At 40.7% G+C, this 144,179-nt stretch overlaps 2 protein-coding genes across 2 annotated transcripts in view; both read left to right on the top strand.

Annotated features, from left to right (window-relative positions):
• The first annotated feature begins 60,419 nt into the window (after window positions 1-60,419).
• On the top strand, window positions 60,420-115,102 carry CRISP2 (cysteine-rich secretory protein 2). The gene is made up of 7 exons (XM_009895910.1): window positions 60,420-60,479; window positions 61,741-61,860; window positions 62,332-62,419; window positions 63,875-64,020; window positions 64,755-64,849; window positions 66,464-66,552; window positions 114,975-115,102. Exons 1-7 carry the CDS (start codon window positions 60,420-60,422, stop codon window positions 115,100-115,102), a joined length of 726 nt encoding a protein of 241 aa, XP_009894212.1.
• Window positions 115,103-135,561: 20,459 nt separating this feature from the next.
• RHAG (Rh-associated glycoprotein) overlaps window positions 135,562-144,179 on the top strand; it is a 16,008-nt gene continuing 7,390 nt past the window's right edge. Inside the window, exons 1-2 of the mRNA XM_009895909.1 lie at window positions 135,562-135,757; window positions 142,640-142,823. Of these exons, the coding sequence (XP_009894211.1) occupies window positions 135,622-135,757; window positions 142,640-142,823 (320 nt within the window). The 5' untranslated portion in view covers window positions 135,562-135,621. The remainder of the gene's footprint in view (window positions 135,758-142,639; window positions 142,824-144,179) is intronic.

Here is a 144,179-nt window from a genome sequence, read left to right as displayed (position 1 = left end):
CTATAGTTTAAATATCCCTGATGCTAGCACATCCCAGAGAGGATCCACACACTCCAGAAATGATGTTCCTTGTGGAAGGATCCCTGCTCCCTTCACACTGTTCTGTGGCCTGTGATTGGACTATCTTAATTTTGCTTCCAATATTTCACTTGTTTTTAACTCCCCTAAAGATTATGTGCTGTCTGGAGAAATACTTTTGAGATAGCACTTTGAAACTTCTAATGTTTCTATGCCCAGAAAGAACAGATTAAGTTCAATCTCTCTCTAAAGCCATCGTGTTTTTATCTTATATCTGCATTTTCTCTAGTACATCAAATATGAACTATTGGCAAATCAACATTAACCTGTCTTGTCAGCACAGTTCAGGGTTTCAAATGCATAAGAAATCAAATTGCTCTGTATTAGAACTGGCATGTGTTTCACTAAAATGTGAAAGCAGAAGGAAAAAGCAAAGAAAAAATAAGGCAAACATCCCAACAACAGAACAACCCAAGAATAAGGTTTAATCTCATTTTGTTCAAGTAGATGATAAAATTACGCAGATGAAGTCAGCATGAGCTGATGATCTTTGTATTTTGTTCTGATTTTTCTGCCTTTCTATTCTCTTTATTCTGGGTTCATCTTTGCTTTGTAAAGCTATACCCGTATATAATGTTATAACAGTATTAATAAAAACAATAACTTGAATTCAGGAAAAAATCTAAAGCAAAATCTTAAATCTATGTATGCTTCTAAGCATGTGTGTATCTTTCCAATTAAACATGTGCTTAACTGCTATCAACTTCATCAGCTTAAAGATAAACACAGATTCAGAACAGGTTGTTTTCCCGCATAAAGTGCTTGCTTCTTGTACCCACTCTTGAATTATATTAGCAGGTTTGGCACGAAGGGTGCCGCTTTCCTGCGCTAACGGGTTAGCCTGGACAGAACCAATCTTTCCCAGATGAAAAGCCAGGAAAATATATCCTATCAAGAACATCACTGACCTTACTGCCTTTCCATTGCCCTTCCACTCCTGCCACCAAAATGCTTTCTTGTGTCCCTTCCCTTCCTCCTCTACACGCACCCCACCGTTATGCCTTCAACCTCCTCCTATTCTTTGGCTCAAGCCGATTTTGTAACTCAGCAGAAGGCAGGAGCTGCTGCTTCACACACATTTCCCCTCAGTGTGAGCCCCCAGTTCACACTTCCAGCTGAGCTTAGAGACCACGATCATTAATTATTGTTACTCACGTTGTTGTTTATGCTCCAAGAGCTGCTTTTTCACCCCGGAAGAGTTACAAGATACCTAAGAGATGCCATTTATGCAACCTTATATCATCAAAGAGAGTGTGTGTAACTCAGCACATTAAAGGCCATCTTGCCTGCTTTTTTCATGATTTTTAGACCACTGCTTAGATTTAGCTAGCTAAAACCTATTTTTAACTGAATAAAACATACCTACCAGATAAGGAATATTACCTAAGAAGAATGGAAGGTTTTTATGTAGATTAGGGCAAATGCAACCTTTCAGAAATACATACCCAGTAGTTGTTTAATTAACTTAATCTGTCAAACTGTCATGTATGTGCTGTTGTAGTTACGTGACAGTGATATGGACAGAAAGTTTTGGGGTTTTTTAAATATTTTTAGATTTAGGACAAGTTAATATTCCTCTTGCATTTAGCAGACAAGCAAGGTATCATCCTCCTGTATTTTATATGAAAAATAAGGACTGTTTATATCCTTAACATATGTCACCTATTACAATAGATTTCCTTTTCAAATCTCATCTCCATAAGGGCACTGACCTACTGCTGAGGCAGCCAACAGGCAAGAACTAAAGTCCACAGGTTATCCAGGCCTAAGGTGACATCACTATCCTTCTTAGTTCCTCTTAGTCCGCTAGCTGGACATGAATTTCAGAAAAGAAGCAATTTTCTCAGCAGAAGTTCCCTGAACTGGTGGGATCAGTGATTTCTATGAGGTTTTGCCATCATCTTGCTGAAGAAATCAAATCCATGCTGTTGAAATAAGGTTAATTCCAAACTGTTCTGTGTTTCTATGAGAAAGATGCTGGAGCCCTTACTGAGGCTGAAGATGACTAGGACACTACTGGGATTATCCTGTAGCTGATACCTTTGTTAGGAGATGGACTTCACGACTACTCTCAGTGTAGGACACCAGCACTGAACAGAAGCCCTTTTGTGTTCCTCCTGTGCAACAACCAGTACTTGAAGCTGCATCAGAGAACAGAGATTGAAAGAGCAGTTCATGAGAACTTGCAAGGTTATTAATGATCCAATTGCAAGTTCATTAATGATCCCAAAATTTGAAGCTGACCCTTGGCGTTTCCGATCAACGGGAAGCAAGGCTGATTATAGAAGGTTCTAAGGAAAACACATAATACAATACACAGGCAAGTGGATAAAGACAGGGAGGCAGATCAGCTGCGTGGATGGGGTTCACTGCTTGGTACGAAAGAGAAACTTTCATACTCATCCTTTCAAGCACGACAAAGCAGCATGCATAAACTCAGGTGTTTAAGGCTTGAGCTCTGGGGCCCAGGTCTCAGGCCCTTTGTCTCCCATCCCTTCACCAAATGCTCACAGAGTGCTCCACATGTCAATATGACTCTCTTAAAAAGGTTAATTACCTATACCAACTCCAGTCACAGATAGCATGGTGTCTTCAATCCTTACCCATAACCGAAGGGCTGTATTTTGACTTCCTCAGATTTCCTGTAATGCATCAGCTGTCTTGTGCATACTCTTATAGAATCATTATGGCTGGAAAAGACCTTTGAGATCATCAAGTCCAACCGTTATCTAAACCATTATCTAAACTTATCTTGTTTAATCCTTAGATGTTAGGCATCCAACTCATTAGTCTGTTATCCAGATATTTCACTACCGCATGCCCCCATACATCACTCCAGTTGTTAACCTCTCAGTACTTTAGGCCTGCATCAGTTTAGCATCATGGCAGCTTAGAGACATGGGACATCCTACACAGTAACACCGTAGGACTTCTTGACAGGACAGGCAGATGTTTCTGGAAAGTTAGTCTCTACTGAGACAGTTGAACACGTATGTCTGTCAGGGTAGATGTAAAGGAGGTTGATCATTCAGGCTGCCAACTGGAGGAAAGGTGTAGACTAAAGCTGACTGCTGTGCCCAAAGATATGTCTTGCCACCAATGATAACATATCCTGTTCTGAAGTCAAATGTGAATGAGTGAAGTCTTGGGAGGAAAAAAGGAATTGAGCAGAACACTTGCATTGTCTTGAAACCTCTCCTGTTGAAATCTCTGCAGTATTTAAGTCCTGCTCTGAAGGATTTGCCAGCAGTTTGTGGGAGAACAGCGTAAAACTGCCACTGTCTTGTTTGGGAGTATGCAATAGAGCGGTGTGGGGGACAGTGAGGTGCTGAACCTGTGATGAAGCAGGGTTTGCTGTGTGCAGCCTGCAAGCTTGTCTCTCATGCAGCAAGCATCTTTCCATAAGGTGTCATGGAGAGAAACACCAAAGAAAGGCCCCGACACCTCTACTGCCTGTGACTGTTTATCGTCTGCAAATGAGCCAGAATTTCTCTGTTCCCTGTAAAGTCATCCTAATGCCACTAGATGGTGCTTTTAACCTGCAGCGCTCGCAGGCACGGCTTTTTTCATCGCACAGTTAACTCTGGAGTTTGGGGGAAGGAGGATTTTTGCAGAAAAGAAAACTTAGCCCGCATGAGGCAAGACAGCCAGAGACACAGATATATCAGTAAAAATGGAAATTCTGCACTATCTTCTTTCACTAATATTGACACTCGTGTGATCCCGAAGCGAAATACTCTCCCTAGGTACCCTGACAGCTGCTGACAGTAAGGGACAATCTGGTCTGTGACAGCAGTGCCTTTTAATGGTGGCACTGGCCAGGCTCCATCAGGGCTGCACAGGCTGGAGGACTCGCAGCTCCGAATCAGCCCTGGAAAGGAAGGCTGCACGTATGCACATTGCCCTGGAAGCATTGGTCCCCATGTTTCCAGACTCCCAGACCATCTGGCTCCTGGCTCGGACACCAGCCGGTGGGATGCAGGTGTTTGGGCAGCCTGGTGAGAGAGTTGGCCCGTGAGTCAGGCAGCTCTGGGGATCCAGCACCTCACTGAAGCCACCAACCCCTCACGTCCTGAGCAGCACAGCCATCCCTTCAGCTGCACGTGCGTAAAGAAAAGATTCTGGTTCTGCTGTCATATGGTATGAGACAAGTAATATGTAAAAGCATCACTGATTTCTCCTGAACTCTCACCTTTTCTCTTAGCTTTTGTTCTGGCCAACTGATGTTTCTTCTGTCCAGTCTCTCCAGGCTGAACAGAAGATAAAATTCCAAAGTTTAAATCAGAAGGCTGATGTTTCCTATAGTGTGGGCCCATCAGTTTTTGTTTGCGTTAGCAGTTCCACACTGGAAGAAAATATGGCACCTCTTGAAACTCATGGCTCTGCAGTCTTTGATGGAGGCCTGGCCTGTGCCAACGCTTGGGAAAATTTGATGAACCTGATTATTTTGCTGCTGTTTATTGTAGAACAGCTGAAGTAGATATCAAAGTCGGGATGCCTGCAAGTGTTATCTTAATTTGATTAGTGTCTCCTGGAGAGAATAAGGAGTTTCTGGTAGGAGGCTGCATTGACTACAGTGATGTAAGAACAGCTGACAAAGGCTTCATCATCCTCAAGTGACACTGTGTAGTCTCAGATGACCTCTGTTAAATTCTGGTAGATTCCATTAGATAATATACATTGGCTAATTTAGTTGTTATCTTTTGAAGATGATTGTCATTTCCAGTCTCAAGAGTGAATACCAAAAAAAGTGTTGATGTACGGAAAAGTACCTCACTACCTCTTATATTTCACACAGGGAAACACCTCCTTTTACTGAAGAAGTTTAATGTTGCAGTGATACTTTGCTCTCTATTTCATATCACTTTTCTCCTTTCACTAAAACTTCCCAGAGAAATTATGAAGAAAAATATTATTTATACAAAAAAAAAACAACACCCAACCCCAAAACCCCCCAAAAAACCCCCAAACCCAAAATGTACTGCTATTTTAAAAATGTCCTGAACACATTCCCAGCAAACTAAGATCTTTGCTATTGATTCAGAATTTCATAGATTTATAAAGCTGAGACAGTTACAACTCCTAACATCTTTTGTACAGTACAGCAATCATATCCTGTCCAGATACAACTGCATTATACTAAGAACCCCTCAAGCTGCATGAGAACAGATCTTCCAGAAAGACATATACTCTTGATTTAAAGGCACCAAGATTAACTATCAGGGATGTTCAACCTTCTCTGTTAAATACATGTGCACTGCTCTGCTGTGATTTGCCTGGCTTCTTCTTACAACCATTACTCATTGTTATTCCTTCCTCAGCCAAAAAGGAAGTAAATTCCATAAAGGAACATGGTACATAAATTTACCAGAACTAGGTTATAGACCTCACAATATATTCAAGCCAACTTATTAGGACAGCAACAAAGGAAGCCTTAAAGAGATAGGTCTTTTCTTATGTTAGACTTTTTCATGATAAGAAGAAACATTTGCATGGTAAAGACAAAGCGACCATTGTACATTCCAAATTCAAATAAAAGTAATAATATTTTCTGGCTCCAGATTTATGTTTCCATCTGGCTGAAGTGACTTGGCAACCGAAAGCATAAGCTTTGTTTCAATTCTTGGTATCAACAAGTACCCTTAAGGCATATTAGGGAGGTATGACAAAAATCTAGTGAATGCCAAAAGCAGTGAAGCTTAGTTATTGGCTTGCCAGCATGAGAGAAATATAATCTGCATTTTGTAAGCATGAATATAGAACAAGCCCTGGCATTGCAAGCCGCTGTCAGTCAGGAGGAACTTCCTACTTCTTTCCAGAATATATTTCATTTTATGCCAATTTATTTTTACAGTGTGGTTTACTGAACAGAGGATTAAGCACAATAGTGTGGCATAAAACAATGTATGTGTACGCTTTGTACACACATTTTCTTATTCCACACTGTTGCACTTAGCCCAGTGTTCCTTGAGTAGTGTATAACTAAGCATGAGTTTATCTCAGAGCTTTCTTGGACATTATTTTTAGTGTCTTAAAAGTGACTTGAAAGAGTTTAAAAACCTCAGGCCCTCCATCCAAGGTGTCTCTGTACCAGAGGCCATAGCATCTGCACTTTTCATGAAGGCAGAAATGAGTCCTCATTGATGACATTGATGACTTCTACTGACAGACTTCCGGGATGAATAGGTTAAGGAGCATCGGGAAGAGTGAGAGAGAGATAGATGACTGGAACTGCATCCTAGCTTCCCTGGGACAGGCCTGCCAGCTGGACAAGGATGCGTAATACAGAGGATTCCCTATCTTCTCTCCTTCTGGCTGAACACAATGACTTTAGGGATAGGGGGCAGTGGCAACAAGTTCCTGCCCAGGTGTGTTTCCTCTGTGACTACCCCATCTTCCCAGATGCCCTTGCATAATAGGTACGAGGCCCTGAAAGTAGAACCAAACAATAACAAGGACGATGGTTCATCTAGCTTGTAGGTGTCACCGAGGTTAAGTTGGCCTACGCCCTGCATCAAAACCCCTTCCATAAAGAAAAAAAGATGGGACATTGCCATAGGAGACTCCTTTCCAAAGGGAATTGAAGGACCAATATACAGACCAGACCCCCTACTTAAGGAATTCGGCCCAGGTTAAACAAGTGAAGAGAAAGCTTCCTACCCTGGTATGGCCCTCAAGATTAATATCCATTATTGATTTTTCAGGTAGGCAGCAATGAAGTTGCAACAAGAAGTCTTAGGGCAGTCAAGAGAGACTTCAGGGCCTTGGGAAAACTGGTTAAGGGTTATTAGCACAGCACAAGTAGTGTTCTCCTTTTTTCTTCCAGTTACAGGGAATGATGAAGGAAAAAACAGGACACAACAGATCAATATCTGGCTCCGAGCCTTGTGTCACTGGCAGAATCATAGAATCATAGAATCACTGAGGCTGGAAGGGACCTTTAAGATCATCAAGTCCAACCATTCACCTGCCCTGACAAAACCACTTCTAAACCATGTCCCCAAGTACCACATCTACCCTTTTTTAAACACCTCCAGGGACGGCGAATCCACTACCGCCCTGGGCAGCCTGTTCCAATGCTAAATAACCCTTTCAGTGAATATTTTTTTCCCTAATATCCAATCTAACCCTCCCCTGACATAACTTGAACCCATCTCCTCTAGTTCTATCACTTGTCCCAAGAGAGAAGAGGTCATCCCCCACCTCTCTACAGACTCTTTTCAGGTAGTTGTAAAGAGCAATAAGGTCTCCCCTCAGCCTCCTCTTCTCTGGGCTAAAATACCCCAGTTCCCTCAGTCGTTCCTCATAAGACTTGTCCTCCAGACCCCTCACCAACTTTGTAGCCCTTCTCTGGATACACTCCAATGCCTCAATGTCCTTCTTGTAGTGAGGGGCCCAAACCTGAACTCAGCACTCGAGGTGGGGACTTACCAGTGCTGAGCACAGGGGGATGATCACTTCCCTAGTCCTGCTCACCACACTATTCCTGATACAGGCTAGGATGTTGTTGGCCTTTTTGGCCACCTGGGCACACTGCTGGCTCATATTCATATTCCATATTTTATTGGATGAGGGGGAAACATAGTGACAAAGGATGAGGAAAAGGCTGAGGTACTAAATGCCTTCTTTGCCTCAGTCTTTAATAGTATGACCAGTTGTTCTCCAGGTATCCAGCCCTCTGAGCAGGAAGACAGAGATGGGGAGCAGAATGAAGACGCCATAATCCATGGGGAAACAGTGAGTGATTTGCTACACCACTTAGAAGTATGCAAGTCTATGGGGTCGGATGGGACCCACCTGAGGGTACTGAGGGAGCTGGTGGAAGTGCTCACCAAGCCACTTTCCATCATTTATCAGCAGTCCTGGCTAACTGGGAAGGTCCCAGTTAACTGGAGGTTAGCAAATGTGAAGCCCGTCTACAAGAAGGGTCAGAAGGAGAATCCAGGCAATTACAGGCCTGTCAGTCTGACATTGGTGCCTGGGAATGTTACAGAGCAGATCATCCTGAGTACCATCAAACGGCACATACAGGACAACCAGGTGATCGGATCCAGTCAGCATGGGTTCATGAAAGGCAGGTCCTGCTTGGCGAACCTGAACTCCTTCTATGACAAGGTGACCCACTTAGTGGATGAGGAAAAGGCTGTGGATATTGTCTACCTGGACTTCAGTAAACACTTTGACGCCATTTCCCCCAACATTTTCCTGGAGAAACTGGCTGCTCATGGCTTTCACGAGCATACCCTTTGCTGGGTAAAAAACTGTCTGGAAGGCCGGGCCCAAAGAGGGGTGGTGAATGGAGTTAAATCCAGTTGGCAGCCGATCACAAGTGGTGTTCCCCAGGGCTGAGTATTGGGGCTAGTTCTGTTTAATGTCTTTATCAACGATCTAGATGAGGGAATCGAGCGCACCCTCAGTAAGTGTGTAGATGACACCAAGCTGGGCAGGAGCATTGACCTGTTTGAGGGTAGGAAGGCTCTACAGAGAGATCTGGACAGGCTGGATTGATGGGACAAGGGCAATGGTATGAGGTTCAACAATGCCAAGTGCCAGGTCCTGCACTTGGGTAACATCCCCACGCAGTGCTACAGGCTTGGGGAAGAGTAGCTGGAAAGCTGCCTGGCAGAAAAGGACCTGGGGGTGTGTTGGGCGACAGATGGCTGAATATGAGCCAGCAGTGTGCCCAGGTGGCCAAAAAGGCCAAGAGCATCCTGGTTTGTATCAGAAGTGGTGTGGTCAGCAAGACTAGGGAAGTGATTGTCCCCTTGTAATCAGCACTGGTTAAGGCCCCACCTCGAGTACTATGTTCAGTTTTGGGCCCATCACTACAAGAAAGACATTGAGGTGTTTGAGCGTGTCCAGAGAAGGGCAACAAAGTTGGTGAGGGGTCTGGAGCACAAGTCTTATGAGGAGCAGCTGAGCGAACTGGGGGTTTTTAGCCTGGAGAAAAAGAGGCTGAGAGGAGACTTTCTAGCTCTCTACAACTAGCTGAAAGCAGGGTGTAGTGAAGTGGGGATCAGTCTCTTCTCCCAAGTAACAAGTGACAGGACAAGAGGAAATGGACTCAAGTTGCGCCAGGAGAGGGTTAGAATGGATATTAGGAAAATGTCTCCACTGAAAGCGTTATCAAGCATTGGAACAGGCTGCCCAGGGAAGTGGTGGAGTCCCCATCCCTGGAGGTATTTAAAAGACATGTAGACATGGTGCTGAGGTACATGGTTTAGCGGTGGTTTTGGCAGTGTAAGGTTAATGGTTGGACCTGATGATCTTAAAAGCATTTTCGACCTAAAAAGTTCTATGACTCTGTGAATGACAGAATTTGAATCAAAATTTTATTCAAATAAGTGGGAACCTTTAGGACGAAGTAGACAATAATGAATAGGGCATTGCACACTAGATCTTGTGCCTCTGTTTGAGTTTGTTTGTTATTTAAGATGTTCATTTCATTCTGCTTCCACAACTTCAGTTTTCAATGTCAGATAACTGCGTTCTGGTTTTCAGGGTCCAAGGAAGCATGGTCAGGCGAGAAGGTGGACTGAGGCTTGAAGACATCAGTGGATAGTTGTAGGTTGAAACATGGGTGTTACAACAGATCTTTAAGAGAAACCTGTCAGCTGTCTGATTTCTCATCCTATGGCTCCTCAGCAGTTTGCAAGGTATCCTAGAGCAGCACTGAACGATGAATCATAGAATCATAGAATGGTTTGGATTGGAAGGGACCTTAAAGACCATCCAGTTCCCACACCCCTGCCATAGGCAGGGACACCTCCCACTAGACCAGGTTGCCTAAGGCCCCATCCAACCTGGCCTCGAACACCTCCAGGGGTGGGGCCTCCACAACTTCCCTGGGCAACCTGGGCCAGTGCTTTATCACCCTCGTGAAAATTTTTTCCTAATACCTATTCTAAATCTCCCCTCTTCCATTTTGAAGCCATTACCCCTTGTCCAATCTCTCCATGGCCTTGTAAAAAGTCCCTCTCCAGCCTTCTTGTAGGCTCCCTTCAGATACTGGAAGGCCACTGAAAGGTCTCCTTGGAGCCTTCTCTTCTCCAGGCTGAATAACCCCAACTATCTCAGCCTGTCTGCATAGCAGAAGTGCTCCAGCCCTCTGATCATCATCATGAAGACATCACATAACCAGCCATGGGTTTGTGCTTGCTTAGCAACTGCTAGGTAATCTGGCTCTTGTGAAACAAATGAAGCAGTGGCAGCTGCTGAAGCTACCACTGCCAAATATTACAGGTATCTGGCTACACATCCATATTTTCATCCCTTGATATAAAGCTGGACATGTGAAAGTTTCAGTATGTGACTTTCTGGGCCTAGGAGCTCGGCTTCTTCCATCTAAAAGAATCAGACATGAAATAGTTCCAGATGTTGACTTTTTTTATTTTTTGTTTTTAACTTTGGCTAAGCTACAGGAGTGACCTTCTTGCCTTACTTGTCTCCTGTTGCTCAAGATTCTAAGTTTTCCATGTGTTACTCTTGGGGGCGCAATGGGAAAAATCTAACACATCCATCTTTCCCCTTTGACCAGATTTTTGTTGTTGGCAAGATTCACCTCAGAGGACAGTTACAGGGCTGAACTCACCTATTTCACCAGGTCAGACCAGGAGCCTGGAGCAATGTTTGCTGGCAGTTCCAGGCTGTGACCTTGAACACAGTGAAACTTCATGGGATAATTTTTTTCTTATTATCAATTGATCAAATCCCAGTGAATAACAGCCAAACTGCAGTAGATTTTCAAGTTCATCAGGTCCAAGCAGGTTTTCAGCCTCCTGAACTGTTTGGAGGTAGAGATTATTGAGAAAAAAATAGAATTTGAACTCTGAGTCAAATGTCTCCTCCTCTTTCTGCTGCATTACTGTAGAGCAAATGACTGGAGACATGTTTCTATGGCTTGGATTTTACCCAAACAAAATTCTTGAGAAGTGGCTTTTATAGCTGCGAAGTAAGGATTTACTTTGGCAAGTGGTCTGCTGGAATAACAAAATAGTTGTACTACCTTTCCTATACTGGGGGTGACAAGGCCCAGTTATTTGAGCAAGCTGCACCATCTGAAATGCTGACCTCTGCCTCCTGCCCATGCAGCTTGACACAAACAGCCTCGCTGCTCTTGCCACTGAGATAAATCTGAGTGATGGGTGGTAATGCAGAAGGGAGAAGAGTTCTTCTCAGCACTGCCATTGCCTTTCCAGTGCCTTCTCTTACCCCGAGTCCAGCTTCCCAGGGTTGCTCCAGGCTCTGCCTACAACCCCTCTCCCACATTCCATTGCCCTAAGGAGATCCCCTCCCACTCTTCACTGGAGTTATGGGAGCCCAAGAGTCCCAGGAAGTCAATCGTGGCCAATCATCTCCTTGGCTGCATAACAAGAAGGGTGGCCAGCAGGTCGAGGGAGGTGATGCTCCCTATCTACTCTGCTCTCGTGAGACGCCACTTGGAGTGTTGCGTCCACCTCTGGGTCCCCCAGTAAGGGAAAGACATGGACCTGCTAGGGTGGGTCCAGAAGTCCATTTCTGTGGGACCCTTTATAAGAAAGGCAGAGCGAGACTTTTTACCAGGGCCTATAGTGACAGAACAATGGGCAATGGTTTTAAACTGAAAGAGGGTCGAGTTAGAATAGATATAGAAAGACATTTTGTACAATGAGGGTGGTGAGACACCGAAACAGGTTGCCCAGAGAAGTTGTGGATGCCTCATTCTTGGAAGTGTTCAGGATTAGGTTGGATGGGGCTTTGGCAACTTGATCTAGTGGAGAGTGTCCCTGCCCATGGCAGGTGGGTTGGAGCTAGATGACCTTTAAAGAAAGGGGGAAAGGTAGTATTGTCCCAGGAAAAATTTCCTGAAATCATTCACTGCTCTTCAAATCTTCATCGACCCACCTTGTTCTCATCCCTAAGCCCCCCTTCACATCCCTGGACTTCCTTCAAATCCACATTGTCATCCTCCAGAACCCCACCGATCTTTCTTGTGACTCATCAACACATTTATCTCCATAAAAACTTTCACGCTTCTTCTGTCACAGTCAAAAAATGCAATTTTACCTAAGACGTGTCAAATCAGCTCTGCTACAAGGCATAGGAAAAGATTTAAGATGCCACAACAGCCTTAGAGAAATCACTAACAGTTGCAAACACACTATTTCAAGTGAATGCAAGTGTTCATGAACATCTGTATTTGTATGTGTGCATGCACAGTGGGGTGCACAATATAGCCTACATGGTCGAGACCAATACTGCTTGAAGACTTGTCTTTCCTTTCTAATTAAGTACTGAGTAGTAAAAGAATTAATTTAAAATGGCTTCTACAGCTGTTTGACATTTCTGTTTATGACAAAACCCAGATCGGTGCGTGTGGACTTATATGTTCACTTCATTGAAAAAGGGACTGATCTCAGTTTGGAAGAAAATGTAGTTGGTCTAAAGATATGTATCAGTGAGACTTTACTGCTGTCTGGCAGGGGTTCAGGAGATCTGAATTCTTCATTTTTGACCTGGGAAAATCACAGTTTTCTCAGTCCCCTTTAGCACGTACCCTTTGTTTTCAGTCTTCTAGAGGTATTTTCTACAGCTGGACAGAGGAATACAGAGGGGAAAAAAAAAAAAAAAGAGTTGTACCCCAGAATACATTTATTTTTCAGTGATACTGCAGCCATTCTATAGTAGCTCTTTTCTAAACACTGTCTGAATTAAAACTGAATGCAAATTTAAATTGCTGTAAGTTCAATTAGTCCACAATTAGTGAGAAATACAGGAAACCTGGAATCGTATCTTCATACCTCTGCTGTATTTAAAATTTTGCTTTATTTTGAAGAGGTGCAATCAGGCACAGGAAAGGAACTTGACGTGCTTAAAATCTAAATACAAAACCCGCACGCTTACTCAACTTCTTAGTTCTTCTAATGCTATTAAGTCTTTAAGCATGTGTTGGCCATTCTCTATGGGGTTTTTTTGCAATCACTGCACTATCTGATAATTAGACTGATTAGCAGCTTAATATTAGCTGAAAAAGTTACCAGGTTCACAACAAGTTAGATTAATCCTAAAAGTCATCTTTTTGTAGTAGGAGGAATGATCAGTGGTCCACAGAGTCCACAGATTGTGTCATTATAGATCCTTTGAACAAGCCAGGGTCTTTAATTTGCCCATTGAGAGTTTAAAGGTATACAATGAAATTATAGAGAGTGTCAACATTCTGCTGTCTGTTACTGTGTCTCTTCCTTTTAGGGACCGGCAACATGGGTGCACTTACCAGATATTTTTGAAATTTCTACCTTTCTTCATGGGCTGGATTTGCAGACCTTACTGGTTCCATTTGAACAGAACTCCACCAGATCTAAAAAAATAATAAAGTCCTACAATGTCCAAATATCTTTATCCACAGTCTCACACATTGCATGCATATGCTTTTACCTATTTATTTATTTTCTGGTTTATTTTCTTTATATAGTTATTCTCAGATGTAGAAGTGACAGACATTCAAAGGCCATCCTAATGCCTTCCCGAAATCCAGCCCTTGGACAAAAGGGCTAAATCCATAAAGGATCTTGAGATTTTGCAGAACCTAATTTTAAGCTTCCTTCTCTGGAGAAGATTTTCCAATTTTAAATTAGTTACCTATGCTCAAATACAATACAGTTGTCGCTTAAGGGTGAGATTCACAGAGTCAGTTGATTCTGTGAAGAGACACTAGAGCTAATGGCAGCACTGCACCCCAAAGATATATTTACAGTGTATATTCATCACAGCTCCTCTCTTAAAGTTTGGCATGTAAGCTAGTTAAGTGTTTTCTGACAGTAAAATATGTAGTTACAGATGAGAAACAGGATTTTTAGAGACATTAAAACCTTTCCTATTTTAAGGTATTTTATTATAAGTGAATAATAAGTAGACAAAATACTCGGGATTTGGAGACATGATTTCAAATGATAACACAGACTGATTGGATACAAGAAAAACAGCTCTTTTTTCCACAGAAGAACAAAGTGTTCTGCAGCTATCATGGAATACAACAATGCTGCCTCACATGCTTTATCTTTCCAGTTAAAGTAATAGCTTATTATTTCACCAAAAAGGAGAGACTGGAAGAACTTTATTCCAGATCATCTAATCTGCTCTGTGTCTTTTCCTTGTTCCAATTTGGAAGAGTCATTCCATATTATGCATGTAAAGGGGCAGAAAATAGAAAAGTGTCTCTGCTTGCACAGTATTCTGTGGTGCTCTTTCACACCATGCCTTCTTCACTGGGGTTGCTCTTGCTCCTAGATAAACTATCTTTTAAAAAAAGTAGCCCCTCTTCTGAGGCCCATGAGTGAACAGCTTTGGAGGTATTGTGAATAGCCTCCCTGGTGGAAAAATGAAGTAAAGGAAAGCAAAAGCACAGCCATTGTCTGCATTCCTCTGGGATAAACGCTGCTGCCATAATGTTCTGAGAAAACACCCTCTGGAGATGCTGTAAATGAGGGTGGACTCCACATCCCACACAGCTTTTGTGAAAGTGACTGTCCTTCTGGTAGTGCGTCCATCAGCTCTGGAACTGACTAAGGCTGCACACAGAGGGCTGTTATATCAAAGACGGGCAAGTCCAGTCTTCAAGTTACCCTTAGGAGATGGCGTAGATGGTCAGATTGACATCCCCAAGGTTTAGATACTGACAGTCCAGTTGGCCATGTCTGAAATCACTGCATCGTCAGTTTGTAGTCCATGGAAAGAAATAGATATATATAATATGATTTATACCACCCTTATTAGACATTCAGTTAGGATAAGATTAATTGTAATCATAAGCTTTCTCTCACTGACTGTAAAAGGAGTCTAAATGAAGAAATTAATTTAAGACAGCTCTACAGTACATCTCTAAAGTTAGAGGAAATAGATCCTGCCCTAAGTGACTCTCCAGTTATTAGTTCTCAGCCCCTGTGCCAGGGAGATAGCTACGAGATGCTCAAAAAATATGAGTCAAAATTAAGCAATAAGATAGATATGTTAAAATGGAGGAAAATGGGACATGGGAGAAATATCTCTGAAGTGACAGAATATGAGGATTTTCATTGAGCATTTAATCTTAAATTTATTTATGATTGAACTATTAATGTTCAGGTTTTATTAGGATAAAAGTTATTGCTTATGTTTTGTAGAGGTTTACTTGTTCTAGATTAATTTAACTACAACCACCAAACCAGACTTCACTGTGCTACAAAATGCTGAAGAAATGTTTGATTTAATTCTATCAGTCGTCAGCAGCTAAGTCTCTATAAGTATATATATCTATAATATATAACTATATAGTATAATATGGATACATGGAGGTAAAAGTCAAAATGACATAGAAAGAACACCTCTTCTAGAAAGGAGAAGATTGTTAAAGATTAACAGAACTTTACAGTTAAATGGGAAGCCCTGGTTAATGATCTGTATTTCAGTTTCTTTCCTAACTTCCAACATGACTCCATTGAGCACTTTGTTGGTGTTAATTTATTCGTCCTCACTGCAGTGTTGAATCCCTTTCACTTCAGTCAGGCACTGAGCAAGGAACAAAGGACAGGTTTCTAAAGGGACCCAGGGATGGAAATGAAATCAGAAGTCAAAAGTGGAAAGTTATTTATGTTGGGGTCTTGTTTGAGAAGACCAAACATTTGAACTTCCATTTAGGAAGAAAAGAAAGTCAGCCCTTTCCTTCTGCATTTTTTTTTGTACATATTTTAGCCACCAAAATGTCATAGGGAAGTGGAACATTACCAGCTGCATACAGGAGCTGATGTTTCACTTTATTACATGAAAACAGCAGCCAGGCTTCACTGTGGAGTACAGTTTCCGTGATACACATAAAACATGTTCAGAGGATGCCAATGAGGTCTGCTTCCTCAAACGACACAGGCAAGACAATGTCATGTTTGTGAGTCAAAGCGTAACCTAGGCAGGAAACGAATGCTTATGTGCTCATTTGTACAAATTTATGGTGTACCAAGCTCTGAGGAATTTGTTGTGGCCAGCAGGTCGAGGGAGGTCATCCTCCCCCTCTACTCTGCCCTGGTGAGACCGCATCTGGAGTACTGTGTCCAGTTCTGGGCTCCCCAGTTCAAGAAAGACAGGGAACTGCTTGAGAGGGTCCAGCAAAGGGCAACAAAGATGATTAGGGGACTGGAGCACCTTTCTTATGAGGAAAGGCTGAGGGACTTGGGTCTCTTTAGTCTAGAGAAAAGAAGATTGAGGGGGGATCTTATTAATACATACAAATACTTAATGGGAGGATGCCAGGGGGATGGGAGTAGTCTTTTTTCAGTGGCACCCAGTGATAGGACGAGGGGTAATGGGCATAAACTTGAACATAGGAAGTTCCATCTTAACATGAGAAGGAACTTCTTTACTTTGAGGGTAGTGGAGCACTGGAACAGGCTGCCCAGAGAGGTGGTGGAGTCTCCCACTCTGGAGACATTCAAAACCCGCCTGGACGCTGTCCTGTGTAACGTGCTGTAGGTGACCCTGCTCTGGCAGGAGGGTTGGACTAGATGATCTCCAGAGGTCCCTTCCAACCCTAACAATTCTGTGAATTCTGTGAATTCTGTGAATTTTATTGTTGCAAAACAGAGACAGCTACAGCTCTGAAATGACTATACAGTTAACTAGGGGAGTTGGAGAACTGAACTTTTAAAAAATGATGCCTGATTCCATGTAAGCTCCACTTCATATTTGTAAAATATTTTCGCAATTAATCAGTGTGTGCCAACACCCATTTACTTAATTTAAAACACAGATGGCACTTTTTAATTTGTGCTCCACATTGACCAATGTGTTATAATGGACCGATCCATTGAAATACCTCCGAGCTCTAATCATACAACTGTCTGTTTACCCAAACAAGTTTCTTAGGTGATTAAGCACGGACAGACTCCATTTTCCTTGCACTGGCATTGGAGATACCACATTTGTACTTAAAAATAGACACATTTTATGTATTCCTCTCTCAAAGTCATTGGCTGATCAAACCTTGAAAGCATTCTCAGCACTGAGTTCAGCTAAAATGAAAGACCAGAATAATAAGGAGAGTTGGCTTATGAATTCCTTGAAGGTTTGAACACTCTTACACAGATAGTAGAGGCTGTTCATTTTAAACATAGAATTGTGGAGTAGTTTGGGTTGGAAAAAGACCTTTAAAAGTCATCTAGTCCAACTCCTAACATTATTGTTCTGGTTATCAAATCTTGATTTCTACCATATTTGGTTTCCTATATGAAATGATGACAATTAATATCTTTGAAGATCTTCAGATATCAAGTATGTTGATGATATTTCTATATATATAGAAATGGGAAAAGTGTAATATCATTATCTTACTGAATAAATTACTTTTTAGACAGAATTCATCCTTTATTAATGCCTTATAAAAACCTTATTAAAGGCAGGAACTCCAAGAGTTGGGTCAGCAACTGCTTTTTCTTTTTGAGATAAATCCTCAATTCCACAATTAATAGGAGGTTGGACTGTATTGCAGTATGCTGTGCCCATTAAAAAAAAAAAGAAGAAAAAACAGACAGGTTTGGGGAGGAATGATTCTCTATGTTTAGGAGGTTAAGGATGGTGGCTAACCTGGAATGGAAGAAGGTTTTTTTGTCAACTTTTGTTGTAAAATTTTGTGAGAAAAGTAACATTAGGAATACAAATGTTTAGATTAAAGAGATAAAAGTTCCTCTTTAAAATGTCAATAAAGAGAAAAAAGTAAGCTGCATGCATGTGTATATAATTATGTATATACGGGCATATTTATGAACATATTTAATTTATAGTTAGTAGACTGTTGTTCAGTGACACTTCTATCATAGATAAAAAACACCTTGTTCTTTAACCTTTTGTCCTTTTCCTAGGTGATCAAGATGCAAGCACAAGAGAATAATTGTTCTCTACTTAGACACGACTCTTCAAGTTATTTGCTTACAAAGAAGACCATTGAAGTAAGCTCTGAAGGTACAGTTCCTCTGGTTCTGGCAAACAATGAAGTGAAAATCCCTTTGAAAGCCTACTAGTCTCCCTATTGTGGTCAAGAGAGGAAATGGGTGTTTCCAAATTTCAGTTCATCTCATCCTACAGCAAATACTAAAATCTCCAGTATGAGTCAGGTCACTGAAATGGCGCCTTGTTCTCATTCACTTTGAAGAGTAATCAACTACTTCAGATGTAGACATCTATATTTACAGGAATGGTATAATAATAGTTAAGACATAAGTTCTGTTGCTGTGTCCTGCTCCACTCTAAGTAATTCTATCCCATTCCTTTTATCTGTGGAGATGTCTGTGCTTTCGATGTAGTCTACACTTTTTACACAGATAAACTGGCAGTAATAGCCAGTTACCACTGTGGTTTCGTCTTAGCCTGTGGTATCAAAACCAGAAGCATAAACATATGACACAGATATGACTCCACAAAAAATGGTGAAGCTCACATTTTATTTATTTATTTAAGTCATATTTTTGACATGAGAAACTTTAAGGTGATCTAACATTCTTTTTATGGTAATACGGTAAAGTAATGGGCCATTACTTCTGGATTCCATACCTGAGACTCCATAGGTAGCCTTGTTTATATGGTAAGTAATGGCACACGTGGCAATAGTGTCCAAAGGCATCAGAGATGAATTATGGCCCAATCATGCAGGGTGTGTAGGCAGAATGAAGCAACGTTTCCTCCAAAGAGTTCATGAATGGTGACAAGATGCTGGTGCTGCAAGCGGGAAAACCCAGACAAATGGTGAGAAGCTCTGCAAATACCTTAAGGAACGATCCTATGGTGCCACTGGCTTAGGTGGCTTGTGCCTTGCTGCATGTCTTATGAATACCTGATATGATTTATAAAGATATTTATGGACCAAAGTAAATCTTTTTAACCTTCACTTACCACTTCAGTAGCCAGCACCTTATAATTAAACTCATCACACACATTGAGATTTATATCTCATGGATTGTCTTGCTTGCGTTAAGATACACCTAAAAAGGAAAAGCAAGCCGAAAAATGGAAACACATAGTTAAAGTGTGATCTGTTTCTTGACACAAGTTAAATATTTTTTGTCTCTGTACAAGGAGGAATCAACATTAAAAAGTTAATTCAGAACTGGCACGCTGTTGATAATCTCAATAGGAAAAGAACCAATAGAGTGGGATTGGGATTGAACGAAGGCATTTACTTATCTCTGGGGAGCACAATTCTGATCTAAAGTGTGTCATACTGGCAAAATTATTTTAGGAAAATTATTGCCCTTATTCAGAGAGATTTCAAATCTAGTAAAAAAGAATAGGTTCCTATATTTAAGATCTATGAACAAGGACTACATAGTGTCCTGCAAGCAAATTAAATAAGACAAAAGTTTCATTGATTTTATCATCTTTACTTCAGCAATTTGAAAAATAAAAATTACTTAAAAATACCTCAACAGTTCATTCTGAAGGAAATGTTGCATTGAAAAACATTATTTTTATCTTATGAAAAGACATTATTTTAGTTAAATTGGTTCTTTGAAACTGTGTCTTCATTTGAAAAATAATAGTTGACAAGAATCTTCTGCTCCTTGATTTTTGCAAGAATCAGATATTTTCTACTTCAGTTACCATAACAACAAATACAATTTCACTATCATTTATATTTATTTTATCCAAGGACTTAATACACTCAATTTCTTCTTTAAGCACTGAGAGAAGATAGATTTGCTGCTGAGTGTGACTGGAGTCCACAGCAGAATAAACACATTACAATAATCTCTATTCATCTAATAGCCAGTTGCAAGTACTATTTCTCCTCCACACATACATGGACATTTTTAGAAGTTAAGAAGAATTCATTATTTTCTGACCAAAGGTCTAGTTCCCATTTATAAACTTAATCAAAGCTTTTAAAAAATATTAGAAGCTTCACATAAATCTGACCATTTTCGATCAGGTCATTTGATTTAAATTGTGATAAACTGCTTTGTAATTGAACTCATGGGTTTTGGTAGATTTTGGGGGTTTGACTACAAAACGCCTAACATCTTAAATCCTATCTTCAGTATGATTTCCTATAATGGACAGATAATGACTCTAGGGAATGTTGACTGTAGTCTTGAATGAAAATCTGCAAATTCAGGGTATACTTATATACTTTGCTTTCCTTTAACTATGGTTAAATCAAATTTAAATCATTTTTTAATTTTCACTGGCTGAAGTTAATTAGTATTCTCAAGAAAAGATTATTACAGCTCACGACTAACAGCAGATATTGCTTTTTTTGTACTGAAATTTTCTTATTATGATTTTTTAAAGTCAAAACACAAAGAAATTAAGAGAAAAAATTTTGCTTAGTCATGAAGTATTTACTACCTTTCAACAACAACAACAAAAAAAGCCTGGGCAATCTGTGTGAATTTATACAGCATGTCCTACACTGCATTATTAACTGATTGACTGATCGATGGATGAGTGATACTGATTCTTTGCCTGAATGTAAGTGTTTACATCATTTTTAATTTAGAATCATGGAATGGTTTGGGTTGAAAGGGATCTTTAAAGATCACCTAGTTCCAAGATCCCTGTCATGGGCAGGGACATCTTCAACTAGACCAGGTTGCTCAGAACCCCATCCAACCTGACCTTGAATATTTCCAGGGATGCGGCAGCTACCACCTCTCTGGACAACCTGTTCCAGTGACTCACCACCCTCGTTGTAAAAAGTAACTTTTTTATATCCAGTGTAACTCTACCCTCTTTCCATTTAAAACCATTGCCCCTTGTCCTGGCACTACAGGCTCTGATAAAAAGGGTCTACCTGTCTTTCTTCGAAACCCCCTTGAGTACTGAAAGGCCACAATAAGGTCTGCCTGGAGCTTTCTCTTCTCCAGGCTGGACAACCCCAACTCTCTCAGCCTGTCTTCATAGGATAGGTGCTCCATACCTCTGATCATTTTCCTGGCCCTCCTCTGGACCCATTCCAACAGGTCGCTGTGGGCCCCAGAGCTGGATGCAGTACTGCAGGTAGGGTCTCATGAGACCAGAGTAGAGGGGCAGAATGCCCCAGTCTGTATTGATATTGGGGACTGCCCTTACCCAGGTGCAGCATTCTGCAGCTGGCCTTGTTGAACTTCACGGGGTCTACAGAAGCCCACCTCTCAAGTGGTCAAGGTCCCTCTGGATGGCATCCCTTTCCTTTAGCAAAGCGACTGCGCCACTCATCTTGGTGTCATCTGCAAACTTGCTGAAGGTGCACTCAATCCCACTGTCGCTGATGAACATGTTAAACAGTATTGATCCCAGTATAGACCCTTGAGGGACACCACTCATTACTGGTTTCCACTTGAACATTGAGACATTGACCTTAAAAAGTTGTTGAATTTGTGTTGTTTTAGGTAAGGATTCTTTGAAAGGTACTTTACTGCTTCTAATTAAAAGGTGGATTAACAGTTAAATAATATTTTCATCTGCCTTCAGATTTGGGTTTTTTTTCTAATTGAACCAAATGTGCCACAGAGAAATGTTAGTGTATCTTAAATAGATATCCCATTAAATGTCATTAACATAACTGGTAAAATACATCCAAGTCAAAACCTGATTCTGAATGTTCCTGATGTTGGGGAAAAATCAGTTTCAGGCTATATTTTGTTTCTCAACTGCAATTCTAGAGGATTGTCAAAAAAGGGAGTGTAGATGGGCCAATATAGCCATACTGAGACATTTCAGTTCTGAACGTATCGATTTTCTTCTGATTCCTCTTTGTAAAAACTACTAACAAACATGTTTGAAAGTTGTTTTGCATGTGAATGGAAGGGGAGCAGCTCACCCAACAGGAAAGATTTTTAAGATTATAAATATTTCTTGCAAAATATTTATTTCCAGTGCCAGACTTCCCTATCACTAGGTTTAACATAGTGTCATAAATATAGCTATAAGGAAAACAAGTTTTCAGGAGATAGCTTTAAAGATATTGAATTTGTAATGATCATCTATCGAACAAATCCATGCCCATGAAGATTCATCATTGAACTATCATCATTGAATGCTTTAAGTTGGAACAAACCTTAAAGATCATCCAGTTCCAACCCCCCTGCCATGGGCAGGGACACCTCCCACCAGACCAGGTTGCCTAAGGCCACGTCCAACCTGGCCTTGAACACCTCCAGGGATGGAACATCCACAGCTTCTCTGGGCAACCTGTGCCAGTGCCTCCCCAGCCTCAAAGTGAAAAATTTCTTCCTAATATCTAATCTAAATCTCCCCTCTTCCAGTTTGAAGCCATTCCCTCTCGTCCTATTACTACATGCCCTTGTAAAAAGTCTCTCTCCAGCCTTCTCGTAGGCCCCCTTCAGATAATGGAAGGCTGCTATAAGGTGTCCCTGGAGCCTTCTCTTCTCCAGGCTGAATAACCCCACCTCTCTCAGTCTGTCTGCATAGGAGAGGTGATCCAGCCCTCTCGTCATCTTCATGGTCTCTTCTGGACCCGCTCCAACAGAGCCTTCTTATGTCCTTATATGTTGGGTACCCCAGAGCTGGACACAATATTCCACATGGGGTCTCATGACAGCAGAGTAGAGGGGCAGAATCACCTCCCTTGACCAGCTGGCCACACTTCTTTTGATGCAGCCCTGGATACAGTTGGCTTTCTGCGCTGCGAGTGCACATTGCAGGCATATATTGAGTTTCTCATCAGCCGACGCCCCCAAGTTCTTCTCCTCAGGGCTGCTCTCAATCCATTCTCTGCCCAGCCTGTATTTGTGCTTGGGATTTCGCCAGTCCACGTGCAGGACCTTGTACTTGGCCTTGTTGAACTTCATGAGGTTTGCACAGGCCCACCTCTCAAGCTATAAAGTAACATTGGCAATGTAGGCAAAGCAATACTTCTTGGCGTTACTGAAGATAGTTGAATTAAACTCTTTTTTGTGTCCATTATGATTCACAACAGGATTTTTCATGGGGGAATTTGATGTAATTTTTTTTTCTTCAATATTTAAAAAGTTATTTCAATATGCATGAAGACCCTAAGCAGAGTTTTTAGGAGCAGACAGTGAGAAAGCTCCAGAAGAACAATTCATTAGACCCAGAGACTGCTCCCATCAATTATATTATGGAGTTTCAGAATTGGGTAAGAAAACCTTTAGGGATAGGAATCATTTGTTTAATGAGCCATAAGAAGGGAACATGAGAAAGGAACAATGAGCTTTGCAACTCAGATTCAAGTCCTGTTACACAGTAACAAAGAGTTTTACTCTTCTGGTGTACTTCAAAAAGAACACCATCAATTTAAGGGGTTGCCTCTGTATCTGCTTTGCAAATCAGTCCAGAGCTATATATATATATATTTTTTTTTTTTTTTTCCCTCGATTAGTAACCAAATAAAAAAATCAAGCCAAATCTCAACTATGAGAGAGAATTCCTGGTTCATCTTCAAAACTATGTTGCTTGAAAGATCGGACTGTTGAATTCAATTAAGGAGCTGCAAAGCAAAGCAAGGAAGGTCTTCTCTACAGCAATGAGTGGCACGTGAGAAAGAAACATCAAACTGGAGCCAACTTGAGGCAGCAAGTACATGCTATTTGGTGCTTCCTGGCACAGGTATATTAATTTGAATGTTTGTGAAATTTCGCTTTAGCACTTCAGGTTCTGGGTTAGCTCACACTACTCCTGCTGGGGTGTCTATGTGGTGTGGACATAAGTTGAGAGCATTTTAATCTCTCCAAAAATAGTCAGAACTTTTTAAAGTTGCAAATTTTGTTATAGAACAGGATGATTCAATACAAGCCCTCAGACCAAAGGTCATTTTGAAAGACTATAAGAGCTTCAGCAAATTTTTTGGTTCAGAGCTCCATCTACACCGTGTGCCATCTCAGTGGGGCATTACATGTTGTATTGTACTCACTTAAACTACATCTCATGTGCAGAGGGTTAGTGAAAGACTGTGCTTGAATGAACATATTATCAAAAGCTGCACCTGTATTAGTGAACCCAACAGTGCTGAGGCACATGGCTTTGCAGCGGAATTTGATTTTTGCCTACATTGCTGAAGTGTTAGAATGGTCTCTGAATCTGTTTGGGCTTGGATCCATGAGCACTGTCCCATACATTTCCTAGGCAGACTTCAGGAGCTACAGCAGACCTCATCTGTGCACACAGCGAGATGCAGACTCCCTCTTTCAGAGCACAAATGTGGCAAATTGTGGTGGCTGGTCTCATGGAGGCAGAATAGGAGCTGACAATGTTTAGCCTACCCAAATAGTGAGATGTCTGTTGGCATGCCATTGCCGTCTGTGGATGTGACAGAATGCAAAAAAATACTCACCGTGGCAAATGCACAAGTCCCAGTGCAGGAGTGGGACTCAAATGTCTTAGTTATGACCTTCAAGCAGCAGCCATGGTAACCCACTTCTATGTATACATGCAGTGGAGTTTGTATACCGTATTTTAGTAATATGATTTCAGGCTGGTTTGGTGGAGTCACACTTGTCTCAGCTAGTGTATTGTTAGCCCGGTTTAAATGCTATCACGATGTCTAGTCACCTTTCATCTGCACATCTATCTTTGGCAGTCACGATTTACCTTAACAACATTTGAACACAGTCTTCAACATACTATGTTTGATAAAAAAGAGGGTTTTCCCTGGCTATAGCTATACTTAACACTGTGCCTATAGGCACAAGTGCATAGTCGTGCCATGCCATACTCTTAAATTTTTTTAACTCCCAAAACCAGCCACATCTAAATGGTCTCTTAGAAATGGTCTTTGGCCCATGTTAACTCCCAGATCATGTCCAGGAATTATTTGGGAGCTGGATACTGCATAACGCTCTCTACAGCTCCCTGAAAGGAGGTGGTAGTGAGGGGAGGTCAGTCTCTTCTCCCAAGTAACAAGCAACAGGACAAAAGGAAATGGCCTCAAGTTGTGCCAGGGGAGGTTTAGGATGGATATTAGGAAGAATTTCTTCAATTAAACGTTTATCAAGCATTGGAACAGGCTGCCCAGGGAAGTGGTGGAGTTGCCATCCCTGGAGGTATTTAAAAGACATGTAGACATGGTGTTGAGGGACATGGTTTAGCGGTGGTTTTGGCAGTGTTAAGTTAATGGTTGATGATCTTAAAGCTTCCTTCCGACCTAGACGATTCTATGATTCTACAGTTCTATATTGTCCCAGGCCAGTAGCAGTCCAGGACTCAGTCAAACACAGCAACCAGGTGCCAGTGCCCAAGCTTATTTCCTAGTGTTGTGTCACTTAGTGGCATCAAAATCATTGCAGGTATTACATTTCTAAAATTACATTAAAATTACTGACAAGATAGAGAACAGAAATGGAAATTTATGACCCTTACAAGAGGAAGGCAATGTTAATCTTTGAGTTATTCAAACACTTGGTCAGGTGAAAAGCTATAGATTTCCCTGTATTGACTGAGCTCTGCTGACTGCAGTGTGATCTGAACACCTCGTGCACCCTATACGTGGCCACTTAGAGATATCTTAATCCACCAGCTAAATCCCTTCTGCAGCTTCAGTAGTTCCACTGCTCACAAAACTATTGTTTAACAGTGAGAGTGCTGCGATGTAAAGTTGTTCTAAGACATCAGCCAGCACAATATCAAATCTCAGGTTTTAGAGGTATTAGAAAGGTGACAAAAACTCCCTTCAGTTGTCAATAATTTTAGTTTTTCCCTGTCCAACCACACAATATCCATGCCAAACACAAACTAGAAAAATCTAGCTCGGCTATTGCTTCATTCAGCAATAAAGCGACAATTAATAAGTTTAATTTTTATGGTTAGGATGCGTTTGCAATAATAAGCATGGTAAACTGGCTTTATAATTAAGCACATTCAGTTTTGCAGGATTCAGGAGTCGTTGGTTAATGAAGCTCAATGTGATACTGTCAGTAACAAATCTGATAATTGCTTACAGGGAAAAGGCAATTTCAACAAATGCTCCTTCATGCAGGTGGCTGGTAGAAATTGCTTTCAGTCAATTATGCCTTCAATTACTTTGGATGAATGAGGCAGGATCCTTTAGCTCATTATAAGCCCAAATCCACAATAAGAAAGTAAATATTTTGACACAGTGTTGAGACTGACTTCTGTAAAAGCATGTATAATATTTATAAGCACTGAAAAGGTCACATATTGTCTAATCATCATTCAGTGCATTCAGTGCCAGCTAAAGGAAATTCTTCATGAATCACTGGAATAACATTTTAATAATGTGAGCAGCCAGTAGTTTTCTGAAATGTCAGAGATGATATGACTGATAAATACCTGCATCTTTTATCACCCCTAAGAAAGAAGGAAGTCAAGCAACATGAAAACACGTACCTTGATTATGGGACAAAGTGTATACAAATGTACGCTGTACTAGAAAAGCCAATATCTATCCATTTTAGAGGAGAATTTTGTACCACTTTACATTAGAAAACAGGCTGAATACAAATAAGAAAAGATCAAATATTTTGGCCTTCTAGAGCAACAAAAACTTTGAGAGGAAAAAAAAGAAAAAAGAAAAGGATACTCCAGCTACCCTGAAGATTCATTTCATGTGGCTCAGGTTCAGAGTTTGTCATCCTTGCTTCACCTCCCTGTTCATCCAGAAGGAAATGCAAACGTGAGATTACTACCACCCACTTCCAGGAGAACTGTTTGTAAATCATCACCGAGATGTCATGGAGGAGATTTTTTTCAGGTGAACGAACTGACACATGGCAATTGTGCAATCAGAGTACACAGAGCAATTAATAGAAAGGTTAAGGTTATCTTGTGCGACTTCCTAGTTTCTTTGATTTCCATTAAAGATTTGTCCCTCAAAGCAGGAAATATGGTGTGAAAACCCACAGCTTATGTTGAGTAAAGAAACAGACCAGAAATCAGCTTGCCTGAATGTCCCAGGCTCTGCGAAAAGAGATTTCTGTTAAGTAAACATTGATTTTAAACTGTAGGTACAAGGACTACCACAGAATCATAGGACCATTATGGTTGCAAGAGACCTTTAAGATCATCAAGTCCAACCGTTAACCTAACACTGCCAAGTTACCACCATGTCCCTCAGACATGTCTCAAGAAAAAACAGATCACTTGAATACCAGTGGATCTGATTATTATAACAGCACTTAAGGTCTATTGCACTTTAGTCACATTCCATTTTTAAATATTAATTACCCAATGGCAAACCTTCTCAAATCTTTTCATAACTGCAAGTGAATGACTAAACTAGAAATGTTACTTATTTCTAGGGATCTAGTTGAAGCAAATGAAATTGAAGCAAACGACACAAAAGGCAGTACCTCCTCTTTTCAAATATAGACTAGCTAACCACTTGCTTTGGACTGATGCTTCTTTATGCTTTATACATTGTTCCCTTCATTAGGGCTAGGGCAGATAGGTAGACTGAGTACCACCCTTCACTATTAATGTTATGAATGCATAAGGCCATGAACTTTATGTGGGGTTTCTATCTTTATGGTCACCTTGAATATTAAATATCAGTACTTCTGCACGAATGCAAATATTTATTCCTTTCTCTTTTTAAATTGCAAGATTAAAACTGCAAAACACACCATTAAAAACGCAAAAGGTAAATGCTGAGTGCTCACAACTGAACAAATGCAACAAACTGACTTTCTGTTTAGACTACATGCACGTCACCTCAGTCTCATGATCTCATCATTTCCATACCACTTGCTATGAACTTATTACTTGCAAGGTGGTGTCTTGTGTACACTCAAGAGAAAGGCTATGTAAAGGATGCTGTTCCTTTGAACTGCACAAGCGGAGACTATGTGATCCATCCACAAGCTCCCCTGACTAAGCTTTGAAATTACTGATTTTTGGCTGAGGTGCTGCCTCACTCTAACATGGCTTTCAACCTGTGATCCATTGCACCACAAGGTCTCTGAATTACTTCTACTGGTTTAAAAAAATGTGATTAAACATGGAATGGTTAAAAAGAGAATAAAAGACTGCAGTTTTATCTATTTTTTTATATCTATAATTTTGTTGTTCTCCTCTTCGCTTTCTATTGTCTGAGAAGGACAGTTACAAGAGGTCTTCCTGGTTGTAGGCCCTCAGTGCTCGTATAATGTAAATTGCAGCGAGGAATCCTTATCTGTACTCAGAGAAAAAGATAATATGGATTGTCTATGGTGAAAGATATTTCATGTTTAGCAACAAGCCAACTCTTGTTACTGAGGAGTGATATATTCTGTACTTCTGTTAACATGCACCCTTAGCAACCCAGCAGCATCTGTAAATAGCCTAAAGTGTTTGGCCAAAGTTTGGAAACAACCTATGGTGACAAGAAATGTAAACTGGTTTTTAGAGGACATTTTATGAATTGAAAAGAAACTTATCTAATTCAGTTATCTGCAATACCAGAGGGACTAGAATTAACAGCTCAGAAAATCCTTTCTAGTCTTGCAACCTAGACTTCTTGTGATATAAGAAGTGTAGCAAACAACTGTCCTACATTATGTACTGAGGACGTGATTTGATGCTCAGGATAAAATCTTTAAATGATCTATTTGCTTATTCCCACCATTTTTCCAACCTGCTTTTCAGATAGTGTCTGACCATGAGTGCTTAAGCTTCTGTCAGCTGGCATTTGCAAAACTGTCAAATATTACTGAGGTCCAGTATAGAATAAGTTGCCTAAAACCTTTTCTGAGACCTAACCTCTGGAGAATGCAAGTGAATTCCTCAAAGCTAGCTAGGAACAACCGCACCGTGAGAGTCCTCAACTAGTGAGCAGTCAATGTGGCCAAAAACTACTTATCACATAGTATTAGAGAGAACACAAAGATAGCTGCCATGCTCCCAGCTGGCAGAGTGGTTTTCAGTGCTAAAAGCCATTTTCTAAACTTTCATGCATACCAAAGTTATGCAAATCTGCCATAACGTTGAGGCGGGCACTAGCCCAGAAGGGTCCCAGCATCAAGGACTGAATTGTTTCTGTTCCTTCTGCAACCCTCACATCAGTACTGTATGATGAAATTTGTTTGTCAAGGACAATGTAAGACTTTATTTATTTCTAATCCTATAAAAAATAAGGGTAAAGTTACTTTTAATCCATTTTTATTTGTCCAGGAAAATAGACATTAAACATTAGGATTATTTAAATACGACACTCCCTTGGGAGTTGCTGGGAGTCATTCTGTGTTAAGCCAGGCTGAACTGATTGTGAAATGATTCTAAGAGTGTATTTGATTTTAAATGATATATAGTACCTAAGTAAATGGCAAGGATTAGTTGAAACTTGCAAGAGGTGTGATACAATTAAAGAATACCTATTACAAAGAATACCTTCAGAATATATATATGAGGCTCCACAGATCCTGAAACCTGTGGTACCGTTACTGATGTATTAATTTACTGTAATAACAGCAGGTAAATTAACCCAGAGACAACTACATATTCTGTGCATATTGCTCACATTACATGCTACTGGTGTCTACAGTAACAGCCAGATAAAAACCTAAATATTTCTTATACCACTCGGAAATATGTATGACAAAGACAGAAAAGGTTTCTCTGCTTGGGTGTGATCAGGTATTGCTTAAGATATAATATCAAAACAGGTGAAAAGAAAGACAAGTATCTCAAATTACTTCCTATCTTGATACCATTAATTTCTACAGTCTTCCTAGAGAGTTTGTAGATGAATTCTCACTTCTTTCATTAAAAGTCCACTGATTTTAATCTTTGAAAATGGACATCACAGAGAAAGGTTTGTTTCCTTGTCAAAACGATAGCAAGAAATGTTTTTTCTGTATCAGTTCCAAATGAGACAATGTTATGAACTTCTCTTTTACTGCTGTAGTAACTTAGGTAATAACTTAGTTCCCTTCGATTATCTTGGATATTTTGAATAATTTGCAACTGTGAAAACACCAAAAGCCCAATCTCTGTCAAGCCATTTATCTGTTACACACACAAAATTGCAGCTGAACTCAGTAGATTCATAACCACTTTTCTGTTTAAATAAGTGCATCCTTATGTCTACATAATCCTGTGCTATCCAGTAGCGTATGAGCAAAGGTGACAATGATGTGGTTTTCCAGTGCAAAATTGAGCTAGAGTCTGTATCTTTACACAGAGGACTGAGCTTTTATGAGTTCTGGGTAGTGTGGTTCCTTCAGTTCTTTGTGATGGAAATGCAAAATACACAGCAGAAAGGCTGAACCATCCGCCAACATGTTTATTCTACCATTCCACCTCTACTTTATAGGAGTTTGTGCAATAAGACTATTTCTGCTGTAGGACTGAGGCAGTTTAAATGGTGATCTAATTATTCCATATATTGGACAGAAAGATACCTTTGTTTTTTCTCATCTGAGCAATGTGCCCTTTGTTTGAGGGCCCATAATGATTCAGACCCTCATTTAAAAAGTGATTCACATTCAAAATAGCATTTAAAAAATTGCCTGGGATAAGAAATCCATTAAAAGCTCGTTATGATCAGAGGAGTGTGAGTAAAAATGCTAAAAGTATTTTCCCACCAAATCCTGAATGAGAATGAACTGGAGTACACATTTCAGTTCTTTGCTGAACTGTAAACATGGATTTGGTATTTTTGTTACAAAAAATGAAGCAAATAAAAACATTGTGTAAGAAGTGACCCAAAATGGTTGTGACAGTTTTAAGAAGTGTCTTCCAAAATGGATCAACCCTATTGTGTCCCCTTAAGTCAGATCTGCATTCAGATCGGATTCATGGGCCAGTGGGAAGCGGATCCTCTCATCAGGGTACGTGGAAATTTTCCATGGGTGTTTGCCAAGAACAATATATCAACCTAAGGTGGTATGGATGATGACTTACTCTTATTCTAGAACAACAACCTCCCTTTAGGCTGGCAAGGAGAGAGAGCTAGTCATGGATGCCAAGCTTGGGAGTCAAAGGCCATTTGGACTCTTGTCCTGTGGCAAGTCATGATGGAAACAGCTCAAGGAACTTGTCCTGGCCTTTAGTAGTCTCATAACTGCTAACAAGCCATAAACCAATACTGAATTTTATTTTCACCTTGAGCTTTTCCACATTTTCCACCATAGTGAATTCAGGCGCAGATGTAGACTTTATGGGAAACTGTAATTATTCAATTTTTTGTGGTGGTTTGCAGTAGTATATAGAATCATAGAATCATAGAATTGCTCAGGTTAGAAATGACCTTTAGAGTCCAACCATTAACCTAAGCTGACAAAACCACTTCTAAACCATGTCCACAAGTACCACATCTACCTTTTTTTTAAACACCTCCAGGGATGGCGAATCCACCACCTCCCTGGGCAGCCTGTTCCAATGTTTAATAACCCTTTGAGTGAATTTTTTTTTCCTAATATTCAAGCTGTGGCTTATAAACCAATCAAGAACTGTTCATTTAGCCTAAAAACTGCTACTAACCTCTGTATATCCTCCTCTAGCATTTAACTCTACTGTCTACCTAATATACAGAGCCAAATTTTGCTACACTGTATGGTGAAGCAGCTTTGTTTATCCATACAGGCAAAAACCTATAGTCTTTCCATTCTACAACTGGGACTACATCTATACAAGTGATGTAAACACTGCCAGGCCTGTCTTCTGTCCTAAGGCCAACTCATTGGGCTCAGCTACAGCTGTTACACTTCAAACGGTATGGCTGGATCCTAAATTGTCAATTGAGGATGGTCCTTGGTCCACAGTAACTCCTGAACTTTACCCTGGGATTGTCTAGAGAGCGTTGATCAGCCTGAGCTCCCGCTGTGGCCTGTGCTGACAGTTTAAGCAAAAGGCTTTACATTGCACCGCAATGCATAGATAGGATCATGCCCTATGTAATTTATGAGTATAAATATACAGTCGACCCCTTAGCTGGGGAGTTGTAAAACTTGCAGTGAATGGAAATTATCATGAAACATCCCGGAACCATGAGATTCATGTGCAGATGGGCTGAAAGAGTTACCAAGAAGACTTGCTTGGTCAGTATCCCACAAGTATTTTAACTTTCCTCACGGGGGTGAAATCTGGCAAAATTCAGATTTTGTGTTCAACTCTGATAAGTCAGATGATACCTTTGATTGGAGCATTTCAGCATGTGCACCCAGTCAACACTTACTGCCAAGATTAAGACAATCCCTTCCTGCATTTACAGATGTTTTGTTATTAGTCATTCAATAAAGTCACACTCTTTGATGCATTAATTATATGTCTTCTGTAAGACAGTCTTACAGGAACTCTCCAGGTGATTAAACTTGCAGCAGTTCAGGGAATTCAAAAACGTTTTTTCCTTTTCAGAGATGAGTCCACCAGCTGTGCTCATCTAGCAAGTTGCTGAATCTCTTCTCATACCTCGGACAGGTATGAACTTGAAATTTGAAGTGTCCCCCCAGACAGCTGTGATGTTTCCTTAGAAACCTTTTGAGAAGACCTAACATGTGGTTACCAGAAACACTTCTTGCAGCCTTGGAAATCTTATAATATTGCTGGCAAGCATCTGTCCCAGGCTGGCTCCTAAATCAATATAATGTAAGATATGAAAATGCAAATAAATATCTATTTAAATAAATGCTTTTCCTTAAATCTTTAATTGTATTTAGGACTCTGCTGCAGTTTATGATGATGATGGCATTTGTGGTAAAGATATTGCTCCTGTTCCTGGAGCAGTAGTTCTCAAATATTTTAATACCAAAACCCTCACAAGCTCAATTTTCCTTGATCTTCTGGTAGAGGCAAGGAAAAGATTGCAACCACTTTTGTTGAAATGTCTCGACACCTCATCCTTGTCACCAGGTACTACAGGAACTGTGACTTGGAGAGTGTGTCGCTTCGTGGAGATATTCAAGAGCCGTCTGGACACAATGCTATGAAACTGGGTTGGGTGGCTCTGCTTGAGCAGGGGGCACTGGACAAGATGACCTCCAGAAATTCCTTCTAACCCAAACCATTCTGATTCTGTGATTCAGTGATTCTGTGTCTTCCAGACCACCAAAACACGTATAAGAAATTACATGGCTGCTCATTTTTAATTTATTTCATTGTATTACAAAGCAATAACCACGAACTCTTCCACAAAATGTTGTGGAATCTGGCCTGCCACTCTTGTTCAATGCTGAAAAGTCTGACTTTAGGAAGAGGAATTCTTTGTACCCTTTGGCACAAAGTCAGCCTGTCATGGCCTAAAGGGTTACCTGACCTGCAGTGGTGTGGAGGTTGTGACCACAGGTTCACAGGATTCTGTAATACACAAGGGCACAATGGCTTCTGTTTTCTAAATTTCTCTACTTTATTACAGATTACCACAAATAATCACCACTAGCAAGGATACCTATGAGTAATAGACCGAATATATATATATTTATCAAGTTATTACAAGATCTATCAACAATCAATAATATAGTAGCAATTAATAGTATGGCAACAATTAATAATAGCAGCTACCAATTGTATTGCAACAACCAATAACAACAATAACCAAGTGGGTGTACACTGTTACCAGTTCCTACAAACTTATCATTTGTGAAGCAACTTATCAACAATATAACAGCTGATATAAAAGATTAATTATAGGGATATATAATGCTGGTATCAAGTGTTGTCACAACAACCCCATGCAGCTCTACAGGCTTGGGGTGGAGTGGCTGGAAAGCTGCCCAGCAGAAGACAACCTGGGGGTGATGGTGGATGGCCGGCTGAATATGAGGTGGCAGAGTGCCCATGTGGCCAAGAAGGCAAACAGCATCCTGGCCTGTATCAGGAATAGTGTGGTGAGCAGGATGAGGGAAGTGATCATCCCCCTGTACTCGGCACTGGTGAGGCCCCACCTCGAGTACTGTGTTCAGTTTTGGGCCCCTCACTACAAAAAGGACATAGAGGTGCTGGAACATGTCCAGAGAAGGGCTACAAAGTTGGTGAGGGGTCTGGAAGACAAGCCCTATGAGGAACGACTGAGGGAACTGGGGTTGTTTAGCCTGGAGAGGAGGAGGCTGAGGGGAGACCTTATGACCCTCTACAACTCCTTTATCTGGTCTGATCCTATCTCTGCAGCCCAAAGCACGTCTCAGACAGGACATGGCAATGGAGCAATACATAATGTCATGGTTTAGAGGTGGTTTTGTCAGGGTAGGTGAATGGGTGGACTTGATGATCTTAAAGGTCCCTTCCAACCTCAACAATTCTATGATTCTATCATTCTATAAATTAGACAGATTTCAGTGGGGAACAGACCATCCCAAAGGGGAGGGGAAACCAATCCCAGGGGGGCACCAAACCATCCCAGAGGAGGGAGGACAAACTTCCCCATCCCCAAAAGTGGACACAAAGGGGGACCGTATGATAACAGACAGTCTCACTTCAAAGATGATCCATATCACAGAGTCTGGAGTTGACATGATGTCCCTGGTAAGAAAGCAAGATCTCATAGAATGTTCGTGGAGAGGAATCAGCCTGTTTATGAAAGAAAAAGAAAAGTACATGCAGAATGGGAAGATCTCAAAGACAGAGATTCCATTTTGGATAAAATTTAAGCCCTTTTTATGTCATAGAGACATAAGAGGGCATAGGACATCACCATTTCGAGGAGCCAATAGATGCTGTTAATTTCTATTTTTCACCTGTATCAGCCAATAGATGATAATGGTTTTGGTTCTTTCAGACCAGTTTTATTTTCCTAGACTATTTCCACTTTTTCAGATGATAAATTGCTGTTACTGTTTATTGTGCTTACCGGTGGTTTCTCAGGATGTCTCTGGCTTCTGGGTACCCCAGCTGTACTTCAGAGAGACCAGCTGCACTTTTCAAGGATGTTTCTGTTTTGAAGGCTTAGTTCCCAGGCTCACAGCTCCCAGGCTGGCAGGCAATTTCTCTGTCAGTATTTTTCAGCTGACATTTTCTCTGTTCAGTAATTTTCCCTTTCTAACCAGGCCACATTTAGGGTTGCTCATGTTGCCGCCCCTGTAGAGGAGGATCCAGTCTGCTTATCCTATGTGCTTCCCTCTCTCGGCTGGAAATTTAGTCTCTTCTGAAAGTGATGCAAATTTATGATCAAAGTGGCACATATTATAAATCGTCCTTCATCCTTTTACTCAGAAGAATAAATAGTACTGGTGATGATAAGAAATCCAGAAAATCTGAAGGATAAAAGGAGAGGAACTGCAGAGAATAATGACTGAAACTGTCATTAGCCATTGAACAAAATATCAAGAGAGGCAAAAAAATGTAATTTGGGGTTCAATAAAAGCAGGCTGCTTTCTGAGTGGTCTGAGAAATTCTAGCATTCCTTGTGTTTTCAGGATTATTTGTCTTGAAAATATTTTTCTTCGCTATGCCCAGGCATATAGGTCAAAGGCCCAATTTGTTCTTAGGTGCTTGTGTAGTGAAATCAAGATCTCTGCAAAAAATAAGGCTTGGAAAAATCCGGGCATAAAAGCGTGGCACATTTGCAAGGTAAACTTTATTGTATCCTGCTAGATGTTATGTCTCTGCCATGAGCTACATTGAAACATTGTCTTCATGGTACTGTGCAAAAGAAACCTCATCTGATATTTATGACCAACTTTGAATTGTCCACAGTGAACCTAAACCGCTCTCCCATTCCCATAAATCATGCATCTCATGCTTTGTATTACCTGAATAAGGGTTAAAATGAATTACAGTTTCCCTTATACCATATGAAAGAGCTCTTTTAATAATCAATTGTGAATTGTCTGCCTTTTTCTGAGATTATCTGTACTTATGGGTGCTAAAAAGAAAAGAAAGGATTTGCAGGAACTGCAAGAAATCAAAAATAGGGACTTGTGGGATTGCAGCAGATCGATTTACAGTGCTTACAGATTGTGTGCCCAGATAATTTCAAAGCACATGGTATGAAGGGGTCAGATCAGCCTCATGCCAACATTTTTTGCAGCATCAGGCAAGACTGTCACTTAAGACCAAGCCAAAAGATTTACAATGTAAATGGTTAGTGCATATGGGCATGAGATTGCCTAAAGTCCCCAGCTGCCAGTGTAGACAAAGCCTTAATTAGCCAATAATGCTGGAAATTTGTGCTAGTATGGAAGTTTTCTCTACTCAGTAAGCAGTTCCTCAAATAGTAATGAATTCAAATCAACAACCGGTTTGACAAGTAACTGAGGAACGTGGCTTTAGCTCAGTATTTATTAACTAAAAATCCAATCAGTGAGCTAAAGGTAGAAGTTTATCATTGTATCTCATGAGACATTTGGTGAACTAAGCAAATGAGAGCAAGTTTCTTTTAGAAGATTAGATATCTATATTTGGTGATCTAATTCCTGAGGGAGAAACCTGGTTACGTGGCCAGTTTTAATAGATTCAGAGAAATACAGTGTCCATGAGAGACGTAAGCAATTTTAGGACTTGTTCTGCAGACAGTTGAACTACCTGTGCACACTGGGCTAAGAAATCCAACAGGTCCTGGGAGTTTAGACACACAATTCTCAGCAATAGTTGTTGAAAATATCAGCTTGAATATTCAACTTTAGATAAAGCCACCAAAGTAAACAATCCCACTTAAGTAGTTTATTTTACCCTTTGAATTAATTGTGTTCCCTGGCCCATATCTTCTTAATGTGTGAAATGAAGAAGCTGCAAAGAATGCTAAACCTTAGGCAGAAAAGGATACTTTATCTTATAGTTCTAATTATGGAAGACAATGCAAAAATAAGTTTGTTTGTTTGCTTGCTTGTTTTCTTCAAGTGCTCCCTAATTGGTCTAAATTGGTCTAAGCTTCTTAGCATAGGGAAAAAAGGAGAAGTGTAACAAAATTATTTCCAAAACCATAAGATTTCTGAATTCCTTTCAATACTTTAAGGGGGCTTATAAGAAAGATGGGGACAGACTTTTTAGTAGGGCCTGTAGCATTAGAACAAATGATAATGGTTTTAAACTAAAAGACGGAAGATTTAAACTACATATAAGGAAGAAATTTTTTACAATGAGAGTGGTGAAACACTGGCCCAGGTTGCCCAGAACAGTGGTAGATGCCCCATCCCTTGAAACATACAAGGTCAGGTTGGACGGGGCTCTGAGCAACCTGATCTAGTTGCTCATCACGGGGTGGTTGGACTAGATGACCTTTAAATGTTCTTCCCAACCAAAACTATTCTATGATTCTATGCATTGTGTGATATGCTGGAGCAGAGAATGTAAAGCAGCAGACAGCTAACCAAGCTGCTAAAATCTACAGTGGGAAAATGGAAACCTGAATCCGATGGCACTGACTGGTTATGAAGGCTAATAGTCTACATTAGCGGCCAGCAAGAACTTTTACTCTCCTTAGCTAAGGTAGAAATGGGACACTAAGGCAAAGCAAGTCAGAAAAGGATGAAGAGAAAGTCTTCCTTCAAAGATTAGGTCTACGTGATTGGACTCTGGGCATTAATAAAGAGGCTCAGAAAAGAGTCAAACTTTAAACTGTTTCATACTAAAAACTTTACAGGTGAATTAGCTTAAAGTACAGAGTCAGATTCTCATGTACACAAAGTCTTTATGTACATGAGCATGATTTTGACAATGTAAAGAGGTGAGATAGGATATCAGCAATACATTTGCTCACATTTGAAGTCCTCTTTAGGCTATCACAGCAGATCAAAGGAACCTTGGCATAAATGAAAGTCAGGTCAAAATGTTTAAACTATGTACAGGCATGCAAGAATGATCTGCTTAATGTTGCTAAAGATATATGAGGGGTGTCCAAAATGCTATTTTGAAGCACTTGCTATGTCTCTTTTGCCTGCCATTCTCTTTAATTCTGGAGATCCCTGAATGGTTTAATAACTTTTCCTTGACAAAAACAAGCAAACTCTCATACTGTCTACATTTTTACAATGGCTAAAATCCCTATTATCACACACCTCATGATCATCTCCAATCCAGGAGTGGTGCGATGAAACCCAAACCTTCATGTTTAATGGACCAACATCATCTAGGACAGTGGTGGGAAATTGATCCCAGGTATTACTTGAACTATAAAAAATTATGCTGCATTAGAACCAACCCAGTTTCAGAACTCATTGAATTATCCTACTGTTAAGTTCTTCCTACAACAGATAAGGCTATGGAAATGAGTTAGACCAGCATTTCTCTGCCAGTCCTAGAATTTTATTTTAGTTGGGATTCAGCTGTCTGAAAATTAGATAGAGACTAGATATTAATTTCTCCATTTGGGTAGCAACTGCAACACCAGGGAGCAAGGTTTCTTGTCCTCTTTGGAATAGATATATTGAAAAGACTTTGTTCCATTTTATGTCATTTGAAAATTTCAGAGGAAATCTAATGAGCTCTAGTTACACACCTCACCCCAAACGATTCCCCTGCTGAAACTGTCTTCAGGTTTGCAACAACAAACAGTAAGTGAATAAAGGATAGTAGCTTTTGTGAAGATTTGATGTGGCTTTGGTAATGTTGAGTTGGCTAATCTGTTCCAAGTTCAGTGGAGGGGATTTGACTTTCCTCTTTGCTTTAAACAATACATGTTTGTATTACCGAATGTGTTCATACCCACTACATAACGGACTGCCTGCCATGTCAGCCAAGATGAGATTAACTGTTATGGCCTTTTAAATTCAGAACAAATATGAGTAAATCAGTGTGAATATTATCCCTGACTGCTTTATTGTGGATTGAAAAAGTCAACAGAGCATGATATCTGTGTTACACACATAGAAGAATAAGAATTTCCTCCCTCAGTTTTAGACTAAAGAACATTGAGTCTTGCAACCTTTGCTAGTTGTTATTTTCAGTACATATTGACATGGTCTCAGTCTCTTGAATTTAGATCTAGTCATAAGAGTGAGATTGAGGTCATCCAGCTTTCAGGGCAGTATTCATCACTGGCCATTTTAGATTTGCATATCTACAATGTTGTGTGAACATCTGAACAAGATGACCACGTTACTGTTGTTACCAGAGGAAAAATAGGATGGGATTAAATATATGCATGTAATGTCATTTTAAATCCTCGGAGGTGTCCTATCCAGCATCCAGCTGCTGCTTCAGAAGGCTGTGGATCTTCTGTATGCCTTCCTTCCCTGTCAGACTCCTGTCATGGGTGTCTTGGATGCCCTGAGGCATCTCAAATTGCTCTAGATGCCTATGTATGGGACAGTCCCTATGTCCACAGTGTTGACATCTTCACCTGAGGTAGTCTTGTCTGTGGCTAAAGCCAATAAAGAAGAATATGAACATCTCACCTATTTTAGCTGTACCTTAAAATAAGTTCACTCCCCTCTAGCTTCTTTTTTTGTCTGTTGTCTGTAAAGGAAGCATGGGGTTGACCAGATGAGGCATGGGCATCTATATTCTAGCCATCTAAATATCTGTAAATGAGTCATTCTGTCCTACTTCTGGAAGTGGCATCCATGCCAAAGAAGCAAATCCTCTTTGTATCCTCTGTTAGTATTATTGTTGTGGGGCTGTTCTCACTGATCTCAAAGAGCAGCTCCATACGAAGAGTGCAGCCATTCACTCACCCAACCACGATCTGGCGGAGTGCTGGACCAGTGCATGAGTGTCTGTGAATGTGACACCAATTACATCAAATGTTAGGAAAATCCTCTTTTTAAAAAAGCAAGGAGAATGGGCATGCTGCTTCGTCTATATCACTTTAAAGAATAAAAGTGGTAAGTGGTAAATAACATGCCTGGGAACGCAACAACTTCCCAATGCCCAAATGTGGTGGCTCCTGTGGACTCATAGTACTGCTACAAAAACAGTGTCAAATGACCATCAGGTGGAACAGCTGCAGACATTTTGCTAGTTAGCTTGGCAGAATAGAATTTTGTGGCATAAATGAGTAGTTGGTAAAGCTTGAAGAAGGGAGAGAGTTGGGAAACCAGGTTCTTGGCAAAGAGGTGATTGAGCCAGAGCTGGAGATGGCAAATCCCTTCTTTGCCTTTTGCCTTCAGTGTTCTCTGACACTGCCCTTTTTCTCTGTCCAACCCAGAAGCACCATCCTGAGCCAACCTGTTGTTAGTATGTCCGATGCCATCCATTCACAATTCCCTCACTAAATAGCTACACCATCATAATCTTACTTTTTCCCAATGTTGTTTACCTTGACACCATTTGAGAAAACTCAAGAAAGATACCGCTTTTTTTTAAAGTTGCTTCCAATTTCTCATCACGGTATAATTCTCAGAGAATCTACAATGTCTTTTTTTTCCCCATTTTTCTAAACTCCTAAAGAAAATACAGTGTATCTTGCTTAACTGCAGATTTTTAAACAATAAGGTTTTGATCCAGTCTAGTCTGTCCATTATCACTGAATAAAGTGAATCTCTTGTAGAGAATGTTTTATCCTACCTTTCAGAGACACCTCTGCAAAGATGTGACGAATAGCCCTCTTAGAGCTCTCTCCCTCTCTCTCCATCTACTACACAGGAAGCCTACACAACCTGTTAGATTAGATCCTTAAGGTGAAAAGATTAATTTAGGTCGGATGAATTCTACACTCTGTTGAACTACTTTATAATTGCCTTTCCAGTGGAGTAATTATGAATATGATGAAAACCAGAACAAAGGAATGAGATCCAATTTCTTCAACATTTTATTTTTTATATAAGATTTCCTTTTTTAATTCTGGAACAGCCAGATGAAGGAATTTTCTCATCATGTAGGCAAATGTTATGCAGGAGCACATTCTTAACTTTTGCGCAGGCAGAAATTCAAGGATTTGAAGTACGGGAGAAAAGGAAGCCTGGCATTTAAGCAAACTGACATCTGTTTCATTAACAGACAACCTGGATAACTTGGTTTTGTGTGTAAGAGGTTTTTATTTGTTATAACTCTGCAAACTGAAGGAACTGTTTAATCAGCTTCAGCAGAGCATAATCCCTTAACTTTGATATTTTTCCCTCACAGCACTTAGCAATGCAAACAATATTATGAATACCTGGAAGCATTGCAACAGATTCACAATCACAACCTGTCATACTCTGCCCATGTGAAATTGTTTTTGAGAAAAAAAAAAAAAAAAAAAGACAAATTACCAGGAGAAAATGTCTGTCATTTGGGAAATTCATATTAATTGCCTACAGTCATAGTCAATGTCAACTGGCTCAGCAAGGAATATTTAACATTAAGGTTTGAGTAGTCCCCAGAAAATCAACCTCTTTGTTTTAAGTCAGTTGCGCACTTTAACAACTGCCAGAATAGGATTTTCTGTAAGACATTCACTCCATTGATCTGGAAATGACAAGATTTAGGACATACATTTACATAGAACAGAGGTGGGGACAGCTTGGAAAAGTTAGCAGTGCATGGAAATTTTCAAGACCATAAACCCTAGATTTCCATCATGGACCATATGTGTGCCACTAACGGGCACCCCTAAATAAGTTATCCTGTATAATTAAAGCTATTTCATACTGGCAGCAAGCAAGTCAGAAAAATGGAGAGGAGAGACTGTTGAGGAGAAATACAGCAGTTATTCCAGAAGATATGGGTTTGGGGAAAAAAAAAAAGGAAAACAGAAAAATGTAGTAGTTGTCATCCTCCATGTGCATCTCTAGACTACTAGACTGCAAGGGAATCCACCCCTCCTCAAGACAGTCAGAGGAAAGAGGGGGGAATGCAAAAAGGCAGAAGGACCCAAATCGTCCATATTAATGCCTGGGTTCTCTATGATTCTCATGGTGGTCTGGTTTCCTCAGGACTCGTGACCAATGTATTTCTGTTGTTATTGAACATTTCACTTCTTATCAGTGTACAAAACTGCTTTCTTCCCCAGCATTGATGCTGATAAAACTCTGATTTTCCATTCTCATAAGCTTCTCACAATATAAGAACCATGAAATGGGACTTTCTTTTGGCCCCACCTCTTCATCTCACCTTGATTTACAATCCATACCCATTCCCTTGCGTATTTTTGCTTTGCATGCCTGAGAAGAATCTGTATCTGTCTGCTCTACAGCCTCTTGCTGAGATATAAATTAGATATTCCTTGCTTGGCCTTCTCTTCTCTAAGCTGAACAAATGCAGCTCGCCCATCCTCTCCACTTATGTCAATAACTCCAGCCCCCAGACATCCGCATAGCGTTCTGCTGGACCTGCTGCAATTTGCAAATATGCTTATAATATGTGTGCCAAGCCAACAACACCCATATTGAGAAAATCCAACAGACAGACAGAAATTATTAAGTGGACTAAATACTGTTTAAATTATAAGCCATTAAGCTTACAGTGTCCAGGTCACGTACCTGTAGTGTGGAGTCAACATATGCCCTCAACTTCATGCTGATTTATAGTAGAGGTGGCTGTTATTCTGTGTGTACTAAAATCACAGAGTCATAGAATGGTTTAGGTTGGACCTTAAAGATCATTGAGTTCCAACTCCCCTGCCATGGGCAGGGACACGTCCCACCAGACCAGGTTGCTCAAAGCCCCATCCAGCCTGGTCTTGAACACCTCCAGGGATGGGGCAGCCACAGCTTCTCTGGGCAACCTGGGCCAGCGTCTTACTACCCTCAGAGTGAAAAATTTCTTTCTAATGTCTATTCTAAATCTCCCCTCTTCCAGTTTAAAGCCATTACCCCTCATCCAATCTCTATATGCCCTTGTAAAAAGTCCCTCTCCAGCCTTCTTGTAGGCTCCCTTCAGATACTGGAAGGCCACTATAAGGTCTCCTTGGAGCCTTCTCTTCTCCAGGCTGAACAACCCCAACTCTCTCAGTCTGTCTGCATAGGAGAGGTGCTTCAGCCCTCTGATCATCTTTATGGCCCTCCTCTGCTCCAACAGGTCCATGTCCTTCTTATGTTGGGTCCCCCAGAGCTGGACACAATATTCCAGGTGGGGTCTCACGGGAGTGGAGCAGAGAGGTAGAATCCCCTCCCTCACCCTGCTGGCAACACTTTTGATGCAGCCCAGGATGGGGTTGGCTTTCTGGGTTCTGAGTGCTCATCGCCAGCTCCTATTCAGTTTCTCATCCACCAACACCGCCAAGTCTTCTCCTCAGGGCTGCTCTCAATCCATTCTCTGCCCAACCTGTATTTGTGCCTGGGATTGTTCACTTGTGCAAACTGAATACCAGTAGGAGTTAAAAAGCATTGATTTTAAATGTTCTGCATTAGTTTTGGACTTTGGGGGAATCTGCTGCTTTTGTTTTGGGAGTTTCTCTGTTGTCCCGTGATTCTGTTCTATTGTTAGAGAACACTCAAATGGCACATTACAGCTTCTATGTTTAAGAAAGTAGACATGCAAGAAAAAGAGTAATTTAGAAAACTCTTTATGTGTCTGCCTAAGTAAATCAATCTAGCTATGAGTTTTCACTTTCAAAGTTGCCTTGAGAGCAGAAATGTAGAATTTGGTCTATCTGCCCTTAAGTATGTGTACAGAGGTGTCTATGTTGAAGTCAGGTACCTAGGCTGCCCCTACAGCCAGTGGACATCGAGTCAACATAGCCAAAACTGATCTTTGCAGACTGCATTGATTCACTCAGCGCTGTAACAGGTAGACGAATACCTGTCTATCTAACTCTTTGCCCAACTAATGTCCAAACAAGGTACAAGAATCAGCACGGGTCAAAGACCATCCCCAATAGGCAATTTTGATGCAGTCATCCAGTTTGGAGGCTGGATGGGGGCTCACCAACTTGTCTCATCGCTAGAGAACAGTCTGTAGCACAGATTTATTTGCCACACATATATATGTATATGTACGTGTACACACAGATATGTATTTGTGTATGTATGTACAGAGAAGGGGACAAGGATGGAGAGTCTATGTATGTATATATATATAAATACATACACATAGCGCAGACAAAGCCTCAGAGCATAGACAGATAAGGCCTTAACACCAGCACTTCCACATAAAAAATTTCTATTTACCTTGTCTTTCTTACAAACTAAATGTGTGACAGGATAATTTATTTGGCAGCATTTAGCCTCATATTTGTCTGTTTACTTTTTTTGTGCACTGTGCCTTTCTTCTGGGCTTACCGTGCAATTTCAAAATCTGAAAATTACCGTTCATTTTATACCTTAGGAAAACTCTATGCTTCTAAACCCAAACTAGGTGTTTGAGAAGAGAAAAATACTGCAAATGGAGCTAGTAATTATCTCACATGTCTATCAACTAAATTATCGTTGCTTTCTCCTAACTCTTCTTTCCAGGTTCCATTTGGATTGCCAGCTGCGTCCTCTATAAGAAACATGTATACCTGCAAGAATCTCAGGTGCTGTAGGAATCAATACAGAATCAATGGTAATTCCTGAAATTTGGATGGATATTTAAGAAATCACTCATCTGGAAAATGTGCAACACCAAATGAGTTCCCCTTGACATATCAAATCTCATGGAGATTTATCTTACTTGAAACAATAAACTATTTCTGAGTAGAGCCATTCCTTCCTAAGATAAATCACTAACTATTGTGTTGCAGGTGAATGATGCATGGATATGCAACTATCAAAGCATAGAAGACAGTGTCAAGGACCTCAGAAGAAAATAAGACATTCATCAGCCCTGGAAGTTCATGGAGATGGGTGAAGACAATGATTAGTAAAAAGGTGAAAGTGTAAAATGCCACGTGTAAATAACTATAAAAATAGTTGGTAGGAATATTTAATATAGGTTGGGGTGGATTTTTCTTTGTTTCTTTGTTTACAGATTCTTATATAGCCTTATTTAAAATTTTATTTAATTAATCAGAATTATTTTTTTTTTTAAAAAAAGGTAAAACTATACCTGGCTTTACAACAAAAAAAAAAAGAAAAAGAAGAAAGAAAAAGAAAAAATCTAAGTAGAAAAATCAGATCTTCATTAAAAAGTCAAAAATTTTTGAGTGTTCAGAAGAAATTAAGACCATTTACTTTAGTGATCTGTAAGACAGACGTATATGTCAAAGCTCTCTGTAATCAATGGGGCAGTGCAAGCATTTCCAGAATGCAATGCATCTTGTCTTAAGTTGTTCAAGTAGGTTAAATCATGCTCCATTGATATCTCGTTCAGTCTAATCACTACAGGACATCTGTATGATTAGCTTAGACCAGACACCAGACTTCAACCTATGAAAACTTTGTTAAAAGATAATCTCACTATTCATACCTAAATATGGTTATGTTATTCTCTGATATAAAAAAGAAAAATACCATCTGTTTTGTATAACTTTAATCAATAATAGGTCCTTGTTCTTTTAGAAATTGAGTGAAAACTAATATGAAGAAACATTTGCAGTGCAACTGTAACTTATTTTGAGTAAGGTAATTTGGGGCTTCGTGTGCAGATCTAGTGAGTACAAAGAAGCTATTGAACGGTGAGACAATGGCAACTTCTTGAGATGACAAAAAATAATAGAGAGCGAGCCCACCTTTGTCTATAATTTAATTCCCAGATGTACTGTCATGTAGCAGCATTAGGGCATAATGAATCTGCTCTGTTATTTGCTTCGCTGTGGGCTTTGTGCCAGGGAGTCATTCTGCCCGAGAGACAAAAGACACTCTGTCTGCGCAGAGATCCCTGCATCTTCCCGGCACGTTTCCTCATACATTTTGTGAACTGTCTTTTCCCTCCCCTCTCCCTCTGTTATGTTAGCTGTGAACTGCAGTGAAAATCTGTCTGTGACAGACACTTTCGGTACTTGGTCAGCTGTCAGACAAGCATGAGGTGAAAGACTTCAAATATGGCATCGGGCTCACAAACACACATACACGCGCACACACAGAGGGAGAAACAGCCATCACTGGCTACTGCTCAGGTCCAAGCAGGAAAACAAAAACAGAACACACAAAAAAACCTTAAGGAAGAGAGTGTTCCTATGGAAGTCTGAGAACTTGCAAACAAAGAAGGCATATTTAATGGTTTTGTAAAAATCACAGAATCATAGAATAGCATTGTCTAGGTTGGAAGGGACCTTTAAGATCATCAAGTACAATCATTAACCTAACACTGCCAAACCATGTCCCTCAGCACCACATCTACACATCTTTTAAATACCTCCAGGGATGGTGATTCAGCCACTTCCCTGGGCAGCCTGTTCCAGTGCTTGACAACCCTTTTGGTGAAGAAATTTTTCCTAAAATCCATCCTAAATCTCCCCTGGTGCAATTTGAGGCTGTTTCCTCTTGTCTTATCGCTTGTTACTTGGGAGAAGAGACGAATTTTCCCCTTCACTACAACCTCCTTTCAGGGACCTGTAGAGCAATAAGGTCTCCCCTCAGCCTCCTTTTCTCCTGGCTGAACACCCCCAATTCCCTCAGCCGCTCCTCATCAGACATGTGCTCCAGACCCCTCACCAGCTCCGTTGCCCTTCTCTGGACACACTCCAACACCTCAATGTCTGTCTTGTAGTGAGGGGCCCAAAACTGAACACAGCACTCAAGGTGGGGCCTCACCAGTGCCAAGTACAAGGGGACAGTCACTGCCCCAGTCCTGCTGGCCACACTGTTCCTGATACAACCCAGGATGAATCAAATCGAGCATGTAAGATCTAAACTCAAAGAGATGTTTCCTAATCTCTAACTGCAGAGTTAGTAATTCTCATACTATACTATGAGAATTTTATACCCAGAACTCATCTGTGGCTGTACTTACTGGAGGAGATTTCCAATTCAGAAGTTGTTTCCATTAATGACAATGTCAGGACATCTATAAGGGAAAAAGACTTGATGAGAAACCTGTGAACAGATGAAAGACCCAGGCTGACTTATGGAGTATGAACTTAAATCATCCCATTGCAATCCACTGTCATTCTGGTACTTACTTGGCACCCGGCAATGCATTTTCCTAAGTCTAGCACAGTTGGGATGCTGTAACCATACCACGTTAGTCTAAGGTATATTGCAGTGAAGTTGCAGTGTTTATCCAATGTGCCAGGGCTCCAAGTGAAATATCCTTTTTGGATCTTAACAAAAAGCTGTTGTCTCCTCCTACAGCACCAGCTGAATCCTTTCCATAAACACAATGCAACGTGCATGGAAATCAAAGAAAACATCTCAGCTGGATCCAATCTGAGATCAAGTCTTGAAAAACCTTGTTTGTTCAAGATCTGACCAAATAAAGCATCTGGGCTCGAGTACAGAAATGACACATGAAACTCTTTGATTTTCTTATGACTCTGAGAGACATATTTCAGATCCATTAGGATGCATGACTTTTTTAGTGTAATCTGTAAATCTAAAAAACCAACATGGCCCACATGAATATCTCTAATATTCCAAAGTATTACAAGTGTGTCTGGATGCCTGGAGACATCTGCTAGTGATCACAAGAGTCAGGACATGCAGGTCAAGTGTGGACACCTACAATCAGGTGTGTGAACTTGAATCCTTCTATAGGCTTACTCCTAGTCTCTGGAGAGACATAGTCACCTGCAGGGGTAGTTCACCCTTTTCTAAGATTGAGAAAAGGCACAGCAAAGATAAATTGGATAAAAGTGTCTGACTTTTTATCTTCATTGAGTATGGATTGGGTCCTGAGGTGGACTAAATCCCTAACATTTAGACAGGTGAGTGTCCATTTCTTTCCTTGAGCTTAGCTGTTCTTGGTTGTGTAAGATGCACTGACATAGCTGAGACAGTCTGAGACAGGGCTGTCAGGTATTAAAAAACATCAATGGGAACCTCAAACTTTCTGAACCAGTAGTTAAATATAAGGCAGAATATCTTATGGTATCTCAAGACAGTGCCAGGCACTGAAGCTGAGGTAACCGAATTCAACATCTGAAGGAGAGTGACTGAAGCAGGCAGCGGGCTTTATTTAACTGCCCAAACTTTGGTGTCTACTGTCATATTAGCAGCCATGCAGATATGACTTTCCCAGACAACGTCTGGGAAATCCCCAGAGTGTTGAAGCATAGCTGAGGCCAGGCAAGATAGCTCACGGTGCCTGAAACAATAAGGATGTGATTCATTTGCCTGCACATAGATATTTAGGGTTATTTTAAGTACTTCAGGATATCCTACCTAGCCTCCATCTGACACTCCAGAAGGATAGTCTCCCATAAGTGCTGTGTAATACCTGTCACTACCATGCATATGCCTCAAACATGCCACAGCAAAATTGGCAACACACATCCATGTTTCAGCAACAAAATCCCCTCTTGTATATCTGCACTTCAAACTTCCCTGAGCATATGGAGATCCAACCTTGCAATTTGTCACCCACATAGCACAGAGCTGCAAGTATCAGCCAGCTAGGGCTCAGAGCAATATAGTGCAGTGTGGTGTGTGAGCCAAGGGAGATAACCCTCATCTTCAGGCAGTGCTCATGGCTCCATGGACGGAGATACTTGCTCCTCCTTGAAAAACACCCAAGCTTTTCTCTAGACTTACTACTGAGGACATATCCGAAGAGGACACTCAGACCCCCCTGGTGTCTGTGTTTAATCAAATTAATTCCATTACAGGTACCTAAATGACTTGGAGAATGTGGTCTTAATGGTCTTTGTAATATTATTTTCTTCAGAACTGTTCATCATCTTTCCTAGTAAACCTTGGTTTTAATTAAATTCAAAGGGGACAGGACTATATAAGCCACTAATGCAGAAGAGAGACACAGCTGCAATGTTGTGTAGACTGCACATACGTAATTCTTAAAAAGCAACAAAGTGCACAATTCAGTAAAATTGACTTTATTTCCTTCTTGTATCATAATCACACTTGACTTAGTTTTGGCACAGCAGTTCTTCAGATGTGCAGGTTGATAAGTAAATTTTCCTGTATTGCATATGTCTATTAACATAGAATACCTGAAAAAAAGGTTCAGCTTTTATTATCTTTATGTGTGTAGGATTTATTGTGATGATGGAGACAATATCACTTCAGAACCCTTTTGGAATCATGTCCAGGTACTTGATAGCAGGATATATTTTTAACCTGTAGAAGGAAAAGGAATTACTCCCAGAGATTTTGAGGTTTCTCAATAAAACTGGTGGTCTATTATTCTTAGAAATAATCACTAAGTTCTCCTATTGTGCTAAATTTGTGCCTGAACATTTCCTGTTCATGGTATTAAGACAAGGCCTTTTTGTGGGAGGCAGTTCAAAAAGATTTTGGGCTTTTCCCTCTCTGTGAAAAGCCACAAGGTGTAGTTCTGCACTGCCATTAACAAGGGCCTATGTGTGTTCATAGAGATCTTGAAAAGGTCCACAGAAACTCTTTTGGTTCTTGGAGTCCTCTTTTTCTCTTACACATTGATGGAGGACATACTAAAGGTCAAATAAGATGTTGGGATTTGGGTTTGAGTGAACACGCTGGTTTTGGCCGTAAGAGGAGATATGACGCTTTAGGGCTCGGGCTCTTTCATGTGATAGCATGTATACCACCACAGCCAGTGAAACAATGACTGAATGTCCAACCAAGTTGTCTTGAGTCAGCCCCAAAGACCTGAATATTTATTCTGATTTGCAGAGCCTGAGGAACCATAGGTGCTGGAGCAAAATGCATTTGCACTGTCAACACAGAACTTTCCAATTGATTTTATTCTTATTCTCTGCTCTGAGGCATGGAGAGATAAATAAACACATGCAGGGATATAGAAAATCAGAAATACCGTTTTGCAACGGAAGTTTCTTCCACATAGATTCCTTGACAGAATTAATTTTTAAATCCAATTCTACTTTCTTAATAAAGTACATTACTGGTCTTAAACACAAGACTTTGCTATTTCTGTGACAGATTCTTGCTTTAGACTACCTCAGGGTTTGATCAAGCTAGACTGTACCTAAAAATCTCCGTGGAAACAAGGAAGTCAGAGCTCCACTAGTCCAGTGCAGCATTCTGTGAAGATACTAAATTTTGGAACACACCTCAGGATGTGCTGTTTCCTTAAACAATCCAACAAAGGGTAAGAAATATGTATTGGACATTTATAAAAAATCTACAGAATGCTCCTTTCTTATTGTCTTTTACAGGCCCAAAATAGTTATCACAAATGTTTCCTTCCATGACATCCAACACGTACTTCTTGACATTTTTCAATCAGAATTCCTCAACATAAGAAAGACATGGACCTGCTGGAGCGTGTCCAGAGGAGAGCCACGAGTATGACCCAAGTGCTGGAGCACCTCTCCTATGAGTAGAGGCTGAGAGAGTTGGGGCTGTTCAGCCTGGAGAAGAGAAGGCTCCGGGGAGATCTTACTGCCTTCTTCCAGTACCTAAAGGGGCCTACAGGAGAGCTGGGGAAGGACTTTCTACTAGGGCATGTAGTGATAGGACGAGGAGGAATGGCTTTAAACTGGAAGAGGGCAGGGTTAGATTAAACATTAGGAAGAAGTTTTGCACTTTAAGGGTTGTAAGGCACTGGAACAGGTTGCCCAGAGAGGTTGTTGAGGCCCCATCCCTGTAGGTGTAGGATCCCTGTAGGCCAGGCTGGACGTGGCCTTGGGCAACCTGGTCTAGTGGGAGGTGTCCCTGCCCATAGCAGGGGGGTTGGAACTCAATGATCTTCAAGGTCCTTTCCAACCTAAACCATTATATGATTCTATGATTCTAATTGATAACAGCAAGTGTGCTAGGAATTACCTGTACCAAAGATCTAAACGAGGCCTTATAGAAAAGCATGCTATGGTACAAGGATACTGTTACACAGCATTGCTGTACTGCTAAAATAGTGGCAAGCAACATCTCATCCGAAATGTGGAAACATTTCTTTCAGATAAACTATGGACATTTCATTTCCTTTGTAGTTGCGTTTTGCTGTGTGATTGCCTAATAGAGTACATCCTCGAAACATAATCCCTCTCAATAAATGCACTGTTGCTAAATGCATTTGCTATGGCAGAAGTCTGAAGTAACAACATAAAGGAATTGTTTAACCTTCTTCTAACTCATGCTTGCGTAGTTATTGGCTTTAGTACTCTGGGAAGAGCTACAGAAGAGCCTGAGTTTTGTGCTCTACATGCAGAAGTTAGGGATGATGGAGAGGGAAGAAAGAGACATTGACTCTTAAAAGGACCAATATCGTCTTTAAGATGGAAGCACTGTGTCTCAGTGATTGACTTTGCAACCAGTCTGTTTCTAGAGATACTTAGTGGAGCCTTCAGGCTGCGGTTTTCCAAAGGTTGCTCTTAATGGCATAATATTTCAATCAGTTTACTGGTAAAACTGAGGCCTTGGGAAACACAGAAGTGAGGTAGAAATAGAAGCTGAGGAATCAAGTTTCTTTCAGGTTTATTAATATAGTTTGGAATCTCAATAATGGACTCAAAATATTTATCAAGCGTGTGATCTGAGGTTACGCTGCTCTCAAAAGAATTACCTCCCTGAGATAAATGCAGATGATACATAGAAAAGAACACACTTCTGTTCAGGGCAATAAAAAAATTATATGCTCGAATAATTGAGATCATTTCCATCATATGGAGCATGAGAAAATAATGTGGACGATTATGTCTAAAATACCAGCAGGAAAGCTGCCAGAAAGCCTCTTTGGCCTTTAAAAGTGGTGCATTCATTGTTCCATTTGTGTAACAGGCATGAAACTCCAGATGAGTGTTTGGGCATTCAGTTTGTGGGGGAAGAAAATGGGACAGTTCCACCCATTTATAACACAGAACTGATGAACAGTAATGTTGTGTGGTTGGGAAGGTGAAATTTCTTTCAAATGTTTTGACGTCTCTAAGTCAGGTGTCTGTTTTAATCACTGAACAGGGATGTCACCCAAGACTGGTCTTTAAGTAGGATGAACTTGGAGGTTATCTATCCCTCTAAAGACTAAAAATGAATTTTTAGATCGATAAATCATAGAATCATAGAATCACTAAGGTTGGAAGGGACCTTTAAGATCATCAAGTCCAACCATTAACCTACCCTGACAAAACCACCTCTAAACCATGTCCCCAAGCACCACATCTACCCTTTTCTTAAACCCCTCCAGGGATGGCGAATCCACCCCCTCCCTGGGCAGCCTGTTCCAATGTTTGATAACCTTTTCAGTGAAAAAATGTTTCCTAATATCCAGTCTAAACCTCCCCTGACATAACTTGAATCCATTTCCTCTTGTCCTATCATTTGTCACCAGGGAGAGGAGGTCAGCACCCACCTCTCTACAACCCCCTTTCAGGTAATTGTAGAGGGTGATAAGGTCTCCCCTCAGCCTCCTCTTCTCCAGGCTAAACAACCCCAAGCTCCCTCAGTCGTTCCTCATAGAGCTTGTCCTCCAGACCCCTCACCAGCTTTGTAGCCCTTCTCTGCACATGTTCCAGCATCTCTATGTCCTTTTTGTAGTGAGGGGCCCAAAACTGAACACAGTACTCGAGGTGGGGCCTCACCAGTGTCGAGTACAGGGGGATGATCACTGCCCCAGTCCTGCTCACCACACTATTCCTGATACAGGCCAGGATGCTGTTTGCCTTCTTGGCCACATGGGCACTCTGCCAGCTCATATTCAGCCGGCCATCCACCATCACCCCCAGGTCCTTTTCTGCCGGGCAACTTTCCAGCCACTCTTCCCCAAGCCTGTAGAGCTGCATGGGGTTGTTGTGACCCAAGTGCAGGACCCAGCACTTGGCCTTGTTGAACCTCATACTGTTGGCCTCGGCCCATTGGTCCAGCCTGTCCAGATCCCTCTGCAGAGCCATCCTACCCTCCAGCAGATCAACACGCTGGCCTAGCTTAGTGTCATCTGCAAACTTACTGAGGGGGCATTCGATCCCCTCATCCAGATCATTGAGAAAGATATTAAAGAGAACAGGCTCCAGCACCGAGCCCTGAGGAACACCACTTGTGGTGAAATGAATCCTAATCTATGATAACAATTATTTTTTCCTCCAATGGAAAAGCCTAATTCTTTCTACGTCTAATTCTCATCTTCATCTTTCTACAATCATGAAGTTAAACAAAACCAGAAACTTCCAGATGTTTGGAGACAACCTCCCACATACAAAAATATTTTGGCAGTGGGGTTTCAGAGGCTTTCATGCCATCTAGGCTAGGTCAGGCTCTCTTTGTAGCCAACAGGAACAGAACAACACTTTCAGAAGCTAATGTACTTAAGATAGGTGTCTAAGATAGGAAAAAACAAAAAGGTGTGTCTCACTTTCCATTGACTATTGAGAGACTCTAGACACCTATTTTGTGCTGGATATGCATTGTTTGGACATCTAAAGATAGGTGAGAGGAATCTGCAGTATGATTCTTTATATAGTTTATTAGTGCTTTTTGTTCTTACTGGGGTAGCTTCTGGGACCCTGTTCTGTGCTAAGAAACCATTTTAGAAGATGCTGTACAAATGAGAACAAATGGATGCTTTTCCTCCTAGAGGTTATGTAGCTAGCTACCAGACAAGATAAAAGACGTGTACAGATCAACAGGAACAATAAATGGAGGTAATAAGGACAAAATAAAATTGTTTTGACCTATTTGCAAGACAATATCCACAGACTACAGCTAGCTTACTGCACTGTAATATTTTGTAGGCATCAAAGCAAAGAAGATCCAGAGATAGCTCTGCAAATGTTTACTGACCACTTTCCCTTAACAAAACTAAAAATGCTGTAAATTTATCCACTAAGAGGTGAAAGTCATCACCGGGGGTTGAGGTCAGAATCTGAAGAGTGCGTGAAAGATGAATGTCAGGAAACTGAGAGGGGTTCTACGTCTCTGAAAAATGGAAACAAGTTGGTTATGACTGATGAGATGGAGCTGGCATGAGAATTTTAAGCAAGATAAGGAATTGCATTTATATTAGCAACGCCAGGCATACAGACACATTATAAATGCCGGAGAGTTAATGTGATTTACTACAGAAGTGAGGTTTAGATAATCATGTTTTCTGTGTGCATGACCACTTTGCTTTCTCAGTGAATGTGATTTATTTCATCAACCTTTAGATATCTTCCGTATAGAAGTCTACAGCTGAGTTAGTTGCTCTAGGCTTTATTTGGAGAAAATGAAGTAAACCAGACATTTGTAGGCTTTTGTGAATATAATCTATTTTAGATAAGTAATACAGGATTAAATGATTCACATCCTGGAAGTGTCCATTTTTCTCCATATGCTATCAAGGGACATGCGCCTGCCTAGCTTTGATGACATCAAAGAAGTTAATTTGCCAAATTTAATGAAAATGACCAGCCGGGCATAAAAAGAAGACATTTTTGGGGTGGGTGGGGGAGGCTAGTAGATCAACTTTTACTAAGCATTCAAGAATTTACGTGTCTTTCTTAGATCTTGTTTTAACAGTTAGTCTAATACAGAATTTTCTGATGAGGGTTAACAAGACATTTCAGCTCAGCGTAATACTGAAATGATTTCTGAGAACAAAACAGTATACAGTAAACTGAGGAGAGCTTACCAAAGAAATGGTTGTTTCCTCTCGAGGGTCCAATAACACAAGACGTCTTCATTAATCACCTGGGTGATGGGACAGAGTACACCCTCAGCAAGTTTGCACATGATATAAAAATAAGATGAGTGATTCATACACCATGTGGTTCTGCTGCCATTCAGAGGGACCTCAAAAGGATGGAGAAATGGACCAACAAGGGCCTTATGAAGTTAAGCAAAGGGAAACGCCAAGTTGTGCCGCTGAGGAAGAATAGCCCCATAGATATACATGCTGGAGACCAACTGGCTGAAAAGCAGCATTGCAGAGAAAGACCTGGGGGTCCTGCTAGACACCAAGTGGAATATGAGCCAACAATGTACCTTTGTGGCAAAGGTGTCCAGCTGCATCCTGGGCTGCAGAAGACAGAGCATTGCCAGCAGGTCAAGGAAGGTGATCCTTCCCCTCTACTCAGCACTAACTGAAGTACTGTTTCCAGTTCTGGTTTCCCCAGTACAAGAAAGGAATGAACATACTGGAGCAAGTCCAGAGAAGAGCCACTAAGATGACTAAGGGATTGGAGCATGTCTCATTTGAAGAAAGGCTGGATCTGTTCATCCTGGAGAAGAGAAGGCTCAGGGTGGATCTTATCAGTATGTATAGATATCTGATGGGAGTGTACAAAGACAATGGAATCAGACTCTTCTCAGTGGCATCCAGTGAAAGGATGAGAGGCTGTGGGCACAAACTGAAATGCAAGAAATTCTATTTAAACTTGAGAAAAAACTTTTTTTACAGTGAGAGTGATCAAACACTGGAATAATTTACCCAAAGAAGCTGTGGAGTCTCCGTCTCTGGAGACATTCAAAACCCAAATGGAAACAGCCCTGAGCAGCCTGCTCTAAGTGACCCTGTTCTGAGCAGGAAGACTGAACTAGATGATCTCCAGAGATTCCAATCCAACCCCAACTATTCTGTGATCCTTAGATCAACATAACTTTTTGTTGGGATACATTGCTCCTGAGCTTGGAGTAGGTGATCCTTGAATATTAACCAGCTTTCTTGGGCCTCCCTTTCCTCCAGGGCTTTATCCTATGCTACTGTGCCAAGCAGACACCAAATTTTGCTCTCCTGAAGTCCAGGGCAGTGAGCTTGCTGTGCACCCTCCTCGCTGCCCTGAGGATCTTGAAGTGCATCAACTCATGGTCACTGCAGCCAAGGCTGCCCTTAAACTTCACATTCCCCACCAGCCCCTCCTTGTTGGTGAGAACAAGGTCCAGCATATCACCTATCCTCGTTGGCTCTTCTATTACTTGGAGAAGGAAGTTATCGTTGATACATTCCAGGAACCTCCTGGATTGCTTATGCCCTGACACATTGTCCCTCCAACAGGTATGCCGCACTCCAGGTACTCTCCTGGTGACCTGCGACCTTTCTCCCAGTTCTGGACATCTGTTGATGGCATTGGCATCGTTCTGGCAGGAGTGGGATGGACTGAGGTTCCTGTCCCCCTGCAACTCTAGTTTAAAGCCCTCTTCTTTAAATCCCTTGTTACGGGACAGGATGTTGCTCTGAATCATTCACTTGGGTTTATAGACAGCTCTTACACTTGAATGAGGAGTTGATTCAAGAGGTCTCAGTGTATATTAGGCAGAGATATGAATGATATAAGCATAATAGAATCTAGTCTTTACCTTAGGATTCATGGTTCACTGACCACCTAAACGCAACCTTTTTCATTAGTAAGGGTTATAACGATTATGCTAGTACCACTTGCTTTCTCCTATAACAATTAGAGGTTCCCGCTGTGATTAATTAGTCATATCTGTCAACAAGTAAAATAAGACAAGTCTCATTTGGTGACTTTCCAGTGTAAACAACATAAAAATCACACAACCTTAGAACAGTTTTAGTTGTACAGGACCCCTGAAGCTCATCTGGTCTAACACCATGTTCAAAGTATCGCCAACTTGCAAGTTATGTTAGATTGCTCAGCACCTTGTCCAGTTTTGAATATCTCCAATTGTGCAAAATCTAGCACGTCCCTAGTCAATCTGCTTCAGTGCTTAACAAGCCTCACTGTAAAAAATATTTTTCTTTATATCTAGTTAGGGTTGCAATCCATGGCCCTTACCTCATGTCCATGTTGTAAAGGAATCCTTTCTCTGCCTTTCCTCTTGCCAGCGTAGTCGCCCTTTGCTAGGTCTACTTCAGTTTGTTAATACCTTTTTTGTACTGGGGACTCCAAAACCGGACACTGTTTAAGAAGTGCTGAAAAAATAGCTATAATCACTGTTTTCGGTACTCTCAGTAAGTAGTGGCTAATGCAGTGCAGGGCACGGTTAGCCCTCACTGTTGCAAGGGAGTACTGTTGACTCACATGTAACTTGTCGTCCAACAACAACCCTTAGGTGCTTTTTGTTAGAGCTGCTCCCTAGACAATTGGTCTCTCCCAATTGTTCACTTTCAGAGCATTTCTGTCAAATCACTTCGCCGGCTTTTTGAGATTCTTCTGAACGGCAGCCTCATTACCCAGCATATTGACTGCTCCCTGCAATTTGGTGTCAACCACAAACTTGCTGACGGTGTGTTCCTTTCCATATAATTACAAAACAACAAATCATACCACTACCATTTTGTCTGGTAGAGCCCATATACTGGTTTCCCAGATAATGAAAAGCAAAAGATTGTTCTGAAGGCACACTTCACAAGAGAGGAGGGTAGGAGTTGAGTGGCTACAAGCAAGGAAGACTTGAATTTAAATAGAAAAATAACAATGCTTTATCTAAAAGCACAAAATGACGGCTGCTCTGGTCAGTAACTACTTGAGACTAAACGTGGATGGAAACAGTCGATGTGCACACAGATGCCCTTCCGATCTGGCAGTATTCTCATCTTACTCCATGTACCCGGAACTGTCACATCAAACTACTATATGTGTTTTAATGCTAGTGCACACAATAATCTTTTAATCTTTACCCAATACTTGGTAAAAGTATCAATTACAGAAATATCCTTGTCTCCTTTGACTTTTATACTAGAGGGTTGATGTAAAGAAGCCATAGCATGAACAGGAACTTGGCCCAAGACCATTTTTACCCCCATGGAAAAATCAATAGGCAAGATTCCACCTTGTTTACCACAATGTCAGTTTGGAGACACCTCAGTAGCCAGGTGAGTTTATTTGCATTGCTGGAGATCAAGATCACGTCTCACTACAACTGGATGCGTCAATCATTAGCAGAGAGCCTTTGTACCTGGCGTTCATATTGACTGCATATTTCACATACAAGGAGCAATACATACAAAACTCATTTCAGACTATTTCATCTCTTCCGGTACAAGAAGTAAGAGGAAATAGAAATGGAACACAAGGAAACAACTTCCTTCTTGGAAGACTGTGCAATTGACAAATACGCTGTTCTATCTGGTCACTATTTGAATTTTATAATACCTGTGACGCTGAGTCACCTTGTCCTATCAGGAAACAGAAGAGCTATAAATCATCCTCCAGTGAACAACCCTGGTCACTTCCACAACCACCTGCAGAAGGACGGAAGAAACTTCCAGCCTTCCTGGAAACAAAAGGTAGGATTTAGATTGATTTCTTTGTTTAAAGTATTGCAAATTTTTTCATGTATTAAAATGCAACTTATTGTCAGAAGATTTCTTGAACCATTTAGAACCGTCAGAGAAAGAGGATTTTATGCAGTGAAAAATAAGGAATACATAGGCAGCAGTGTAACACAAGCTGAAGAAAAGGGAGAGAAATTTGATGAACAATCAAAAACAGATGAAAAGCTGCCTGTATGCAAGAAAGCAGTATCTTTCTTTTTTTAGGAGGAGGCATGAGAAAAACATATTCACACAAGTTTGCTAAACTCATACAAACCAGGGATGCTAAAGCACCATCTTTCAGCGGCAGATCCTTGTACACAGATGGAGTTACAGGAAAGTCAGTAAGACTTGGCACATGTCCTGATTTGTGTTTGATTGAGGGGGAATAGGGGAGGGGGACAGAGAGACTGATTTTAGGACCAGTGCCTAGAAATTAATGCAGAGCAATTAAATTTACATCTCATAAACTATAAGCATTTGGTTGAAATCAGTGGGATTGCCAAAAGTATGTTAATATCTTGGAGCAGGAAACCCACTGGGTCTTAAAAAGCATTCCAATGGCGTTTTGAAACTTTTATCACGTATTAGATTACCAATTATATTTAATTGTAAGTTAATTCATATAAAATGTTACAGTCAATGAATACTTTTCCCATGTATTTAAGTTAGCTTCTTCAGTTTGGTTTGCAAAATAGGAAGCTTCACAATTTTAATGAAGAGTTATTTTTCCATTGAAACAGAGAATTTGTTTTTACATGTTTTAGGTGCAAAAAGGGTTGTTTTCTATTTGCATATCATCACATTTTGCACTCAAAAGACGTATTTTTGCTTGTAAATTGAGTACAGCTAAAAATAACCCCCACCTCTATTTATTTTCTAGTTAAAAATGAAGTGAAAAGAATAATTTTTCATGTTATTGGGCTTATAAGCTTTTATTGCTAAGCACCTAGGTCATATGCACTGCAAAGTTTTGTAACGGCTCTGAGAAACAAGCGGTAGAAAAGTTAGCAAGAAAAAAATTCTCTGATCCCAAAGCACTTCAAGGAGGCAATGGTGATGTCAAAATTAAACATAAGGGACATAAATCAATACCAAGAACAGGAAATCGATGACTTATATGGTTAATTACCAGTATTTCCCCCCCCCAGATCAGCTAGATCTTTCCTCAACTATAAGTGCTTGGAATAAGCCACACTATTTTGGAGGCTGTGAGAGTTTAATTGTACAGACATGTCCAGTCTGTCCAGTTTTTTCGCCTCTGAGCTACAGCTGCCCACAGCCACAGTCCACTTCTACGGGCTTTGCTCTTTAGCAGAGCTGGAGTAGGTCCCTTTGCCCACGGGATGGGGACTGTGGGTCGCCTCCAGTGCAACGTAAGCAGGCTGGTGAGGAAAATGGTCCTTGCTGTATCATTTGGAAAAGGGGAGTTTTTCTTACTCACATGTTCTCTGTGAGCTGCAGCACCTTGTGTTTTATATAAACTGGTTGCCTCAAGGTAAAGAGGCTTTGCTGAATATGAAAAGATCAGAAAATCCTTTGGCCATTCCCCAGGAATACATTAAAACTAAAAGCAGCAGCCCCTCAAAACCGAATAAGGAGTTAAGCTAATAATACATCTCGGTGGCAACATGCCCATAAATTCCCTTGCAGTGGGAGGCTGGGAAAAATGCCAATATAAGTAAATTCTACTCTAGTCACCTGCTTGCCTGCCCAAGGTAGCTAAGCAGAAACAAGCTGAATGTAACTCCGATGACTGATTGTAATCAGACCCCTGAACTTTGAAGTGACCTGCATTACCTCCTGGATCACTGTAGTGGGATGGTATGGTGTTTTGAAGCTCCTAAGTAAGTAGGATCTTGGAATCCAGGGTCTGGTGGTTGCTTCTTCAATTAAAGGCGGCTCTCATTTGTTTTGCCATTCTACAATACCTGTAATATAACCGAGAGTTGTCTTTAAAAAAATCAAAACAAGAAAAAAAAAGCTTTCTGAAATAAGTCTTTCCCAGGAAGCCAATGCTGGTCCTTTTCTGCTCCAGCCAGTTCTGCCCCAGCTTACATACTGGTCATTAGTAAGGGACACCTAACTGTAGAGGTCTGCACATAGGCTGAGTGTTTAATTCCCCTTTCAACCAACGTAGTCCAGTCAAAGCAGGCCATTGGAAATAGAAGAAGTTTCAGACTAAGAGGGACAGAGACAAGCTAAAAGCAGAATCCCACCCAGCCATCCAACAACGTGGCAATGAGCAGAAGGCTTCCTATAGGAAGGGAAGCACTGATGTCCTCCTGTACTGCGAATACAGGTATTTGGCCAGGATGACAACAGGAAGTATGAGAGGTACAAAGCAGTTGATTCATAGAAATTTGGAAATGCCGACAGGGAATTAATTTAATTGTTTTAACATCTAAAAATGGGAGGATGAGAGGAAGGAGAGAAAGAAAACATTAGCTTGCTACTTGAGAAAAAGCCAGGAAATACACAGAAGAAGGATGTATTGTGTATTCAGAGAAATGAAAACACTGTAAAAAATAAATTAAATCCTCATTCTCCCCTTTTCAGAGATGATTCTCCCAGTGCTGTTGCTGTGTCTCACAGCTGTGCTGCCTCTGTCCACTGGACAGGTAAGACCCACACTTTGTACTCAGAAAATCTGGGCGCTCGTGGTCTGACTGAATGTGGCTTTCCCTGTGTACACCAACCAGACGTGGAAAAAGTCTGATTAGATATCTAGGATCTGGAAAGCTTTTATCCTTGAAGTCTGTTCCATTTCAGAGCAGTAGACTGGTTCCACACTTGCACACTAAACCATCTCAGTGTTACTTTTGAGTTGGGTCAGAGATAACTACATTTTCCGGAAGCTCCCGTACACAGATCCAGTAGTCTGGATCTCCCAAAGATCCAGCCCTCTTCCTGTTGATTCCCCATGGTTCTATAGACAGCCGTTACCTAACTCCTTCCCTTTCTTATCCTACAGGTCCCAAGCTATCTGCCTCTCCTTTTGCTCACAGTCCCATCCTCTCAAATGATTTCCCTCAAACAGCTGAACAAACATACTCAACGCACACTTTGAGTGGTTCCTCCCAACCCATACTTACTCTGAAGTTTGAATTTTGCTACTTCTGCTTCAGAAACACTAATGGGACTGAAGGCTTGACTACATTTCCCCCTAATTTTTCAATTTCTGCTCTCCGTGCTAGTGAGAATAGTTGTAAGGGTGAGACTGAGTTCTTCACATGGCTAATTTTTAATTAAAAAACACATGACAAGTTTGAGAAATGCTATCAGTTATGGCAGGAGTGGAAGAAAATCTATGGCATGAAAAACCTAAGCACTTTTTTGTTCAGTGGGGTGTCCTGATGAAGTACCACAAGAGGTCTGTGACCATCTTGTGACTAAACCACAGGTTCCTTCAATAAAAAAACACATTGATAGGCATGTTTAAATTGCTGAAGAAGAGGAACACATCATAAGCACATTCATGACTTCAGCTGATTTTTAAATCCTTTTTCCTCAAAACCTCATGAAGGAAATTATAGTAATAGTAAAATAAGTCTGATTCAGTTGCCTAAATATAAGACTCTACAGGCACACGAGGCGTTCCAGGATATCTTGGCCATCCACAGTGAGCTGGCAGATATGATTCAGGAACCTGTGTTATTACTGCTAAGCCCTACGTTGTGGAACCACTGAAAGTGCTGTTCCAAACAGAAGCGCCTCTAGAGATACTTAGGAGACAAAGTCTACCACAGGACCTCCTCCATCACAAGGATCATCTCTTTGGTTGATATTAGTATTTTGATATTTTCAGGTTTCCTAGACAGGATTCAGGATTTAGTTACGTTTAAACAATAAAAAAAAATATTATATGTTCTTTCTATTTAGGAATCTGGAGGTTTTGATGCTCTGTCAACTAGCAAAATAGATCAGCAAAAGCTGATTGTTGACAAACATAATACCCTTAGGAGAGGAGTAAAACCAACTGCCAGCAACATGTTGAAGATGGTAAGTTGCGTGTTGTAAATCTATTTTTAATGAGTAATGGACACTATGAGAGATACGGGACTGTATCTCTCATTGTTTTATCTAGCCACAGTTCACTCTCCAGACCTTTCCTAAGGATTGAGCATGGCCAGCACCAAGAGAAACATAAAGCTGGGCAGGTGGAAAAAAAAGTCTGGAAAATTTTGTGGGGTATGAACAATAATGTCTTTCTTTTGAAGAAAAAGGAAAAGGAGGAGCCGTGGCATTATTCATTTCGTTCTGATGCATTTTTCATCAGTCTTCCCAGTTTCTATTCTCCTGGGTGCATAGTAACTTTGTTCCTATCCACCAACGCTCAAAAAAAAGGGAAAGAAAAGGATTTTGTATATGATTTTTTTCTGATTTGAACTGCAATTTCCAAGAGTTTGTCCTTCATGAGGCTTTATTAATTGGTATGTGTCTGATTGACTAATATTTTCTTCTTTCATTAAGGAATGGGATCCTGCGGCTGCAAATAATGCCCAAAAATGGGCCAATCAATGCACTTTAAGTCACAGTCCTGCTAATATGAGGACAACAAGTAAGTGAAGCATGCATGCTAACTGAATAATGTCATACATGTTATTGAAGTGACCAGTTTGTGGTCTTTGTTTGGGTTTTTTTTGAGATGACATTTACATTTAATGTAAATTTTTTGGTGCATGAGACAAAGGCAAAATTGTAGATATAAGTCTAGCAAGTGAGAAAAGTTCAATCCCATTCTCATCTCGATTTAATCAGTTTTACACAAGTATATCCCATTTTCTTCAGTAGGTGAGAAAAATCATAGAATCATAGAATGGTTTAGGCTGGAAAGGACCTTGAAGATCATCGAGTTCCAACCCCCCTGCCATGGGCAGGGACACCTCCCACTAGACCAGGTTGCCCAAAGCCCCATCCAGCCTGGCCTTGAACCCCTCCAGGGATGGGGCCTCAACAACCTCTCTGAGCAACCTCTTCCAGTGCCTTACAACCCTTAAAGTGAAAAACTTCTTCCTAATGTTTAATCTAAACCTGCCCTCTTCCAGTTTAAAGCCATTACTCCTCATCCTGTTGCTACATGCCCTAGTAAAAAGTCCTTCCCCAGCTCTCCTGTAGGCCTCCTACAGGAGGCCTGTAGCATAGTGAGAAAACATATTCTCTGAAAATACCCATCAGAGAGAAGAGAATCTAGACCCAGTTTATTGCAGATACCAGCCTGCACGTACCAGCCTGCACATGCTGGATGAAACTATCTGGGAAGGAAGGGGCAAAGGGTGAAGGTCCAAAACCAGCTGGTAGTGCTAAGCATAATTGCTGAGACAAGACTCACAGTTTTTAAATCTGCTGGCAGCTTGCAACCTGTAGCAATATCAGAGGCTCGTATAAACACTTCAGTCATTGGATATTGAAGTTACAGCTATATTGTATTAACAATAGCCACTATCAGACCAAAGAGTGGTGCTGACTTGCTTCTGTCTCTACTCCATGTAAGGTGTGGGCTGTCCTTTAGTCCCCCATCTTTTTGCTTAAAAACTTAATCCTCTGGTTCTTGCTAAGGTGAATCCCAGACAGGAACTAATGTACATGTAGTAGGGTTGGAACTGGATAAAAACAGTAGGTGAAGACAATGTAGACACCTTCTTGTGTACCAGAAGTAAGTTTTGACTTACTGGTATTTTCCCAAGATTATTGAGCTGTGACCTGAATAATATCTAGGTTGCTAACTTTCAAATAGCAAAATTACAGTCATAAATCTGTGGTGCAGGTGTATCTGCAGACGTGTAGAAGGTTTGTCAACAACCAAATTACCAGCCAAACAGGCTGGCCATGCTGCAAACTGGTGAAGTGACAACATCAGTATTGACAAAGGGTGATGTCACTGAACCGGAAAAAAAACCCAACACTCTTCTGTTCCATCTGGGATGAGAACTTCCATGGAAATCGTACTACCTTTTGCTGTCTTTTTCTCACACATGCATTTTTTATGAATTTCTCAATACCTCTCTCCTTTCAGCTGTACCATGCGGTGAAAATCTCTTCATGTCAACTGCCCCTTTCTCATGGTCAGATGCTATTCAGGCCTGGTACAATGAGGAGAAAGATTTCGAATACGGAACTGGAGCAAAAACACAAGGTGCTGTGATTGGCCATTACACTCAGGTAGGTGCCACTTTTTTGTATTTCAAGCTGAATAAATGAACATGTGTATGTTAGCTAAGCAACATTTACCCTCTCATCATATTTGAAGGGAATAAGCACAATGGAGGCATGAGAGTTATTCTCACAAAACGAGATGAAAACTTTCAAAGTAACAGAATTAAAATGAAAATAATAGGCTAAATGTCTTTATGGAGTAAAGAGTAAGGATATTGGTATTTCAAAACTTCAGGAAGAAACAAAGGGAAGAAAATTATTTGTTTGTTTAACATGTAAGAATTGCTCAGACAGTGGAAGAATAGGGTCATTAAAGTGTCAGCAATAGGTTTGTTACAGTCTACAGAGTTCCATTGACTCAGTTTCTAATTGGACAATGGCTTATGATAAGCTCCACTGGTCACCTGCACAAAACACAGTATACAAAATTTTATATTATGATTCCTACACCTTCCTCAACAGCTTTAATTGAATGAAAACATATATAATTGAGACAGTTTAACTCAAAAGCTTTATATATATTTGCTATAAATCATTGTAATATCCTAAATGCTATTTAGTTCAGGGGTGAAAGCAGGGGAAAAAACTTTTTCCAGCAAGGTGGGACTTATACTTTACTAGAAAAGGCAAATAGAGTGAGTTAACTTGGTTGCAAATGTTTCTTTAATGCATATTGTACTTAAAAGATTTTCAAATGTATATTTTTCATTCTCCCATGATTTTTGTTCTTATACCTCCAGGTGGTCTGGCACAGTTCTTATCAAATTGGATGTGCTGTTGCTTTCTGTCCCAACAGTAAATACAAGTACTTTTATGTCTGCCAGTACTGCCCCGCGTATGTATTGATTCTAATTCTAGAACTTTGTATTACATTACCAAAATTAGTCAAGACATGGTGTAATTTGTAACAGGGCACATCACCCATAGCTGAGGAACAGGTTTCAAGAGTGTATTAGGAATAAAAAAAGACAGAAAAATACTCATTAAAAGAATTGTCAAACAAGGAATGGCATAAACAACATAAAAATGATTAAATTTAATTTTCCTAAAAATCCTAATTTTCACAAACAAGTATTTTCCACATTCTACTTGAAATCTTGGTTCAGAAACGCCAATCAATAGGTACAGTGCAGTGAAAACTATAATTAATACTAAATACTTTAATGGTAGTTTTAAGGAAGAGTGAAGATTTCATAAATTGTCTCAAATTAATTTTCACATTCACGTTGTAAAATATCGTGGTGGGTTGACCTTGGCTGGCTGCCAGTAGCCCACCAAGCTGCTCTGTCACTCCTCCTCCTCAACAGGACAGCAGGAGAGAAAATATGACAAAAAGCTTGTGGATCAATATAAGGACAGGGAGATCACTCACCAGTTAACATCACAGGCAAAACAGACTTGCCTTGGGGAAATGACCTTAATTTGTTGCCAATCAATCAGAGTAGGATAATAAGAAAATAAAAACAAATCTAAAACCACCTTCTGCCCGCCCCTCCCTTCTTCTCCAGCTCAACTTCACTCTCAATTTCTCTACCTCCTCTCCCCAAACGGTGCAGGGGGATGGGGAATGGGTTTATGATCAGTTCATCGCACCTTGTCTCTGCTGCTCCTTCCTCCTCACTCTCTTGCCCTCTTCCAGTGTGGGGTCCCACCCATGGGAGACAGTCCTGAACAAACTTCTCCAACATGGGCCCTTCCTATGGGTTGCAGTTCTTCACAAACTTCTCCAGCTTAAGTCCTTTCCATGGGGTGCAGCCCTTCAGGAACGCACTGCTCCAGCATGGGTCCCTCACGGGGTCACAGGTCCTGTCAGAAGACCTGCTCTAATGTGGGATCCTCTCCATGGGGTCAGAGCCTCCTTTGAGTGTACCCACCTGCTTCAGTGTGGGGTCCTCCATGGGCTGCAGGTGGACATCTGCTCCACAATGGACCTCCATGGGCTGCAGGAAGATAACTCTCTTCACCATGGTCTTTACCACAGGCTGCAGAGGAATATCTGCTCCAACTCCTGGAGCACCTCCTCCTCCTCCTCCTCCTTCTTCACTAAGCTTGGTGTCTGCAGGATGGTTTCTCTCACATATTCTCAGTCCTCTCTTCTAGTTGCTGCTGCACAGCAGTTTTTAGCCGTTCTTTAATACGTTATCACAGAGGTGCTTGTGCTGTCGCTGATGGGCTCAGCAGTGGGTACAAATTGGAGCTAGCTGGCACTGGCTCTGTCTGAAGGAGGGGCAGCTTCTGGTGTCTTCTCACAGAAGCCACCCCTGCAAATTCCACCCTGCCCCACTACCAAAAGCTTTCCAGATAAACCCACCATGTATACATAAATTGTTTGACATATAACCAAAGACTGAGTGCAAATTAATGTATGTATGCATCTGTATAACTAAGGGTTTTTTTTCTCGGATATGTTATAGTGACTTTACAGCTTATGGTAATGTTGATGTTTCAGGGGAAATCTACTAAGTTCAATTCCGACACCCTACAAAAAAGGACCACCTTGTGGTGATTGCCCTAATGCTTGTGAGAACGGATTATGCAGTAAGTTTTAAGCATTTTAATTGTGACTCCGGTAAAGTTGATGTTTTAAAAAAATCCCATGTAATTTATGAAAATGGAAAGTATTTGAGATTATTTGTTCAAGTACCAGGACAAAAACATTATTACAGAACAACTATGGAGTGAAACCAAAGAAGAAGGAGTCTACGATAAGAGTGGGCAAGTGTTAGACAGTACTTGGTGTAGATTGGGATAAAGATGCCCTCCACTTCATGGATCAAGATATTCATATGGCCTACATACCTTCACTAAAGATGACAGTGTCAAGGTCTCCATATGGAAACTCTCATGATTACTTCCTGGTGTAAGAAGATGCATTGACTTCAGTGAGGTCAAAGTTAAGTTTATAGCGGTGGAAGCACAGAAATCTCAGCTCCAGATTTCCAGCTGCAGTTTATATGTTTTTCCATACCCAGGAGAGGAAATTCTCATCCTTGAATCTAAGAAATGCTAGGGAAGGAAGGGACATTGTCTTTTTTTCTTTTTCTTCCTTTGAAAAGAGCAAGTAGCAAATCTGAGTTTTAAGAATTCTAACAGAAAATAAAAACATATGGGCTGAGTCTCATAATGCAAGACTTGATTTCAATCTTCTGTTAATTGAATTAACCTAATTCTCATCATGGGCTATAGTATAAAGGAAGAAAGCTGCAAACCATCTTGCAAGTTCAGTGAGAAACCTCCTTGAAAGCCCTAAGGATTTTGTATGTGTGGTCAAAGGTTTTGGATGCTGCTGTGGAGAAAATGGCAACAAAGAGAAAAAAATTACAGAGAAAAGAAATATTGATGAAAAATTATTCTAAAAGGAAATGTTGCAGGTTCTCATTTCCCATTTATGATTTATTTTGTGTTTCAATTCATTTTCAGCCAAGCTTTGAAAATGTGAAGATGTTTATTCCAACTGCCTTGGCAAAGGATCCTGGATGCAGCCACAATTTTGTCAAGTTCTCTGCCCTGCTTCCTGCCAATGAAAAACTGAAAAAAAAAATAAATAATAGGTTCAACTTTTCCCTTCCTGGACATCCATCTCCATAGTGACTTCTTTCAGAAAACCAGATTCCATCCTCCCTCTCCCACAGAAGGACTGACTTCAGCAACTCACAGTAGAAAAAGCTGTAGAAGGATGTATATATTCTATCTGTATAATGGTTTAGATGGTCCTCAAACCAAAACAAGAACATAGCGGAGATCATAATTGAAATTTAGCATTTGGGTGCCAGATTATTTAATGGTTAGCTTCTCACATTGTTTCCCAAAATGTTATCTAAAGAGCATTTTTAAAGTTCTGTGGTTCCATATGTTTCATATGTTCTTAATAGAGATAGATACTGCTTGGTCGTGCAACTAGTCTTAATTTGGCCAATGTTTTGAACCATTGTATTGTTAACAGGACCAAAAGATAAACAGGTTTACCTGAAATGTGTAGTTCTTAAAAGGAATTAGGAGAGCAGAGCAGTTTCCACTAGAACTATCCTGGTTTAGAATCTGTATCTTTTGCTGACATGTTCTTCTGTAAAATGCTTAGGCATATTTAAATGTAAAAAAAAAAAAAAAAAAGTGTATTTCATTTAAATTAACGATCCTGCTTATAGTATAAGATTGCACTTAGCATAAATACAGGTAACCAAACCTGCTTCCTGATGGAAAACAACTATCTGAGAAAAGGGCTTAATTAACAAAAACAAATAGCCAAGGGGAAAGGTCCCTGCATTTGGAAACTTTCCTGTTAACAACAAGTGAGGGTGTCTTCCAAAATTATTCTTTAACATCTGATTTTGCTGTATCAATCATTAAATTACTCATTCTTCATTGACCAATTCATTGTAATTTTCCTTCTTTCTTATTACTGTGAAATACACTTCCACCAACTTTGTGACTTTATCAGTGTCAGGTCTTGAAGGGAGCCTGATCCTTTACCAGCATAAGCAGAAACAGTTCACTTGAGAAACTGAAGATTTCCTAGGCAAAACCAGAAGCCAGGCAAACAACTTTCCTTGAGACTCCTCTCAGAGAGAATGACCATTAGCATAAATAACATGCGATACTCACTTCTGTAGACTTTGGGAAGCAAATGCCCTATTGTGCAGTCAACAGTGGGACTAAATATTATTTTAGTCTCAGTTTACAGTGGTTTCACGTTTCAGTCCTCTTTTAGTAAGGAAGCTGCTGTCATAATTGAGATTCCAAGTCCCAGAATCTTTGGCACAGAATAATTTCAGCACACGCTTCTGACTCATTCATTTCAGTGGCAATTTCAACACACATTTCTGACTCACTCATATTTCAGTGGCACTTATTCTAGTATGAAAGATGAGCATTAAGCTAAAAGCCTCGTTTCACAATTCAAAGTGCTTATTGTTTGGGTTGTTGGTTGTTGTTTTTTTTTCTCATTCACCTCCACAACCTTTTTCCTCCATGGTATACTACCCTCTCCTTTGGTTACATCTCTGCTAGTAAATTAAACAATGCCAGGGCATAGATGTGAATGCTGGAACATGACTTACTGAGCTGTTAAATAATTAGCAAAAGTCCACGTAAGAACGATGATAATGCAATAGCTAGTCCAGTGTTGTTACCATTAAGGAAATGGGTAGATCCATTACGCCCCACTCCTAAAAAGGTCCCTTTACTATGAGTAATGGGTCTAGAAATCTATTCTTTTCCATCATAACCCACAACAGAAGAACTGGTTTCTCAGTCACTCACAAGAGGACAGAAGTAGTGTAATGAGGTAAAAATCATAGAATCATAGAACGGTTTAGGTTGGAAGGGACCTTGAAGATCATCCAGTTCCAACACCCTGCCATAGGCAAGGACACCTCCCACCAGACCAGGTTGCTCAAAACTGCGTCCAACCTGGCTTGAACACCTCCACGGATAGAGCTTCCACAACTTCTCTGGGCAACCTGGGCCAGTGTCGCACCACCCTCATAGTGGAAAATTTCTTCCTAATAGCTAACCTAAATCTCCCCTCTTCCAATTTAAAGTCATTACCCCTCATTCTATCACTACATGCCCCTGTAAAAAGTCCCTCCCCATCTTTCCTCTAGGCCCCCTTTAGGTACTGGAAGGCCACTATAAGGTTTCCCCAGAGCCTTCTCTGCTCCAGGCTGAACAACTCCAACCCTATCAGCCGCTCCTCATAGGAGAGGTGCTCCAGTCCTCATACATCTCACCCATGAGGACCCAGGCAACTAAAGGTCAATAAGCCCAATTTAGATATCTAGGAAGATAATAGAGCAATTTGTTTACCAGTCATTTTGTAATCAGTAGAGTATAAAATACCAGCATGGATTTTTCAAAAGCCGATCTTGCCAAACCAAACTTTCTTCTTCAATGAGTAACTCCGACAGGTGGCTGTTGTTTCAGCTTTGGTAGCATGGTTGGTAAGGCTGCAAAAGACATTCGCAATCTGGTTCAGATGTGGTTCAGACGAAAGTAATACTACATGGCACATACACACTGTTGGACACACACATCCATGATGCTCCTGGGCAGGGGAGAGAGACAGAGGCCTCTGGCAATGCAGGTAGGTGTCTGCACAGTTGGATGGTACCCACATCCAGAGCTAATTGCACAGCTCTCACATGTGATGTCCGTGACCTTCCCCAGCCACAAGTCACAATCGCGGTTGAAGACAGCTTTTGCCAATGATGTGGAAAACCTTCACGGAATGCTTTTCTTGGCTAAAGGAGGGTCAGATCCACATTCCCATTTGCCACAAGCACATTTAGGGAATTTTCTTGTACAAAACCAAGTTCTAGGTTCCCAGATTTCTTCCAATGAACATTAAGAGCTGATTGTGTTCTAAGAAATATGCCAGAATTTTAATGCATTACAGTTTAGTATAAAATGAATAACTGGTACTTAGGAGGGACAAGATCTGGAGAGGTAATAACAACTGATAGATTGATGATGGTATAAACAGCCCCTGGAGCTGGAAAACCAAGATGTCCTGTGCTGTGCTACAGAGACATTAAGCTGCTCCTGTGTGCTTCAAGGTATTTTACATGCTTTTTTTCTCCAAAGGGACATACCTGTGATGGGCGAAGTACAGAATATTTTCCTCACCTATCCCAAATAGCATTTAACTTAGCGCTCACAGAATCTTCTTCATAAACCTTGGCTTTATTGCAGATTGGCATTGTATCAGGTCTCCTGTTGCCCTGGCACATTCTTTCACTACAAAAAAAACCCTGGTAAAAAGTAGACCTCCACCAGCACCTTTTTTTCACATGATCATATATTGGAGGGCAGATGGCTATGACCACTGCTTTAAGTGGTATTCAACCACTGTTTTTTCTTGGGCATGAGAAAGGTTTAGTAACTGACTTTGGTGACAAACAGTAGTTCTGCAACCAGGCAGTGCTGGTAAAAGACTCAAAAGCCATTATAAAATATACTTCATAATGTGCTTCAAGGCAGTGTGCCTTGTCCCCGATAGCTCCCTGTAGTCGCTAGGGTCCCCACATCAGATTGTGCATTCCTCCTAGCACACCCTGTTCCTGGATTGTTTCAGCTTTCAAGGTGAAACCCTTGAAACCTTTCCTACCTTTACCAAGGATCCAGAGCGCACAAGGACCTTCCATGGGAGAGCCTGTAGAAAGGGGTCATAGAATCATAGAATGGTTTAGGTTGGAAAGGACCTTGAAGATCATCGAGTTCCAACCCCCCTGCCATGGGCAGGGACACCTCCCACCAGACCAGGTTGCCCAAGGCCATGTCCAGCCTGACCTTGAAAATCTCCAGGGATGGGGCCTCAACAACCTCTGGGTCCTTTCCCTTTCCTTCTTCTCACCAACTCCTGATGGAGCTTCCTGCAGACAGCTGGCTGCTCCAGGACAGTGCTTGAATTACATCCCATGTCATGGGCCCCTGATTCACTGTGGAAAAGTACGCAGTTTAGAATAGAATAGAATAGAATAGAATAGAATAGAATAGAATAGAATAGATTCAGTTGGAAGGGACCTACAATGATCATCTAGTCCAAAATCATCTAGTCCAACTGCCTGACCACAAACTACTTTAGAACTAGTTACTCTCTAAACTGCAACAATACTCTCACTTGTACAGTGGTGTAACAGGAACAGCGAAACTTTATCACATGCCCAGTTCGGCTAAGGCAGTATCCTGTCTCTCGCATTACAAAACTAATGTCTTTTAATGGCAGGCAGAAAATTCCCGTGTCAGGTAGAACTGAGTTTGCTCTTTCCCCAGATTTGATATCCAACAGTCATGACATCCTTTTAGAGCTGAAACAGAAACTTTAATGTCATTTTGAAAATGTGTCATCATTAGTTATGAAACTTCTGGATATTCCTAGAATGTATGCAGCCTTCTGAAAGCTGTAAGACAGATGTATTTTACACCCTTCTCATGCTATAGGCCTTGATTCACTTATTTTTTCAGAATTTGAAGAAATATTCTTGAAACCTGCAAAGCAAAACCACTCAGCACACTTTTAAATGTGTGCCTAGAGCCTTGATTGATTTGACACTTTAAAGTGTTACAACAATGTTTCAAAGGTGAGGATGGAAAAACGGTGAAGTCTTGTTATGTGTGGTGGGTTTGAAAAATCCCTCCTGAAACTGTGGGTTGCCTCTCACTTAGACTCTCTCCTGGCTGAGCGATGCAACAGCTCTTTCCCGAAATTCAAGAGAAAGATATTGTATGTGCTTTAAAGTAACATCCGTTCTCCGTGAAAGGGAGTTGAATGAAACAAAGTGTGTGTCCATCTGAAAAAAATAATAAAGAAGGATCTTTAATTTTTAAATAACACCCTCATCATGGAGCTGACTTTCCTAAAGCCGATGAATGCTTTGCACTCACAGAACAACACTGTTTAACATGCATCTGTGCATCCAATAGCTTTATAAGAGAGGTAAATCTTAGGCAAATGGCAAAGTCGTTCCAAAGATTGGTGAGACCTATTCCAACGTCCAAATTGTATGTCTTGTAATCAACAGCAGTGGAAAAATAACCCCATGTTGTGTCTTTTCAATACTATTTTCACATGAAAAAGTTTTGGGTTTTTTTTGTGGGGGGGTCCCAGTTCATTTTGCTTGTACCTTTTAATTCATTTCTAAATAACATCCAAGAAGCACATTCAAAAACATTTTAAAAGATGGAACCAGACAACCACATGGGCTTAATATAAGGATATCTTTGAAAACAGGCCTGACAAAACAACAAATCTCATAAATTAATCGAAAATGTTGCAAACTGACTTTTGATAATGTAATGACTTCAGTGAATTTCTTTCTGTACTTTCTTGAGTTTTGAAGAGGGAGCTGTATTTTTTTAATCTGCCTGACAGCTTCCAGCAAGCGCTGCCTGGCACATATCACAAAGGCAAAAATGTACTTGTTGCAAGAGATACCATCATTAGATAATGCAGTTCACAAATATCAATGTTTTAAAATATGCTAATGAAATTTAACATCCAGCACACTTTTTAATGTATCTATCAACATTTTTTCCTACCAACATCAAAGCATACATGAATGCGTTGATCAAAACATGGAAAATTCCATAGTATTCAAATACTGTCTTGAAGAAAGTCCTAAGCTTTGAATGGAAGGAAAGCATGGCTTTTGAAATGCATGTCACAAATAGTCGAAATTGCATGGTAGATAAAATTTTCCATTCCTCAGCTAAACTTAATTGGTTGATAGCTAAAAAGACAAAGAGGCTACAGTGAGCTTACAAAGATTAGGAGTGTAGTACCATAATTAAGTCACATTTATACTTTTCGCACTTTTGATTTTGATTGCTACATTAGACAAGTGCGATTCTATTGCATTTTTTCCTAGGTTTTTGCAGGAGTGTGTACCTTTGGCTCAATCTCTCGCATAATTGTGTAAACCCAGAGAAATTGATTGGAATTGTAAGTTTACACAACACTAAGAAGTCATGGCGCTTTTTTTTTCCCATCCAGTTAATTCCTGCCAGGGCTGGTTCGTCCTTCCATACTGTTTGTCAAACTTTTAAGCTATCATATGTAAGATTGGTTTTCTCAAACAGATTTCCTCAGAGGCTGAGTCACCGTCTGATGCATACTATGCTATATCCAGTACCAGACTGTCCACAGTCTGCATTGGCCAGGTTTTTATTCTGTTCTTCAAGAGTAAACACAACATAAAAAATACAGTGGACTTTTAAAAGGCCTTAAAAAAATCGGGACTGTTGTACTTCAAATATTAATCATCTGACCAGAAAGGTGTCTTTTCTACTTGTATGGAGGTAATACTCATTAATTTTCTCTGTAACAGTGAACCACAGGTAAGCTTTTTAGAGAAGTGTTACACAACTAAGTAATGAACATTATTCTAACTTTCTATGCTACCTTCAGGTGGATTTCCTGACATTACAAATGTGTCTACCTGCTCTGCTGCATCAGCTTGCTAGATGGGTAAGAAAGATAAGACAAACTTTAAAGGAAACAGAAATAATCTACGGATAGTTTTATATATTTGTAGATTATCATTTCATCATTTTGCAGCTGCAAAAGCAAACAGGTGATGTACGTTCAGGTCTTATGAGGGCCAGAGACCATTCGTGCCCTCAGCTGGTCCAAGAAATGCTCCAGAACCTGAGGTTTTACACCCTGAAATGCAGCCGTGGCACCCACAATCCTCTGTTTGGCACCCAGACTGCCCGCACAGTGCCTTACACAAGAGGTAAGTGTCTCCAAATTGGATGCAAATTGCAACAAAAGACTAAGCAGGGAGTGGCCTATTACAGTTTAATAGGAAACAAGCTTTTAATCCTCCTACTCGCTCCGTGCTGTGGCATGCGTAAGGGTTACAGATTTCCCCTGGCATGGCAGAGAGCTATCAGAGGCGGTTAGGACCACACATTTGGATTTAAGCAGCTGTATTTCTCCCAGAGCTGTCTGTAGGGATCCTTTAATCTGTGTCTCAGCCTGTCCACAAGCCAGCAATTGCTGTAATATGTCAAGAATAAATCTCTAACTTTTCCAGCTTTAAGTGGCAGGGACTGTCCATTGCTGTAAGTGTATGTGTTACTCTGCCTATAATATGCTATGGCCATAGTTTGCAAAGTTTATCATATAGTAGCAGTGCTGTATCAAGCAATTTCTGTCAAATTTTCCATAAGTTGTGCTCTAAATGCTCTTCTGACTCTTTTGGGGGGAGCTGTTTTTCAGAGAGCTGGTCTACAAGAAAAAATAATTTATGAAAAATCAGCTATTTTTAATCTGGGTAAGCTCCTCAGAACAATTCACCATAAGGTCCAGCATCAAGTCCTTTTGTTACAACTGAGGGGCTGTAAAAAGGCAGAAATGAGCTTTGTGGAATGGGGGAAAGTTAAAGTATGCTATTATTTCATGCATAGCTCATGGGTGGGATTTAAGATGTAATCTGTTAAAGTACAGAGACTGAGTTTGTAGGGGTGGAGTTAAGAGACGAGGGAGCAGCAAAAAATTACTAGAGCAGTTTGGCTGTCTCATCTGACAGCACCATGGAAGCAAAGTGACCTGGGATGGCTTACGCAGGTTACCGCTGTCGGAAGAGGAGGATCATCACCAGTGCCAGCACTATGTTTCCTCCTTACTGTGTTGATTCCATTTCCTAACCCAGCAGAAAACTATCCACAGTCGGGCTGGTACTGAGACATGCAGACACAGAATGGAATAGAATCTCCCCCAGCAACAGTGGGAAGCTATTAGATGGCTCCAAATCAGCTGCATCCCAGGAGTGTATTTAGAAGAGATGGCCGAGTTCCCCTTTTCTTTCCTTTCATCTGTTTCCCCACTTCAGCCACCAGCACGGTCCCTCCTCAACAGTAAGCTGATGTGCTTGTAGTCGTTGTCAAGTAGATATGCTGTGAAGGGAAAGAATTAAAAGGAAAGGACAAGGATGCGGGACTGTGGGTGGGAAGTGGTCCAACATGCTCACCTCTACTCTAAGAGCTGCTTTAGGTGGATATTCCCCCAGTTTGGTGGGAGGCGACCTTTGAGCTCACCCCAGCTTTCTGAATGAGTGGCAGCAGGATCTTGACCCAGCACTTTCTTTGGAAATGGTGAGGTCTCCATGTCTGAACATCTAACTGTGAAGAAAGGGGAAAATCACCTGACTGATGTAATAGAAACACCTGAGGATAAATCCCCAGGATGAGGAAGAGAAAAGAGTGCCTCAACACCTGAGCTTTGTCCACCTGAGGCTGGGCTACGGCACAAACCACATGTCATCTTTGGGTAGGAAGATTTTTCTGTCTATACTTCTGTGAGCTTTCTGGCTTTTAGACAAGGCAGAGCTCAGCAGGGCTTTGTCACTCAAACCTGGTTTGAGGTAAAACAATCCATTTTCTGTTCAGTAACTTCACGTTTCAGATAACCCTCTTCTAACTACTGAGATTAACAGCAGATTGTGCAGACACTGTTCGTTCTCAGAGCGATCAGACCTGTGTTTATAGCTGATGCCCAGGGATGGGCCCAGGGATGGTGTGCGGAGGGGCTCTTACACTTACTGCTGTAACCCCCACGGGCAGCTCACTCTGGTATTTGCCCCATTGGAGGGTCGGAAGGGAAAAGCGCAATGGGGTCCCACCTGCGGGGAGGAGCGGACAGGACGGGTGACCCAAAACTGGCCAATGGGGTATTCCATCCCATCTGCCTCATGCTCAGTATAAAAGCTGAGGGAGCAAAGGTTCAGCTCTTTCTTCAATGGCCACATCCGAGGAGGTCTCTGTTTGTCTGCCTTTGATCCCAATCCTGAATGCAAATCCGGACTCCAGTTCCTGTCCATCACTGAGTCCAGTCTGGGACTTCCCCAGTGCCAGCCGGTGCCGTGATTGTCATCCTGGGAGCTTGATCGGGTTTTGTATATATTTCATTATTTTCTTTTTATTTTATTATTAATATTTCATTAAAGTAGTTTAGTTCCTTCTAAATTCATAAGTCTCTTTCTCTCTCTTTCCTACCTCTCCTCAGAGAGAGGTGGGGGAGAGCACCTGTCATTCCACCTAAGTGGCCAGTTTGGCCCAAAATGCGACACCTTGATCTGTAAAGATCACAACAAGCCCACAATCTTTTACTGCGCAACAAACAACTTCCTCTTTATCTTTCATACACCTCCTCCCACCTAAGCAAAGAGGAACCCATTAAGCATCTAAGTTTTCTGGAAATGTATTTTGGCTCTCCCTGAGGCCATAAAGAGAGATTAAACACTTCACACAGAAGAATGGGATCCCTGGGTCTCCAACATAGAGGATGCACAGAGCATGATGGCAACGTGAGTCCTTCAAGTTCCCCTGGGCTGGGCCATCTTTGCTGACAGTTGTGCAGGGTCTGGGTCATCTTCTGTTAATTCAGTCTGTAATGCGGCTCAGATTGAGGGAAACATCCAATGTTTCTTACTTCTTTAAGGAATACAGTTCTGCAGCTGCAAGAAATCACCACTGTGCACTGTACAAATCAGTGCATTTAATTCCACAGTCCTCAGCAATAAAGGAAAAGACGTAAGTGAAAGTTTTGGGATGGTCCATCTTTATGTAGTCACAGTGCTGTATTGAAATAATCAACTGGGTTTTCCAGGGCTGCCTGTGCTCCTCCATTTACATCTACCAACGTGCCACACTTCATTCTGGGGACTCTTCCCAACGCCCACACCCCTATGCATGGGACTCTTGCTTCCACCTGAAATCAGGCTCAGTTCAGAGAGGAATTTTTCTTCTTTGAATAACTGCTATTTATTACCTGCAGAGTGGTCAAGTGTTTCACAGAGGCTTGTGAATATTAGGTGCTTAACCCTGTTCTGCCTCAGTCAGCTGTACTACAAATTTCGAGGAATAATTTGTCTCAATATCTTTTATTCTTTGCTTGGTTGTGTTGTTTGCTCCACCAAGTTAAGGCATAATGATTGTCTGGATCATAGACAGGAGTTTGGTTAGCATCCTTTGGGTCAAGCTCTAAACTAGATTACCATCCCCTCGCTGCACTCTTTCTATGAGGTTTAGTACATCAATTGTATACAGATCAGATCTGGCCTTCATTTTCTGTATGTCTCACACTCTAAAAATCAGTTTCATAATTTGCAGCAAATCAGAACCTTTAAACAGAAGTTTAAAGCGATCTACAGCAAATCAGACCCTTTAAAGCAATCTGGGGGAGAGCAAATATCTTCTAAAGACTAAAATATAAGTCTTTAGATCTGTCAATTATGGAAGATGATTGAATAGCAATTCAATTGAGCAAATAAAGGTAGGGGAAACCTATTGTAACGGTCTTGAGACATTAAGCATTCTATAATGATTGCCCATGTACATGCTCTTATCCTGTAATAAACATGAGGAAACAAAACCCATGACAAAAAAAGAGACATTTTACCTCCTTTTTTTTATTGTGCACGTGAAGAAAGAGCAGACACTTGAGGAATCCTAGTGAGGATTCATTGCCAGCTCTAGCTTATCCTGGGATAACTGGCTTCAGATGTCTGCACACTCAGGATCTAGACTGTTTTGTGTAATATTTGGGGGACCTTGTCCTTTTGACTTTTCTATAGCTATGGCTTGTGGTGAAGACTTTTTCATGTCAACCCTGGTCCATTCTGGCTGGTGACACTTATTCCCATTGGTGAGGCTTTCTATGACCTCTCTACAAGGTCAAAACTTGTGAGCTATACTTCATAAACTTATAGGTTTACTTTAAAATCGTGATTTTGAAAAATTAATAAACTCAAGGGATTTTTTTCTTCTTTCTGTCCAATCTGGTCTTTCTCAAGGTCTTTCAGGATTTCATCAGAACTGCACAGGCAAGAAGCAAAACAAAAGTTATGGTTCCTTCTTAACCAAGGGGCTGTGTGGGATGGAGATCAGGAAAAGACACTAAGTGCCTCTTAGCCATGTATTAAAGAGCACAAAGGTGTAAGTGCAAGAGGCAAAAACAAGTAATTCCTCAGTTTCTGCTATTGAAACCAGGTAGATGTGCACTTTGAAAGATTTCATTTCCCAGCACCATTTTTAATAGAAGGCAGAAAGCTTCAGAGAGGCTTTTGTCAAAAAAAATGAATGAATACAAGCTTTTTTATTAGTCCCTTCCCAGGACACTGACTTTGGCAAAATTTTCTTGTGAGACTGACTGGCAGGGATTTGAACCCCTTGCCCAGCCTAGCCTGGTGAGGTATATGGTGTGGCCCAAGGCCCTACCTTTCTGACCTGGAAAATTATAGAAAAGGGATACGCCATTAAGAAAGCTGCATCTTACTCACTTTCAATTCATTAAATCAGTCATCTTCCCACTTGAAATCAGCTGGGATGAGAGCGTGCAGCAGAATGGACTTGCAGTGACCGGCAATCTTGAATACTAAGTATGGCTTGAAAACTGGTTCATCTATCATATTCTCTTTCACATTTTCCATTCTTTATATTTCAGTAAACCCTTGAAAATGTGCAGACAAGTATTAAAGATGTCCTGATTTAAAGAGGAGTTGAGCATATTACCGCAATTTAGTTCAGCATCATGTGCTTCCTATGCAGCTCTGAAATAAAATAAACAGAGCCAAATTCTCTCAGTGGTGTGCCAACAAAACCACTGTTTGTGTCCTAGTACTGTGATCTTTAAATGAACTAGTCACCCAGTCAGCTTTAGGAGTGGGAAACAGAGCACCAGGCAAGGTGTGGGGGATCCCATGCTCTCGCCTGCAGTGACACTGTAGCTCAGTTACTGCTCTCTCTGTTTTCCTTTTGCCTCACAGCATCCTCTTTCCATGACATGTTCTCTGGGCAGAAGCTATCTTCACAGTGTGTCCATGTTATTGTTAATTTAATGACTGAACTCCATGTGGTTCTCAGTGCTATTCTGGAACCGATTTTATGCTGGCTGTAGCTCAGGTAATACCAGCAGCTGACACCATTACCATCTGACCGGCCACTACTAACAACGAGCTGCATTTTCCTTCTCCCCCCTCACCAAATCCAATTCTGGTTGCCATAAGAAGTAGAATCATAGAATCATAGACTGGTTTAGGTTGGAAAGGTAAGTAACCAAGATAGTTTTAGCTGTCTTCAATTAAATTGTCCTGGTGCCTGATTCACCTTTGCTGAGATAAATCAGCACACTAACCCAGCAGAAAATCATTCTTCTAGTAAGTTTTCTCTCAGAGGGGATCACTCCTCTCCTCTAATCACAGCATCAAAGATAATACAAAACAGGACCTTAAGCAATTGAACGTGTTTGACTTGCCTGTATCCTGTACCTGTCCTGAGCTGCTAATGTTAAACACCCACATTCACACAAAGGCAGAAAACTTCCCGAGGCGTGGGGAACGGCTAAACAAGAATTTGTTTCTAGTTTAAATGTGCCTTAAGATCTGCAGCTGCAACACCCTAACAAAACAGAAAACAGGTCAAAAGAAGCACTCGTTAGATGAAACCCCTCTATAGTGTTACTGCTCAGATGATAGCGCTGGGGGAATACATTGCAGAGTCTGTCATGTATTTATCTCTCCGCTTATCAGAAGATTGTGTCAAAGAAAATGATAAGTAAAAGATAAGTTAGTTCGAGACTGACAATACCATGTTGTCTAGGTTGCTTGAACAGCAACGCAGCAACATGTTAACCAGCATCGTTAGCAGAATCGTGAATAGGAATCGCATGCCTGATGGCACTTGTGAGGAGCAGCCACCATCTAATGAGTGCCACGGGTCTTTTGGTTAGTGCCGTGTACTGCCAGCTACATCTGTGAAACAAGGTGAAGATAAAAGATAAGGAATAATAAAGTAGGATGTCGTTAATCAGCTTCTACAAAAGCAGCATATCAGTAGATAGCATTTAATAATACATCGCCCCAAGCAGCTCGATGTCTGAGCCTGATCTCATCTTCTGCATAAAGCATCTCCCTTGAGCCCAAGCTGTCTTTGCTCACTTTATGAACTGCATCATTGGACCCGCTTTGCCGTTAACGGGTGGTAGCAGGAGGTTAATCCCGCCAGGAGGTGGTACACGATACATAGATTACCTTTTTACTGCTTTTAAGGAACTAACAACAAATAACGAGGCCACTCATGTTAACCCATCACTTAATGAGCCATAACTGCCAACCACTCCACCCATTACCACTTAATAAGAAACAAGACTGCACTGGTTAGGCACTGAAGACACATGTTAGCCAAGAAGTACCACACAGCTCCTGGGTACAAGAAGTACCACAGGGAGAGAAATTAGTAATTTTGTGGAGCAATTCATAAGAAACTCAACATTTTTTTTCAATGAGAGGCATTATGTGATGCTCTGGTTTTGCAAAGGTCTACACATAGGGCTGGTGGGTAGTCTACAGGATCTACAGAAAAACAAGGGGATGATTTTAGACTGCTAAAAGCAATTGCTGTGGGCCTTCATCTGCAATCAGTGAAGCTGTTTGCCATTACATTGATTTTGGCTAAGATAGATTTTCTTCATGGTAGCTCATAGGGTGTTATGTTTTTGATTTGTGACACAAAGTGTTGACAACACACTGGTGTTTTATCTATTGCTGAGCAGTGCTTACACAGCATCAAGGTCTTTGCTTCTCAGATTGCCCCACCAGCAAGTAGGCTCAGGAGGTGTGCACAAGAAGCTGGGGCAGGGACACAGTTGGGACAGCTGACCCCAACTGACCAAAGGGATATTCTGTTCCATATGATGTTGTGTTCAGCAATAAAAGCTGGGGGAAGAAGAAGGAAGGGTGGGGGACATCTGGAGTTATGTCATTTGTCTTCCCAAGTAACCATTACACATGGTGGAGCCCTGCTTTCCTGGAGCTGGCTGAATACCTGCCTGCCGATGGGAAGTAGTGAATGAATTCCTTATTTTGCTTTGTTTGTGCATGCAGCTTTTGTTTTGCCTATTAAACTGCCTTTATCTCAACCCAGGTGTTTTTGCACTTTTACCCTTCTGACTCTCTCCTCCATCCCACCGAGGCGGAGTGAGCAAGCGGCTGTGTGGGGCTTAGCTGCCTGCTGGGCTTAAACCACAGCAACCATAGAATCTTTGTCATCTCTCATGTTGTTCCTGCCCATGGTAGGAGGGCTGGAACTAGCTGATCTTTAAAGGTCCCTTCCAACCCAAACCATTTGTTGAGTCTGTGAGATGTAGTGTTCTGCATGAAAAGCAAATTTTTTTCATGCCAGGGATGTCATGTAAGTGCACTGTGCAGGTGAATGATCGTGTGAGCTCAATTCTGGAGAAGAAGCAGGTGTGTTTGAAAGACAAAATAGCAGTTGTGCAGCATGCCTGGATATTCCACATATATGGAATACATAAGGTATGTGTAGTATTGCTCATCCTCATGGACAGTTGTTGTGTGATGGTGCAACTGGGAAACACGTCAACAACTGCACTGCACTCTAAAAATAGCCCTCGGATCTAGGGCAGGAATGGGTGGCGTGTACACACCAGACCTATGAAGGCAATTGTGATTAGCCAGGCAGCTGAAGAAATGGAGAGGTGCAATTTTGCATTGCTTCTCACAGAAGAAATACAGCACATTTTAATCATTCCTACAGACCATATATAGACACCATCTAGCAAACTCCAAAGTTAACACGCTGATGAGAAGATGAGTTAGTTGGGAATAGGTTTTCCTCCTGGTAACTTTGCGCTGCTCTTTCCAATAAACATGAACTAGCCTAGATAGGTCTTCCTTACTCGTGTCCATTGCAGCCCAACACATTCCCTGTGTATTTTAGAGGATACTTACACACTATTGGTGAATCACTGATGCCATTCTACAGAAGGAAGAGTAAACGCTATCTCCATGGCATGACCTGAATCTATTCTTAGCTTTAGGCATTTTTCTAGATCTTCCTTCAAACGCCTTCCATCAATTCTTTTTTCCATGTCTCTATCTATAATGAGCCAGAACACAGACTTGAGCGCTGATGTGATTTTCTGTATCTGTATAAACTTATTCATTGACACTAGATGAGCTAGCTAGAGATTCCCCATATTTGACTCCGGAATCTGTCTCCTCCTGAAGCAACATTGCAGGTTCATAGGAGCCCTCATATTCTTGATCCCCCTTTCATTTTATTATGGATTATGAGTTTGGCCCAAAACAGACAGTGACTGACTCGTTAGCTGGAGCACAAGAGGCAGCAGGGTGGAGAAGTGCCATCACGGAATGATGCAGTCGAGGAAGTAATCTTACAACAAAGTGCATTTGTAACTAAAAGCTGCCCAGCTTTTCTATGTGATTTTCTCTGTTTTTGACGAGACCAGCAGGTTGTGTCACAGCCACATGACATCCGTAGGTCCCATGAAGAATGGTGATTTTGTAAGCACCTTGTCCAGAGCTATAACCAGCTGGGAAAAACTATAATTAAAAAAAAAAAAAAAAGCCAAATGTGTTCATAGGAAAAACACAACTGAGAGGAAAGATTTTTAATAGAAAAGCATGCTTACACCTGTGTTATCCCAGCCTGGCTCTCACTTGTTGTCGCAATTGGGTTCAGGTTAACATAGATGTTTCCTCGGTGTAGGGCTGAGTGTGGCAGTTTGATTTCAGGCCATTCCTTCTCACTGCCTTTACAGGAAAGGACAAGCATTTACCTGTTCAGTTGAAGAGTTGCTGTGAGAATTTGACATGGTGCCAGAACTTGTAAGCCATTTGGTGTGTCATACTTCCAATCCCTGCTGACTCTGTTCATATATATATTGGTCAAATTACTAGAAGAATTTATTTCATCCTTAGACTGCCTTTGCCAGCTATTTCAGTAACTAAAGAATGAGACCATCTTTAATAAATCCTTAGGAGGTAATTCAGCCTTGAGAGTGCCTGTTAAGAAATGTGTTTTAGTCTTATATGCTTAGTTGAAACAAACCTCTAATCTTCTCTAGCATTCTTTAGCATTCTAGCATATAAGGTCTCTGGGGAGACCTTAGAGCCGCTTCCAGTACTTGAAAGGGGCCTACAGGAAAGATGGGGAGGGATTCTTTATCAGGGAGTGTAGCAATAGGATGAGGGGTAAGGGTTTTAAATTGAAAGAGGGGAGATATAGATTAGATCTTAGGAAGAAATTCTATACTCTCAGGGTGAGGAAGCACAGAAACAGGTTGCCCAGCGAAGCTGTGTCTGCCCCATCCCTGGAGGTGTTCAAGGCCAGGTTGGATGGGGCTTGGAGCAACCTGGTCTGGTGGGAGGTGTCCCTGCCCATGGCAGGGGGGTTGGAATGAGATGGTCTTCAAGGTCCCTTCCAACAAAAAACACTCGATGATGCTATGATTCTATGGCTTTTCTTAAAAAAGCTTTGGCTTCCTCTTGTGGATGCTCCAAAAACTACTCTTTCTCTTCTGTCATCAAAACCCAAACTACTTAGATTTTCTTCATCCAGGTATGTTACCTTAACTACAGTAATATCTTTCTAAAAAATGAGGAAAAAAAACTAAAAAGGGCTCAAAAACCCTATAATGACTGACTCCTGATAGGGACAGCATCCAGCTAAACTAACAAGCTCTTCAGTATCTACAGATTTGAGTGCAGATATTTGGGGATTATTGTACATTGATACAAATTCACGAGCATCAAAGTTACAAAATCAACCCAGGCTGCATCAACTGTTGAAATAATTTACTTTCTATAACAACGTATATTTCCACGAACTAAGATAAAATCACTGGACAGTGCAAGGGATGGAATATTCCATAGAAAATGCTGAAATCTGGTACCAACCCTTGTGACACAGGTGGTGTCCTTCCTTCTCAGGAAGAAGACACAGATCCCTTCTATCCCAGGTTAAACCCGGTCATAAATCGGCCACATCAGACACTCTGTGTATGAACTGATTGACTATTTATTTTATGTGCGTCAGCCTGACACATCTGGCACGCTGAAAGCTTGCTGTGCACGATCGGCTAGCAGTGGAAGGTACCAGATGATGCATAGTGTTGACAGATGTGTGACAAGGTGAATCCAAGCCTGCATTTTTCTGCTTGCCATGTGGCAGCTAGAACTGTAGCATACACAGCAAGCTGTGCAAACCTGCCCAATGTTGTTCAGAAACTTGCCTTCATTAAAAATATAGGAGTGCCCTCTGGTGGAAAACTGAACATCTGAAGCTGAAGTTTCAGTGTCACTAAAAATTGCTTTTTTCCTCAGATGCAAATACATGCAGTTTGTTGCTTGCAAACCAAAGGAAACTGCAGGGCCTAGATCAGTTCTTACATACATCACTGGATGTTTTCACCTAGAAATAAGATAATTTACTAAAACATTTCCCCTGGTTAGGCAACACAAAGATTTCTTTTTATTCTTAAAAAAAAAGTGGGTTTAGATTTCAGTACTCAGGATTGATATTTCATCCCCTGAAACTTAAAAAAACTATCATCTGCTTAGCAGTTACCAAGCATAACACATTTTATATTGAATATATAGTTTTGGTGGGATAGTAACATATGGAGCTCTGTTTTAGATGACTAAACTTTCTCTATAGCTATGGGAGAGCTAAGCACTGCCAAAAGAGCATTTTTTATTGTCAATATGCCACAAAAACTACTCTTGCAGGCAGTGGCATAAACTCCCCATGTTTTGGACTTTGGTGAACATCCCGTGCAAGTACATCTAGAGTCAAAAAGCAGGTCTAGACCTAAATATATGACTTCCAGACCTCTATGTCAGGGTAGGAGAAACTCCCCTGTTGGTGATTTTGGAATAGGGGACAGTCTGTGTCTGTTTAATGGCTGGAAATTCCTCACACTGAAGGGAGAGCACAGTAAGAACAGAAAAAAAATCTCTGCCCACCTCAACACTAGACTTCTGGTGGCTTTGCCTTGTGATAGAGAAATGGTTTACATCTAGCAGCATCCCTCTGTGTTAAAATTATTTATTTAAAGCTAACAGTCATCCATGAAGAGTTTTGTTCTCCAAGACGCTCAGTCTTTTGGCTTAAATATAACAACTCCTGTGCTTAAACTTACATGTATGCTTAAGTATTTGTCTGGATCAGTGCAGTCAAATATTTCTCAGAATCACAGAATCATAGAATGGTTTGGGTTGGAAGGGACCTTGGAGATCATCGAGTTCCAACCCCCCTGCCATGGGCAGGGACACCTCCCACTACGCCAGGTTGCTCAAAGCCCCATCCAGCCTGGCCTTGAACACCTCCAGGGATGGGGCAGCCACAGCTTCTCTGGGCAATCCTGTGCCAGCGTCTCACTGCCCTCATAGTGAAAAATTTATTCCTAATCTGTTCTGATTGGAGTAGAGGGGCAAACTTCTGTCAAAGTTGTACTTGGAAACTAGTTCAGGAGCGCTAAAGAGTTTTGCGCAGTTGTGGTCATTCCCACAGTCTTAGTCATCATTAACACAGCAGAGCTAAATTCTCAAATCCGTGGTATCACAGAGTACAACATAGTTAATAAATATGCTGCTAGAGTACCCAGAATGTGGTCATTCCAGAAAAGCAATAACAAACCTGTTTGAATAACTTGTAAGTATTCGCAACAGGGTTTATGTATCTTAATGTACATAAAATGTATCTTAGTATGTTTGGAAAAATGCAGCATGCAGTAGAGTGAATCGGGAACTCAGTTCTAATTTTTCAGGCTTATGAAAATGGAATTATTTTTATGCTAATTTCTACTGAAAAGTAAGGTGGGGAGGTTCCATGCAAAAGTGCAATGACTGGTTTCAAAAGCGAGAAGGTTGTTAAGTAAAGGCTTGTTACCTGCCTTTCTGCAGGTGATAATGACACCTGCAGCACTGTTATAAAATACTTCACCTTGTATAAAGTTTTCTTCTTAAAACTCATTGCATTATGTTTTTGAAAAATTTTGTGGTTTCAAAGGCCAACTTATGAAAGAAAAATCTGTCAAAGATATTAAATACAAATACATGGTCTCTAATTCAAGGAATACAGCAGAGGCTGGGAGATAGTCTAGAAAGCATCATATCTTTATCCTGCACTTCAAATCTTCCTAAGAGTTTGCTTTTGGCTCTTCCTGCAGAAAGACAGTCAGGTTAGGCTGACTTTTGGTGTGATCTACTGCTGCCATTTGAGCGTGGACTCACCAGGATCATTCTACAACACTGCAAGAGCAGCTGAAAGACCTATGTGGAAAAGTAATGTCTGATCAGCCCTGTAGAGCAAAATTATTGCTTGTCTTTATCTTTAGGGGTCTGAAGACTTCCTTGCAGACTGACAAGGCTCAAGACCAGTTTGAGATTCCAGCAGAGCTTTCCCCATGGCTGGGATGCTGAGGGAGACAGTTGACGTGGTGAAATTGCAGACCCTTCACCTTCAGAGAGCAGGACAGGAAGGCAAGTGCCATCTAATCCTAATTCCCAGAGATGTTCTATGTGTTATATGGTATAACAAATAGATCTGATATTATAAATAGCAGACAAGTAAACATAGAAAACAACTGCAGGTAGTACACGTTCAGTGCAGCTTTTATAATCTTTATAGAGAATAATATAACAAGAAATCAAAGATAAGAAAACTCAGAAGAAAGAAAAGAGTTAAGGCTTTTCATGGGAAATACAACCTGGCTACAAATCAATCACTGTTTGTATAGAATAAGATAACTGTGCATTAACTACAAACACCATGTAGTGCTAATGATATCCAATCAATTTCCACGGAGGAAGAAAATTTTTAATTAGTGATAAAATAATAAGACAAATATTTTGTGATAGGACTCTTTTTTCTGGCACTGAGCCTGTCTTCAGTAAGTGATTTCTATTCCCCCATACTCCTCAAATTTTTGAAATTTTGTCTCTGAAGGAACATGATCTTAAACATTAATTCTTTCCTCATATTTATTTAAGGTTACGTACAGAATGAGTGAGAAAGAAAATATCATACAGTTCGTCATGCTGTAATGCATGAATCACTGGAATTGCGTGCGCTTTTATTTAATATATAGTACTGTGTTTAAAGTTTGATCTTATGTCATTTTATTATTTACTCTGAGAGACCAATCTCTTAGGAGGGGTTGGGGGTGCTATGGGCTCCCAGAGCCAATTCAGCAGGGACTAAATTCAACAGAGGCGAAGACAATTTAGGCAAACAGCTGTCTGGAATGCTTTAGGTCTGTGGATTCTGCATTTGGACTTTCAAAGTTTCTTCCAACTCTTATTTTTTATTCAAGCAAAGTGAAGTGTAAGTTACTTTTCATTGCTCACCATTCATTTATAAGCCTTAAAAGAAAAATGAAAAGCATCTGCTATAAGGAAAAAATACTAAGTGGGGTACTTCAAACTAAAATGGCATATCTACAGGGGCTCCTAGAGATAGTCATCACCCCATGAAAAAATAAAGCAGCACAAGCTGAGACTGTTATTTCAGTTGCACTGACATGAAACTCTCCTATAGTGATACAGCTGTACCTACTGGGAGCAGGTCTGTATTAATATAATAAAGACAATAAATATAATAAATCAGTCTAATAAAGACTTTCTAGAAAGCCTTTCTGTCTGCATGTCAATGTGTGTAGATTTGAAACTGAAATCAGCTATCACACCCTGAGCAAATCTACCGAACTCATACAAAAACTTGCAGGGTTGGGCTTGCAGAGAGGTGGGAAATCCTCTGTCATGACACCCGTGCAGTCTTATCCCCAGATTAGCCATCCTAATGAGTCCCCAGCAAATTAATGTGCGTGTAGAGAGCATCCGTGGCCATCCCACACTGCCCAGGAAGGGGATGGACAGCTGATCTCCGTTAGAGGGCAACGGGAGACCATGCTCACGGAAAAATTACTCTCTGGAACCACTTATTAGTGGCAATACTCAACAGTGAGTTTGGTGGCCTCTGCTTTCTCCATAGTAAAAGGTCTGGCCTGGGTTTCACCCTCCCGTGTTTGGTCATTCCTGTGGGCACGAGGGAAAGCTTCTGTGTGCCAGCTGCCCAAATGTAACATCCTACCTACGCTACAATTAATGGTCAGTGCAAAATCTCCACTTAGACTGGAAGTGGTCCCCTAAGCCATTCTGGGGGATCCACCACATTGAACTGAAGCGTACACCACAGCTGGCTGCGCTTCGGACAGGGTCCTCCATGGGATGGGTTAGGGAAACACCACTCATTTGCTGCCCCGTGGTGGCCTGCAGAGAAGCATCTCTGCAGACAGAGTCTGGGGTGGCTCACTGAGTACGCTAAGTAGAGATGATGTGAATACCCCCTCTCATTTGCCCCTTTGATTTGAACAAGGGCAAAATAAAGGAAGACCTTAAAATAATATTTGGACTGTATAGATTTACCACATCAGCCACCTCCTCCACTTCACAGGAGACTTCAGCTGGCGTAACTGTCCTTGCGTATCTGACTTGATGCGCAGCTTTGACAGCCAGTTGAGCATCCTCACCCTCACCAATGAACTGTTCTTGCTGCAAAGGTGGAGGTGATGGCAAGAGCAAACCAGCGTATAAAGCTTCATTCACCTATCAAAATTGTCGTCACTGGACACCACTGAATCAAAAATTGCTCAGTGGGCTTGCAATAGAAAAGTACACATACAAATATATGTGCAAATAGTTTGAGCTTTGAATTTTACACTGAGAATGAGTGTAAACCTGCTGGTCTGTAAGCCCAGATGGGAACTCCCACCAGACCCTTGCTGCCTGTGTTCCTGATGTCCATAGCCCAAGTACATACCCTGGGCTTCTACTGCTGGGAAAGACCAGAGGGGAAGTTTGTAGAAAGATAGCAGAATAAAAAGAGAGAGAGAGGAAGGACAGTTGACATAGGGTTGTAAGTAGCTGAATGATTCAAAAAGGAAAATATCAACATGGAAATGTATAAATTCCTTAAAAAAAGAAAAAGGCTGGGTGGGGGGTAGCTAGGGATACAGGTCAGGAGCTAGTTGGGAATCACCAAGCTTTTGGGTGAGTCAGCAGAGCCATCCGTGTCCACAGAGCTGGTGGAAATTGGTATCTCAGCACTACTGGAGATGCACTCTAATGAGCTGGGGAGGCTAACCAGCCCCCTTGGTGCCTGTTCCACCAGCAAAGATTCTGCACAGTTGTGAGCCTATTATTACTAGCCTCAAAGCTTGTCAGACTGTGGCCACCTTTGCCTATGATAAAAATCATATAAAGCAATAAATATTTGTTTTATGTTTTGTATCTCTTGCTTGAACAGTTTGTTCATCTGAAGATGCCAGAGCAAACAGACCCGAGAGAGAGGTCGTAACACGAGAGGTGACTGAACACAGAACTGGGAAGCTGAAGGCGTCCACTCAACCTCCCTCCAAACTACCTGACCCTCACCCTGGTCCACACATTTGACCAATATTGTTGTCACTATGCACGGTTTTCTCTGTGTTTGCTCAGGCCTTACACAGAGGAGTAAGGGACAAAGAAATAAAAAGATTTAGGAAGGAAAATCAAGGGAAGGAGATGTAATTTGCTCTTAAACTCAAGCTTTCAGATGGTGACGTTCTTTTAAGTTAAATATACATTAACTTGTTTATGTGATAAGCTGAACAGAGCTTGTGATTTGTTGCTTGGCACTAAAAGTATTCTTGCAGCAGATGAAAAAATGCCCTGGTTGTACAACATGGAATATTAAAGAAAAATTACTTTGGCAAACAGAAAGTTTCCTGGTAAACACTCTCTGGCTCTGTGGGAGTGGTACTTCACTGACCCAAAGTGTTTGCTTTCCACAGAGCAAAGGACAAGCAAGACAAAAGTCTGTGAGACTGTAATCTGCAGATCTGTCATATGAGAATGTCACAATGTAAAAGCTTTTTTTCTATTATTTCTCTCCTAAAGCTACACAGATATGTGGATGACCCAAGTAGTGAAATTTAAACACCTACTCATACACAGGGGAAATGCAATAAATCTTCACGTAAATTGTTTTCACTACAATAGAAGACAGGACACATCCATCTGCAAGATTAAAGATAGCAGTGAGGTGGAAGAGGTGTAGACAAACCTGACGAAATTCACCACCGAGGCTGAAGGAACTAATTGAACAAATCTGCGAACCATGAACAACCAACTTCATGAAGGCAATCACCTCACAGGAAGCGATTTAGAGCTTTGGGAAGAGAAATATGGAACTTCTGCCTAAAAAGGGAACTAAAGGAGTATTTGAATCATTGGCCTGGTTTGATCCAGGGAAAAATTCTGCATCAAATTATTGAAAAATCAATGCATAATCTCATAAAGGCTTTGTTGATAGCAAAGCACATCTCATATTTCAAATCTCCATCAAGCAGGCCTGCGAGATGAAGAGGCCTCACCGTAGCTAAGCCCTTAAAAGGGAACTTCTGCAGTTCCCTTTACATACACAAAGCAGAAATGTGAAACAAGTTACTCTGCTGCTCTGGTATGCAAACTGCTGGCACATAAGATAAGAATCTACTTGTGTTCAACTGGAGCTAGACAGAAGAATCAAGGCTAAAGTAGAATTATTATGCCAAGTGCCTGGTTATGGTAAAGTAAATGCAACCAGTAGGAACTAGAAAATGACAGGGGTGTTTTGGGTTACAATGGCACTCACACCTACCGTACTGGTACCACCATAAAAGGGCCAGATTGCCCAGGGAATGCTATCAGAAATATCAGGTTTTGGATAAACTAGAAGCAAAACTAGGACCAAAGGGGAAAATGTAATTAGGAAAGGACTGCTTATTTGAGAGGAGTTTGAGAAGAGAAAATGGGGTGCAAGGGCAGTGAAAAGTTGGGCTCAAACTCAGAAAAATGGAAAATAAAGAAAAAAATCAAACAACAGTAAGTGAATCTTCCAACAGCAAGAGTGTGGACACTTACAGACATCAGTGATGCCAACCTGCAGACCTGAGTCCACCAGGACAGTTGAGGGTACCCCATTGGACAACCCACTGTACTTTGTATCAGGTCAACATATGGTGGTGGTGGGAAACAGCATTGTGTCACAGTATTTATAGAATTGTAATTTAATAGTGGATCTAGATCTTAAATTAGATTTAAGAGCTGTAATTAATAATTTCATAGTTGCACATAAATGCCTGCATAGGTGTATAACAATTAATTAATATTAGTAGCTGGTTATTTTGCTAATTGGATTATGGATTATTTTGGTTCCTTAGATTACTGACTGAGATTACTGTCTGCTTTGCTTGTTACCTCAAAGTGTGTTCGTTCATCAATAAATACCTTGATCAGTTTGCATAAGTTACATCTCCAGTGTCGATCCAAAGGGGGAGTACCAACCCTCAGCTGTAACAGATGAAAAACTGGCAAAATAAGTAAACTGAAAGCAATTGACAAAATATACTTTGACTTTAGTAAGACTTTCAATATTGATTTATACGTCATTAAGTATAAAGAAAGAAAATGTAATTTAGATTACATCTCCATGAAGGAGACACGCACTTGGTCGAAACTTGGAAATTTTTTAATTCACATCTCACTTTGGCATGAAGAATTGATATATGAACCCTTTGACCCTTTGGTCCTAGTTTTGCTTCTAGTTTATCCAAAACCTGATATTTCTGATAGCATTCCCTAGGCAATCTGACCCTTTTATGGTGGTAACCTCTGGTATGCCCTACTGAACCTGGTTGAGGTTTCACATGATGTAGAGGATGGGACTGACATTCAAAAGAGAGTCTAATCAATTGCAAATGTTATCTAGGCTAACAAAAGATGAGACAACAGAATAACAAAGTATATGAATGCAAAATGGAGGATAGCAAGCTTTAAAATGGATGAGACATCAAAAAAGGCATGTTTTCTTCTGGGATGTATTAACCACCTTCCTGTGAGTAAGACCTGTAAGTTAATTATTTCACCCTGTTCATCATCAGTAAGTCCTAAATTGGTGGACTAATATTCCAAAGTAATTTATAATATATTGTTAAATATTAGCACAGAGATGACTCAGTACATAACAACTATACTGCACTTTCTGGAAATTCCTGGCCCAGGTTTTTAGCACGGGAATATGTGAGTTCAGCTTTATGCTACGCTAAGTAATTTGCATGATAGCATAAAATATTACAAGGCTGCAGTAAGCAAGAAAGTGGCTTCTTTTTTGCAGATATTTGAAATATTTGCTACTAGAAATTTACAGCTGTACTAATCTCAGTAGCATCATTTCTTCATCTAGAGCAACAGTTTACTTCAGGCAATGGGAATTTTAGTGAGGATACATTTGGCCCACACAGTATATCAAGACCTTCCTCAGTTTCTCAAGGTGATTGTGAGACTGATAATGTTCAGAAAAAAGATAGCAGGAAGCAATCTGAGTAAGTAGAACTAAGGAGATTTAAGGTGTTGCGCAGTAAGTAACCAGAACTACAGTAGTAGATGGTCAGAATGAAATACAATATAACAATAATCAAAGGCAGAGTTCTGGGTGGCCTTTATGCTGTAGTGCAAATTTACAAAAAGAGATGATCCATAAATCAATATTTCTCCTTCATAAAGTAGCAAGCCTTAAAATAATGACAGGAAAAATAAGAAAAAGGGAAAAATAAGAAAAAGGGAAAAAAATCAACAAGCATCTGTAGCAGAAAGCTACAGCTAAAGCTTTAAGATTTCACCAAAATGCTTTAAATGACAGCGTCAGAATTTTAATTACACTTGAAACAAGAAGCCTGAAAATGTCACCATCCTGGGACTCCCACAGCTGCTCTTAAGTGCTCCCAAAAACCAGTCATAGACGTTCTCTATATTTTGCATCCAATGAATTGTTTCTCCAAGATTATGAGACAGTTCTTTGACAAAATGCTTAAAAGTTATTTTTTAGATCTGGGTAGACACTGTTCCTTTCTCCTATCAGACCTTTAAAAATGCTTACATCCATCCTATTCCCAAACCTCTCTCACCACAGATGAACTGAAAGCTGTCCATGCCGTACTGTGATAAAGTATTCTCAAAAAGAAATATGAATATGAAACATTATTGAAAAAGAGCACTGGGATCTGTAATCAGGCAATAGCATTATCTGCTAATTGCCATGTCAAACTGTGACTGTAAAAACTAAATAAAACACAGAAATGTCTATTGAAGAGTCTCTTTAAGAGACACAAATGTAAAATTAATGCTTGGACTTGGAAAGTGAAGCATTTGATCCTGTAAAGATGATTAAAATAATTGTTACTCTTCTGGTGCTCTTTTCCGGCAGCTCAACCAGGGACCTAGAGGTGATACTTCATTTGAAATAAATAAATATAACCTTTTTTTCCCATTTTCTCCAACTCATTAGGGAAAAAAAGAATAATTCAGACTGGATCGCTCCATTCAGTTGAGAACAAGACACCTAATTCAGGACATTTATGGGAAAATCAGATAAGAAGAAGTGCAAGTAGTGCTTGGGTTTTCATCTTCTTCACAGTTGGTAGCTACATGAATAAAATCCTTCACTTGGGGTGTAGGAGACTTGGATGGATCCCTCCCCTGTCTGTATTGAACCACATATCCCTCCTGGAAAAGTGCCCTAGCCCTCATGACACCAGGGATTTGGAGTGGCTTGCGCTCATTAACACACTTTCTTTATACCCTCTTCTCCCTCTTCCCAATGACTTCTGGAAGTGGTTAACTTCCCCAAACATAAGTGTCTACTGTCATATTAGATGACCTATAGTACCTCTGTGTGGGGCTCGCAGATGGTTTGTAAGAGACCCATGTCCTTCTGAAATAGAAGGAAGAGGCCAGGAAAGACCTACATGGCATCCACAGCCACTCTGGGCACCTATATCCACACAGGGTTTGCAATTTCTAGAGCAACGCTGGAATACATCTACTCTGCTTCCTAGGGAAGTGTCTTAATCACGAGGCTGCAGAGTTGATATCAAAAACGGAGAATAGTCTCCTCAATGTATAAATTCCATTTGAGGAGCTCTGTTAAGAGCTGCTATGTCTTCTCTATTAAAACAGAAGGAATTAAACTGGATCTTATGTAGTCTGCTTGGATATTTGGGACAGTGTTTATCCAGCTCCAAAAAATTACTTATTGGCAGATGTGACACAAATCCCCATTAGTTTCAGGATAACTAAAACAGTGATCTTCAACTAGCACACAATTTTCCAAACAAGAATACAGAAGAAACCCTTTCCTACTTCTACAGCTGAACACTCTATGCCAGAACCAGTAAAACTTTTGTTCATGGTTTTGGACGCACTGGAGCCTTCCCACTCTGAGAAACTGCTTTGCAGCTGCATCAGCAGCCAAACCACAGTTCTGCTCTGTCTGAGTGCAAAGTCATCTTGCGCATTTTCTGAAATTGTTTTCTTGCAATTTTTCACAGGACTAAAAACTCGTGAATTCAAAGCAACCCAGTCACATACCAGAGCAGTAATTTTATTAGGTGAGACCATCCGGATAAGTAACTCCTTTTCTTCAGAAGAGGCTAGTATGCAGTTCATGAGTCATCTAGGTTGAGGAAAAGTTTGTTATAGCTTGGAAAGGGGACACTAAAATGTGGATCATGTCAACATAGAATCATGAAATTACAGAATAGTTTGCGTTGGAAGGGACCTTTAAAGGCCATCTAATCCAACTCCCCTGCAATAAGCAGGGGCATCTTCCACTAGATCAAGTTGCTCAGAGACTCATCCAACCTGACCCTGAATGTTTCCAGAGATGGGGTATCTACCACTTCTCTGGGCAACCCGGGCCAGGGTTTCACCACCCTTATCGTAAAAAGTTTCTTCCTTATGTCTAATCTTGCTCATCAGGGGGAGTACGCTTTTTTTGACCTTCCTTTTCTGGCTGATATACCTGTAGAAATCTTTCTTATTCTCTGTGTCCCCCACCAAGTTCAGCTCCAGCTGAGCCTTGGTCTTCCTGACCCCACCCCTACACAACTGGGCAGCGTCCCTATACTCTTCCCAGGATACCTGTCCCTGCTTACACCACCTGTGCATCTCTTTCTTGCCCTTTAGTTTGCACAGCAGGTCTCGACTCAGCCATGCCAGTATCTTGCCATCCTTTCCTGATTTTTTACACCTGGGGATCAAGAACTCTTGTGGTCTAAGGAAAACATCCTTAAAGATCCGCCAGCTCTGTTCTGCTCCCTTGTCCCTGAGGGCAGTTTCCCCAGGAGGTCCTATTGACTGACTCCTTGAAAAGCTGGAAGTTTGCTTTCCTGAAATTCAGGATCCTAACTTTACTTTCCTTTACCCATATCCCTCCAGGCTGTGAACTCCCCCATTGCATGACCACTGCAGCCCAGGCTGCCTCCAATCCTCATGTCACCAATTAGCTCACTTGCATTAGTGACCATCACGTCCAGTATCACATGTCCTCTGGTGGGGCTGTCTCTTACCTGGCTTTAGAAGTTATCTTCAGTGCTCTCCAGGAGTCTCCTGGATTCCCTAGAGCTCACTGTGCTACTTTTCCAGCAGATACCGGGGCGGCTGAAGTTCTGCATGAGGACAAGAGCCTGCAGGTGCAATGCCTCCTGTAGCTGGAGTAAGAAGGCTTCATCAACAGGCTCCCCTTGATTGGGAAACCTGTAGTAGACATCATCACTATCTACCCTTTCTTTGTAGGCTCTATTCTCCTATGGATCAGTGAACGTCAGCCCAGCAGACTTCAGAACCCAGGATGCCGTTAAAAAGTGGCATATTCTTGATAGCTCTTCTTCATCTTCAGTGTCAGAGGTAGGATGTCAGATATCTGCTGCTTCCAATGCCAGGGATTATTTTTCAGCTCTAGGTTGACTCCCATCTGGTGTATTTTCCCCCTTTAGGCCACAGTTTGTCTGGCAAGCACGACTGGTTGCTTAGTTTGAGATGGATGGATAAGAAATCAAACCTGGAAAAGCTTCAACCTGCAACAAAGGGCCCCAGACTATTGCTGCACTGTTCGCATAGTGCTGATCACAGACTTCTGCCTTTATGCTTTGGGTTTTATGAGCCATTAGCCCTATGTTTCTCACTGTACCCATTTCATCTCTGCACACAGCTGCAGCTTCTGAAAATCCATATCCACAGCTGTTACCACAAAACTGGTCTCTCCTGGTGCTCTGCAGCTGTACTGATGCAGTGAGGGATGGGATTCCCATCCCCCAAATCCTAAACAGTAGCCAAAGACATTAAATTATCAAGAGCTGGGGACAGGAAAAGAGAGTTAGCAGTTATTTCTTTTTGCATCCGCAGGTTGTATAACCAGGAACTTTTTGCGGTGACTTCTTATTGCCAGCAGTGGATGTGAAGAGAAATGCGCGTCTGCTCTTCTGGGAGCTAATTGCTAAATTGCTTGTTTAGCTGTTGATTATGTGGTCAATGGATACAATAGAGCAGAACTTAGCTCTAACCACCTGAGCAGCTCACTGTCAGACTGTCTCCTCAAAGCATAACCGCAGGTGGGTGTAAATGTAACAGTCACTATGTCCTACGATGGCCCATTTTTGTAGCTGACCTTGTTTTGAGTGTATCTTTCTTTTTCATAGTTCTCTTTTTACAGCCGGTTTCTTTCCCCTGCTCCCAGAAATTCTTGCTCATTATGTTTTGTATTAAGGTTCTACCATGTCCAAACATGTACCAGGCAAACCAAATAAAGAGGTAGTCCCTGTTCCAGTTTTGATACCAATGAAATACTGCAGGATGTCAGAACGCAGGACAAAGATGGTAATTTAAACTGGACATGGTCAGTAAACACACATGAATTTGGAATAGTAGCTGAAACAAAGCCCTCAGACCCACATCTTTGAAGAAAATTGTTCTGAGGAAGATTAATTTATTAGTATCAACATGATTTATACGACATCAGTCACACAAGGAAAACAGAAGTCTGGGAGTATTTATTTACTGTGTTTCTAAAACAATTTCTGGCTACTGCAAATTTGGGGTTGGATGATTTTTTTATTTCTACAGATACATTTTGGGATGTCTGGTCCAAACTAAACTTCCTCATAGATAACAGATACTTCCAGTTTGTTACACTCCATTGCTGAATAGTAGGAGGTGAGATTCAGTTCTCCTGTACTGAAATATCTATAATGCAGACTGTTTGTTCCAAATTCCTTTTGTTGTTACTTGACAAAAAAAACATGTTTTTAATGCCAGATTTATGTGGTCTCATTTAGGATGAGACATTCAGGGCAAAGTACATCGCATCTCAAAAATGAGTTTTTCTCCAGTAACTATAAAGGGAACTAATTTTAGATGAAGGCAGCTACACTATAGGTTTGTACAATTTAGTAAGTTGAATTTTACCTTTGTTGTTAAAAGACTACAATGGGTACATGGAGTTATAACAATGCTATCAAAGCCATGAAATAAAATGTACAGGGAAATAAAAAACAGGGATGCCTTGAGTGTTACTGATCTCATCTGATTTTCACCTGGAGATTCACCTGAATCTACAAGGTTAGCTTTTCCAAAAAACTACTCCAGGTTCTTCTCCTTGGTGGAGCTAGGTCAATGAAGACAACAGAACTTAAGTTGCAATAAACCTGCCAAAATATAGACATCTTAGCATGGGATAAGTTTCTCCCAGGACAGCCCTCATTGTCTTATCTAAGTGCTTATTTCAGCTGGGTGTCCAGAACCTGCTGAGATGCCCCAGAGTATCCTACCACTCCTCCAGCTACAATTTGGAAGGGTGTAGGTCTTCCATATGTCCTTTGCAACGTTTTCAGCACTGCAAGGGTGCCTTAGACGTCTTGTTTTATATGAAATGGCGCCAAGGGCCTCCATATAGGTTACTGCATTTAGACTTAGGTCTCCACTGACTTAAGTGGGACCTTCCCACTGTTGGGATAACTAGCTCAGATGTGGAAACCATTTTAGAAACACTCTTTTAGTTAGACACAATCACATTTTATGACTTCTTTCCAAAGAGTCTGATTTATGAAGAAATATGTGTTTGCTTTTCCCTGCCTTAATCATAGGAAAGCACTAACGTAAGCACGTGTGCTTAGATATCGTCAATACTAGTGTGAATAACTGGATACTTTCCAATATCTGAAACTTGTAAAAGACATGTATCAGATTCAAGCAGGAAACATTTTTTTTTCTGCGGTTCATTACAGAACAGAGTGTTCCAGGTTCTGCTTCCTGGGCTGTGTGTACATTTTCTATCAGATCGTGTCTCTCTAAAAGGGAAAAACATTACAAGACGCAGAAACCAGAAATCTATGCATCTCTTTACAGTAATTTTTCACAGGGCCTTTTTCATGCAATTAAATACTTCCTCTTGCCTTTTTGCCTAGCTAGTCCTATGGTTCCTGCATGTTAGACTGTGGAATGGCTCAGCTTCAGCAAGGTATGTGGAAAGCCCTTTCAGTCAACATATGCTGTGAAAGGGGATGTGATATGCACTCTGGTTATGTGGGTTACATTCATCTTTTATCAAGTAGTTTCCCATTTCAGAGTGTTATAATCTCTGTGCTATTACAAAACAGGTGAGAAACAGCTCCACAAACAAGCTTGGCTGTGGCCGAATGCAGTTAATTTGGTAATTATTATGAGTCAAACTGCAATTAGGCAGCAATATCATTTCCAAATGATTTTTCATGCTGGGATTCTGTGATTTTAAATGGAGACTATCTTAACACTCCCTTTCACTGGTCCAAGTGTTCCTCGTTTGCTTACTGTGATCAGTCCAATAGAATGGTCCTTGCAGGACTCACTGATTGGCAAATCCAATTTTCTTGTTTTCTTCTACATTTTAACATGTTTTTCAGTCTCAGCAAGTTCAAGTTGTTTTTTTTTTTTACCAACTGGACACTGTTACAAGAAGACAAACCTTCTTTCTGTGCCATCTGCAATACCTTTGTTATAGTCTTATGTCAAGTGCATGAGAAGGGTAAAATGCTTATATATGGAATAAATTTAGGGCTAATAGTTTTTTAAAGAATTCACGGTGAAAGTCCCCACGTTGTCATCACTATTTTTAGATTAGAGAAACACTTTTTTCCCAGAAAATACATTTAGCAAACAAAAAGACTTTCATGAAAAGCTTATGTTGTTCATATACCTTGTTTTACACAGAGATAGTTAGCACTCAAGTCAATAGCCATGTAAACTGAAGCTGAGCCTTTAAAACCATTTTTATCCATGAGTAAGAAACAAATATCTCCAGATCATTGTTACGTTTGAGATATCTGTGATATTGCTTTGTGTCTTTCATTATTAGTGGAAAGGAAAGTGGTGTATTTTCCATTGCCTTTAAAAAAAAAAATCACTCAATAAATCACCTATATCAAAAGCCAGTTTGGATTCTGAGAAATGTTGTTGTTTGCGTGCTTTTTCTCCTGTTGGCCAGATTTATTTCCAATAAAGGATTTGTTCTAAAATACCAGCTGAGCATAGCTGTCCTGTAGTATAGATACAGAAAATATTTCTAATGAATTACTGGATCTAAACTGTAGCTGAAAGGGCAATCTATATACAATTTAAAAAAAAAAGAACAATACTACATTTTTATGTTGCCACATTTCAACAGAGAAGATTGAAAAGCTTCATGCATGCATGCACATTTTGAGCTTTGATATGAAAAGTGTGTGACTTCAGTAATGCAATCCTTTACCAATTCTAGCTTTCATTTTGGACTTCATGCAAATGACTTCCAACCCCAAAAGTAATTTCCTTCTTCAGTTTTATATGTTAGACTTTAAAAGTACTTTCTGAATGGTAAGACTAAAAAGGAATGCAAGCTATTACCCAAGGAAACTGTGAGTTCTCCTCGCTGCAAACTTTTAAGAACCATGTAGAAAAACATCTGTCAGACACAGCTTATTTATAACAGAATCTGTTCTGGGGCAGAAAGGAGGGAATAGACCTCTCAAAGTTTCTGATTGACAATTTTTTTTAATTATTCCATTATGCTGTGCTTATGCACAGTTACTGTTGGTTCATTTAGGTTTTGGGTTTATTTTTCCTTGGTTACGAATAGTCACATAGTGGTTTCAAGTTTCACAGCATCATGAGAGGAGACTTACTGCAATCATAGAATCATAGAATGTTTTGGGTTGGAAGAGACCTTGAAGATCATCTAGTTCCAACCCCCCTGCCATGGGCAGAGACACCTTCCACTAGACCAGGTTGCTCAAAGCCCCATCCAACCTGGCCTTGAATGCAACCTCTGTATCATCTGCGCACTGCAGAAAGTTGAATTCCTTTAATGGAGGAAATCCCCTGTGGAGGATCTAGACCCATATTTTTTGTTTCAGGATGAGTACTTTCATAACTTCGCTGCAGTCCAAAGCACAGGTACTAGCTGTAGGCTATCAGCAAGTATTAGCTTGTGCATTGTAGTCAGTGCTGTCTCCATTTGCTTGAGAGATCTGGGGCAGAAGAATTTAGAAAAAATAATATCCCTGTGCTCAAAACATCTAGAAGTATCTGATGTCCTCCCACAAAGGGGAAGCATATCGAAGGGACATAGTGGGACTGCTTGTTAGTGTGCTTCACTCCTACTTCATATGCTCTTAATTCAACCCACGTACCCGAGATCCCTGACTTCCAGTGAAAAGAGTGACCTGTTGGTTACACCTGCCTCATCCACTGACTACGAAGGGTTTAGACAATAAGTTTGGAGTAGATGCTTAGCTTCTCAACAGCCAATGCAAGAGAAGTGAATCCCGCTTCAAATCTGGTAGTCAAAATTTTATTCAGTCAAACTTGCAAATTAACACATACTTAGTGGTAATTTCTTAATGTGGTGATTATAAGAAGTGGTAGATTAACCAAAAAAGATAGACTCATATTTGACCATGAAAAACAAAATAAAAATATTCTTTTATTTTATATAAACAACTTTTTTTTTTTTTCAAGTACCAATATGCTAAGGTTATTATAAGTTACTGAATTCAGTTGTGAAACCATCATTCTTTTAAAAAAGATTATTTCTAGCTAAGAATCAGACTAGTACTTTAGAACAGATGTTTTGTTAATCAAATCAAAATTGTATGGGAAATTAAAGGATTTAACTGGCTAATCCTTGCAGGTACTGGGAGTGACTAACATGATTACGCCGACAATTTTATCTCTTATTTTATTGATTTGCAAGATGACCTCTACCCTTGAAAAAAAAAGAAAAAAATACTATTTTTTATATTTTCCTCTCCTGTGCTCTTTTTCTAGGGTACTGATTTCTCTGAGGAAGACCTATCAGAGTAGCAAACTCCTGTTTACAAGTCACAAAAAGTTAAAAATCTCCCTTTTCATTCCAAAGCAAGAGATTGGGAAATTCATAAACACTTCCTTCCTATATGCAAATTTATTTAACTATGAAATCTATTTATGAGATGATTTGTCTGTGACAAAAGTGAGTAGTTATTGAAATAACGCTGCCTCTGGTAAGCACAGCCACACACAGTTCTGACTGTGCTTAGTCTACGGTCCCATTTGCTGAGAATTTCCTTGCTACTGCCCAGGGAGCAAATAACCCGAACAATATTTATTCACAGTAGTTTTAAACTTACAAGTCAGTCACATTATATTATGTATATAAGCATACAAAGCTCAATAGCAGCCACTAGAAGGACAAGACCAAAACAATCTCAGGACTGAGCAGAAGTCTCTCCAAATCTAGCTCATAGGTGATGATTTGGGTCTTCCTCAGCTGCTCCTCATCCCTCACAGAATCACAGAATGGTCAGGGTTGGAAGGGACCTCTGGAGGTCGTCCAGTCCAACCCTCCAGCCAGAGCAGGTTCATCTACAGCAGTTGCACAGGACAGCATACAGGCAGGTTTTGGATGTGCCCAGAGTGGGAGACTCCACCACCTCTCTGGGCAGCCTGTGCCAGTGCTCTTCCACCCTCAAAGGAAAGAAGTTCCTCCTCATGTTAAGATGGAACTTCCTATGTTCAAGTTTGTGCCAGTTACCTCTTGTCCTATCACTGGGCACCACTGAAAAAAGACTGTTCCCATCCCCCTGGCACCTGTTAAAGAATTTCACCAGTCTGTGGGTACCTCTAGGTTTGCTTTATTAACAACTCAGAGTTGGGCCATCACTACACCCTCCCTTTAAGTATTTATAAGCATTATAACATAGTATATATATAACTCCCCACTGCAGATCCAAATAAGCCGTGTTCAGCAGAGGCTTAAACTCAGCAACAGTGCCTGAAACGTCTCCTTTGTAAAGTGAAAGCAAATTTCAACTCTTAAAGACCACAGCTGGACCACAGTGGGCCGCAATCTAATCGGCACATCTGCTTGGACTGAAAGATGGCGGAGAAAAGCCATGGTGAGCACCTTCGCTCTCCGAAGATTGAGGGCAGACATCAAATGGTGTGTTTCTCTGAGGGGGGTGGGTTTGCTCTACCTTCCCTCCATGCTGGCTGAACACATGCCTCCTCCAGTTCAAAAACAATAGTGCAGTATTATAATGGTGCTTAGTCAAAATTTCCAATTTGCAAGTCGTCTATGCCCATCATCTCAACCCTGGTAGTCCAGTAGCCTTTAAAAAGACTGGTAGCTTCTGCGCTCATGTGCCCTGCCTTTGCCTGGGCTAGCTTTTTTTTGCGCGGCACGTACCCCCATCTGACAGTAACTGTTTGAATCACTACCCTGTTGGTTATCTCCCTAAGAATAATCTGTAGTGGAAGGTGAGTTGGACTGTGTGGAAGAAATGAATAACGTTCCTTTTTTATGCAAAACAAAGTTAGCCAAAAGGATCAGGTTTGCCAGGTGCTTTGTACAGCTAAGAAAAAAAATCTATGAAAAGCCTGAACCACACAGAACAGCATGAATTTTAATCAAAGGCACTAGTTAAGCTGTCATTAACTTCAGTGGAACTGCAGAACTGAAGAAACTGGAATTTTGCCTTCATCACTTGAGCTCAAATCAAATTCTGGTAGTTCAGGTTTATGTAAGGGCTGGAAGAAAAGCTTCCACAATCAAATCTCTCAAGCTGATTTCTTTTCTCTTTTTTTAAGAACCTTCCACAGATTTATCTTTTAAAAAATACATATAAGTGCAGAATCCTGTGGAATTAGTTTTTTTTTTTTTTAAATTAAGTGACTCCACCCCTACAGGTAATCCCCATGAGGAAGTGGGAACTGATATGCCAAATTGCTCTTTGTACCATTGTCCCGGATGTCAGTTTTATTAATCTTTGTTTTCTTCCCAATTATTTTACCCATAGACCATGAATAGTAGCATATCTGACAGACATTCTTTATAGAACAAATTGGTTTCAGTATTTAAACAGGTGGGGCACACTTTAAAGAAATACTTGCAGTAGTATTATTTTAACAGTACAAATAAAGCTCAGGTGACTGTACCAAATTAGTGAAAATTACTGAGTACAGCGGATGGGGTAAAATAATGGAACTATCTCCCATGACATTGAGTATCTGGAGGTGCTGGCTGGCCTGCCCTCGCAGTCAATAGAGATGCAGTCTAAATAACTACGGTAGGCAGTTTATTAGGCATTCTGATGGTGATAATCCTGGTCTCATCAAAGTTGTCACAAGCACTTCAGATAAAAAAGCACCCTTGCCCTTATCGCAGAACATGGAAGGATATGGGAGACCTTATCACAAGCGACTTCCCGTCGTGCTGCCCGCTATACAAATAAAGAACAAAAGCAGCTGTGTTAGAAAGGAATTATAACCCGATATTAAAATGCTGGCAACAGCATATAGCTGCAGAAATACTGCAGAAAACAGCAAACAATGAAACAATATTGAGTTGTGCTATGGACAGCAACCTCCACCCAATGCAATGCAATGGTGCTCGGGGAGCAAGGCATCACAGCAAAGGCGAGGATGAAGAACGGAACTGCAAGAAAGAAAGTATGAGGAGATGTGCAGATGCTGTATGCCTTCTGAAAGCCAACAGGCAGCATGGAAGGAAGCAAGACAGGCAGTGTTTAAATAGGTCAGAGTTGAGCACTGAGGACCTGTCAAAGCTGACTTTGTGATATTACCTTAAAAAACTGAGCGGCAGCAAAGATTCTGCAAAAAGGAAAGGCGAACTGAGTGATACTGCACTAGAGCAAAACAGCAAACATGAGCCACGCATCTTTTCAGGCTAATGGGGGAAGGTGTACACTTCTGTAGCCATTCTACAAGTGGGTTTCTCTTGGGCAACACACAGGGCAAATTTTGTGTAGAGTAATACCTAGTGCCACAGCTCTTTGCCCTCCGTGAGCTAATGCAACATAATTTTTTTTTAGCAAATGGAAGTTCAGGAACCACTTGGAAGAAAATATCACCGTGTTGCCCAGCGTGCATGTCATTCTGTGCATGGCTATGAAGTGAGTTGGTGACTTCTGTCTCTGCCTCAGAATACTTATGCCATTCTTTTGCCAGAGCCAGATAAGACAATTGCCAAGCAACCATCTCGAGCTTTCATTTTATGAACACAACAGCAGCACTGCAGCTTGCTAATCGAACTACAAGTATTTTGGCAAAGTGCTGCGAAAGGACAGGCCCTTTATCTTCTCCCTTTCCTGGCCCTGGAGACAAGAAAAAAAGGCAGAATGATACAGTTGGATTGGTTCATTTTCAGTCACCTGTTCCTTAAAAAAAGTTCTTTCTTCTAAAACGTGCAGCCCCAAAGCTGATGTCATTTATTGGCAATAAATATTGACAAGGAAAGAGAAGGGAACACATACATATATATACAGCCCTAGACTGAAGAAAACCTCTCACTCCTGCCACTCTTCCTAAGATACAAAAGGATTCTGGCTGGACGAAGGTAATGTATGCAGAATTTAATTTCAGTATTAGAGATTTTATCTATAGGGTCACTTGGTCAGTATTGATTGGACACTCTGCTACAAGGGCTAATGCAGTTAATATCTAAGTTGTACCAGATGTGATAATTGTGTGGGTGAGAAATGGCTTCAGTGAAGTCTAATTCCCATATTTCCTTAGATCAAAAGGTAACACTTTGACTCACTTGCTTCATTCTTCAAATGTGAACATAAATTAATCCATTTTGCAGAGGGTGGTCAACCATGAGAAATGTTTTTCTAAAGACATTTGAATTATTTTAGTGTTGAATTTATTTCACCTGAGTATTGGGATATACCAGTGCAGCTGAACTCAGAATTTTGCCATCTAGAAATCTTGACTATCTGACCAAGCTTTCAGGTATATAGAGTATTTAAAATGTCTATTACATCCTATAGCACGCAGTAAGCTGATTGTGTTTTCCTAATGCATAGTGAATTTCTTTTTTACCAAATGGAAGTTAAAAATGTAAACTCAGACAAGGCAGAAAAAACTTATAACAAAGTAACTGCAAAGAAAAATGTTCCCATTCTTACAAACTTTCAGACTTGGTATGCCCTGAAAGCTTTATCAGCTGGCAGGAAAAAGACTGCTGAGGAGCGAAGCACCAGAACTACACACAAAAAGCCTGGACTGTATTTTTCAATGACAATTTTGTTTCTAGCTTTTTAGCTATAGATTTTATTTTTTTACTTTGGGTCAAATTTGCATGACATTTCAGTTTTCAAGCTGAGCTACCTAAAAGTGCATTACTAACATTTGTCTTTCAGAAGCATAGAAGTGGTTTAGTGGATTGAATACTATTGACATGGAAAGATAATTGTATCTGGGAACTGTCGTCTTTTGACTTTGAAAGTAATGCCAAATACATTTACTCCAAGGGACAGATTTGACTGTACAGCCTGACAATCGAAAGCATGCAGTAGTATTTTAATGAAGTTTAATTTCTGGATAAATGTTTTATGTTTCCGATCGCAGCATTTATCTGGTGAGTCCCAGAAAGATCTTGTTTCTGCATGTAAGGACAAGATAACTCCTCAGTGGCCAAAGATATTCCTTCAGTTATTTATTCTTCATTAATATGAGTGAGATCCCTGCCTCTACTTCGTGCAAGTGATTTCCTTATGCAAGTGTGGGTAAACAAGCCAAAGACCAAACATCAGAATGACATGAAGTCTTTGGTGTGATAGTATGTGTCTTGTTGATTTATATCATGCTACAGAATACAGTACTGAAATAAATGATCAATCTAGCTGCAACCCTCCCAGTACCAGGAACATCATAGTCACCAGATCACATTCTCTTGGTGTTTTCATAGGCTGAATAGACCTCCTAAGAGTTAAGATTTCTTAGCCCAGGCACAGTGCCATCATAATGTAACGATGAAGCCCCTGGGACTCAAACACACATCTCTGCCTGGCACTGCTGTGCTGCCATTTTTGTTAGTGTCAGTCTGGGAATTGATACGCCAAGCTCATCACCTTGTGAGCTTGTGAAAGAATACAGCACATTGTGCAGAATAACCCAACAGCTTTTCGTCTGAACTCAGACAACTCAGTCTTGCATTGCTACCACGCAAGTGAAAAGAGAATAGTGCTTTCACTTTTCCTCTTTTATTTAATTTCCTGAGAGGTAGGTTCAAGGTCTGTATAGCCGGGAATCTAAAAATTAAAGAACTTATCTTGTTCCAAAACAGTGGCTTGATAGCCTTCTTCTGATATATGGACTTACGCTTATGTTTGTTCATGAACATTTTGCCGGGAATATTAGCCCTATAATCTTTTGTTTGGGTGTAAAAGTCACATGGTGCATTAATGCTCTCCAGTTGACTGACCTCCAATCCAAGTAGAAAGTTTTTCCTGTGTTGTAAAACTGAATAATGTTTCTAGCTATGCCTACAGTTATTAGCATCTAAACTCAGCTGAAGTCACTTTCAACCTCAAAGCTAAATGCTGGCAAGAGTATCGTTACATCAAGCCATTTACCATGACATTATACACTGTAACATGTATGTTGGAATACTCCTACTGCAAACTAGTGTGGAATATTCATAAAATGTGAATGTAAAAGAGGTCTCACACACAAATAAAAATGTTTGAAAAACTTCTTATTTTCCAATGTTCTGGTAGGCTTTTCCCAAGCCCTCTGCCCAGGGCTGAATTTTAGATGGAAATTTAACTGCAAATGAGGGTTATAAGTGGACCTGCCTGTCTCCAGTTAGAGACCACAACATACAGAACTTGCTCACCAGTGAAGATGAAAGTGTCAGAGCTGCTTCAATATTTATAAATGAAAGAGTCACACCAAAGCGTCTGATAAGAAAACTAACATTATTAGTATTAGTGTTAATATTAGTATTATTATTAATATTAGTATTTTCCCTATAATAAGCAGCAATTTCTGACACCACAGATGTAGGCTGACTAATTCATATAGGACTAAATAGCAAGCAAATCCACTGACTTCAGGAGCATAAACACAACACAAATGAAAAGAGATCAGTTTAAAAATCTAGAGGTAATTTCAGGTGTTAAACAACAAACAGGTTATGAATAATGCTATAAATGCCATCTTTTCCAAGTGATCATTCTAGGAACAAGAAATGTTCGTTCTACTGAGTGCAAGAAGATTGAAATTTATTTCCAGGACACTGGTAACTTGCTGTTAACTCTGAGTTGTGAATCCGTCCTTCAGTTCCTGCCCGAAGGAAAAGCTTGTAACTCATTCTTCTCACCTAACATCAATATGTTTATTTAATCACTTAGAAGACATCGATTGGTGGATTATTTATATTTTCATTGCATATTTATAGTTTTAACAGGTGTTATCCCAATAGTTTCCCTATCCAGCAGGATTTCCTAGATCTCTACCACTGACCTGTACTGCTCACGCTGTCGATTTTTCTGAAGCCAGCTCTAAGGTTTATTATGTTCGACTTTTTTTATTACGTCTCTTTTTCTTGCTTGCTTCAGTCTGTTTTAAGATGATCTGTTGAGCTCAAAGTTACTTTTCCTTGGGATTTTGCCTCATCTTTACTCTTTACCAACTGAAAAGACATGATTCCCTATATAGCCTCAATAATACAGATATGTAGCCTTTGCTTCTTCTGACATGTAGAAATATTCCATGAACATGAGTAGGTTTCAGACTGTCTGTGTACATACGGTGGTATTTCCTCTATACGGCGTCTTAGCAGCCAGAGGGGAATAGCCAATGTTATTTCATGAAGGTTTTGTTTACATCTAGGTGTAAGACATTACTTGAGGGTGACCACCACCATTTACTGGAGCCGTTCTGATGCTAATTTGATGAGGAAAGAGGGAACAGGAAAGGAGTGGAGACAATTATTCTTCAGTGCTCCACACCAAAATACCAGTTCCCAATATGGATGATGCTTGCTTGAGCAGGACTCTGATGTGACCCCACTGAACAAATTAATGAGGTTTTTTTTTTATACAAGGGAGCAAAGATGAAGGAAACACTGCAAATTCAAGAGAAGGTTGACCGCCTGTTACAAGAAACCGGCAGCTTTATGCTACTTATAGTCCCGGCTTCAATGGGAGGTGGAGCCTTCTCTCTGTACGAGACAGTTGTGCCCATGCACCACCATGCACTCATTTGCACGGTTTCTGCACTTTCAACTGTATTTGGTACCAACTGAAGTAGCATTCTGTGTGTCAGGCCTGACTTTGCAACAGTTTCCTATGTTGCTCTCATATGACATTACACCACAAACTTTATGCAACAGATCTTAATGGATTTGGGGGGTTTTTTTGTTTGTTTTTCTCTGTAGAGATGGATCTACTAACTGCAATCATTTTCCTGGCCGCTTTGCTACACCAATCTGATGGACAGGTAGGAACATTAATCTTTGTAAAAAACCCACATCTAAGCCCATTCTATAGATACCTGACATGGCATAGTCTGGTCTAGTGATCTCTAGAAATTTAAAATTCATAGAAATTGAAATTATTGTTAACATGTTAACATAACACAATAAAGATAAACTTTTGGTTTGCTCAGATCTTTGCATTAAAATATTCCTTCTGCCTATCAAAATATTCTTCTCTTCACAAGAATAATTTTTAAAATACATTTTCCCCAAAATATGAACTGAAGCTACTCTAAAATAGTTTAGCGAAGTATCAGAAATCTAGTCTTCACTCTCCTTAGAGAGAATTAATCTTGTGAGATGTAAGTATGTACTATGTAGAAATTTGAATGTGAACTATTCATCAAGATCTACTTAATAATGAATGAAAAGAAATGAGTACTTCAGGGATGCCAATCATCTCTTTCTTCGATAAATCTCGAGTGAACTATGTCCTAAGTTGATTGATTGCTTTCTTTACCTGAGTATAGCAGCAGCCTAAAATAACTGGCTGAGATTTCATTTCTATCACTGTATATTTCTTAAGTTAAACAAGGTGTACGACACCTCTTGGGGTAGGTTCCATTGCCCAAACAGAAATGTCTTAGTGCAGCTTGAGACTCTCCAGAGTATCGGTGCCATTCATGGGCAGCTGTACAGACAGCTCTACCTTTCTGGAGCAACAGGCTGAGGCTGGGTAGGGCTCTCTGGGCATTTCAAATGGTATTAAGTGCCATTTTAAGCCACTGATTACAGACTTTAAAACTTGGAATTCAGCTCTGAAGTCAAAGCAGTGGGATTAATTCACATTACTTGAACATTTCAGAATTTAGTATCTCTCATTTTATACTTTTCTCATAGGCCATAAAGGCAAACTGGGATGACTTTTAGATATTTTAGTCTACGATATAGCTGTGTAAATAAGATGAACCATTGCCTAGAAAAGAGACCATCACACCAATGGCAGAACACTGACTTAAGCATCAAAGCATTAGTTGTTCACATCTCTGTCAGTCTCTGTCTACAAACAAAGGAAGGACAAAGAGGTACTTGTAGAGAATGGTTCTTCCAGTCTTAAGGAGTTCAGATTTTGTGGGATGCGGTACCTCTGCCCTCTCCTGTAACAACAAAGAGAGTGAAGGTGTCTAGATTAGACTGAGTTGTCTCATTTTTAGACATAAAGTGGAAAGAATCTTTACCTGAGGGATGTTTTAATCTGAAAACTCCCACATAAGCATTAAAACTCTTTTTCTCTGCAAGGATTCATGACCTGACATCATTATATAAGAGACAATCTAAATCATTCATTGCTTTCTTGACCTTAGGTATTTCAGAAAATGGTCTGCAAACAGTTCTAAGTTCTGATCCAGCTTCACATACTTCCGAAGCTTACAACTGACAAAAGCTAGGGAGTTTTTTAGTGCACACAAGAGGTCAAAGCCAATCTTGAGACTTGGTTCCAGAGCTAAGCTTTCTCCGTGTTTGGTGTGGAGACATTTGAAGGTAGAATTCTTATCTACAAATGTCATTTAGGGTCACATCTCCTAATGAAAAGTGCCGTTCAAACCAAGGAAGGGAGAAAAAAAAAAACCAAAAACCAGCACTTATAACAATAGAAGAACCAATAAAGGAAAGTTGGGCATTTCCAAGAGGCTTTACTTTGATAAAAAGCTCATAATTTATCTTGCTTTTTAAACTTCTGATAAATAGAACCTTCATTTTTATTGTTTTCCAGATTTTTCAGTATAAACAAATGGGCATTTCCTCCTTTCCTCATTCTAAGCTTCAAAACCAAAACCAGATCCTTGAGCAACACAATGAAATACGGAGGTCTGTATTTCCCACGGCCAGGAACATGCTGAAGATGGTAAGCTATGCATTGCAATTAGCCTGCTTTCCACATCATTAGCAGAAGATTGTAGCCTTCTTAAACAACCCACACTCAGTGAACAGAGCGGGCAGGAAAGGTGCTCTGGGGCTAAGATGAAGAAATCAGAATTTTATCCCTTTGTTTCTGCAGACTTCATGATTAATTTTGCGCACCTTGATGCTGCGAGTGCTTGTAAAATCATTTCAAAGGTCTCAGGATGGGCCACAAAGAGCTATTCAGAACCTCTCTCCTAACCAACACGTCTTAGTTTCTCCATTTAGAAAAACTCAATTAAGCAATGTAGGAACTGTTCCAACCCTCTGGTTATTTGTCTACAGGAACCGTGAACACAGGTTTGCCCCAGCCACATCTATTTATTGCTGTCAAAGCTATGTTAACATAGCCTGCACAGTGAATCTTTAAGGTCCTTTCCAACCTAAACCATTCTATGATTCTCGCCTTAATGTTTGCTCACTGCAACAGGCAGCAGTGGCCAGCCTTTTCAGGGAAAACGTTTAAACCTGGGACAAGGTACAAAATTCAGTGATGGCTCTTGGATACAGGATAACACTCCTCAGACTGTGGGATAAGCAGCTCCCTTAGAAGACAAAAAACACATGCCCTGGATTAAGGAAAGGGTTTGTAAAGCAAAGGTGGAGCAGAAGCGTGAGCAGCAGCATGCTTCTGAATTGCATACTGTCAGGGGGGCAAAAAAGACCTAGATCTGCAGAGCAATTTGTCCTCAGCTGAGCTTGCTTTACCTGTCACTGCTCGCATCCCTGTCACCCACGATGTTCTTTGTTATCCCTATCCCATGAGCAGATGAACTGGTCAGTTCTTTATGGCTAAATCTTCACGGTGAGACTTGCAAATGTTCCCCAGGATCAAAGTTCAGCTGGTGTCTATCACCACATCTCAGCTGCACCTGGGCTGAAAATCAGTTTTATGCCATCTAGTGCACTGCACCCTGCGAAGTTAACTCAGACACAAAGCCAAAAGAATATATAACTTATAAAGTTATAAAATTCCTATTAATCAGGACCACCTGGAGATCAGGACTGTGTGCTACTGTGCAGAATAACCTACTCTGCAGCCTTTAAGAGATGAAGAGATGTGGTGCCCATGCCCCAGTAGTGTAAACTGGCACGACTCTTCTGCTTTCTGTTGAGGACCACGGGAGCATTCAGCACACAACGCCCAAGTCACTTCCCTTTTTTTTTTTTTTTCCTCGTGGACTGCACTAACCTATCTGTGACCCGGACACTTCTTCCTTTGTGTCTTTCAGGTGTGGAGTGACAAAGCTGCCAAAAGTGCTCAGAAATGGGCAAATAAGTGTGGGATGAAAATCAGTCCAAGAGAACAGAGAATGGTTAATGGTACACGACAAATACAGAGCCTAAGCTGATCATTTGCAGATGAACCCTGTGCATGTCAACTAGAAATAAGGATAACTTTTAATCTGTTGTAGAATATCTTTTTAGGATTATTAAACACAAAACCATCATCTTTGTCAGATAAATACCATGAAAGACAAATTGTTGGAACTTGAACAAGAGGGATGTTATGCACTTACCCTATTTTTGTAACTTTTTTTAAATGCCTGCTTTTGTCTCCTGCTGGGGGCAGCACAATAGATGACTGTTGGTATGACTACGTACAGACATTTTCATGTAACATTTTGTAACGAAATAAGTATCTGTGACTGAAAGCTCACCAAAACCAGAGTAATGTTCCCTGAATCAGGTGTACTGCCCTCTTCTTAAAATCACAGTGCAAATAGGTTGGCATCATAGAGATTTTTTTAGGACGTAACTACACCCTTCTGTCATACCTCCCACCCTACAGCTTGCTTCTCTCCTAAGTAATACAACAGACTTCCTTCTACTGCAGGTGTCACCTGCGGTGAGAATGTGTTGCTGTCATCTTACCCAAGAACATGGGCTGAAGCAATTCAAGTCTGGTACAGTCAGTCCTCCAATTTCAAGTATGGATTTGGAGCAACTGCGAAAAATGTCAATATTGAGAGCTATACTCAGGTATGGAGAGTTGAAGCAAACCAAAGTGATGTTAGAATTACAGGAGTTCACTTAAGGGAGCTGGGAGACATCATCAGAAAAAAAGTTATTACTGTCATCAAACATTTATCTGTCGTTCACACTCTGATCCAAATATGACTGATAAATTAAAACTCTTTTTCATCTCATTCTAAGGCAATAGAACCAATATTTTGGAAGAGCTGTCCAGAAGAGAAATATTATTCTGTAGAAAAAAAAAATTCATTGATTTAGAAATAAATATTTTCTGTATAGAGATTTAAATACCTGATTAAGAAATGTCAAAGCAAAATAACTATGATAAAAACATTTGAATTTAAATTTTACTGTCCTGACATAAACTGTGTTCAAAAACATTTGGAAACTACAGTAAACTCATTTTTCTATTTATTCTTTCTAACAGCTAAACTGTAAACTTAAAAACTGAACAAACAAAATGAAAAATTATCTTCTGGTTCTTTTATTATGTGAGCTCTTTGATGAGAATTCAGTAAAACCTGACTCTGAAATAATGTGTTTATTTTTTGTTCTACAGTTAATCTGGTACAACAGCTACCAGATTGGATGTGCAGTTGCCTACTGTCCTAGGAACCAGTTCAATTACTTTTATGTTTGCCAATACTGTCCTCCGTACGTACTGCCTTTGTAGTCATTTAAGATGCAATAATTCTGGATATGTTTTCAAAAACTCCTGCAGTCCATTGGTAATGCATAGGATAAAATGATGACAGTTTATTTTAACTATTTATAGTTTTGAAAATACTGCTGTGCATTGTGGTTTTAGCATCAGGTTAAATAGCAATATTAATTTTATTATACTTATTTATTTATTTATTTATTTTATTGGGTAAATTTTAGCATATGAACAAAGAAAGGTCTGTCTCTGTCAGAATCAGGCACCATGCACAAATCATCCTGTAACTTTGGCCACAAACAACTGAAACAGCTGACGGCGTCTGCTGAGGTTATTTCCTTATAAGCCACAATCACTCGAAAGCCATTAGAAAAGCAGAACAAGGAAGCAGATAAGATTTTTTTTAACTGATAATGCCATACAAATGTAAATAATCCATTAATATTCTTTCTCTAAACCCTATTGTCCTTATTTAAAATCAAAGTTCTAGTATTCTGTGAATATCTGAAACTACAACATGACTGCCTATGAAAATAATTTTATCCAAAACCTTCTGGATGCTTTGCATTGTGATAAATAACATAAACTCATGTTAATGGCTCAGAGCTGCAGTTTGATCCTGGTTTGTGTTGTATTTCTTTCAAATTTCAGAGGAAATAATGCAATGCAAATCGCTACACCTTACAAAAGTGGACCAAAATGTGCAGACTGTCCCGGCCACTGTGACAGAGGGCTTTGCAGTAAGTGAATATATTCTCCTCCTTACAACAAACATTGCATTACATCAGATAATAATGTTGTTCTTTTGTAGCATTTTACTTTTGGGTAGTTACTTCTTGCTAATCTGGATGAAAGGTCCCAGAACTGCCCCTTTCATTTGCTCCCAGAAATAATAGTGGGTAAATATCCCACCAGAACCTGCACAATCTTGAGCAGGGACATTGGACCAGATGACCTCCAGAGGTCCCTTCCAAACTCAGCCATCCTGTGATAACGGGTAAATTGCGTTGCTGTTGGGCAATAGGTGCATTCTCACACCGTCAATCTTCTGCTGCCCTCTTCTGGAAAACTCAAGACAAAACAAATGTCTTGATGTACATCTACATCTAAAGGTGTGAACAGACTGTAAGCCTTCACACACCCTTATGTACGTGAAGATCTGCACAGGCCCCCTGGGTTCCGCAGACTTCCACGTGGGGCAAGTCAAAGCATACAAATCGATGGGAAATGAAAGATACCACCTTCTGCCTGCATTTGCTGTTCTACAAAATTTAAGAACTTTTAACAGCAGAGCAAAAGCCTATGTAGACATGAAAATTTGGAATTTTTGGAAAATGCAGAAGTATCAGACCAGGACTTGGTTTTCAATTAATATTTCATGGTTTTGTTTCTCTCTCTTGTATTTTAGCCAATCCTTGCAAGCATCACGATATCTTTGGAAACTGCAGAAATCTGAAAATCTTGTTTAGCTGCAACCATTCACTGGTGAAGGAGAAGTGTCCTGCTACCTGTAGGTGCACCACTCAGATCGTATAATGTCCAGGAGGATGTGATTATAGCTGCTGTGACACTTATTAGGCAAGAGTAGAACTCACTAGGAAGTGTATTCACTCTCAGTGCATCAGCTCAGATTGACCTATAGGTAACATTTTTTTCTGAAATCTCACCATTACTTCAGTCCTAAATAAGTCTAGTAGCTCAGAATAATCTCTGATGTTATTTTAGACTTTGTAGAAATCATGCTTAAGCTACTAGTGTGTTAATTTGTGGTTTTCTTTGCAGTGGATCTTCCACCGATTCATTTCTTTTTGAGGGGAAACACACTTTTAAAACACTTTAGGTTTTTGCAAAATATGTTAAATGACACTTTACTTTCTTCTGTTACCTTTTCTTTGATTACCAATGGAATGTATTCCTGCTAATAAATACATGATTTAACACCGGTTCACAAATAGAGCTTTTTGTTTAAGTTATTTATAATTCAGTTCTTTCATTTGGAAAATTCCTTGTGGATATTTCAAGGCTCTTTGATGTTTCATGTGAGTGGGGATGAGGCAGGAAAAGACAGACAAAGCAAAAAGCAATGCAGTTTTGTGTATGTCCAAAATAAGACGCACATGGTGAATCTGCTGACTTTTACTCTGTGGCCTGAACACAAAGCTTCTGATACGTCTGTATGCAGGTGATAAAAAATAATTTTTTCATATGGCACCAACAGTCAAGAAATATGAAGCTTTTTAAAAGCATTCATACAAAGAAAGAGGTATATATATCCCCTCCCATCCTCTCCATGAGTAAGTCAGTCCCACACTCGCTTGAAATTCATATTGCTGCATGTAGTAAAAAAATCAAAAACCAAACAACCAAAAGTAGTAGATCCGCGTCCCCCAGTAATCCCCATCAAAATATCTGATTTTCTCCAGAACTTCACAGGAACCCACTTAGTGCCAGTTACTAGCGGTGCACACCTTTAGGATGTCTCCAGGAGGATTGAGTTCAGCTGAAGGCCATAGATGTGCCTTCTCCCACCTCTGTTCACAGGCAGGCCACCAGCTCCTGCCTAGGGGGAAACTTAGCTGGATCTCCTGCAGGTGGTCCAGGTTAGCTTGTATATTGCTTCTAATGATGCATTTCCTTGAGAGAAGTTTTTCATTTCATATCTTACCAGGCCCCTTAAAATGTAGCGCATGACTTCAAAGGAGTGCGTATCTGTACTGACCCAGAACGAAGGACTTAAGTTTGTTACCTTTCAGTGGCATTGGTTGCTTGGAGAAACTTTCTGACCCATTAAGTGAGGGCCACTATCACAGTCATGACTCTTTAGACACTGACAATATAATTAAATTGATAAAACAGTATTTCAGAATCATCTTACAGCTTTTTTTTTTTTTACTTTATACCTTTTATCTGATCTTTGTATTTCTAACTTTAATAAAAAAGGTAGATACAGAGGAAATAGAAGCTCTTTGCTTACAGCTTATAAGCTTTGATAGATGTCAAAAAATGAGCTAACATGTGGAACAGCATCTTCTCACTGAATAGAGCACATCCTTCCCACTAACCTTCCTCCTGATACATCCTGGTGCCATGCAGGATGCACTAGGGTGTCCCATCGGGCCTCCAGATGCTCCTCAAGATGGGTGCTGGTCTCCCATAGGTCTTGAGTCACATATACCAGCCCTGAGCAGGACTGATCCCACTTACTGCCTTCCCTTCCTATTTTAGTCTGGTAAAAATCATTTTCTCCATAGGACTGCAATTCTGGTTGAAAACACAAGAGGGTGAACCATACCCAGACATTCAGCTGCATCCTTTTTTTGTTTTGCTACCTGTATGAAGGGCTCTTCTTACTAGAAATTAAGGTTCTGGGCCCACTCTCACCCAGTTAGGTAGCGGTTTCTTCCCCTCCATTGTTTCATCCTGTCTCCATTGGCCAAATTACTGTCAAATCAAACCAATTTATACCGTCAAATTAAGGCAATTTATGGTTTCCGTGATATCAATGACTAATTCTGGCAGCCTTGATTTTCTGCCTGCCTGAAGATCAGTTTCAACATCATGACTGTGTGCCACTATTTAAGGTTTTACAGCCACAGCAATATTTGTAGAAAGTGTAATTCAAACCAAAACGGGATGAAAATTCCCCGACAAACCTATGTTTTCCTCAGAAAATACTATTCCATAAAACCCCAGTTCTCTTACAGGAGGACACACAATTTTGGCAAAACTCTCAGGTGTTTTCTGGGATATTTTCCAAGATTTAATTTCTGCTTACAACCAAGGAGATGGGTGTTAAAACTCCTATGCACACACTTTCTTTTTCCTCCTTCTCTCTCTGGGCCAATGAATATTTAAAGAGAAATGATTTTATTATCAGAGATTTCTGAGAGACCTCCCTCCCTAAAAGGCCAGGTTTTGTGCTTTGGATATCCAGCTACGGTGTTCCAGTGTGGCAGCAGCAGTAGCTGGAAGAGACCTTCTGCATCATGAAGTGCCACCCTTGAGCATCATGCATCCTGCTGGGTCACTGCAGAGTATCCAGGCATTCCCCCTCCTACTTTCATAGGGGATTTTAGAAGATTCTGCTTCCCTATGAAGAGCAGCTGAGGCAACTGGGATTGTTTAGCCTGGAGAAAAGGAGGCTGAGAAGAGACCTCAATGCTCTATACAACTACCTGAAAGGAAATTGGAGACAGGTGGGGGTCAACCTCTTCTCCTAAGTAACAAGCAACAGGACAAGAGGAAATGGCCTCAGGTTGTGCCAGGTGAGGTTTAAGATGAATATTAGGAGAAAACTTTCTTCACCAAAAGGGTTGTCAAGCATTGGAACAGGCTGCCCAGGGAAGTGGTGGAGTCCCCATCCCTGGAGGTATTTAAAAGATGTGTAGACGCAGTGCTGAGGGACATGGTGCACTTGGCAGTGTTAGGTTGATAGTTGGACTTGGTTGTCTTAAAACTCCCTTCCAACCTAGACAATTCTATGATTCTATGATTCTATTGATGTGGAATACAAGAAATAGCAGGTGAGCTGAAATGCTACCTGGATGATCCTGTTTCTCAATACAGACTTCAAGGAGAGCTTGGGTCACTCCACTTAGTTGTTCATGTCCCTGGAAAGGCCGAGATGTTTCTGAATATGAGTTTCCCATATAGAGGTGAGGTAAAAGCAATATGACACTCACAGAGATCCAGCATGTCAAATATTTTTCTCCATTCTCTGACTGTATTTTCATGAACTTATTTTTTCATACTGATGCTCTGAGAGGTGTTTCCTTTGTGGTACTAGCATATGCTTTTTGGTATGTACTGAAGTTACAGCTACAGAATTGCGTTACTTTTTACATGTATTTCAGGCAGGAAGCTAGCGACACCGAGAATTTCTTACAATTTCTATTCTGGTTCCAGATATACTCACAAGAAGCACATATGCTGAAAGATGATAAGAGCAACTACTATGGTACAAGTCTAAGTCTTATCTGTGGAGAATGATGTAAGAGCTCTTCAGCAGTTAACTTACACGACAAGAACCTTAAACACAGAGTTCTGAAGAAGTGTTATGAAGTAACTTTACAGTCTCACAGCTTGTGAAGAAAAAACATTTCTAGTATTTAAAATGCACCAACTGCAGTAGTCACATTATCTAATTTGGCTGCCTAAGAATCATCCTCTGAGCTAGGCAAAATGGAAGGTCTTTCACAAAGTCTTGCTGAGAGTCATGGATCTAAATCTTCCCTGTTTTTCTCCATCTATCGGTATGATAGAGAGAACAGCTCTTTCATAAATCTTGCCTTACTCATGTCCTTAACATATCACACCTACAATAACAACAGGATAAGCAGCTAAAGCTAAGACTTTATACTAAATGGAAAGCAAGGTTTGGAAACCTTAACATGCCATTAGAAGTTTGTGGTGTCAGAATATCCAATTAATGCCCAAGAAACAAAACTGTATCAAGACGCTTGAGCAAGACCGGGCAGCAAAGGGCCATCAGAGCAGGAACAGGACGAGTATGTTTCCCACCCCTGGGCTGCTCCCAGCTTTTCTGGGCCAGGCTGCCAAAAATTGGATTCCTCTAAAGTGTAATTAGTTAAACTGTGAAAAACAGGAGACGGACTTTCTCATTAAGAAGCTACTTGACAGCTCCTGTCTCCGCTCCGGGCTGCGAGCAGGACATTTAACCTCCGTGCTTCAGTCTCACCGACTGCAACGCAGAGATAAACTGACATAGTCAGGGCAAGGTAGATTAATTAGTGAAAGCTGAGAAAGAGCCCATAAAGCACTAAGACCTGTTAATTATAATATCACACTTGGTAGCCACACCTCCAGTATAATTATATCTCAGTTTAACCACAAGTCAAAGGGACATGGGGCATCAGGAGATATAAGTGAGGAAACGGCACTCCCTGTGGCGCTGACCCGCTGGTGGTGTCTGAAGGTTCATGGGCTGGTCACTGGGCTCAGTCGTCTGCTCTTGGGTCTGTGCAATGCAGCCATGGGGCCGTTCCCTTGGACTGACAAAGGTATTCTGACTACCGCATCATCATTCAGTCTTGAAGACAGGCAATTTTTAGGAAAAGTTGAGATAACAGATTGGCATGAAAATACTCTCACATACATTAAGGAAATGGCCCATGTTAACTATTCATTCTGTTACTAATGGGCAACCCAATGGTCAACACGTGTAACTGAAAATGACTCTTCAAAATGCTTATCGTCAGATTTTGGGGATTTCAAATCAAATGACATTTTTCTCTTCCTGTTTTGCATCATTAACACTCCTCTGCTTTTTTCTCTTCTACCACTTCTGCATAAAGTGATGGAAGTAAAGGAGGAAAACCCTAGCTGCCAAACTAAAATCTAATTAAGGGGTTTATTTGTTTTGATGACAAATTTTGAGGGAAACACAAGACTTTTTATTCTATTCATTGACTTTAAACCATCAATTTTAGTTTTAGGGCGTGCATAACCATTCACCTATATCTTCTTTATAAAGTCCTTTCCCAGTGTAAACATATTCCAGAAACTTATACTGAAGATAACAAAGGAAGTATGTTAAGCCATGTTATTTTTATTTAGTGATATACAGCATTCTTCGGGCAGGCACATATGATAACTCAAGTTTTCCACAAACTGTTACATGAAGGGTGAAAAGCTGTTTGTTTTGGCAAAAGTTGAAATGCCGTCCTGTTGATTTTTGCACAGGATTCAAACACTGAGGAGTAAAGAAGTTTCTAAGCACTACTGCTTATGGAGCACAGAAATTACACAAAACCAGTAATTTCAAAGCAAGAATGGATTCACCTTTTGTGCAGATGTGGCGGTGCAACTCTGGCCATATGGAATCACAGATTCATAGAATTGTCTAGGTTGGAAGGGACTTTGAAGATTACCGAGTACAACCATTAACCTAACACTGCCAAAACCACCACTAAACCATGTCCCTCAGCACCATGTCTACACATCTTTTAAATACCTCCAGGGATGGTGATTCACCACTTCCCTAGGCAGCCTGTTCCAATGCTTGACAACCCTTTTGGTAAAGAAATTTTTCCTAAAATCCATCCTAAATCTCCCCTGGTGCAACTCTTGTCCTATCTCTTGTTACTAGTGAGAAGAGACCTCCACCTCTCTTCAACCTCCTTTCAGGTCATTGTAGAGAGCTATAAGGTCTCCCCTCAGCCTCCTTTTCTCCAGGCTAAACAAACCCTGTTCCCTAAGCTTCTCCTGATCAGACTTGTTCTCCAGACCTCTCACCAGCTTCATTGCCCTTCTCTGGACACGCTCCAGCACCTCAATGTCTTTCTTGTCGTGAGGGGCCCAAAACTGAACACAGTATTCGAGGTAGGACCTCACCAGTGAAAAGTACAGGGGGATGATCGCTGCCCTGGTCCTGATGCCATACTGTTCCTGATACAGGCCAGGATGTTATTGGCCTTCTTGGCAACCTGGGCACACTGCTGGCTCATTATTCAGCCAGCTGTCAACTAACATCCCCAGGTCCTTTTCCGCTGTGCAGCTTTCCAGCCCCTCTTCCCCAAGCCTGTAGCACTGCAAGGGGTGTTGTGACCCAAGTGCAGAACCCTGTACTTGGCCTTGTCGAACCTCATGCCATTGGCCTCAGCTCATCGATATGAAGGAGGAGACATTCCTTCCTCACCCAACAATGTATTAGAAAACATAAAAATGTCTCCTATTTTTTTGAAGTAGACTCCTAAGTTAGTGTTTTGTTTTTCAGAGTGGTTCTTGCGCAGGTGTCACTATTTCTTATGTCAGGAGATGTTTCTTGACATAGTGGTTACCGCAAGTGACAAAACTACTTTTTTTTCCCTTTCTTTTTTATTGTACAGGGGGTAATGCCTTAATAACGCAAAACTGGTTTTGATTAAAAGGAATAAATCTGAAAGAGAACTGAGTTTTCATATGAACGTTTAATATTCTGGAAGCCTATCACATGGAGCAGTTTAATCATTCAGTTTAAACACAAATTCTAGACGTCCTTTGCAGCATTCATCCCCAATTTGTGGCTTACAGGGAAGACACCTTGATTTTTTTTTCACTCCTGTGCTTGACTCCATACATATGACTTCAGCATGATGAAGACCACAAAATACAATACTTATGAAGCACAGTCTGAATGCTAGAATGATTTCTGGGAATATTTGTTGTCAACTCATGTTGTGAATAATTCTCACCTACCAACATTTCTGTACTGGCAGAAGTTCTACTTCACAAAAGCTTATTGCAGCAAAACATGTCCTTCATCAGAAATTATTTTTAATGTCAGAAATGTTATTTAAAAAAGCTCTTTTGCTACTAAAATCTGTATATCCAGCTAGGAAGGATGTGGCAGGATGGTCCATTGGTATGTGAATACAAACTTCTCATCTACAGGTAGACTAACTCAAAGTCAAGTTCTGTTTTCACCTGCTTGATCCATAAGGCAGTGAAAGTCTAATGATACAAGATCCTAGCCATAAACACTTCCAGTAAGCAGAAGAGCATACCGATTGGTTGTGACAACAGCGTATGTCAGAGCGAGTTATTTAACATCTGGCAAGATCCAGATGAAGATCTGGTACCACCTAGTTTGCACATGCTGTAATTATTCTGGAAGCGTAAGGACAGCATTCTTTCTCTTAGTTCAAGGCAAAATCTGGGTGTCTGAGACAATGGCAGGAAATTAGGCTTTTATGTCTGAAAGTTTGGTAAATCTGGACACATTTTACGCACAAGCCTTTCCAGATCAAAATCGGGTTTTGAGTCTCCTCCCTGCTATTTTTTTTTTCCAAAGCTGGGACTATTGTTGTGACTTGGTGGTTATCTGGCAGGCTTTCCTGGAATTCTGTGGTTTCGTGACTGTCTGGAGAACTGTTGTTGCATGTTAAAGATTTACCACTTTATGTACCCAGAGGAGGAAGCTCAACTCTTTACCCTCTCTCCTTCCTCAGGCATCTATGCTGAGTGGACTGTGTGTGCAGAAATAGTGCTGTCTAGTACAGTCTTGTCTCAACTAACTCTATTCCTCAGAGAAATTAAAGCAGACCTTGTTTAAGATACCTTTTTTTTTTTTAATTACATTAGTTAGGAATAACAGGCATGGGATCATGTTTATCTTCAGGATGTGTGAGGAGTAGTCATGGCTAAAAAGCTTTTTCAAAGCCCATTGGAGACGCTGGAATAAGTAGGTCTGATTGACACCTTTCAGTGATGCAAAAAATGGGACATGTTTTATTTACCAAAAAATACACCCAAACTTCTCGCTGCCATTCACAGTGAATTTTTGAAGTCTTCTTACTATTTTAAGAATAGTACTTGACATTGAAAACATAAGAGTAACCTGACCATGTGTCCTGGAGTCCTGAAGGAGACTTCTCAAAAGATAGGTTGATGCTTGGATATTTCTTCTTATCATCCTCATCTCAGCCTGCTGAGGACAATGTTTGCAGTTAAGGCACTGGTGGTGGACTATGGCAGACAAGAGTCCTGGTGCCAAACTTCTTGAGTTTCCCCTGAAAGGATCCTGGAAAATGTCAGGGCCTGGTCCTCAGACTGCGGAGGATTCTTTGCTTCAATTCCTCATTCCTGAGATAGAAATTATGTTTTCTCAAATTAATAATCTGCTATGTAGTTAAACTGGTTAAAGTCTGTGAGAATTTCAGGTGGGATTCATCTCACGTAGCTTTAGAGGCCTGTGGAATTAGTCCTTTTTATATCTGAGAGCGGCAGAGAGAGAATGAAAGAGTGAGAGAAAATAAGTCATTTTTACCTACTTTGGGTATCTGCATTAGGATATGTTTAATTACACTCTTAAAGTAGCTATTTCCTTTGTCTCTGATAAAGTGAGCACCAGCTCACTGAGGTAAACGTAAACATCTACAATGTACACATTCATTTCTGCAGATGCCACATGGAATTATAAGCTAGGAACTCCGCTTTCTCCCTTTTAGTAGTGCAGGAAAGCTTATCACAGAAACCTTAAAAACATTTGAAGTGTGCTAAGAGTCTTCTCTTGTTCTAAATAAAAAGAAAGCTTTTTTATGGTCAACAGGGAGAAAATAGTCAAAAACTAGTAGGATGAAGCATAGGCCTGGAAAAGCCTCAGACCGTAAAGGGAGTCACAATGATTAGTTTAGACCAGATGATGAATATTTACTCATTTTTCTGTGATAACATGGGAGACAGTTAACTTAAACCAACTCTTCAAGGGAAAACCTGGATGTATTAATTGCAGGATGACTGTTAACTACAAAAGTGAAGTTGTAATCAAACATCACCTTAGGATGTAGCACACATTTCCAGAAAACAGAAGAGCTAATGCTATCTCACATGATATTGGTGAGAATTTATTTGAAATTTTGTTTACAGCTCTAGTTATTTGTCATTAAGTGAGCTGAAATTAAGCCCCAAAAGAAGAGATATTAACATATTCAGGAAAACAGACAGCCTGCAATATCAGAGAAAACCAAAGAGCGCACTTGATTAGAAAAAGCAAAAGCTGAAAGGGAATGTGATTGCTCTCTACAAACATCAGAAGGGTTTAAAAAAAAATAAATGCAAGAACTGCTTGAGCTACCAAATATTTTTATCACAAGAGCAAGATATATACACTGTATTAGTAAATTTACTGAAGAAATCACTTTCTAAGCATTAAAACTGGAAAGGTCAGCAGCAGCCTTCCAACTGGATGAAGAAGGGCACGAACACTTTACAAATAGAGGGCAAAACATTTATGGAAGGGATTACGTGATAAGCTACCTACAATTCCAGAAAAAGTCCTCAATGAGAGGAGACGATGGAATAAAAAGAAACGGGTGGAAGACGCTTTAACAGAGGCTGGTCAAAGCTATTGAAGCCTATGAGCGCCCTCAGGGCCCTAAAGTCTCCTTGATGCCCGTTATTAAATACCAGGCTTGGATAGTCATTCATATTTCTGGTGATATTTGTCTGTCCAGCAAATTTTCTACATTTTTGGATGATCTCTCCCTTATCTTATGGTTTGTCTCGCTGCCTTACATTCTACTGCTTGCTTTCATTTCACTTTTCCCTCCTGGTTCTTTATATGTTTCTTTGTATTCCATCATCTCCTCTCTCTTTTCCCATTTATAAGCTGATTTCCCCATGACACTTAGCCACAACAATCTGTGGAAGAAGCACGATGGCTGCTTCCGCCACTTTATTTATTGTGATTGACATTTTATATCTCTCCAGTCACCCAGCATTTGTCTATTTAGGAGCACAGGGAATTTTTAGGCCCATGGCCTCAAGAGCCCCATTTTGGTTCAGCCTGCCTCACCTCAGTGTACCTGTCTCTAGGCTTTTTTTTGCCCTGCCTCCTGGATGGGTCTTGGACCATCCTTTATGTAGTCAATAAACATAAGGATGGGTGCTTTTGAAACACAACAACAACCCAGACCATTTTGACATTACGTTGATCGCAATGTGTCACAAACCAAGCTTAAATCTTTGGAGCTTAGATTATTCCAGTGGCCTCACACTAACAGTCATTGCAGATCTAGCTAGACAGATCAGTTGAAGAAACCAGTACAAAAGATTTTTATCCAGCCCAATATGAGTTATTTAATGCTGGTAAACACATGTTTTAGATGCACCTGGAAAGCATCTAAGAAGAATGTGACATCTAATGAACCATGGCATAAAAACTTGTATCTTTCACTGGTTGGTACGAACACTTCAGAGACTGGACTTTTCCATTAAAATTATTTTTCCTTATATGCTCATATTTATTTGCTCTCAATTCATTGTAGCACTTCCAGTGTTGTTTTTTCCCGGAAGGGGTGTTGTATTTTAGATAGTAAGTCAGGTTGCAGTTGTTCATTGAATTTGTGCTTGGCCCATTGCAAGGAAATAATAAATTAATCTTGTCAGTTGAATAGCACAGGACTACTTCTGGGTATTCGGTGATTTAGTACCTACTTCCTGGTAACTAAATAACAGTCATGTAAATTAATTATGAAGGTCACATATCATGTCTTCCATTTGGTCAGCATTCAAGCTACAGACAAAGAACTCCCTACTTGCCTAATACTCAGATAACTGAAGGAGATGTTAATTGTACATAGGAAAAACAAACAATATGGGAGTTTCTTGCAAAAAAATTTTAAGTACTGATTTTTCTACCTACATGTGCAACTTGTGCCAAGGTTGTACTGATTAGAACCTGTGGATCAATGTTAACACATGTACAAATACGGAGTTTACGTTGGGTTTTAACTTGTGGTGCGGCTCAGGGTTTGCGACACTCACTGAGTTATCAAAATCAGATATTTACTATCTCTCTGTCTTGACAAATCCTCGTGTAGGTCAGACCAATCATTTCATGCATTGCCACTGAACAGTGCCTTGCTGCTGTGCCACTAAGGACATTACAGCTCGGCCTCTGAGAGGCTGATGTTTATATAAATGATGAAAGTGCACCACATAGCAGGAGGTCTTCTGGGATCAGCTCCCTGGAGCTTCTTTCCTACAGTCTCAGTCTACAGACACCCCCTCGGAGCTGCCTGCTATGGATGGATTTTTTGCACAAAAGTAGCACTGGGAGCTCTATTAGTTAGGGAAATTGAAGCTAATGCATCTTTTCATTGAGGAATATTCCCTAACCACCCTTTTTGACTCTTCACGCGTGCACTGCAATTATTGCAGTAAACTTAGCATTATGTAGCTCACTTAAGATTTCGGCACCGTTTGTGTACTCTGCAAGATTTAGTGGAGAGAAGTACTTAACCCTCTTGATAGGAGGGCATGATGAAGTGGAAGAGGTGGGAACAGACCACCCTGCTGAAACAGAAAGCTCGCCAATTTTCCTGTAGTTATCACTCTGGTGATGCGGCCTTTCCTTACCGCAAATGCGGCACACAGGACATTTCGGGGCATAATACAGCATTGTAGGGAGCAAAATTGTAACTGTAAAAGAACAGTGGGGGGAAAAAAAAAAAGAGGATTTATAAAGCTGAAAGCGGTTTATCTAGTTTTCAGCAAATGGGGAAATGGAAATCACAGCCACATTTATAGATAATGGAACAGACATCTTAAAACTCAGAAACACAGAAAATTGGTAACAATCTTGATATGAGGAACAGAAGTTCCTGGGCCACAAGACAGGGATTGTAAATCAACTTGTGACAGACAAGGCAAAGAGATGAATACACTTACCATTGCAGTTACATCACCTAATGTCATAGCTCTCTAGAGTCACTATTTCTCAAAAGCACTTTTTTTGCTGTTATTCCTCACTGGGAAAGAGGTCCCCACCCATGTGTAAACTGAGGCACCTAAGTTGATCATTTAAATTGTTAAAGCAGTACATGTGATCTGTGCATAGGCACGGAAAAATATCTTGTATAGGTCTAGAAAATACTTTCTGCAATGTGGCACTTGGAAGCAAGGGAAGCAAGGGGGAGGGGAGGATCCACTATGTAGATGAAACTATTAGGGAAGAAAAGAATTGCTTGGGAAAATTCGTATTACTTGCTAGGAAGGGTGAAACTAATATGGGAAATCAGCGTGTTACAGGATCTGTGCAGATCAGGACTTTTACCCAGAGCTGACAGTCCACTTAAATTTTATCTCAACTGATAGATGAACATAAAAGGGGTTGCTAGAAACTGTTTTGAAGAATCCTTTGTGCATAATGCTATCTTCGGGTAAAAGGTAATTCAGAAGAATACATAACTTCCTTGACACTGGAAAACAACCTTCCAAACTCTGTGCTGCCAATGAGTCTATAGCTAGCAGAGCTAAGAGATCCTGTAAACAACATTGAAAAATAATTATTTTAGGTATATCTTTCCAGTTTTCTTTTTTAACAGCATCCCCACTACTGAGCTGGTAGAATAAAACTTTCTGTTTCCATTTAAATCTTGTCCTATGTTTTGGGAATTTTTTCTTTTGATTAACATGAATGTAACAAGAACACATTGAAGGCAACAAATCTAAATCAAGTGATGTTGTAGAGTGTCTCCAACCCAAGAGAAACTTGGAGATTGCTCAGTGCACTTGCATTTACTGATGGCAGTAAGGAAAGCTGTCTCATGAAAGGTCAGTGAGGAACAAAAGACTTCTCCTCAATTTCCCTGACAAGTGCCCTTTCCTAGTGCTCTTCCAGCAAGATGAAAGAGTAGAGAAGGCAACAAAGGGCAACAAAGCTAGTGAGGGGTGTGCAGCACAAGTCCTGTGAGGAACAACTGAGGGAACTGGGCGTGTTTAGCCAGGAGACGAGGAGGCTGAGGGGAGACCTTATCACTCTCTACAACCACCTGAAAAGAGGTTGTAGAGAGGTGGGGACTGACCTCTTCTCCCTGGTGACAAGTGATAGGACAAGAGGAAATGAGTTCAAGTTATGTCAGATGAGGTTTAGATTGGATATCAAGAAAAACTTTTTCACTGAAAGGGTTATTAAACATTGGGATAGGCTGCCCAGGGAGGTGGTGGATTCACCACCCCTGGAGCTGTTTAAAAAAAGGGTAGATGTGGTACTTGGGGATATGTTTTAGAAGTGGTTTTGTCAGGGTAGGTTAATGGTTGGACTTGATGATCTTAAAGGTCCCTTCCAACCTCAACAATTCTATGATTCTGATTCTAGAGTGAACAAAAATACAGGTGTATTCCCAGCTCCAGACTGGATTTTGAAACCTACAGACAGTTCTCAGTAAGGAAAGACAACTGGGATGATACATTGCCATGTCTGAAGTCATCTCCTTGTGCTTTTTCAGAGGCTTAATACCTGCTTGCCCTTAGAGCAAGACTTAAGTATGGGACTTCAGTGTGGCAGGAACAGCATGTCTGTATGAGCAGCCTCAAGTGCCCAGATAATGATTAACCACAGAGGACTGGTGGGGAGCAAGAGAAACACTTACATTCACACAAGAAAGGACAACAGACATACATGATTTATCACTAATGTTTTTGCAAGGAGCATCTGAGACTTAAAGCATTCATCTCCTTTGTACTATTTCTTATTGCTTTCTTAGGATAATAGGTAGAGCTTTAAGGTAAGCACCACCTTCCCTGTGGTAGTCCATTTTTTGTCAGAATATCAGTACAAACTGGCCCTTGTGTAAGGGTGAACGAATTCCGTTATCTCTTGTAAACAGCTTTCCTGCAAATTTAGGATAAACCTCGACCAAAAAGCTTCTGTTTCTGCATTTTATTTCTTCTTTATAACACTCATGCAATAAAAGGAAGAGTATGAAAGAGTGAAATTTTTAAGCCCACTATGCTCCTCTTCAACAAAGTATGCTTTAGCCAAACACAGCCTACATGAATGTAATTCTCTGGCCTATTTTATTTAGAAGGGAGAACAAAAAGCCTGAGTAATTTCTTCTAGTCTTAACCTCTGTCAGTTCTTTGTGTACTAGAGAGGAAAAACATTGTATAGAAATCAAGGAAGGTCATCCATACAGAAGAAAGTATGTGTGATTTCAAATGGAAAAACAAAACACAGTTGCTTCAGCAAGAGACCCTGTAATAATGAGATAAACTAAACCATCATCATATTAAGCTGTGATTGCTATTTGTCCATTGTGTTTCCTCCCGCTTCTGATGAACACCTTCATGTTCCTTGTAATAAATTCTTAGTGGTGCATAAGCGACCTTATTTTCCCTGTATTTGTAAGAAATCGGATAAGAGGCTGATGGGGGTGATATGGACCCAGTCAAGACAATCTTATTGTTGCTATCCAAAGAGTCAGAAAACACACTTATAGTCACTTACCTCTTCAAGTTGAAGGATGCTACTGAAGGACTGAATGGACAAACTGCATTTACTTGGCTGAGCTTCCAACTTGAGGTGAGGTAAGTGTCTGCTGACTCAAAGTGTTAAAGTTAATGTTTAATGAAAAAACTCTTCTACCATGACAGTACAGAAATGGGATAAATGTCAATGTTCTCAAAAAAACTTATTCAGCTCAAAGTTCAGGAGATTCAGAACTATTTCTGTCACAGCGTGAAGGCAATCTGCACCTTATCCTACTTTTCTGGTCTCTGTAGCTATGCCCAAAGTAAAAGCATACATCAAGAAGTAGCTTAAAGATTGGTGTGCACCCAAGTCATGCTCCATAAATGCACATCATTGGGTGAGGGGTACTCATAGTTCAGACTTCAATGCACTGAACTCAGAGCTTTAAATAATATCAGCTTCTTCAGCAGACCACGTCAGTTCTCTTCTAAGAGGCATCCTGAAGCTGATTTGAGCCTGTGTCAGCCAACAAACATGTCCAAGAGAGCACTGAGTGCCAGGTCCTTGCATTCACCTGGCCTATTTAGCCTATTTTAGGTATCTTCCATTTAGATGAAAGCAATTGCTCTTAGAAATTTCTGTTTCTTTCTTCTGGCTTAAAAGAGAAGCATTACTGGTTAGATCAGATGCAGAAACATATAGCATATGTCTGGTCAGGTGAACGCCACTCCTAATGATGTTTGAGGGTATGGTGAACGCCACTCCTAATGATGTTTGATGTAAGAAGATGATGTTTGTCTGTAAGAAGATTATTAAATGCAGCTTTTTTCCCATTCTTTACGTAAGGATACAGCTCAAACTACCCCTTTATCTCTTATTGCTATTTGTCTGGAAGTTTGAAAGTCTGCCATAATATTTCACATTTATTTACACAAAGGCTGTGATACCTCAGCAACACCATATTTGTCCATCAGGTGGAAAGGTAGGATGACAAACCCAACAGGCATTTAAAAGACAAATAACCAAAGTTAGTTAGTAGATTCAGGCGTGCAACAATATTTGTCAAAGAACACCCTCACTTCTTCCATTGTATTTATAACCATGATGATTGGGCTGAAGCTAATAACACAAGGGAATTTCCTACACGCTAAAGACCAGCAGCTCAAGATGTGTGCATTTTTGATTGCCCTATGCAGCAGTTGGATGGACATGTGAAGACTGCTGGCCTTTGAAATGAGATGTTGCGGGTCGCTGTAGCCCATCACCTGGCAAGCTTGGGTCAGAAACAAGACAATCAGGAAAAAAAATGGGAATGACAGACAGCCATTGACATGGCAGTTACTTCAGCCAGGAAATATATCAGAACAAAACGCAGGACCTACTGACTTTCTCCTGTGCACAAAGTTTCCTCTGTGAAGGAGGGCTGCAGGACCAAGACATTGTTTTCATGATTTAATAATATAAACATTTTGTGCTCTCCACAGATGGTTCATAACCATCTGTAGAAGTTTTTTCATTTAATAGGGAACTTCATTCATACACAAACTACCTAAAAGAGTAAGAATACTCTGTTTTCCTCTAGAGAAACAAAGCTGTTTCTATTTAGAGCGGTGTATACAGAGAACAGCATTTATGGATCACCATCAGTGCTTAATGCTTCCTGTGATTTCATGTTACTCTCTTCTTAGAGGAACCTTCCCAGCATGCAGCAGATCTGGCAGACAGGGGAGTCTGCATCCTGTGAACACCCTTTTTCCCTGTCCTGTGAAATTCTCATCAGGTTTGGATGAGCTACAAGGAGTTTAAAACTGTCATTTTCTGTGCCTGGGGTAGAGCAGCATCTTATCACAGTCACAAAGACCAATCCAAGCTTTTGTAGAGGAAAGCTGAAACTGTTCTACCTGCCACCACTGCTTCAGACTCAGGGTATGGTTATTTACCCTTGCTACCTTGGAGAGGCTTGAGGAGAATATCTAAAAGACCTGCCATTTCCTTAAGCCCCCAAACCCAAACATAGAACCATAGAATGGTTTAGGTTGCAAAGGGCCTTGAAGATCATCTAGCTCCAACACTCCTGCCATGGGAAGGGACACCTCCCACTAGACCAGGTTGCCCAAGGCCACGTCCAGCCTGGCCTTGAACACCTCCAGGGATGGGGCCTCCACAGCTTCTCTGGGCAACTCGTTCCAGGGTCTCACCACCCTCACAGTAGAGAATTTCTTCCTAATATCTAAACTAAGTCTTCCGTCTCTCAGTTTAAAACTGTTACCCTTCATCCTACCACTACAATCCCTGATGAAAAGTCCCTCCCCAGCTTTCCTGTAGGCTCCCTTTAGGTTCTAGAATGCTGCTGTAGCGTCTTCCTGGAGCCTTCTCTTCTCCAGGCTGAACAACCCCAACTCTCTCAGCCTCTCCTCATAGCAGAGGTGCTTCAGCCCTCTGATCATCTTTGTGGCCCTCCTCTGGACCTGCTCCAACAGGTCCATGTCTTTCTTACGTTGGGGGCTCCAAAGATGGACACAATACTCCAGGTGGGGTCTCACAAGAGTGGAGTAGCGGGGCAGAATCCCCTCCCTTGCCCTGCTGGCCACATTTCTTTTAATGCAGCCCAGGATATGGTCAGCTTTCTGGGCTGCCAGTACACTTTGCCAGCTCATGATGAGCTTCTCATCAACCAACAGCTCCAAGTCTTTCTTCTCGGGGCTGCTCTCCATCCATCCTCCACCCAGCCTGTATTTGTGCATGGGATTGCACTGACCCACGTGCAGGGACTTGCACTTGGATTTGTTGAACATCATGTGGTTTGCTTAGGGCCACTTCTCAAGCAACACGATACCAGGCAAAGCCCATCTCATCGGGCAAAAAGTGAGGCAGTGTGTCAGGGCAAACTGGGTTTTCCCAAAAAATCCAGTGAGCAAAGTAACCCAACTCTACCCTCTGGATAAAGCATCTTCTTCCTCCTGGCAGCGGGTGTTGTCAGTTCTTCTTGCCTAAAGGTGGTAACATCTTAATGTTAATGGTGAAAGAGAAGGTGGGGATCGGTCTCTTCTCCCAAGCAACTGGTGATAGGACAAAAGGAAATGGCCTCAAGTTGTGCCAGGGGAGGTTTTGGATGGATATTAGGAAAAAATTCTTCACTGAAAGGGTTGTCAAACGTTGGAACAGGCTGCCCAGGGAAGTGGTTGAGTCCCCATCCCTGGAGGTATTTAAAAGACGTGAAGATGTAGTGCCTAGGGAAATGGTTTAGTGGTGGACTTGGCAGTGTTAGGTTAATGGCTGGACTTGATGATCTTAAAGGTCTCTGCCAACCAAAACGATTCTGTGATTCTATGATTCTATGACTAATTTAGAAGAATAAATATTGGAATGTATAAATATTGGAATATAATTTCTTCAGAGTCCCTATTCTCATGTAAATCACCTGTACATGTGTAGGAGACATTTATCTGTGGCTGCTGGACATTAGATCCCCTCACCGGGAAAATAGCTAAGTTCCTTTTTCTGGAAAAAAAAAAAAAAAAGATAAAAGAAAAAGGAGGGACAGGAGGAGGGAAAGGTGGGCACTGGGAAGTCTGCTAAACAGCAATGTGAGGTTTGCTGGATGTAATTCTTAAGGACTGTGTATTCCAGTTACACTGGTACATCAGCTTTCTGTCACATACCGGCAGGAACACAGCTCTTGTTTGTCCTCTCAGGTAAGAGATCCCCCTCTCATGCACTGCACAGGCCACGTGAATTACAGCAGAGTAAACAAGCACATTTGGCAAGTCCTTGAAAATCTTGGGTGAAAAGCCGGGTCCTGAGTCAAGTTTCTAGAGTTTGGATGCTTAAATCTGAACTACTCACCAAAGACTGGCATTATAATCAGTGAAGGGAAATGAGAATCTCTAAAACATTATGCTTCTTTTCCTAAGACAGCTGTTTAAGAGAGTTAAGCCTAATCATATTCTTGAGATGCACATAATTTCCTATTAACTACAAAGGCAGCATAATGTGACTGACTGAGACATGTATGAATACTCCTTCAATACTGATTGTGTGTCTCTGTCTGTGTGTGTTTGTGTATCTGCATGCAATTTGAAATTTAAATTAATAACATCAGAGAAAGACCTGACTGAATGAACTTGACTCAACTCTTTTTAAAATTTAAACATTTATTAAAAGGCAATTTCCCCAATAAGATTTTAAATAGGAGCCTTTTCTGCACCCCTGTAAGGACTTAATATAAGGATTTTACATATGTCGTGAGATATTCACTAGGGAAGACATTATGTAAGGTATAGCCCACAATATTCATGGCCAAGTTATGGGAAAAAACAATGAACTTTACTCGTGATTCTGTTCTTTTTTAATCACTTCCTGTGCAAATGAGGGAGCTCACAGGTCCTTACTTGCTCTCTCTCTTATCCTGTGGTACAGCAATGATGAGCAATAGCTTTTTAACAAAGCTCTGCTTCCTCTCTTTGAGCTGTTCAAATGAAATACAGTCTCTACAAAGGAAAAATATATATATGCTTATTTTAGCTCTGCCACTTGCAAGTTTGATTCTGGGATAGACTGGTATGTTCTTCTTGCTAAATAATTTGGTTTCCACTCCAAATCCACAGACCCATTGTCAAGGAGGAAAAGCTGAGATCCTTTTAAACTAAGTTGGTACAGTGGTCTAATTCTACCTTTACACTAGAAAACTGAACAGAGCCAGGGCTTTTATCCTCTCTAAGATGACAACACAGTGTCAAGTGGACTTGGTCCAGGAGTTACCATGAACAGGACAGCATTCCTAAAAGGTGCCTGGTGTCAGCCACCCTGCTCAGCAAGCTAAAGATTGACGAATATGTAAATTTACCTTCAGGATCAGAGAAAAAGCCATAGCACTGTCTGGTACACCAGTATAGGTGTAGCCTAATAAAAAAATCAGTTCTTTAAATCTTGTTGCATTTTTCTCAATCTCAGCAGTTTTCCAACAGTAGTCGCACCAGCACAGCAGCCCAAGGTAACATCAGCTCCCAGCATCTATGGATTGTGCTGATTTTTATACCCAAGGACCGACAGAGCATTATCTTGCTGTACCCTAGCACTACTACTTCATGACCTATTAGTCTGTGACTGCAATATTATCCCTTTTTTTAACAGATTTTTTATTATTATTATTAAATAAAGGCTTCTACTGTACCATTTTTGCCTGTCTTCTGAATGCTGGATTAAGAGAAGCCAAGTTACTCAGTATCAATAAAATCAATAAAATATTTTGTGCACAAAACTTTCAGGAGAGAAGAGAGAACTTTCTTGCCCAGAGAGGTTGTTGAGGCCCCATCCCTGGAGGTGTTTAAGGCCGGGATGGAAGTGGCCTTGGGCAACCTGGTCTGGTGGGAGATGTCCCTGCCCATGGCAGGGGGGTTGGAACTCGATGATCTTCAAGGTCCCTTCCAACCCAAACCATTCTATGATTCTATGATTCTAAGAGTCAAACTGAATTTTGACAAGCCACGTGAATCTCAAGAACAAGAGATCATCCAATAGTAATCTAAGTGAAATTTAATTTGCTCCTTCATTCAGGAGAAAGTTTACAAACTGAGCTTTTGAAAACCATTTAAGAGATTTGATCTCGGACCTATTTTCTTTCTTTGAGCTAAGGGAAATGGAAAAAGCAATAATTAAAATTGAAAAATGAAGCTTTTTAAAAAAAATTCCTTTGTTTAATAATCTACAGATTTATTTTTTAACTACTGGGAATATCTTTTTTTAATGAAGTATAATTATTTTCTTTTTAAATAAGAGTTCACAATGAGAACTTGTGTTCTAAGTACTTCATTCACTGTGAAATTGGAACTAGTATTCTTCAGTGTGCTGGAAGAGATTCTGTTTATCATATCCTATATGAAGAAATAGAAGATTATCCACGTTTCATATAAGATGAACAATTATTTACCTTTTAAAATGAAAACTACAACTTGAAGACAGTCTTGACTACAGGAAACACAATTGACTGTCGTTGTGTTCCTTAGTATGTGCAGCAAACCAGGCTCTGTGAGATTTTCTTTTAGGCTATTTCCTTTCTAAAATATGTATAAAACAATGAAAAGCATATCTGTGGCTCGATGAGCTGGTTTGCATTACAAATTGAAAAAAAAAAAAAAAGTAAGCCAGCATCTCGTGCACAGAAATAGCCTGGGAAATAGAAGTCGCTATACTGACCCATACTGTTTCCCTCCCATAGTGGGTGTGGCGGTGTGTTCGCCTGTTTCTATGTTTCTTTTTTTTTGCTTTTTTTCTGCTATATCACCCAGATCCACTGAATTAGGCAGCTCCTCTGAAGGCAAGCGTCATTTATCAGGCTCTCACAGCCGCCTGCTCTCCTGCAATGCCTTCAGCCCTTGACACCAACATGAGGTTCAAGTTCTCGATCCTGGCGCTTCTTCTGGAAGTCATCATCATTGTGTTGTTTGGGATATTTGTGGAATATGACAACAGTGATGCCTCTCAAACTTTATACCCACGTAAGTGTTGCTGTCTAAGATTTATAGAAGTTAGAATTTCTTTAAACTAAATCTAAGCAAGATTTCTGAATAACTTATGAAACCTACCAATATAGCTGGAAGAGAAAGGCGTGCTTTGGGGCAAACAAACTTTTTCTGAGGTGTGAAAGCAGCAGGCTTCAAAGACAAATTCAAGTTGAGCACATACAAAATTCTGAAAGTAGCTAACTGCTGAGAAGTTGGCTGCTCTGGGAAAGAAGAGTCCTGAAAATAGTTCTAGTGTTAGCATAGCAGGTTAAAACTTGGAGAAATATGAATTGCTTTGAACAATAGTAGCATTTTCCAGAGATGGATGGTAGTGCCTCTTGCCAGACCTTCTATCCTGATTACTGTATCAAATAATGAAAATGAACAGAATGTTTCATTACTATTATACCGGTTTCAAGAGGTTCTCTCATAAGAACACAGAAATTGGGCAGCATATTTATCATTGTTATAAAATATGTTTGCAGAAACTGGTCTCGACGAAGGGCAATACTTTTTGTCACAAGGTGGATAACCCCTCCTATCTTTGAAAGCAGTGGTTCTGTCGTAGACAGTAATGGTTCAGCCTGCAAATGTTTCTGTTGATCTGTTGTTCTGCAAATGTTTGATGAAGTTCAGGGAGAAAGCTTTTGGCTTGAGTAGTAGTTGCTGACTTCTCCCACCCTCCTCCTCTTCAGGCAAAGATCAGACTGTTGTAAATAAATAGAAAAATAGGTCTGCAGAGGAGCAGCCTGTGTCGTGCTGGCAGTATTGAAGGTTTGTTGTTCGTTTCCTTGGCTCCAATGTCTTAACGACTTGTAATCCTCTTGATTATGATGGTCATACAAGTACAGAACTCCTTGCCTCTATGCAGTACCCATGTAATTTTGAATTTTTGTCTCATTCCAACTGGCCTTTCAGTGACTGTTACAGGGCAATGGGATCTCAGGGTCACTTCACTCCTTAGTAGTCTTGCGTTGTGTGTTCTCACACAGAGCACTGTCCAGTTGAGAGAACAGCGAATGCATTATTCAGCTCCAGGTGCATATCAGCTGATGAACATCAGGGGCTATTTACTCACATTTGGGTTAACTCCACTGAGATGTAGCAGTATTCCCGAGAGATAGTAACTTAGGCTATGCCAGAGCCCGTTCTCTTTCTGAGACACAGCTTGGCCATGTCCATAATACTGAACTACCCCAGTTCCTAAATCTAGTGGCCTTATCTAGAGTGTATATTAAGAATGACCCTTGTTCCACTGTCACCCAAGAGGTGAAAGCTGGTCCAGGCAAAAACTATGCCAGAGACCACCCATAATTTGGCAGCACAGATAATTCTACTCTGGCACTGTTATTTTATTAACATGGCTATTGCCTAAAACACCTTTCCACCACCTCTTCTCTGACTCTACCCCAAAGCAACATGACAACAACAGATACAGCCCCAGAACAATAGTGGTTTGGACATATTTGTATACTTTGGTAAGCCAGACGGATGCTATCTAGGACATGGGTCCTTCAGACTCAGATTAAGGTGTTTTTGCCCAGCAAGAACAGAGAAAATGACCTTCTCCAGTCTGAGTATCATACCTGCTGGCTCTGGTGGTAAGTTGACCTGCATCTTCTTGGAGTTCCCCTTACCCAGGAAAATGAAGAAAGGTGCATGGGTTCCCCACGCTTATGCCAGTAATTTAATAGTCTTCAGCGGCCCCTTACAGTACTGTGTTGCACTTCTTAGTAAACCTCAAGTCTTCTGGATGGAGATTGCCTGTGCCACACGCATCACTGTGGGTACTATGCTCCCTGAGGACCTCCTGGGATAGGCTGTTCCTACACTTAACAAAACCATGTTCCAGCCCTTGTCGGGGAGCTCTGGTTTTTAATTTAATATCTCCATTTCACAGAGATGTCAGAGAGAGGGCAGGAGCCTCATCAACATCACAGAGAAAAGGATTCTTCTCACCAGGTGCTAACACTACACTATAAGCCTTTAAATGTGATCTATCCAGTTAGGGATCACCTATAGCTATTCCTTCCCTAAAGATTACGTTGGAGAAATTTTCTGCTGGACGTGATGCCTTCCTGTACAGGCAGTGTATGACTATGTTATACCTGCACACTCTTCCCCAGCTGTCCACACTATTGAACTGCTAGCAAGCTTCAGGCAGAGTTTTGGCTCGTGTAAACCAGCACCTTGACCTCCTCCTGGGTATGGCTTTAGCATAGCAAAGATATGGGACTACTCACAACAGGTAGAACAGGTGGGAACAGTGTTTTGGGAAGAAAGAGCAAGTAGCTGTACAGACGTGGGTCAACCTATGCCATTTGGCTTTTGTCCAGGCTGCTCAGTTTGCCAAAAAGACATAAGGTAAGCAAACACCACAGATAATGTTGGACTTTTTGATGCTGACCTAAGAGTAGATGAATCTCATTCACAATAAACAAGCAGAATAAAAGCAGGATTTCCTGATACCCATGTTTTCCCTTTTAGGTCCTCTTCCCCTCAAACTTCCCTCACTAAAAAGCACACACAAGAGCATGGTTTGCCTGAGGACCCAGCAGAAAGTTAATGCTATGGTTGTGTAGATGTATTAGGACACATCCTGAGCCAGGACTTCCACTGACTTCACAAAATGATGGGTTCAAACTGCTTCTCATGCTATCCCCAGGGATGTTAACCATCTGTACCTCATAGATTTCGTTGTTTCATCCAGGGGCCTATTTATATTCTCAGAACTGAAGTGCAGGGCCTGCTTTTATATGCTGTAAATACCTCAGCACCATGAATCCAAGCTGTTTCAGTATTTTTTGGAAAGAAAAAGATTAAAATAATGATTGAGGATCGCCATAGTTTTGCACTCAGGTAAGGGGGGCTGACCTGAGATCACCCCCAAAGCATAGCTTTGCATTATATCTATTTCTGGTGGATGCAAGTACCAGCATGGTGAATTGAATGGACAACTTGAGGTGTGCCATGTTATTGAATGGGAGGACAAGGGCATGTGATGGTTCTGCAAGCACTCCCAGACGACTTCTTTAATACTGGTATCCTGTATGTAATGTCCTGTGATTGCTCCATGACTCATGGCTTAGGAAAACTTATGTGCCGCTCTTGTTCAGGGTTCTACGGTTTACCCCTTTAGGCAGAGCCAAGTTTTTGTACAAAACTAGATGCAACAAGCATCTTTGCATTGAGACTGACCACTGCCGCGATGAAGAGACGGGACACAGCTTGATGCAAGCAAGATGTCGATTTATTAGGATTTTAGGTTCCTTATACCCATAGCAAAGGCAGCGTGTCTTCTACTGATTGGCTAATTTTAGGCACTAGACATTTACTCACTGGTTAATACTAACATACCTTCCTTGCCCAAACTACAAGGACCTTAGCACATCTTTTTTCAACACAATTTACTGTCTGTATCTCTCAACAGAGCAAGCACTCTCTGTTCCTTCTAGGCAACAGTGTCACCTAGTTCCTCCCAGGGTTTGTGGCCAACGAGTTCCAGCACGTCCTCCTTTATCAGTTGTTTAACACTTGAAGTTTTGTTGAGGCTAGCTGAGCTCTGGCCTTCAGACCACCATGTGGAGACCTTGCAGTGGAATTAATACGCTGGTCTTGGGCAGCCTTGCAGGATCATATGCAGTGGTGTTGGTCAAGGTCTGCTGGAGTGGTTTTCCCTCTTTATTTTCCTATCACGTGGAAAATAAGTACTATGTTTTATTAAAAGTAACTAATTAGTGGAATACCTTATCACAAATCATGCTGTTTTCTTCATCATTTGAAACCATTCCAGACATGCTCTTATTTGAAAGCATGCATAACAGGTAGTTAAAGCACAAGGTATAGGCTAGGCAAGTTGAAATTTGTCCTCAACGTACATGAATTAAACTAGGTTTAACCAGGACTTTTAGACTTTTGTGTAAATAAATCCAGAGAGCTTTAAAACATTTATATGTTTTAATATGAGGGCTGGGCAACCCTCAGGAAGACCCAGGATTACATCTCAACCAGCTGCTTGTTTCAAACAGAATTGCTTCTAATCTTCAGGGCTGGGGTAAGATTTCTAAAAACACCTTTCAAAAGAGACCTGAGCATGCAGAAGCTCTATTGATGGGCACTGAAAATTAAACTCCTTAGTCATCAAGGTGTTTTTGAAACCTGTTCTTTTGCTCACATGTAGGGTCAGGTTACTTAAGCAGTAAAGCATTTGTTACTAATCTAGACGTGATTTACTGAGATGTTGTATACATGAACGGGATTGTTTTGATGAGAACAATTTACTTGCTTTTTCTGCAGTGATTTAATCAGGAGACTTCAAACAAGAGCAAGTAATGTGCTGAATGCTAACAAACCATAATCTCCCCTGGGAGACTGGAAACATTTTCATACCTGGAGCTGTCTACTCTGAATGGGCAAAACTGAAAATTTATTGGGAAGTCTATGGCATAGGCTGACAAAATAATAAAAAGAGCAGAAGAAGGTCATTTTCAAATATACCCCTTATTTTGTGCAGGAAACTTATGTGATAAAAATTGAAAACTGTTGAAGTCGTATATCACTTTGACTTGTCATGCTAAGCATTTACTAAATACATTTCCATTTTCTTCTGCTAAAGTAAAACTAAAAGACTACCTTTGTAGATGATTCTGTGCAGTTTTTATGGATTTGCCCTCTAGTTCTGTATTTTTTTGGTAACATTAACAAGTTATTAATAAAGTTGTTTTGCAAGAGTCAGACAAATAACCTGAGCCACTTCTCAAATGTGAAGGTGCTGATCCCACAGGTGACTGGGTGAATGGTCACTCTTAGAAAATTATTTTTCAAAGGGGAGGAAAAGGCTTGTTCAACATCTAGTTTCCACTGTCCTCAGAAAGAGGGAAAGGGTTGTTGGTTTACTGCTTCCCTTAATTGAGAAGAGCTTTCTCATGTGACCTGCCAACATATTTTTGTCCCACTTAAAAGTCCCTCACCTTGAGATCATCAGGGCGGTGTAGAGGAATGCTGGGAAGGCTTTTCACTCTCAGTTTTATCAGCACTAACCTCTGCTACAGGTTTTCCAAATTATTTGAAAGAGAGCTGCTCTAGTTGTGCAGTCCACCACCACAGTCAAGTCAGGTACGAAGGCGCAGCTCTCTGTTCCTGTGGCACAGGCTGCTGCAAGCTGGGAGGGTACACAGAGAGATGTACCCATCCAATGATCTTGTACTTTAATATCCTTTTCCTAAACACCCCCTGCTAACACCCTCTGGCACTGGAATATGGGCAAATTAAGCTGTATTTTGGGTTCTGCATCCACAAAGACACTAAAGTCTTTGCTTCTGGTAGAATCGGGAAGGTTGTATCAACATGGTTTGCGTTGTCCCTAACCATGTCATTTTCATCTCTTGCCAGGTCCTCTGAAGCAAGGGAATACGTTGAACTCTAAGCAAGATATTTATTTTCACACAGCATTGCAATACAAAATATATAAAGTATATAAAGAGAGAAGCCCAAATGGGGGAGTTAATTGGTTGTGTTTGTTATAAAATAAGTAGTAAGGACAACACAAGAGTTTGGAAAGTAGTTTTGGAAACTTAGTAACATGGGAGAAAATGGGAAGCTTCCAAAGGACTGCAGAGGTCTCAAAAATCCCATCACTGGTTATTATTGAGGTCAGGAAATAAATGTGAAAATGTCCAGCCTAAAGAGGACACAAAAGGGTTGGGGATGTCTATGAGCCACCTGCATTCCTGTGCCGCTTCTTGGATGCATGTAGCCCAATGAAAAGGATCTTACTACATGCGCGTATGTACTTCACTGTTAGGCCAGGGCTGGAATATGACAGTGCAAATATAATAAGAGCTTATTACGAATCTCCAGTAACTTATACTTCTGGGCCCTCTTTTGGCTAAACCTGGTAATGCATATAGCAAAACTATAGGAATGCTGAAAGTACTTAACTGGAAAATGTAACTTCAAGGCAAATATTATACAAACCAGGTCAATGTCTCAAGTTTTTCCCACATATTTTCCATGAAAGAGAAATGAAAAGAAATAGTTTCTCAATACAGAGGTCCTTACTAACAATAAAATCAAAGAAAAAGCTTTAATTACAGGACTCAAAGGGTGTTCAGTGTAGAGTTCATTAATTCACATAAAACACTTCAGAGTAGCAAAATATTTTAAAATATAATACATCCATGTTGTGGTGATAAACTCATTTTGTATTAAAAATTCTAAAAAGGAAATTAAAAAAAATAAATTAGAAAAGTAGAAAAAGAACTAGCCATGTTTGAACAAAATCCATATTTGAAAAAAAAAAAAAAGCTTTTTTGAAGGAGGGCTAAGTATATGCTGATTAGAAATATTAATTTACTAGGTTAGACATTACTTTAAATGCCTTTTTCTTTTACCCAGGTAAAGAAATCAGTCTCTTGTACAGTAATTTTTAGGGATCACAAAAATACCTTTGCACGGGGACAACCAGCACTCTGCTAAACAAATCCCATATACAATTTTGGAGTTAGCCAGAACACACTGGATGTGACAACCTTAATTTAAGAGGGAAGGGAACTTTTCTGTAAGGGCATGAAGCTGTGATGTTCCCGGTAGCTTCACACACCGAAAACAGTTCCAGATACATTAAATCTGCTAGTATAGAAACCCAGTGTTCTTTCCATAATGATATAGCAAGGAATACAATCAATAATTGGGTCTTGCATTTTCCAGACACTCAATCTTCAACTGGTAGGCCTGTCATGAAGTGAGGAAGGTTGGATCACATTGATGACATGAGTTTGGAACTCTTTTCTTTTCTGTTAAATGCTCATTTGTCCCTAGCTTTCCTCCCTTCATAGTCACTCTTCATAGTCTCTTACAGACATGTTTTCCCTTCAGTCTTTCAGGATGTCCATGTGATGATATTTGTTGGATTTGGTTTCCTGATGACTTTTCTGAAGAAATATGGATTCAGCAGTGTTGGTATCAACATGCTCATTGCTGCCTTTGGTCTCCAGTGGGGAACGCTGATGCAAGGATTTTGGCACATGAAAGGAGGGAAAATTCATGTTGATGTCAAAAGGTACATGTGAATTTACCAAAATTGACATTTCTATCCTTCCGCATATCAGGATAAGCCATAACCTACAACATCTGTGGGATCAGACTTCTAAGTTTGCTGAAATTTGATTAAGCCTTACTGTCCATCTCTCAACATTCATCCGCCCTTCACCTCTAAAGGGGCAACACCTGGTGCACTGGGCCAAGGGAACCAAAGGGTGGGATGAAATTGGAAGTGCTACATTACATGCGGGCCATTGGTCATGTAGAAAGACTGGTTTGAATCTCTGGAGCTGTGGAAGCTGGAAGAATTCCAGCAGTGGCACAGCACCTCCTGCATCCAGCAGTCATGAAAGGATCTGTCCTTCCATGACACGTGGGGCTGGAAGAAAGGCTGGAAGTGTGTTTATCCACTCATGAGGTTTTGTCCTACTTCTCAAGGAATGATTTGCATCAGCACCATACTGCAGTAGCTTTTGGACCCCAGTCACAGAGTAAGAGACCTCATGAGCAATCTCTCTTAATCCACGTTATTCATCTGTCCTGCTTCTACCAAGGTCTCAGAGTGTTTTCCACATCTGCAGCTCTGTTTTCTGAAACAACTTGTAGACAGTTTTGAAAGGAACATCAAGGGACATGCAGAAATAGTATATGTAGCTTCTTAATGCTTACAGACAGGCATTTGTAGAGGCACCCATAAGCTATTGATCTCTGTGCTGCAAGTTTTTGACCGACTTGTGTTTTTATTGATCTTTGCTATTCCCCATAACCTGTTAACAGCGGTCCTTCCTGTCAGCTGGTGCAAACATGATGCACAGTGATAGAAAGGTAGGCAAGGATGAAGGGACTTGGTTCCCCCTGTGAAAGCCTGAGGGATTTGGGTCTTTTTAGTCTGGAGAAGAGAAGACTGTGAGGGGATCTTATTAATGCTTATAAATACTTGAAAGGAGGATGCCAGGGGGATGGGAGCAGTCTTTTTTCAGTGATGCCCAGTGATAGGACAAGAGGTAACGGGCACAAACTTGAACATAGGAAGTTCCATCTTAAGATGAGGAGGAACTTCTTTACTTTGAGGGTAGTGGAGCACTGGCACAGGCTGCCCAGAGAGGTGGTGGAGTCTCCGACTTTGGAGACATTCAAAACCTGCCTGGATGCTGTCCTGTGCAACCTGCTGTAGGTGACCCTGCTCTGGCAGGGGGGTTGGACTAAATGATCTCCAGAGGTCCCTTCCAACCCTGAACATTCTGTGATTCTTTGATTCTGTGAAGGCTTTTGAAATGAGATAAATCATCTGACCAAAGCTAGGAGCTCCATGTCATCTTTGGAGTCCAATTGACAGTCAGAGCTGGAAATACTCCTACACATCTGCAATACACAT

The sequence above is a fragment of the Charadrius vociferus genome, unplaced genomic scaffold (genome assembly GCF_000708025.1).
Source record: "Charadrius vociferus isolate BGI_N301 unplaced genomic scaffold, ASM70802v2 scaffold312, whole genome shotgun sequence".
NCBI classification, from domain to species: domain Eukaryota; kingdom Metazoa; phylum Chordata; class Aves; order Charadriiformes; family Charadriidae; genus Charadrius; species Charadrius vociferus.
This window is presented reverse-complemented; position numbering and strand designations above follow the sequence as displayed.

Coding starts and splice junctions, on each gene's coding strand:
- CRISP2 (XM_009895910.1), top strand. CDS start 60,420: ATGATTCTCCCAGTGCTGTTGCTGTGTCTCACAGCTGTGCTGCCTCTG. Junction 61,861..62,331: donor CCAGCAACATGTTGAAGATG/GTAAGTTGCGTG, acceptor TCTTTCATTAAG/GAATGGGATCCTGCGGCTGC. Junction 62,420..63,874: donor TGCTAATATGAGGACAACAA/GTAAGTGAAGCA, acceptor CTCTCCTTTCAG/CTGTACCATGCGGTGAAAAT.